At 45.5% G+C, this 142,561-nt stretch overlaps 13 protein-coding genes and 1 long non-coding RNA gene across 15 annotated transcripts; 13 read left to right on the top strand and 1 right to left on the bottom strand.

Moving 5' to 3' along the window:
- The first annotated feature begins 4,924 nt into the window (after positions 1-4,924).
- On the top strand, positions 4,925-5,574 carry LOC125556356 (auxin-responsive protein SAUR71-like). The gene has a single exon (XM_048719109.2). The coding sequence runs from the start codon at positions 5,010-5,012 to the stop codon at positions 5,397-5,399; it is 390 nt and encodes a 129-aa protein (XP_048575066.1). The 5' UTR covers positions 4,925-5,009; the 3' UTR covers positions 5,400-5,574.
- Positions 5,575-21,458: 15,884 nt separating this feature from the next.
- Positions 21,459-23,496, top strand: LOC125556355 (auxin-responsive protein SAUR23-like). Its single transcript, XM_048719108.1, has 2 exons — positions 21,459-21,494; positions 23,140-23,496. The coding sequence occupies exons 1-2, from the start codon at positions 21,459-21,461 to the stop codon at positions 23,494-23,496; spliced, it is 393 nt and encodes a 130-aa protein (XP_048575065.1).
- Positions 23,497-39,920: 16,424 nt separating this feature from the next.
- LOC125556354 (auxin-responsive protein SAUR19) lies at positions 39,921-40,705 on the top strand. The gene is given in 2 exon segments (XM_048719104.2): positions 39,921-40,359; positions 40,361-40,705. Coding segments are annotated over 2 exon segments (372 nt in total). The 5' UTR covers positions 39,921-40,023; the 3' UTR covers positions 40,397-40,705.
- A 2,920-nt stretch (positions 40,706-43,625) lies between these two features.
- Positions 43,626-44,457, top strand: LOC125556353 (indole-3-acetic acid-induced protein ARG7-like). Its single transcript, XM_048719103.2, has one exon. The coding sequence runs from the start codon at positions 43,705-43,707 to the stop codon at positions 44,095-44,097; it is 393 nt and encodes a 130-aa protein (XP_048575060.1). The 5' UTR covers positions 43,626-43,704; the 3' UTR covers positions 44,098-44,457.
- Positions 44,458-45,721: 1,264 nt separating this feature from the next.
- LOC125556352 (auxin-responsive protein SAUR50-like) lies at positions 45,722-46,570 on the top strand. The gene has a single exon (XM_048719102.2). It carries the CDS (start codon positions 45,809-45,811, stop codon positions 46,301-46,303), a length of 495 nt encoding a protein of 164 aa, XP_048575059.1. The 5' UTR covers positions 45,722-45,808; the 3' UTR covers positions 46,304-46,570.
- Positions 46,571-48,380: 1,810 nt separating this feature from the next.
- Positions 48,381-49,078, top strand: LOC125556351 (auxin-induced protein X10A-like). Its single transcript, XM_048719101.2, has one exon. It carries the CDS (start codon positions 48,464-48,466, stop codon positions 48,854-48,856), a length of 393 nt encoding a protein of 130 aa, XP_048575058.1. The 5' UTR covers positions 48,381-48,463; the 3' UTR covers positions 48,857-49,078.
- Positions 49,079-50,606: 1,528 nt separating this feature from the next.
- On the top strand, positions 50,607-51,422 carry LOC125556350 (auxin-responsive protein SAUR50). Its single transcript, XM_048719100.2, has one exon. The coding sequence runs from the start codon at positions 50,734-50,736 to the stop codon at positions 51,121-51,123; it is 390 nt and encodes a 129-aa protein (XP_048575057.1). The 5' UTR covers positions 50,607-50,733; the 3' UTR covers positions 51,124-51,422.
- A 4,106-nt stretch (positions 51,423-55,528) lies between these two features.
- Positions 55,529-57,753, top strand: LOC125509949 (large ribosomal subunit protein eL8y). The gene is made up of 7 exons (XM_048675021.2): positions 55,529-55,680; positions 55,829-55,879; positions 55,979-56,180; positions 56,763-56,932; positions 57,042-57,170; positions 57,262-57,354; positions 57,442-57,753. Exons 1-7 carry the CDS (start codon positions 55,678-55,680, stop codon positions 57,571-57,573), a joined length of 780 nt encoding a protein of 259 aa, XP_048530978.1. The 5' UTR covers positions 55,529-55,677; the 3' UTR covers positions 57,574-57,753.
- Positions 57,754-70,424: 12,671 nt separating this feature from the next.
- Positions 70,425-72,655, top strand: LOC147972142 (uncharacterized). The gene is made up of 5 exons (XM_087522955.1): positions 70,425-70,620; positions 70,901-71,010; positions 71,405-72,283; positions 72,365-72,513; positions 72,601-72,655. Exons 1-5 carry the CDS (start codon positions 70,425-70,427, stop codon positions 72,653-72,655), a joined length of 1,389 nt encoding a protein of 462 aa, XP_087379081.1.
- An 8,289-nt stretch (positions 72,656-80,944) lies between these two features.
- Positions 80,945-83,391, top strand: LOC125509948 (transmembrane emp24 domain-containing protein p24beta2). Of its 2 annotated transcripts, none has more exons than XM_048675020.2 (5): positions 80,945-81,132; positions 81,727-81,943; positions 82,135-82,321; positions 82,420-82,527; positions 83,060-83,391. In XM_048675020.2, the coding sequence occupies exons 1-5, from the start codon at positions 80,945-80,947 to the stop codon at positions 83,191-83,193; spliced, it is 834 nt and encodes a 277-aa protein (XP_048530977.2). In that variant the 3' UTR covers positions 83,194-83,391. The 2 variants fall into 2 exon arrangements, with proteins under 2 accessions (XP_048530977.2, XP_048530976.1); XM_048675019.2 differs by having other exon boundaries at positions 81,003-81,132; positions 81,717-81,943.
- Positions 83,392-84,387: 996 nt separating this feature from the next.
- LOC125509947 (peroxidase 55) lies at positions 84,388-86,403 on the top strand. The gene is made up of 3 exons (XM_048675018.2): positions 84,388-84,772; positions 85,412-85,603; positions 85,711-86,403. Exons 1-3 carry the CDS (start codon positions 84,548-84,550, stop codon positions 86,272-86,274), a joined length of 981 nt encoding a protein of 326 aa, XP_048530975.1. The 5' UTR covers positions 84,388-84,547; the 3' UTR covers positions 86,275-86,403.
- Positions 86,404-106,820: 20,417 nt separating this feature from the next.
- Positions 106,821-110,657, bottom strand: LOC147972141 (uncharacterized). The gene is made up of 2 exons (XR_015602418.1): positions 110,168-110,657; positions 106,821-107,118 (listed from the first exon to the last, which is right to left on the bottom strand). It is a non-coding gene; the product is annotated as an uncharacterized LOC147972141 (long non-coding RNA).
- A 145-nt stretch (positions 110,658-110,802) lies between these two features.
- On the top strand, positions 110,803-111,969 carry LOC147972140 (uncharacterized). The gene is made up of 4 exons (XM_087522954.1): positions 110,803-111,011; positions 111,121-111,187; positions 111,310-111,535; positions 111,632-111,969. Exons 1-4 carry the CDS (start codon positions 110,809-110,811, stop codon positions 111,967-111,969), a joined length of 834 nt encoding a protein of 277 aa, XP_087379080.1. The 5' UTR covers positions 110,803-110,808.
- A 19,019-nt stretch (positions 111,970-130,988) lies between these two features.
- On the top strand, positions 130,989-132,611 carry LOC147972139 (4-hydroxyphenylacetaldehyde oxime monooxygenase-like). The gene has a single exon (XM_087522953.1). It carries the CDS (start codon positions 131,034-131,036, stop codon positions 132,555-132,557), a length of 1,524 nt encoding a protein of 507 aa, XP_087379079.1. The 5' UTR covers positions 130,989-131,033; the 3' UTR covers positions 132,558-132,611.
- Positions 132,612-142,561: the final 9,950 nt, after the last annotated feature.

Raw genomic sequence — 142,561 nt, 5'->3', positions numbered from 1 at the left:
TTAACCTTTTAGAAGAAAGAAAATGAATAATAACTAAAATAAAATAAAAATATGAGACTTTCTATGGAAAATGAATTAGTGGCTGATACGTCTCCAACATATCTATAATTTTTAATTGTTCCATGTTATATTATCATTCTTGGATGTTTTACAATCATTTTATAGCAACTTCATATAAGTTTTTGGGACTAACTTATTGACATAGTGCCTAGTGCCGGTTGTTGTTTTTTGTTTGTTTTTTACTTCACAGAAAATCAATAACAAACGGAGTCCAAACACAGCGAAACTTTTTTGAAGATTTTATCTGGACCAGGAGACACAAGATGAGCCAAAGAAGTACCAGAGGGGTGCCCCGAGGGGACACAACCCACCTGGGCGCGCATGGGGGCCCAGGCCCCAGGCGCGCCCTGGTGGGTTGTGCCCACCTCGGTGGCCTCCCGCACCGCCTCTTTGCTCTATAAATACTCCAAAAATCCAAAAACCCTAGGAGAGTCGACGAAACACAATTCCAGCCACCACAAGTTGTAGAAACCACAGATCTAATCTAGACACCGTCACAGAGGGGTCCATCATCCTCATTGGTGCCTCTCCGATGAAGCGTGAGTAGTTCATTGTAGACCTATGGGTCCGTATGCAGTAGCTAGACGCCTTCCTCTCTCTCTCTCTCTCTTGATTCTGAATACAATGGTCTCTTGGAGATCTATTTGATGTAACTATTTTTGCGGTGTGTTTGTTGGGATCCGATGAACTTTGAGTTTATGATCAGATCTATTTTATCCATGAATATTTGAGTTTTGATCTCTTATATGCATGATTGCTTATAGTCTCGTATTTCTTCTTTGAATCTTTGGTTTAGTTAGGCCGACTAGATCGATTTTTCTTGCCATGAGAAGAGGTGCTTTGTGATGTGTTCGATCTTACGGTGCTCAATCCCAGTGATAGAAGGGGACATGACATGTATGTATCGTTACTATTAAGGATAACAATATGGGGTCTATTCCTACATGAATAGATCATGTCTACATCATGTCATCATTCTTATTGCATTACTCCATTTTTCCATGAACTTAATACAATAGATGCTTGCTGGATAGCGGTCGATGTGTGGAGTAATAGCAATAGATGCAGGCAGGAGTCGGTCTACTAATCTTGGACATGATGCCTATATAATGATCATTGCCTAGATATCATCATAATTATTTGAAGTTCTATCAATTGCCCAATAGTAATTTGTTTACCCGTTGTATGCTATTTTTCTTGAAAAAAGCCACTAGTGAAATCTACGCCCCCGAGTCTCTCCTTTATCATATTTGCCTTTGAGATCTATTTTTATTTACTTTTATTTTCAGATCTATTAATCCAAAAACCCAAAAATACCTTGTTGCAATTTTTTATTTTTTATTATATTTCGCGTTTTCGCGAGATCTATTTATCTAATCTACTATAAATTTATCTATCTTTTTACCCGGGAGGAATTGACAACCCCTCTTACACGTCGGATTGCAAGTATTTGTTCTTTGTGTGCAGGTACTGTTTACATAGTGTTGCGTGGTTCTTCTACTTGTTCGGTAACCTTGGTCTCATCACTGAGGGAAATGTTGTGCTGCATCATCCCTTCCTCTTTGGGGAAATATTGGCGTAGTTCAAGCCACATCAGTGGCATTAGTATTACCTTTAAAGAAGAAAGAAAATGAACTAATACTAAAACTAAATCCAAAATAATAAAGTGTTTCTAAGAAATAATGAACTACTGGCTTTGGTATTACGCTTGAAGAAGAAAGAAACTAAAATAAAAACTAAAACAAAAATAGAATAATAAAGTTTTCTAAGAAAGAAATAATTAGTGATGTTTGGTACTACCCTTTGAAAATAAATAAAATGACAACAAATAATGACAAAATTTGCACACAATTTTAGTAAAAAAAATTGTGCTTTTTATAATATGAAAGAATAAGAATATAATAGTGAAATTTCAGAAAAAGAGATTTCCTAGGAAAAATGAATTAGTGGTATTGGTATTGAAGAAGAAATAAAATGAAATATAAACTTAACAAAATCAAAACAATGAAGTTCTCTAAGAAAGAAAGAATGAATTAGTGGCTTTGGTATTACCCTTTAAGAAGAAGAAAAATTAAAATTAAAGCTAAATTAAAACAAAAATAATGAGATTTTCTAACGAAGAATGAATTAATGACACTGGTATTACCCTTTAAGAAGAAATAAAAAAACTAAAGCAAATAGTGGCACAATTCACGCCGTGTATACAAAAAAATTGTGCTTTTTCCAAATATGTAAGACTAAACATATAATAGTGAAATTTACGCAAAACAAATTTCCTAAGAAGGAATGAATTAGAGGCATTAGTGTTACCCTTAAAAAGGAAATAAAATAATACTAAAACAAAATCAAAATAATGAAGTTTTATAAGAAACAATGAATCAGTGGCATTATTGTCACCCTTTAAGAAAAAACAAAATAATAAAATAAATTATAAAAAAGCTTGCACACAACTTTACACCGAAATTGCACATTTTCACAATATGCATGGAATACTCACATAATAGTGCAACTTTTGCATATATTTTATATTATATTATATGTGTATATACATTTACAATCACCCAACATCTCAAAAAACCCACAAAAAATGACTAATAATGAAAAACAAAAAGCAAAAGCAAAAAAAAATAAAAACAGTAAAACACAAAGAACAAAGGTAGAGAGGGGAGGGCTAGATCGCATAGGTAATGGCTTCAACCCATTAAGGAATTGACTAAGCCAAATATATGGTGAGTTGAAAAACCCCAGCCCAAAACAACTCACGGAACATAGCAGAAAAGAACACGAAACTCTAAGCAAAAATCAAGGGCCAAAAAAATTGATTGGCTGAAAATCAATTTTTAGGCGACTTACATACAACTAAAGTGATGCCAAAAATACCTATGTTGTGAACCCTTGTGGTGGAACCATCCCACCAAGGTTCAAATCCTAGACTTGGCACCGGTGCTCGCATTTTTCTTAATTTATTTCAAACATACCGGCGATCAAGTGTGCCTGTGTGCCTTCTTACAGTGAGTGTATGTGCGTGTATACGGGCATCTGCGATTGTACTATGTTAAAAAAAAACTTATACCAAAAATATCCATGAAAAGAAAACCGACTAAAATATAAATAAAAGAAAAGGCAAAAACACTAGAAACAAAAAAAATGCAATATGCAGCCTAAGAAAAAAACGAAGTAAAAAATCCAGCCTAAGGAAAAATCGACTTGCCTAAACAGGGGAAGTCAAAAATCAACCTAAGAAGTCATACAACAGCACAAGAAAAATAAAGGACTTACCCAAATTTAAAAATCAGGCGACTTATGTATAGCTAGCTAGCTGTAGCCAAATACGGTTCTGTTGAAAAACTTGTGAGGTTTGTGGCCTCATTTTTGATCCGGCCAAAGTTGGGATTATCTTGTGTGGCTCTTCTCGGTGACGGCTTCTCTGGGATGGTGATCTATCCAATTTGCAGTTGTCGATGTCTTCCTAACTATTGCATCTATAAGCTTCTGTGTTTCAAGAAGATTGCTCCCGTAAGACATAGGGGCCGGTTTTACTTATTACTCTCTCTGTCTTGAAAATGTCTTACATTTTGCTTCACCTACCTTCCACCGCTCTGCAAAAGGAAAAAAAAAGTAGGGAGAGCCAGCTGGGCATATAATGCTGCTCGTACATGAACAACGGAAGGTCTGAAGGACGAGTTGCCCAATTTGCATATGGCACCAAGGAATAGGCACCCACATGTCTGTAACCGATTGCTGGAGATAGAGCTGATCAGAATCGCCGCCTTGTCGCTTCTGTCGGATCCTAGCAACACAACAGCCAGTAGAATTCTGTCAAGCACGCTGCAAGCCCAATGTTTTTCTTCTGCAAACAAAGGCCAGCTTCGCGTGTACGTATGTTGTTAGCATGATCCAAACTAGATATTTTTCAGATGGAGACTGAATCTGTGGACACTCCTACAAAGGAAGACAGCACGAAGAGACGACATGGGGTCAGCCAGTTTCATGTCGACATTCGCTCCCTGAATATCCCTTCGTTGGCACTTGGCAAAGACTATTCAAAGTCCAGCAGGGCTCAAGCAAATCAGCTCGGGACACCACGCACACGTCTTGCACCCTTAATCAAATCTACACAAACCCTATCCACTAATACACAAACACTATCTACTAACACAAGTGTATATATACTTGGTGCATTATTAGACCCAGGTGTCAAATCGCCAAACCGCCGACGACAGACACAGGCGGCCGCCCAATTGCAAGCACGGGCGGAGACCCCATCAAACAAAGCCTCGGTTTGGAGCGTTGCATGCATGCGCCGTTGCTAATGCTGACCTAAACAACGCCGCTTGTGGTTGGGGAGTTTGACACCTCAAAAACTAGCCCCAATCATGCGGCTAAATCTAATGCATTATTTGCCATGACGCCACGCCACTGGCCCCCTCCCTCCTCCAGCTCCTACGTACCTCCAAGTCGGCCATGAGGAATGATGTCACACACGCTTCCACAATCCACAGTCGCAGCTAGAGCTAGCTCCTCCCCTGGATCAACCTTCCGAGGCAGCCAAATCCTACTCTGAATCTCTGACTGTAAGCGTATTATAATGCAAGATGCTGCTAAAGCAACAAGGTGCATCCTTCCAAAGATTCAACGAGAAAGGCGCAAGGATTGGTTCTATATGCACAATAATTGTCCAACTAATCTCCATCTGTTTCCATTGCTCTTCTTTCTTTAATGGAATGGTGATCAAAGTCTTTTGCGTATTCACGAAACAAAGGGTTCGGGTCGTTCTCAGCGGCTTCGGATTTCAAATACGGCCTTTCAGTCGACAGACCAAGTCTTGGTCGACCCCTCCCCCCTATATAAACCATTCCACCCCTTTCCTCCCAACCTCCCAATTCCAAGCTTGCTACACCTTCTTTGCAAATTTGCAACTAGCTATAGCCTGCGAGGTTTTGTGCACCATGGGCATGGCTGAGAAGGGGTCGGCGGCGAGGAAGGCCGGGCTGATCACCAAGACGCTGGACCGGTGCCGGAGCACCACAGCGAGGAACAAACCAGCAGAGGGCTGCTTCTCGGTGTATGTCGGCGCGGACAGACAACGGTACGTGGTGCGGACGGAGTGCCTGAACCATCCGTTGTTCCATGCACTGCTGGAGGAGGCCGAGGAGGCATTTGGGTACGCAGACGCAGGGCCCCTCGAGCTACCCTGCAACACCGAGGCATTCGCCAAGGTGCTGGAGAAGATCCAGATGGAGAAGCAGATGGCGGCGCCGAGGAGGCACGTCCTCCCTAGGGGGAACTCCTATCGGTCGCTTGGCACTGGCTGGCCTATGATTGTCGGCCGGTCATAACATTTGTGTTTGGATTGGGTGATGTCGAGTTGATGAGCTCTGAGTTTCTGTTGAGCTTGCATCCTCATACTATCGTGTACACAGTTGGAAGCAGCCTTAATTAGCTCCCAAGTATGGTACTGTAAACAGCATCACCATATACTTGGCAATGTTAATATTTTTCGTTCTTATTCTATTTTCTGTTTTTGTGCGAAGGCACTGTTAGATGTTAATGTGTGTTCTCCTCCTAAGTTGTAGTAACTGTCTGCGGAAGTATTATACAGATACACAATAGAATTTGTAAGTGTTCTGCCGACAATATATGGCGTAATACCGTAATTCCAAAGTAGAATAGGGCACTTCTATTCATCTCACACTGATTGCAAGTTGGAGCGTCTATGTCTCTACTGTGTTTTTCTCAGAGAAAAGTGATTTAAATGAAACTATGCTAACGTTGATCACAGCCATATCCTACTTTTCATCTCACACTTTTCATTTAAACTCTACTGTGTTTTTCACATTTTATGGCACATCTAGATGTGCAATAACTAGAGCATATCTAGATGTGACATTATGTCAATAACTAGACATGACATTGGTGGTCGCCGAAAGCATGAAATAAATCGAGGAATAAGGCGACCACCAATGTCAAATCTAGGACTTGAACTCTAGTGGGCTCGGAATACCACTATCCTACTAATCATCCAACCACAGGTTGGTTTGCGCTTCTTTTCTTTGTTGATTGTGTGCGGTCTAGTCATGCAGAGGCCGGACATGTACTCGTTGTCCTTGTATTCTCTTGATGTGATATTATGTGTCAATAAAAAGCTCCTTTATTGAAAAATACAACTATAAGTGAGTTTTGCTTTGGTGTGACATGTGTCTACTCGACAAACATGTTTCTATTCATCCTTCAAGATCTGAAAATTAGCCATGTGAGTTGAGGCTATGTAATCCTGTGTGTAAATGGATTTGATTGGATATCAAATCAGTAGATACCTGTGTAGCAGATGAACTTCAGAAAAACAAACGGGAATGTCTAGGGCACATCTAGATGTGCCTTACTTATTGCACATCTAAGTGAGTGAATCAAGTATGAAGAGGAAAAGAAAAAAGAAAAAGAAAATATCCACACGAATCTCAACGTAAGATCAATGATGTAGGACTTAGATGTACAATACTTATGGCACATCTAGATGTGCTTTAGTAAAACTGTAAAGAAAAACAAAGAAAAGAAGAGAGAAGGAAAGGATCAACGCAAGACGAACGACCCACTACAGCAACCGATCAACAATTACCACCGCCGTTGACAATCTGTACTGCGAGATGGTTCCCCAATAGCATCACCTTCATAAAGGAAATAATGCATGGAACACCATTGTTGCTGGTTCCAACCACACAGGCTGAATCATGGGTTTTCACCCCTGGGAGAGGAAGTCCATAACTAGTGAGGGTTGGACCTAGGGTTTTCACCTAGAACTCGAGGAGCACCACGCCAAAGATGAAGTCTCTTGTGTTGCCGCCATGAACTTGCCAGAGAAGAAATCTTGCTCCAATACCTCGATCAACATGAAATCATGTTTCAAGATGAATTGCACACATTGGGCATTTGTTGAGATGCTAGCTTTGCCATCGAAGACATCGAGCGTGCTAACACCTGCACTGGACCTAGCGTTTTCACCCAGAACTTGAGGAGCACCACCAAAGATGAAGACTCTTGTGTTGCCGCCATGGACGCAGATTTTTCCTAACTAGTTGTGCGCATAACCTGAATCTTGACCGCACATCAAGCATGATGTCCAATCGACATGGCCCATCTAGCTGTCAGGTCTGCATGCCCATCCATGTATAAGAGCCATGTGAGCCAATTTCAACAGATGGTATAGTGAACAGTAGATTCAACCAGACTAGGCTGTAGGTGGGACCCACTCTATAGATTCTTTTCCCCCTAGATCGTGCATGCCTCCTTTTCCCTCCCGTCACCTTTCCTCTGAGCATTGTAGTACAAGCAGTTCTTATTCTAGCGATTACAACTGTGTTTCTTTTGGTAAAGCGATTACAACTGTTGACTCGACTAGAATTTGTAATTGCACCAGATTTCTCTTTAACGCGTGTTTAATTTCTTATCATCAATGTATAAAACTCTAGTGGAAAAAAAGTTTTTTGAAGATGGCAAAGAGAGGTCTGACTAACTAAAATAAAATAAAGCGTTTGCACATGCCCCATCGCCCGCTGACGGGGTAGGCCTTTGTTGGCACATAGCTAAAGTTCGACGCTAGCATGCAGAATTTTTGGTGTTACTGCTCACAACAGTGGGGCTCACTCGTCCACCCTCCACCACAAGCCCCTTCCATGATATTCGTTATGACTATAACGAAATCGCACCAAATAAATTGAGAAGTTTTGTTTTGAACCGCGGGAAAGTTCTTTATATTGATCTTTTATTTTTTGCGAGGGATTCTCCATATTGATCTAGGGAAGCCCCATCCGTTAGCTCTTTTTTGAACACCATCCTTTAGCCGGAATAGTCAACGGGCCTCTCATCATTAATGAAAACTTTAAAAATATTTAAAGAGTCAAAACTTCTGAAACTTTTTTTGTATCAAATATGACTTAGTGTAATACTCGTGTGGAAAGTTTCGCAAAGGAATGACTACCACGATATTCTGGACAGGAAAAAAACAAAATTATATTCTATAAAGGTTACTATTCACATTTTTTGAACTTGCAATTTTGTCCTTTCTTTGCCAAGGATACCTCGGGAATCATTCTTCTGCGTAACTTTTTACACGCATAATAAGTTAGGCCGTGTTTGTTGCAAAAAGATCAGAAAGTTTTGAGTCTTTTGTGTTTTTCTAAAAGTGTTTTTCCAATTCGGGCGCCCGTGTTGTACCACGTCGCAGGCTCACAACACCATTGTGCAAAGCAAGCTAGATTCTCCAGCCACTTGTATCTCCCACTCGCCAGTACTCGTCCAAACATAATAAACTAGGTCCCTACTATTTCCAATGTCAATTAACATTAGGTTCAAATAGTCCAAAAGATTCTTTGTATCCTGCTCAGAAAGGCGAGACAGCGGCGGCTCCCTGTAGATGGAATAAAGGTCTCCCCGTCTAATCTCCATTCTATTGATTCGTCTAGCATCATCGGTGGGCGTGTGGAGATGTGTCTCTGGCGGATCTGTCTTTGGTGTATTTGCTCGGATATGTTCGCTCTTCATCCATGTTCTTGTGTCTTTAGGTTGGATTCTTCTTATCTACACTCTTTATCGGTCGCAGTTGTTGTTCTGGTTCACCTTTCTTTGGGACCTTAGCACGGCAACTTCTCGATTGTCTACTACAACAAGATTTGCCCGGCTTCAGCAAGGGAGGTGCGATGACAGCGGCGCGTCTTCGTCTCGCTTCAGTTTTTGTAGTCGTCGTTAGGTGGTCTACAGATCTGGATGTAATTTTTATTATTTTTCTAGCGTTCATTATACTAACATTATTGAAGATGAATAGATCGGATGTTTTTCCCGCAAAAGACCTTCTACCCAGGCTGTAAAAGATCGGCCATCGTATGTGAATGTCCATATTTAAAGATACGAAATCAGGTGTGTGCCACTAAAGTTCTTCTACCTATGCCACAAAAGACCGGTCATAGTATGTGAAAGTCCATATTAGGATTGCGGTTGCCAACTCACCAATATTTTGTTTCTAGTCGAGAATGGACTCCACATGGGACGAGGAGAGTCCCGATCTCGGGAGTGTATTGATAAAGTACTTCTATCTAGGCCATAAAAGACAGGTCATGTTATGTGAATGTCAATATGTAAAGATCCGAAATCGGGTGTGTGCCACTAAAGTTCCTCTACCTATGCGAGAAAAGACCGATCATAGTATGTGAAAGTCCGTATTAGTGTTGCGGTTGCCAACTCAACAATATTTTGTTTGTAGTCGAGAGCGGACTCGACATGGGGCAAGGAGAACCTGATCTCAGAAGTGTATTACTCAAGTTCTTCTACCTAGGTCGTAGAAGACCGTTCATTGTATGTGAATGTCCATATTTAAAGATTCGCCATCAGGTGTGTGCCTCTAAAGTTCTTCTACCTATGCCACAAAAGACCGGCCACAGTATGTGAAAGTCCACATTAGGGTTGCGTTGCCAACTCATCAATATCCTGTTTCTAGTCGAGAGCGGACTCCACATGGAACGAGGAGAGTCCCGATCTCAGGAGTGTATTGCTAAAGTACTTCTATACACTAGTAGAAAAAGGGCCTTTAGTCCCGGTTCATAAGGGCCTTTAGTCCCGGTTCTGGAACCGGGACTAAAGGGTCGGTACTAAAGCCTCCCCCTTCAGTCCCGGTTCTAACTGGAACCGGGACTAAAGGCCCTCCACGTGGCTGTTGTCTGGAGGTCCACCTTTAGTCCCGGTTGGTAACACCAACCGGTACTAAAGGATATTTTATGATTTTTTTTTAAAAAAATTGAATTTTTTTTAATTTCAAATTTTTGAATTATTTTAACCTCTAATCTCTAATCACCCCTCATCACTGCTCAATTTAACCTTTAATCTCTAATCACCCCTCATCATTCCAAATCATCTAACTTCCCGAACGGTCACCCATCCTCTCACTACTCCAGCCTGAGCACGTTTAACTTTCGGGTTCTATTCTCCCTCGTTTCTAAGTCTGCATTTGTTGTTTTCCTGACAATAGTAAGATGGCAATCCTATTAACCCTCAGGAATTTAGCTTGAGCATGAAGTCACACATTTCACTGTTTGAGTTTGAAACTATTGTTCTAAAAATCAATAATTATTTAGTAACACTAATATTTCTTGAATAAGTAGTTTGACCACAGTTTGACCATAGTTGACCAAAATTTAAAAAAACTGAAATAATTATTTAGTAATACTAATATTTTTGAATAATTATTTAGTAATACTAATACTTCTTGAATAAGTAGTTTGACCATAGTTTGACCAGATTTAACAAAAATTCAAAAAAAACTAAAATTTGAGCATAACTTTTTTTCCTTTTAGAATTTGAGGATTCTAAAAATTTGCAAACAGGCCATAGGCCGTCTCCATCGGATGCGGATTTTCGTTCCGAACATTTTGATATATTATACGTTTTTTCCGACATCGTATGCAAAAGTTATAGCCGTTTTACATTTTCCCTACATTTTTTGCAAAACATGTCCAACTTTAAGTTTTTAAATTTTCCTAACTAGTAGATGTAGTAACATAAATACCTCTCAAAGGATTTTAAATTTTGAAGTTTCTATCATTTTCTTTTGCTTTTTACAAAACGGAAAAGGCGATGCACCAGGGGGATAGGATTTGAAAATTGCACCATTAGTACCGGTTCGTGGCATGAACCGGTACTAAAGGTTAAACCTTTAGTACCGGTTCGTGCCACGAACCGGGACTAAAGGTCCCATTTGAACCGGGAGTAATGCATGTATGGTGCCCTCACCGCTTGAACCGGGACTAATGCTCACATTAGTCCCGGTTCGTAATGCAACCAGGATTAATACTCTTTTCTGGCTGGACCAAAGCCCCTTTTTCTACTAGTGATATAGGCCGTAAAAGACCGGTCATGGTATGTGAATGTCAATATGTAAAGTCCGAAATTGGGCGTGTGCCACTAAAGTCCGAAATTGGGCGTGTGCCACTAACATTCATTAATCCAAAAACTAGCTACTGAACATGTCAAGTCCCGTACTAATTTCGGACTGACCACTTTTGACAAATCAAAGTCAAGCCAACTACTTAACTGAAAAAACGTGCCTCGTTCACATCATGTGGCGCAAAACCATGGTGGGGAGAGCGGTTGGGCTAGTACCTTTGAGGCCACAGAGCTGGAGTGTGTTGCGATTCAGATGGGGGCTCTCTGTGAATGTCATTGTTGTCAATATCTGGGACATTGACAAAATCTGGCGTGGCGTCATGAACTTGAGATCCTGTATTAGTAGCACCATATTTCTCTCCATCTTGGCTGGAGTATGGAGAATCGCTCTGGGAATTAGGATGAATGCACTGGTCGTCGTTCTCCTCCTTTAGCAATCCCAGATTTGGGACGCCCTCGGTTGCGACCGGCTGGGGCTTGGGAACAGAAGCTGCCCATGGACATGGCAAGATAAAGATTTGAGGATTTGCTGGAGAAAACGAAGAAAGAAAAAGAGGATCTTGTGAGAGGATAAACCTGAACAAGAGATCCGATAATTATTCCGCACCGAGATTCATAGGTGAATCATGAAGAAATCATCAGATCCAGGCGCAGGAACAGGGGGGGCGCGGTTGTTCATGGCGATGAGGCTGTGGCTGCGTGAGGGGATTCAAATTTTGAATTGTGTCCAGCTTGGGTGGATGGGGCAGCTGGGTCAAGGGGTAGTGGACGAGGGCGTAGGCGAGTACACGCTAGGTGCGTGCGTAGGTAGGCGCCAGATACGATGTGATTGTATTTGTTCCGTATAACGCACAGAAAACTGGAATAGACATATTCGGGTGGGGCCATGTGAGGCATGCACGCGCTGATCCACATGATGCAACGATGGTGTGGATTCAAGTTGCGCACGCAACTAGTTAGTAATAGACATATTCGAATTGGGAAGATCAGATAGTGTATCATCATGAGTACATACCCCCGCAAACCCGTGTGTGGCCGGCAAAGGGTTATGAATATTATAAGCATAAACAACAATAAAAACAATTTTCTCGAAAGAAAGACACTTTTAGCAGCAAGCGAAATCCCTCTTACTGTACATGCCAATGCCTATCACACTGACTTGGGTTCAGAATTAGTTGCTTTGCACTGTTTAAAAGCACAATGAGGGTTTCAGAAAGACCGGGTTGTGTAGCAGCAAGTGTATCAAGTATTGTATGCATGGACAGAATTAATATCCACTTACCAAGAAAAAATTAACCTTTTAGCATTTAGGTATCTTGCCAAGTCTGACCCTATGTATATTGGAGATGTTAACCGCAATTTGAAATGAAAACGAATCTGTAAAATATAGTCAGAATGTGCACATCACTCAGACTTTGGTTCAGAGGTAGTTCCTTTGCACTGTATAAAAACACAATGAGGAATTCAGAACGATCAGGTTGTGTATCATCATGTGTGCATAGACATAATTAACATCCAATTGCTCCAACATAATTAACTTTGCATCAGTAGCTACGTCGCTCTTATTTTTTTTAATATTATACATGCCAATGCCTACGCCAATTTTGACAGTATAAATGCCTGCCAAAAAGCAGCAAAATCTGTCTATATAATTTATTGTAGCCAAGAGCCGAGTTACATGATTCCGTGACACAATTCAAAGTTTGAATAGTGTACTGTTTTCAATTGACATGTTTATGATCACTGATAATAATGGGATGTCTTGTAACAACAATCTGCTCCAAATTAACAAAATTTTGACAGCAAACAACTGCTCAAAAATGTCCTCCTGTACATGTCAATGCCCATGATAAAGACTGAACTGGCGATGTTTGCCTAATTTTGATCCAGACTATTAATTTACATATACAACACTGGCCTACATGTTAACATTCATTAATCCAAAAACTAGCTACTGAACATGTCAAGTCCCGTGCTAATTTCGGGCTGACCACTTTTGACAAATCGAAGTCAAGCCAACTACTTAACTGAAAAAGCGTGCCTAGTTCACATCATGTGGCGCAAACCATGGCGGGGAGAGCGATTGGGCTAGTACCTTTGAGGCCACTAAGCTGGAGTGTGTTGCGATTCAGATGGGGGCTCTCTGTGAATGTCGTTGTTGTCAATATCTGGGACATTGAAAAAAATCTGGCGTGGCCTCATGAACTTGAGATCCTGTATTAGTAGCACCATATTTCTCTCCATCTTGGCTGGAGTATGGAGAATCGCTCTGGGAATTAGGATGAATGCACTGGTCGTCGTCCTCCTCCTTTAGCAATCCCAGATTTGGGACGCCCTCGGTTGCGACCGGCTGGGGCTTGGGAACAGAAGCTGCCCATGGACATGGCAAGATAAAGATTTGAGGATTTGCTGGAGAAAACGAAGAAAGAAAAGGAGGATCTTGTGAGAGGATAAACCTGAACAAGAGATCCGATAATTATTCCGCACCGAGATTCATAGGTGAATCATGAAGAAATCATCAGATCCAGGCGCAGGAACAGGGGGCGCGGTTGTTCATGGCGATGAGGCTGCGGCTGCGTGAGGGGATTCAAATTTTGAATTGTGTCCCGCTTGGGTGGATGGGGCAGCTGGGTCACGGGGTAGTGGACGAGGGCGTAGGCGAGTACACGCTAGGTGCGGGCGTAGGTAGGCGCCAGATACAATGTGATTGTATTTGTTCCGTATGACGCGCAGAAAACTGGAATAGACATATTCGGGTGGGGCTATGTGAGGCATGCACGCGCTGATCCACATGATGCAGCGATGGTGTGGATTCAAGTTGCGCGCGCAACTAGTTAGTAATAGGCATATTCGCATGAACTTGCAAGAGAAGAAATCTTGCTCCAATACCTCGGTCAACATGAAATCATGATCAAGATGAACTGCACCCGCACCGATGTGGGGTACATTCCGACCATCACTAGAGCACAATGGATACCTGTTGCAGAGTATCTTTCGCCAAAATCAATTGTTAGCATTTTTCTTCATTGCTTAACTGTTTGTCATGCATGCTAGGTGTTGCCGCGATTGGTCTGGTGTTCATTGACCTGATGAATGTATTCACGTGGTACGATCGAATTCGTAGTCATGATCATTGTTAGCCTTCTAGATTTCTTTTCTCTTCTCAGGGATTATCTATTTCTTTTAACATAATAGCACTAGAACGTATGTCAGGATCAGTTCAGTTGCCCAATTTGCACATGGCACAAAGCGATAGGTGCACCCATTTCTGTAACCAATTGCTAGAAATAGATGAGCTGATCAAAATCGCTGCCTTGTCGCTTCCCTCGGATCCTAGCAACACAGCAGCTAGTAGGATTTTGTCAAGCACGCTTCAGGCTCAACGTTTTTCTTCTGCAAGCAAGGGCCAGCTTTTCCTTGCATACAGTGTTTTATTATTCAGCATATGATCTAACTACTCCCTGAAGAACATGGAGTAGATTTTTTCAGATGGACAGTTAATCCGTGGACACTAGGAAGAGAGCACAGAGATACAACATGGGGTCAGTCATTTTCATGTTGACATTCGCTCGCTGAATATCTCTTCATTGGCAAAAGAGAATTCAGAATCCAACAGGCCTCAAGCAAATCAGCCCGAGACACCACACACACGTCTTGCACCCTTGATTAAATCCACACAAAACACTATCCACTAATACACAAAACACTATCCACCAACAAGTATATACTTGGTGCATTATTAGACCTAGGTGTCAAATCGCCAAACTGCTAACGACAGACGACACAGGCGAGGTGCCCAATTGCAAGCACGGAGACTCCATCAAACGAAGCCTCCAGGGGCGCCGTCGGTTTGGACATTTGCATGGGCCGTTGCTAATGCTGACCTAAACAATGCCGCTTGTGGTTGGGGAGTTTGACACCTCAAAAACAAACCCCAATCATGCAGCAAGCGGGGGTCAGGCAGAGAGGGGTTAACTAATCCTCGGCTAAATCTAATGCATTATTAGCCATGACGCCATGCCATTAATTGGCCCCTCCTCCAGCTACTACCCCTCCAAGTCGACTATAATTGAATGATGTCACACACGCTTCCACAATCCACAGTCGCAGGTAGAGCTAGCTCCTCCCATAGATCAACTTTCCGAGGCAGCCAAATCCTACTCTCAATCTCTGACTGTTAGCGTATTATAATGCAGATGCTGCTAAAGCAACAAGGTGCATCCTTCCAAAGATTCAACGAGTAAGGCACAAGGATTGACCACTTGACATGAGTGGTGAGCTTGATAGACCTCGTGGATCGGGTAGGTCAGATCGATCCGGTAGTCCTACTTTTACCTGGTGTAGAAGAGCTCGTTCCAGCGCCGGCCATGGCGAAGTAGGGGCCAGAAATGGCGGCGGTGGTGTGCTTCCTGTGAGCACTACGCTAACCCTAGATCGGTAGGGATTGTAGGTGGGGATTGTGGCAGCGATTAACCTCATAAGTCGTGCCCCAGCCCCCACCTCTGTTTATATATAGCGCGGGTCACAGGGACCCACCAACCATGGTTTGGTTGGGCGCCCCCGATCAAGGCGCGAGTCAGGGGCCCGTTTGACCCGTTGGGTTCGAACGGGAGAGAGATCAACCTAACATTCTCCCCCTTGATCTCAACTTTACTTTTAACTCTATACTTTCTAGTTTATTTGTTTCATCACATATTGGTACATAGAGCATGTTTCATCGTCACAGCTTAATTGCCGATAGAATCATACAGCTACAACATACATTATGTTCAGAAACAAATTTTGTTCCTTTTGGGCCTATCCAGGAATCATAAGGCTTTTCCTTAAACCCATGCCGGCTAAGTGTTCCTTGAACACATTGGGTGGTAAGCCTTTCATTAGCGGATCCACAAGCATATCTTTTGTCCTTATATGCTCGATACTTATAGTTTGATCCTGGATTTTATCTTTCACAACATAATACCTTATCTCTATTGTCTTGGCAGCATTACTCGACTTGTTGTTGTGAGCATAGAATAATGTGGGTTGGTTGTCACAGTACATCTTTAGTAGTTTGTGAATACAATCTACCACTTTCAAGTCGGGTATAAATTTCTTTAGCCATATCGCCTGCCCCGTGGCTTCGAAGCATGCTATGAATTCTGCATACATCATGGATGATGCAACTATCGACTGTTTGGAGCTTTTCCACGAAATAGCTCCCCCAACGAGAGTGAAGACGTATCCTGACGTGGATTTTCTATCATCTCTGTCCCCCGCAAAATCTGCGTCTGAATACCCTTTTATCTTCAGGGAATCACTTCTCCTGTATATTAGCATGTAGTCCTTCGTGCCTTGCGCATAACGCAATGCTTTCTTTACCATCTTCCAGTGCTCCATGCCTGGATTCTCTTGATATCTACCGAGTACCCCGGTGATAAAAGCTAAGTCAGGGCGAGTGCACACTTGTGCATACTGTAAGCTGCCAACTGCCGAAGCATATGGTACTGCTTTCATTTGATCGATCTCGTACTGGTTCTTGGGACATTGAAATTTCTCAAAACTATAGCCCTTAACTATAGGAGCAGGTGTGGCTTTACTCGCATGCATATTATACTTTTTAAGAACCTTTTCTAAATATGCTTTCTGCGATAGTCCTAAGACTCCATTATTCCTATCTCGGTGAATTTCTATGCCCAAAACATATGATGCTTCACCAAGATCTGTTATGTCAAATTTGAGGATAAGTATTTCTTTGTTTCTTATAGTAGACTAACATCACTGCTAGCAAGTAGGATATCATCCACATATAAGATTAGGAAAATATATTTCCCATTTTTAAACTTTGCATAAATGCAATTATCCTCAATATTTTCTTTAAATCCAAAACTTTTAATCGTTTGATTAAACTTTAGATACCACTGCCGAGAGGCTTGTCTTAATCCATAAATGGATTTCTTCAGGCGGCATCCCATATTTTCCTTGCCTTCCATGATAAAACCCTTAGGCTGTTTCATGTAGACATTTTCTTTTAAATCCCCATTGAGAAATGTCGTCTTTACGTCCATTTGATGTAACTCTAAATCAAAATGTGCAACTAATGCCATTATGATTTTGAAGGAATCCTTACATGAGACCGGAGAAAATGTCTCATTGTAATCTATCCTTCTCTTTGTGTAAATCCTTTTGCCACGAGTCGTGCTTTATACTTTTCTATATTCCCTTTAGAATCATACTTAATTTTGTAGACCCATTTACAACCTACTGTTTTGGCTCCTTTAGGAATTTCCTCTAAGTCCCAAACATCTTTGGAACTCATCGATTTCATCTCGTCTTCCATTGCCTTCATCCACTTCGATAAATGAGGGCTTCTCGTGGCTTCTTCATATGAGGTAGGATCTTTTTCCATATGAACCATTTTTGTGTTATAAACTTTAAAGTCAGTAGAAATAGCTGACTTTCTTGGTCTGGTAGACCTTCTAAGGGCCTCAGTTTCTGGCACATTCTGTGCCTCAACTTTTGGCACTTCTTCTAAAATTTGCTGTTGCACCTCCCTTTCATACTCAACAACGGGTTCAGTCGGCTCCTGACGGACAGGTTCCGGGTCTACCCCCATAGTTGTCATGGGTGGAGTTGCAACTGGTAGTGAGAAAAATGGCTCCTAAATCATCGGATTAGGTGCATGCACCCTCTTCTCCTCAAGATCAATTTTCTGAACTACCAAGCTCCCCCTCATCATTTCCTCCTCTAAGAAGACTGCATGTCTCGTTTCTACAAACTTTGTATATCTGTCTGGGCAGTAGAAACGGAAACCTTTGATCTGTCTGGATAGCCAATGAAGTGGCAACTTACTGTTTTGGGATCTAACTTTGCAATGTTTGGATTAAACATTTTAGCCTCAGCAGGGCACCCCCACACCCTGAAGTGTTGTTGGGAGGGCACCCTTCCTGTCCATAGCTCGTACGGTGTTTTGGGCACCGACTTGCTTGGTACTCTATTGAGAATGTGAATGGCAGTTTTAAGCGCCTCCATCCATAATCCTAATGACAAAGTTGGAATAACTCATCATGATGCGCACCATATCCATAAGTGTACGGTTGCGCCTTTCAGCTACTCAATTCTTTTCTCCCAGAGTGGGATACATTAAAAGTACATGAGTTACCATATCTTTCTCTTGTCAGAATTTCTCCCGCCATACGGGGTTTTTGACATAATATTATGTCAGCTTTATCCCGTTACGCAGGTATTTTCTCAAAACTTTTCCCGCCATGCAGGTTTTATCATAATCATCTTTTCCTACCATGCGGGTAATTCCCTGTAAGGGAACATTAATTCCATAATTGGCTCTTTTGACTGCATATTCAATCATCAAATTTAGGAATAAATCCGAATGCTCTTTGACACACATGCTTGATCTGACCTTGGTCAAATTAAGCACACATGTTGTTTGTTTCATCTCAAATCATGTTGACTGAAAAACCTTCTTCATAGAGATTACATGAAAGACCTTCATCAATCAAGACTCTCAATGATCTATCTTTTTTATGCCATTCTTTAGAGAGAACATACTCCCTCACGCTATGACCTTTCTTAGTCATCTTTCGGGTCACAAGTACCCAGCCATTCACTTTCATGAATGAAAGCATGGAAAACTTTTAGTCTGAGAAAACATAGCCAATAATCAACAATAATGGGCATAAAAATAACCCTATGTTGGTCTAGTTAAAAAAATGCACATTAAACTTTTGAAACTTTCTTTTATATTCTAAATCACCGTTGTGGCAGAATTAGAATAAACATCATCCTTCTACATTAATTCCATATCACCGTTGGGCGGAAATGGGAATAATGCATATAACTCATAAACAATGTGATGATATTATTTCTATTAAACAACTTTGCTAAGAATTAATAATCATCATCAACTTTATTGCAGCGGGAACGAGAAATATGCATTTCTCTAGTTCAAGATCATTTCTTGATCTTTATCCGTTCTCTAAAAATTGATCACTTTGATACAAAATTTATCAGAGATTTAAACTTTGAACATAAGACTCATAGAATTATAGCACTGTTATCATCAACGCTGGTTAGAAAATAACAATACCATATTTTAACTTTAAAATAAATATCTTTCTTTTGTCATGGCGGAAACTATGTGCATCTTATTTCACCCACAGGGGAAAAACATTGCTAAGAACATTTCTTCCAATTAAATTTTCCCGTTGGTTCCAATTTAATTGGAGATAAAACTTTTACTTTGCAGTGGAAACTTTACAATATTCTATTCAAAAACAATTATGTACTCTTTTACTTTCTAAGCAATTTTAACCGGTTGGTTAAAAAATGCATTAGAAAAGCAATAATTTAATATTTTACTTTAGTTCTATTCACTTTTAAAAGAGCACCTTTAAATTTCAATAATAAAACATGATCATGTTATTAACAACGTTGGTCATAAAAAATAACATAATCATATTCAGTTTAATAATCACTTTAACATGCTCTTAAAATACTTAATTCTATCTAAACTTTTTATTTTCTTTGTAAAAGAGCACTATTAATTATTTACGCAGCGGAAAAAACATGAATAAAAATTCATGAACTTTTTATTCTTTACAGAAACTTTACTTTGACCGAATAAAAAATCATGAACTTTTTAATTTTCTTTATAAAATTCATGAAATTTTCTTTTTCCGAAAATTTTGTATTTTCATTTTCAGAACCTTTTCTGTTTACTTTTTTCTTTTCTATTTTCTAAACATAATTTTCATTGGAAAATTTTGTATAGAAAAGCTATTGTAAATCTGCCCAAAAAACTGGACATAAAACTATTTAAAAAACAAAAAGGAAAAACTACAGCACAGCCGGCCTCAGCTCAGCTCGCGCGGCTGCGCCCGCTGCTGCTGGCCTCGGCCTAGCTCGCGTGGCTTTGCCCGCGGCGGCTGGCCTTGGCCCAGCGCCTGGTCGCCTCAGTCGCAACTTTGGGCCCAACGGCCCGGCGGGGACTAGGGTTTGCTTCTTGGCCGTCGATCTTCATCGTACGGTCCAGAGCGATTTTCGCTTGAACAAAAACAGGGGACTGAGTCCCTGACCCGCAAACCCTATCCCATCCTGTTTCATCTGCCTCTCTCCCTTCGCCACACGCGACCGCGCCAGAGTGGCGGCGGGTTGGGTCCCCGCCGGCGACGGAGTTGCTACGGCGGCGCGCGAGTACCTTGTACTCCTCTTTTCCCCTTCCCCTTCCTTTCCTTTGGCAGAGAGAGAGAGAGCGACGACTGCGCCTCCTCTGCTCCCCCTCGCCTCTCCCTCTCGCTCGCGACGGCGGCCTCTGTACAGGTCGCCGGCGACGGCCACCGCGTCGTACCAGGTCGCCGCGCCTTCCCTTCCTTTCCTCCGTCCATTTCTCCCTCCAACTCCAGCAACAAAGAGAGAAAGAGCCGAGCGGTCAAGCCCTCTGCCCCCTTCGCGCCCAAGGGCGACGGAGCGGACGTCGGCATCATCGTGGCCTTCCCTCTCGCTGGTTGTGCGTCCACCTTGCGGTGAGCGCGCCGCCATCAAGCGGTTTAGTAGCGGTGTTCTTTGCCCCTTCCGGGGTAGGTTCTTCGTCCCGGTCGCCTCGGCTTGCTGATGCGCGACGGGATCGAGAGGAACAGGCACGGCCTTGCGGCGGCGCACTTTGCCGGCGAGGCCCGATGCCCTTCTCCGGTGAAAACTTTGCCCTGTCTTTTTAGGGTTCTTTGGGGAGGGATTTACTTTTGCCGTGATTTCTTTCTACCGAAAAGACTAAACCCAATCTGGCTGATACCATTGATAGACTTCGTGGATCGGGTAGGTCAGATCGATCCGGTAGTCCTACCTTCACTTGGTGTAGAAGAGCTCGTTCTAGCGCCGGCCATGGTGAAGTAGGGGCCAGAGATGGCGGCGGTGGTGTGCTTCCCGTGAGCACCGCGCTAACCCTAGATCGGTAGGGATTGTAGGTGGGGATTGTGGTAGCGATTAACCTCATAAGTCGTGCCCCGGCCCCCACCTCTGTTTATATATAGCGCGGGTCACAGGGGCCCACCAACCATGGTTTGGTTGGGCGCCCCCGACCAGGGCGCGAGTTAGGGGCCCGTTCGACCTGTTGAGTTCAAACGGGAGAGAGATCAACCTAACAGAGCTATCTCGAAAACAATGAAAAAAAGGCACAAGGATTGGTTCTATATGCACAATAATTGTGCAACTAATCTCCATTTGTTTCCATTGCCCTTCTTTTTTTAATGGAATGGTGATCAAAGTCTTTTGCGTATTCACGAAACAAAGGGTTCGGGTCGTTCTCACCGGTTTCGGATTTCAAACACGGCCTTTCAGTCGACAGACCACGTCTTGGTCGACCCCTCCCCCCTATATAAACCATTCCACCCCTTTCCTCCCAACCTCCCAATTCCAAGCTTGCTACACATTCATTGCAAATTTGCAAAGCTATTGCTTGTGAGGTTTTGTGCACCATGGGCTTGGCTGAGAAGAGTTCGGTGGTGAGGAAGGTGATGTCTACTACACAACCTTCTTCTTATAGACGTTGTTGGGCCTCCAAGTGCAGAGGTTTGTAGGACAGTAGCAAATTTCCCTCAAGTGGATGACCTAAGGTTTATCAATCCGTAGGAGGCGTAGGATGAAGATGGTCTCTCTCAAGCAACCTTGCTACCAAATAACAAAGAGTCTCTTGTGTCCCCAACACACCCAATACAATGGTAAATTGTATAGGTGCACTAGTTCGGCGAAGAGATGGTGATACAAGTGGTATATGGATAGTAGATAAAGGTTTTTGTAATATAAAAATATAAGAACATCAAGGTAACTAATGATAAAAGTGAGCGTAAACGGTATTGCAATGCTAGGAAACAAGGCCTAGGGTTCATACTTTCACTAGTGCAAGTCCTCTCAACAATAATAACATAATTGGATCACATAACTATCCCTCAACATGCAACAAAGAGTCACTCCAAAGTCACTAATAGCGGAGAACGAACGAAGAGATTATGGTAGGGTACGAAACCACCTCAAAGTTATTCTTTCCAATCAATCCGTTGGGCTATTCATATAAGTGTCACAAACAGCCCTAGAGTTCATACTAGAATAACACCTTAAGAAACAAATCAACCAAAACCCTAATGTCACCTAGATACTCCAATGTCACCTCAAGTATCCGTGGGTATGATTATAGGATATGCATCACACAATCTCAGATTCATCTATTCAACCAACACATAGAACCTCAAAGAGTGCCCCAAAGTTTCTACCGGAGAATCACGACGAAAACGTGTGCCAACCCCTATGCATAGGTTCATGGGCGGAACCCGCGAGTTGATCACCAAAACATACATCAAGTGAATCATGTGATATCCCATTGTCACCATAGATACGCACGGCAAGACATACATCAAGTGTTCTCAAATCTTTAAAGATTCAATCCGATAAGATAACTTCAAAGGGGAAACTCAATCCATTACAAGAGAGTAGAGGAGGGAAGAAACATCATAGGATCCAAATATAATAGCAAAGCTCGCGATACATCAAGATCGTATCACCTCAAGAACACGAGAGAGAGAGAGAGAGAGAGATCAAACACATAGCTACTGGTACATACCCTCAGCCCCGAGGGAGAACTACTCCCTCCTCGTCATGGAGAGCACCGGGATAATGAAGATGGCCACCGGAGAGGGATTCCCCCTCCGGCAGGGTGCCAGAACGGGTCTAGATTGGTTTTCGGTGGCTACAGAGGTTTCTGGCGGCGGAACTCCCGATCTATTGTGCTCCCCGATGTTTTTAGGGTATATGGAGATATATAGACGGAAGAAGTACGTCAGGGGGGCCACAAGGGTGGAAGGCGCCCCCCTACCTCGTGGCCTCCTCGAAGCTTACTTGACGTAGACTCCAAGTCTCCCGGGCGTCTTCTGATCCAAAAATAAGTTCCGTGAAGTTTCAGGTCAATTGGACTCCGTTTGGTTTTCCTTTTCAGCGATATTCTAAAACAAGGTAAAAACAGAAACTGGCACTGGGCTCTGGGTTAATAGGTTAGTCCCAAAAATGATATAAAAGTGTATAATAAAGCCCATAAACATTCAAAACAGTAGATAATATAGCATGGAGCAATCAAAAATTATAGATACGTTGGAGACGTATCAGAAGGCCGGGCTAATCATCAAGACGTTGGACCGGTGCTGGAGCACGACGGCGAGGAACAAGCCAGCGGAGGGATGCTTCTCGGTATATGTCGACATGGACAGACAATGGTACGTGGTGCAGATAGAGTGCATGAACCACCTGTTATTGTTCCAGGCACTCCTGGAGGAGGCTGAGGAGGCGTTTGGGTACGCAGACGCAGGGCCCCTTGAGTTGCCCTGCAACACCGAGTCGTTCGCCAAGGTGCTAGAGAAGATCAAGGAGGAGAAGCAGATGGTGGCAGGGAGGAGGCACGGCCTCCCCAGGGGAAACTCCTATCGGTCTCTTGGAACTGGCTGGCCTATGATTGTCGGCCGGTCGTAACATTTGTGTTTGGATTGGATGATGCCGAGTTGATGAGCTCTGAGTTTCTGTTGAGCTCCCATTCTCATATAATCATGTACACAGTTGAAAGCAATCTTAGCTCCCAAGTATGGTGGTAAAAAACATTACCATACACCGGGCAATGTTAGATATTTTTCTTCTTTACCCTTTTTGCTATTTCTGTGAGAAGGCAATGTTAGATGTTAATGTGTGTTCCCCTCCTAGGTTGTACTAGTAATTGTATGTGAAAGTAGTATACAGATATACGGTAGAATTTGTAAGTTTTGTGATGACTATATACTGCGTAATATCACAATTCCAAAGTAGAATCGCGCACTTCAATTCATCTCACACAGATTGCAAGTTGGAGTTTATGTGTTTCTACAGTGTTTTAGGAAAAAGTGATGTAGGTGAAACCATGCTAACATTAATCAACCATAGTGTTTTTTCTGTACTTGATCCGTTACGCGAGTATGTACAGATTTTCTATCCAAGTTTGTTTCAAATCTATTTACTCATAGGACTACAGAGGCTCAACTCATATGGTCAATTTTTATCGAGAAAGAGCAAAAAAATTGTGTCTCGGCGCATTGATAAAAAGAAGAGTTTGTACAAGCCGAAAGACAGGTGACACCCAACATTACAACATGACCCCACTAAACGGTAGGCACTGCCCCTTTTGTAGCTGTTGGCTATTGCCTAGCTTCCGGCTTGATAGTGTCAAGGAGACGGTCTAAGCAAAGTAGAGAGTGTTGTCCATGATGACCGCATTTGCTTCCAGATGCACCATGCCATCAACATGATGATCGAGGGCATGCCCATCATAGTAGGGTTCTAGACGGAGTGACTCACTTGTTGCCACTAGTCCATGAAATCATCCCCTTGCAGAGGGTAAGGTGTGGTGTTGATCGGATCCAAGAGAGCACCTCGTGCCACACTATGCGCGAGAAGGAGCAACTAGTGAGAAGGTGTGTGCTTGTCTCCCCAGACTCGTCGAAGCACATACATAGGTGCATGTTGTAGGTGACGTCTCACTAGTCATTGACCGTTCGGTGTCCAATGTCACCGGATGATGTTTGGTGAGGTGGAAAGCAACACTCTACGCACCATCTGCCAGACTTGGATGTACTGCCAAAGGGCCAGAGGGCTCAGGGCCCCCTGATGTCTGAGATCCAACAACGGACAGTCAAGGCCTCCGTTTCAATGCGCGGTGAGACCATAAGAAGGAGCTCAGGCGAAAGTTTAGAAATGTCATGACTGTCCAACCAACAATCTTCCTAGAATAAGGCATATGCTTTGCTAACCACCATCTTGATGGATGTAGCGAATACCTCGTGCTCACCATAGAAGAATTGAAGGTCTAGACCCCTCCATCGACCGAGGGGTCCGTGCACATCCTCCACAACCAACAGACATTGAGGCTAGTCATCGGCCTGCTGAGGTCTGGGATGCCGAAGCCGCCAAGCCTCCCAAACAGAGTGGCCTCCACACCTTAAACCAATTGCCATGGTAGCGGTTGCCTTGCATGGCCGCTCTGCCAATCAGAGAATACCCCTCAGGATTTTTAGATCTCAAAGCAACACCCCACAACCTCCAAATATGGAGGCTTCGTGTTTGATTTGGAGCAACCTCTATAAATTTTGGCTATCTAGGGTGGGATGATAACTTTGCTAGAGCAGTATTTTCACCCAAAGTCAACGGCGGTTATTATGGCGACCTGGCACATATGAAGACTCTGCTTAAGTTGCTCTAAAGCCAGTTGACATGGCAGCGGCTGCCTTACGTGGCGTCTTTGCTAACCAGAGGAAACCCCTCAAGATTTTAAAATCTCAAAGCAGGAATAGAAACATGTTTGCTGACTAAACACATGACAGTATAGCACACCAATGAAGCTTTGGCATCAATTAATTACTTAAGTGATCTAATATCAACAAAAGTAACAGCAGATGATGAACCAAAAAGGGAAACTCGGTTATAATCGTATGGCTTAAGGAAATGCAAAGAACAAATGAACAGTTGTTTAGTAGATGTTGTAACCGAGAAGATATACAGCAGCCATGGATTGATTGAATAAAAGGAAGACTGATATACATCAAGCAACCAAAGGAACTAAAATCAAGCTTCATACCTAATTTATGCACACTCTTACAAGGGAAGAGAACACAAAGATAGGACATGGGGTCTGATGAGGCTATGTACCTAGGGTAGGGGCACGGACCCATCCAAAGAGCCCTACCCAAGGACATCCCTTGAGGAAATCACCTATCAATCGACTTGAAGGTACCCCACTTGACAGGTTCAAGACACTCGACCAAGAAGCTACCACTCGACCATGAAGTTAATCACTCGACTGCCAGGAGACCTACAGTCACCCCGTAGGCAAACGGTCAGCTGTTAAGTAGTCTTCATGGTCATTATAGCACTTTATTAGAGGCGTTACCAGTAACGCCCAATCTTAAATGTACCTTAAACCCTGCATTACTGAGGGCAGGAGGAGGCCGGCGAACTCTATATAAGCCACCCCCCTCCTCAGTAGGAAGGGTTCGCACCCCTGTAATCCATACACGCATAATCCAGTCGACCGCCTCCGGGCTCCGAGACGTAGGGCTATTACTTCCTCCGAGAAGGGCCTGAACTCGTAAACCTCGCGTGTAACAACTTCCCAATAGCTAGGATCTAGCCTCTCCATACTCACCCCCCTACATCACTGTCAGAGTTAGAACCACGACAGTTGGCGCCCACCGTGGGGCCGGAATCTTAGCGCTTAATTGGAGAAGTTGCGATCTTTTCCGATCCCTTTGATCATGGTTTCTTGCGGAGTTTTGGTGGAGGGCCGCGAGATCCGTCTCGGCGCGCTCACCTTCATCGTCGATGACTCCGCCTGGCTTCAGGAGGCACCACTCGACATCGACGCGCTCCCCGTCCGCGGCGCGACGCACTTCTGCGCATGCATTCATGGCGTCCTCCTGCGGCAGCCGTCGACCCAGTATCGGTTGACCCCTGCGTCGTCTCCCCGCCCTGTCTCCCACCAGCGCAAGCGCTCCGGTCGGTCGAGACTTCAGCGGTGGGTGAGGCACGCCGTGGCCCGCCAGTCGGCCGCCCCACAAGTTGCAGCAATCGAGCCCGTCGAGTCCCTCTATGGCCTGTTCGACCTGTCGACTGGCTCCGTGGGGACCGCATCCGAGTGCGACAGCAGCGACCCAGCGGCTGAGGTTCTGGCGGTCGATGGGACACACAGTCCCCCCGGTTTCCCTCGCGCCGACGGAGCTACGGGCGGAGGCGACCCATCGCGTTCCCACGATGAGTATCTGCCCGAACCTCTCACGTCGTTACAGCGGGAGGAGCTTTGCCGCCGGAACATGGACGCACTCCACACTCCTATTGTCGGAGAAACCCCCGAGGCCCGGGCCTTGGAGGACGTGCACCTTGCTAACCTGGCCGAGCGCACTCGACTGGAGAATCTCCAGCGAATACTCGACGAGCAAGCGCGTCGGCGGGCTCCCGAGTCCAGTCGACGTCCGCTAGCTCCCGTGTCCAGTCGGCGCCGGCCCTTCTCACCGCCTCAGGTATATCGAACCCCAGTTCAGAATTTGGCCGCCGCAGCCCGTATAGCAGAATCAATTCAGCCATCCCAGTCAGAGGCAGGCAGGGGCTTGTTGCAGATCAGAGCATTGCTCCGGGCGGCAGGAAACCAGAATTCCGCCGTTTCTCAGTCGCGGGATAGGATCCACAGTCGATTCGTTGCAGCAGACACAGTCCAGTCGGCCCACAGCCCGAGATCGCCCCCGAGGCGTAAGGGACGTGATGACCGGCATGATCAGTACAGAAGGAATGAGCAGTATGATCATCGATTCGGTCAAGATGATCGACGTCGAGTGCCAACCCCTCCCTCGAGGAGTGGGTCATATGCGCCTCGACGGCAAGATGACAGACGCCCTCACAGTGTTGGGCAGAGGATTCCAGTCGACCCCAGAGACCCAGGCTTTGATGCGAGGTCTATCCTCGTTCAAGGTTTGGTCGACAGGAACAGGGCTCATCGGGAGGGCCACAACAGAGATGCGCCTGCCAGCAGCAGCAGAGTACGTGTTTCAGGGCCAGAGTGCTTCAGTCGAGCCATCAGGGCCGCGGTGATTCCTCCCAATTTCAGGCTGGCAACTGGAGTCAGCAAGTTCACCGGCGAGTCCAAGCCTGACACTTGGCTCGAAGATTACCGAGTGGCTGTACAGATTGGCGGTGGCAATGACGAAGTGGCCATGAAGCATTTGCCTCTTATGTTGGAGGGCTCAGCCAGAGCGTGGTTGAATCAGTTAGCACCTAGCAGCATTTACACCTGGGAGGACCTCTCCCGAGTGTTTGTCACGACCTTTGAAGGAACATGCAAACGACCTGCAGGCCTCACAGAGTTACGGTCTTGCGTGCAGAAGCCGAATGAAACACTGAGGGATTACATCCAGAGGTGGATCACGCTGCACCACACAGTTGAGAACGTGCCAGACCATCAAACAGTTTGTGCTTTCAAAGAGGGTGTTAAATACAGAGAGTTGAATCTGAAGTTCGGTCGAACTGGAGAGATGTCTCTGAATCAGATGATGGAGATCGCCACCAAGTACGCTAATGGTGAAGACGAAGACCGACTCCGAAGCGGCAAGCTCAAAGCAGTCGCCCAAGAAACTGGAGGAAACTCCACTCGGAAACAGAAGCGGAAGGCCGAGCCAGCTGCTCCCGGGGAGGCCCTGGCCGTTGCCCAGGGAAACTTCAAGGGGAAACCCAAGGGCACCTGGAAGCCCAAGAAGGTCAAAGACCAAGACGGGGATGATGTTTTGGACTTGCCGTGTCACATCCACACCAAGAAAGACGAAGAGGGTAATTTTATTTACCCAAAGCATACCACTCGACAGTGCCGGCTCCTGATCCAGCAGTTCCAGGGCAAGCAGCCCAAAGATAAGGAAAAAGAGCCAGACAGGATTGAAGACAAAGAAGACAGTGACGATGGATACCCCCAGATCAATTCCACCCTGATGATTTTTGCTGATGTTGAGAGCAAGAGTCGACTGAAAGTCATTAACCGTGAGGTGAACATGGTTGCCCCGGCAACACCGAATTACCTAAAGTGGTCGCAGACTGCCATCACATTCGACCAGTCGGATCACCCGACGCACATTGCCACCCCTGGGAGGCAAGCTTTGGTGGTCGACCCAGTTGTCGAAGGCACTCGACTGACCAAAGTATTGATGGACGGCGGCAGTGGCCTGAACATACTGTACTCTGAGACTTTGAAAGGGATGGGCATTCTGATGTCCAGACTTAGTACCAGCAACATGAGCTTCCATGGAGTCATTCCTGGGAAGAAAGCCGAGTCACGCGGCCAGATTGCTCTTGATGTAGTTTTCGGTGATTCAAAGAATTACCGCAAGGAAAGGTTGACATTCGAAGTTGTGGACTTCCAGAGTGCCTATCATGCCATTTTGGGTAGGCCAGCTTACGCACGCTTCATGGCTCGACCATGTTACGTGTATCTCAAACTGAAGATGCCTGGTCCCAAAGGTGTGATCACTGTTACTGGCAGCCGAAAGAAAGCAGAAGAATGCTTTCAGAAAGGCTCAAAGATCGCTGACGCTCAAATGGCAGTAGTCGAGCTGAAAGAGTACCAAAAGACTGCCGATCCGAGTGATTTGCTGCGAGCCAAGAAGCCCGCCTCAGAATCAGCATTTCAGTCGGCTGGCGAAACAAAGACAGTCCACCTTCACCCGACCGACCCCGATGCTGCTCCGACTCACATCTCGACGACGCTCGACTCCAAATAGGAAGAAGCACTCATCCAGCTCCTCCGTGAGAACTGGGATATCTTCGCATGGAAACCCTCTGACATGCCTGGAGTTCCCAGAGGGCTGGCTGAGCACCGTCTATGAGTCGACCCAAAATTCAAGCCTGTGAAGGAACATCTTCGACGGTCCGCCATCCAGAAGAAGCAAGCCATTGGCGAGGAAGTGGCTCGGCTCTTAGCAGCAGAGTTCATCCGAGAGATTTACCACTCCGAGTGGCTCGCCAATGTCATCATGGTCCCCAAAAAGGACAAGTCACTCCGCATGTGCATTGACTTCAAGCATATCAATCGGGCCTGCCCGAAAGATCATTTTCCCCTCCCTCGCATCGACCAAATAGTCGACTCGACTGCAGGGTGCGAGAGGCTGTCTTTCCTAGACGCCTATTCCGGGTACCATCAGATCCGTCTGTATGGGCCCGACGAGATCAAAACAGCTTTCATCACTCCATTCGGGTGCTTCTATTACGTCACCATGTCGTTCGGCCTCAAGAACGCCGGAGCCATGTTCATGAGAATGATTCAGAAGTGTTTACTCACTCAAATCAGTCGGAACGTGGAGGCATACATGGACGATATCGTGGTCAAGTCCCGAAAAGGTTCTGACCTGCGGGCTGACCTTGCTGAAACCTTTGCCAATCTCAGGAGGTACGATATCAGGCTCAATCCATCAAAGTGCACATTCGGAGTTCCAGGTGGAAAATTACTCGGTTTTCTCGTTTCCGAACGAGGGATCGACGCCAATCCTGAGAAAATTGGCACCATACTCCGGATGAAGCGTCCTGTACGCGTGCACAATGTCCAAAAGCTTACAGGCTGCTTGGCCGCTTTAAGTCGATTCATTTCTCGTCTCGGTGAAAAGGCGTTGCCTCTTTACTGACTAATGAAGAAGTCTGACAAATTCGAGTGGACTCCAGAAGCTGATGCAGCGTTTGCAGATCTCAATGCTCTGCTCTCCACCCAGCCGGTGCTTGCTGCCCCAATCAGCAAAGAACCTTTGCTGCTTTACATTGCAGCCACAGGACAAGTTATCAGCACAGTACTTACGGTCGAGCGGGAAGAGGAAGGAAAGGCCTTCAGAGTTCAGCGCCCAGTTTATTACGTGTCTGAAGTTTTGACCCCTTCAAAACAAAGATACCCCCATTACCAGAAGCTTGTATATGGGATTTACATGACCACAAAGAAGGTTGCATATTACTTCTCTGACCACTCCATTACAGTCGTCAGCGACGCCCCACTGTCGGAGATTCTGCACAACAGAGATGCAACTGGTCGAGTGGCCAAGTGGGCGATTGAACTCCTTCCCTTAGATATCAAGTTCGAGGCAAAGAAGGCTATCAAGTCCCAAGCAATCGCAGATTTCATCGCCGAGTGGATTGAACAGCAACTTCCGACTCAAGTTCACTCGGAACACTGGACCATGTTCTTCGATGGATCTAAGATGCTTAGTGGTTCCGGCGCGGGAGTAGTCTTAGTCTCCCCCCGAGGAGATAAGCTCAGATATGTTCTCCAGATTCACTTTGATTCCTCCAATAATGAAGCAGAGTATGAAGCACTTTTGTATGGGTTGCGCATGGCCATTTCACTCGGCGCCCGTCGCCTCATGGTCTATGGCGATTCAGATTTAGTGGTTAATCAAGTGATGAAGGAGTGGGACGTCAGAAGTCCGGCTATGACCGGTTACTGCAACGCAGTAAGAAAGCTAGAAAAGAAATTTGAGGGGTTGGAGCTTCATCACATTCCCCGACTGAAAAATCAGGCAGTCGATGATCTGGCAAAGATAGGCTCCAAGAGGGAAGCCATTCCCAGCAACGTGTTCCTGGAACACATCCACTCGCCGTCAGTCCAAGAAGATCCCTTCACAGAAGAAACCCCGCAGCCGAAAAGTGCCACAGATCTGACTGGAGTCGAAGTTCCTGCCGTGGTCGACCTAATCATGGAAGTCTTGGCGATCACTCCCGACTGGACGATACCATACATCGCGTATATCCTAAGAAAAGAACTCCCGGAGGACGAAGAAGAGGCTTGACAGATCGTCCGTCGATCCAAGGCCTTCACAGTCATAAAAGGACAGTTGTATAGAGAAAGCGCGACTGGAGTCGGTCAGAAGTGCATAACACCGGAAGAAGGTCAGATGATCCTTGATGAGATCCACTCGGGGACCTGTGGTCACCATGCGTCCTCTCGGACCATTGTGGCCAAAGCATACCGAGCGGGATTTTACTGGCCAAGAGCAAATGAGATGGCAAAGGAGATAGTCGACAAGTGTGAGGGGTGTCAGTTCTACTCCAACATATCACGCAAGCCCGCATCAGCCTTGAAGACCATTCCACTCGTCTGGCCCTTTGCTGTCTGGGGACTGGACATGGTCGGTCCTCGGAGAACAGGCAGGAGCGGTTTCACCCATGTGCTTGTGGCAGTCGACAAGTTTACCAAATGGATTGAAGCTAAACCCATCAAGAACCTCGATGCTCGCACTGCTATCAGTTTCGTCAGAGGTCTAACATTCAGATATGGAGTCCCTCACAGCATCATCACTGACAATGGGTCAAACTTCGATTCAGACCAGTTCAGAGCCTTTTGCGCCTCTCAAGGCACTCGAGTCGACTATGCATCAGTCGCCCATCCCCAGTCGAACGGACAAGCTGAAAGAGCAAATGGTCTGATCCTCAAAGGACTAAAACCTCGACTAATGCGTGACCTCAAGCACGCGGCAGGTGCCTGGGTCGACGAGCTTCCATCAGTTCTGTGGGGATTAAGGACCACCCCTAACCGATCGACTGGAAGAACCCCATTCTTTCTTGTTTATGGAGCCGAAGCCGTTCTGCCAAGTGATCTCCTTCACAATGCTCCCCGAGTCGAGCTTTACACCGAAGATGAAGCAGAACAGGCTCGGCAAGATGCAGTAGACCTCCTGGAAGAAGAAAGAGAGATGGCCATGATCAGATCGACCATTTATCAGCAAGACCTGCGTCGATTCCATGCCCGGCATGTGAAGAGTCGAGCCTTCCAAGAAGGAGATTTGGTCCTCCGAGTGGATCAACAGAAACCACACAAGCTTGCCCCTACTTGGGAAGGCCCCTTCATCATCACCAGAGTCCTCCACAACGGAGCGTATCACCTCTACAATGTTGATCGCCAGATCGACGAGCCGCGAGCTTGGAACGCGGAGTTGCTCTGCCACTTTTATACTTAAGTTCCTTCCTATAAAGATGTAATAAGAGAAACTTCCGCAGTTCATTTTTATCAAAGTCAAGAGTGTTCCAATGATTGCTGTCACTTTTGTTTACATACGAAAACCCCCAGTGGGTGACTTAGCCGCGAATCCGTTTCGCCTAAGTTCAAAAAATCCTACCAAGTGGACAGCAAACCTCCCACTCGGGGGCTTAGCTGCAGTCCAGCACTCGCCTAAGTTCTCCTACGAAGAGACTTAGCTGTAGTCAGCACTCGCCTAAGTTTGAAAATTCCTACCGAGTGGAGAGCAAACCTCCCACTCGGGGGCTTAGCTGCAGTCCAGCACTCGCCTAAGTTCTCTCACGAAGAGACTTAGCTGCAATCAGCACTCGCCTAAGTTTGAAAAATCCTACCGAGTGGAGAGCAAACCTCCCACTCGGGGGCTTAGCTGCAGTCCAGCACTCGCCTAAGTTCTCTCACGAAGAGACTTAGCTGCAGTCAGCACTCGCCTAAGTTTGAAAATTCCTACCGAGTGGAGAGCAAACCTCCCACTCGGAGGCTTAGCTGCAGTCCAGCACTCGCCTAAGTTCTCTCACGAAGAGACTTAGCTGCAGTCAGCACTCGCCTAAGTTTAAAAAATCCTACCGAGTGGAGAGCAAACCTCCCACTCGGGGGCTTAGCTGCAGTCCAGCACTCGCCTAAGTTCTCCTACGAAGAGACTTAGCTGCAGTCAGCACTCGCCTAAGTTTGAAAATTCCTACCGAGTGGAGAGCAAACCTCCCACTCGGGGACTTAGCTGCAGTCCGGCACTCGCCTAAGTTCTCCTACGAAGAGACTTAGCTGCAGTCAGCACTCGCCTAAGTTTGAAAAATCCTACCGAGTGGGGAGCAAACCTCCCACTCGGGGGCTTAGCTGCAGTCCAGCACTCGCCTAAGTTCTCCTACGAAGAGACTTAGCTGCAGTCAGCACTCGCCTAAGTTTGAAAAATCCTACCGAGTGGAGAGCAAACCTCCCACTCGGGGGCTTAGCTGCAGTCCAGCACTCGCCTAAGTTCTCCTACGAAGAGACTTAGCTGCAGTCAGCACTCGCCTAAGTTTGAAAAATCCTACCGAGTGGAGAGCAAACCTCCCACTCGGGGGCTTAGCTGCAGTCCAGCACTCGCCTAAGTTCTCCTACGAAGAGACTTAGCTGCAGTCAGCACTCGCCTAAGTTTGAAATCCTACCGAGCGAGAGCAAACCTCCCGCTCGGAGGCTTAGCTGCAGCCCAGCGCTCGCCTAAGTATGAAACAAGTCTCATCTCCCAAGGACGACGAGGGGTGTGGGTCGACCGCCACCTCCTCCTGGAGAGCTTCGCCACAAATACAGTGTGCGCTCCGTCCCACTCTGCAGTAACAGGGTGTAGGTCGACTACTACCTTCTCCTTCGGAGCTGCACCACAGACACAAAAGTTATTTCGAGTGAAGATCAAATTCCACTCGACGGGTCATCCACAAAGAGATTCAACGACAAATCAAGTTCAAATAAAGCCTAAAAGGTCCCAGAGACCTCAGATCAAAGTACTCGAGCCCCCAGCTCGGTAGAGTTTAACTGTTACACTTCCACTCGGCATTCCGAGGCAAATTTAAGGCAGAGTTTAACGGATTACAAAATACACTCGGCATTCTGAGGCAAGTTTTTTCACTTCTCAGGAGGAGGAGGACTGGCAGGGGCGACAAACTCATCCAAGTCGATCCCATCTGCGATACGGGTAGCAGCAACAATAAATGTCTCCATGAAGTCCTGGAAGTTGTGCTTCCTCGTGTTGGCGACTTGGATGGCGGCCAGCTTCTCCTCCCGCATCTCCTTGCAATGGACGCGGACCAGAGACAGAGCCACATCAGCGCCACACCGAGCTGAAGACTTCTTCCACTCCTGCACTCGGTCAGGGATTCCGTTGAGTCGAGTCATCAGAGACTCGAGATCATTCTGGAGCGTAGACTCTGGCCAAAGCGTCGGGTCGATCCGCGTCATGGCAACCTTCAGTCGAGCCAAGTAATCCACGACGCCGTCAACACGAGATTCCAGTCGGAGCAGGTTCATGGCAGCTTCATCTTTCACCGGAGAGTTGATTGGATCCAAACCTGTTTCGATCCGCCCAGTCTCCTCTTCAAAGTTCTGGCAAAGTTCTGCATACACGACCCAAGGATAAGTCAAATTTCGTAAACCCGAGTCGACACAGAAAAAAACCAGTCGGAACTGAGTGTGCACCTTCGAGCTTGATGTACAGCTTCTTGGCAAGGCTCCTCAAGTAGCTCTCCAGGTCGTCCCTCCTGCGAGCGATGCCTTCCATCTTCTCGTTCAGGGTGAGGTTCTCCTTCTTCCAACGCGAACACTCCCTGTTGGCTTCCTTCAGAGCGGTCTTCAACTTGGTATTCTCTCCTTCTAATTGGTCGACCGAAGCCAGCTTCTGCGCGGCCAGAGCGGTCTTGTCCTCAGCCTCCTTACGGGCAGCAGCCAAGTCCTGATCCTTCTTCGCCAGAGCTTCTTTCAGTTTTTCTGCAAAAAATGACGATTGAGTCGGAGAAAGCGAAAAGATACTCAAGCCTAAAAACTAACCAGTCGACAAAGGCGTCTTACCTGCGGCGCCGTCTCTGACCTTCTGCAGCTCTGTCCTGGCCAGCTCCAGATCGAGATTCATTTGAATTTGCTGCTTCTCCAAGTCAGCCAAGCGGGTTCCAAGATCACAAGATTTCTGAAGTCAAAGGGGAGGAGTTGCAATCTCAGTAAAAAAAGCAACAAAGGCAATAAATACTAAGACTACGGTCGACTGCCAGCAGTCCACCATAGTCTCGGGGACTACACCCAGTGGGTGCACTTAGCGTGCCCCCACCGGTTCCTATCCCACCCGACCGACCCCTGAAGTCGAGTCAAAGACAAGTTGCTTCCGAGCAGCTAAGAGACAATAATGGAGTTTCTAAGACTACAGCCGAAGCGAAACATTCGACAGTAGCCTCGGGGACTACACCCAGTGGGTGCACTCAGCGTGCCCCCACAGTAAAAAAAAAGAAGAGAAAGACGTCGACTGCCCGCAGTCGACAGGATACCGTTCCATTCGACATGACCCGATCAGACAGAGCGAAGAAACTCAACTACAACGACTCAATTTAAAGACTACAGTCGACTGCCAGCAGTCGACCGTAGCCTCGGGGACTACACCCAGTGGGTGCACTTAGCGTGCCCCCACTCGTCCAAGAATTGGCAAACACACCCAGTGGGTGTACAAACTTAAAGATCTTCGGAAAAGAGATTCTTCAAAGGACATATCAAAACAGACCAAGTGTTGAAGTCAACTGACCTGGACATTGCTCTGAAGAGCCGAGCTTGCGTCATAAGCCGCCTGGCAAGCCTCCCGAGCACTTTTACCTGTTCCATCATGATTCCAGCCTGGCGTACAGCCTCCTTCGCAGCAGCCGCTTGGTCCTCAGGGACGGGGTACACAGCAAAAAGCGAAGACGGATCCGCAGTCGATGCTGAAGGCCGCACACTCGTCAGAGGAACAGCGAAAGTCACGGAAGCCCGAGTGAGTTCACCATCACCCCGAACTACGGCCTCAGGCGCCGGAGTGGATTGCGGAGTCTTGCCAGCCAACGCCTTCTTCTTCCTCTTCACCCTCAGTGGTTCGTTGTCGTCGTCGTCCGGGAGGTCAATAACATGAGGAGGAGCTGCAAGGAAAACATTCAATGGACCAGAGTCGCAATAAAGTTTCAGTCGACTCAAAAACAGGACGTCAGTGATCGTACCAGGGTTGGAGGTGACAGCGTCCTCCATCTCTTGGTCGTCGTTCCTGGCGGAGACCTCAGAAGTTGCACCACTGCAAATCTCGAAAGTTAGTCAGTTGGCCCAGTGAATCGACCAAGGATCCGTCCACAGTCGACAAAGGAAAGCAAGTGTTATCGTTACCCGGAAATGGTGGGAACAGCTATCTTCATCTTGGGCAAGGCCTTGGGCGGCTTGGATGGCGTCGTTCGTGGGTGCTTGGGAGCCTTCCCAGTCGGCGGAGGAGAAGAAGTCCGAGGGCGTTTCGACGACTGCCCAACAGGAGCAGTCGCCTTGCCACGTTCCTGCGCTGGATCGTGGGCGAGCTTGGACCGCCCCTCCGAGCGAGAGGGTTTGGCCTCCTCCTCCTCTTCGCTGGAGAAGATGTCGTCGCCTTCCTCTCCCTCACCGTCGGACTCCCACTAGACCTGGTCGTCCCTGCTCTCGCCTCCGCTCCCCTCGCCTTCCTCAGTCGACCCTTGCGCCCCGCTGGGCGTCGAGTACATCTCAGTGGTCGCCTGGAAGACAACAGACAGAACGAAAGTCAATCGACTTACCCAAAGAAGACCAATACAGAAGGTCAGATATCCGACACAAAGACATACCTGATCCACTTCATATGAGTTGTCGAGTGGAATTACCCTTCTGGCTCCTCGGGGGTTGTCTTTGTTCCCCATGATGCTTGACAGCCACCCCTCCAGCATCTCGTCGGTGACTTCCTCCGGGTGGATCCGAGTGGTGTCGTCAAGGCCAGAATACAGCCACATCGGGTGGTCTCGCGCCTGGAGCGGTTGGATGCGCCTCTGGAGAAAGACCTCTAACAGGTCCATCCCGGTCACCCCCTCACGGACAAGCTCAACCACTCGACCCGCCAATACCTTGACTTGGGCCCTTTCCTCCGGCGTGACTTTCAGAGAGACAGGCTTCTCAGCTCGGTCGAGGGAAAAAGGAGGAAGACCAGTCGACTGTCCGGGGGTCGCTTGGTCCTGGCAGTAGAACCAGGTCGACTACCAGCCGCGGACCGACTCCGGGAAGGTGATAGAGGGGAAACAGCTCTTCCCCCTCGTCTGGATCGCCAGGCCCCCGCACAGCTGGATCACTTGCGTCTTCTCATCACTCGACTTGGCCTTTTTAACCGACTAAGAGCGGCAAGTAAAAATATGCTTGAAAAGCCCCCAATGCGGACGGCAACCCAGGAAGGCCTCGCACATGGAAATGAACGCGGCAAGATAGACTATGGAGTTGGGGGTAAAGTGATGGAGCTGCGCTCCGAAGAAATTCAAGAAGCTCCGGAAGAATGGATGGGGAGGCAGAGAAAACCCTCGGTCGATGTGGGTGGCGAGGAGCACGCACTCACCGTCGCGGGGTTGAGGTTCGATCTCCCCCTCCGGGAGACGCGCAGCCTCATGGGGAATGGCTCCTCCCTCGACCATGTCGTCGAGATCTTCCTGCCGGAGCACCGATGGCATCCAGTCGCTCTGAATCCAACCCTTGGGCAGGGCGGTCCGGTAGGAAGATCCGCCTCATGTAGACCTCTTTCCTTTCCCCGCCGCCGCCGCCTTCTTCGCGTGATCCAAAGCAGTGGTCTTGCCCTTCACCATCGTCGCCGGCGAGGTCTCACACGGGCTAACGGCGCTAGGGTACGGCCGAAGGTCACGGGAGGGCTGGCGAAAGGAGAGAGGAAGAAGGAAGAAGAAGAGAAGCGCACGGCTTGGAAGCCCCGAGCCGGCAACTTATAAGGGGCCGCTCCCGAGTGGCTGACTGGTAGGCCCAGGCAGTCCAGTCAAATCCCGCAACAGACGCGCGCGCAGTACGTGGCGAAAAAGGCGACGCGAGGATCGAGGAGTTTCCGCTTTATCACTTCCGATTACTGCGGCTGCTCCCGTCCCGCGCGCTTCCCGAAATCCGAATCCCGTGAGATCCGCGGGCCGCAGAACCACTTGCCAAAAACAGAGTATCCCGCTCGCACCAACACTCGGCATGTCGCAAGCAAAGATATTCACTCGACGAAGGGCCTGGAATGGATCAAGGCGACTAAAAGAGATTGATGACGTCATCCGTGACAACTGACCCTAAACGAGGCACTCGTACGGCCCCAAAGAGCCAGTCGGAAAGGATCCCCAACTCTTTCCCCACTCTATCCTCGATCCATTCGGAGGCTAATGATGAGGCTATGTACCTAGGGTAGGGGCACGGACCCGTCCAAAGAGCCCTACCCAAGGACATCCCTTGAGGAAATCACCTATCAATCGACTTGAAGGTACCCCACTCAACAGGTTCAAGACACTCGACCAAGAAGCTACCACTCGACCATGAAGTTAATCACTCGACTGCCAGGAGACCTACAGTCACTCCGTAGGCAAACGGTCAGCTGTTAAGTAGTCTTCATGGTCATTATAGCACTTTATTAGAGGCGTTACCAGTAACGCCCAATCTTAAATGTACCTTAAACCCTGCATTACTGAGGGCAGGAGGAGGCCGGCGAACTCTATATAAGCCACCCCCCTCCTCAGTAGGAAGGGTTCGCACCCCTGTAATCCATACACGCATAATCCAGTCGACTGCCTCCGGCTCCGAGACGTAGGGTTATTACTTCCTCCGAAAAGGGCCTGAACTCGTAAACCTCGCGTGTAACAACTTCCCAATAGCTAGGATCTAGCCTCTCCATACTCACCCCCCTACATCACTGTCAGAGTTAGAACCACGACAGGGTCAGTTTTCATGTAACCTGATGTGTCCACAAGACATTCGCTCCCTGAATGTCTCTGTGCAACGACAACTCAAAGATCAGCAGGCTCAAGCAATAAGCTCAAGACACACCACATGCACGGATCTATTGTACTCCTAATTAAATCTAGACAAACACTGTCCACTAATACACAAATACTGTCCAAAAAAGGGTAGTTTGTGCGTCAAGATCTAGGTGTCAAATTTCAGAGTGCCGATGACGTAAAGTCTCAAGTCTGAACCCATCAAACAAAGCCTCCCTTGGCACTGTCGGTTTGGAGCGTTGCATGCGCCGTTACTGCTGCTAACCTAAACAACTCCGCTTGTGGCTGGGAAGTTTGACACCTCAAAACTAAACCAAATCATGCCGCAAGCGCTGGTCAGAGAGGATTAGAGGATTAACTAATGCGTGGCTAAATATGATGCATTATTTGCCATGACGCCACTCCATTGGCCCCTCCTCCAGCTCCAAGTCGACCAAGTCGACCATGATGGAATGAGGTAACACATGCTTCCACAATCCATAGTCGCAGCTAGCTAGCTCCTCCACTAGGCTAACCTTCCGAGGCTGCCAAATCGTACTCTAGATCTCTGATTAACATAATGTGAAGCATGGTTACTACTGTACGCGTGTGTCATGGAACGTATTAGAGTACAGATCCTAGTTGCTACTAAAGCAACAAGGTGCATCCTTCCAAAGATTCAACGAGTAAGGCACAAGGATTTATTCTATATGCACAATAATTGTCCAACTAATCTCCATCTGTTTTGTTTCTTTTTTTAACGGAATGGTCAGCAAAGTCTTTTGCGTATCCGTGAAAAACAAAACATTCGGGTCGCTCTCACTGGCTTCAGATTTCAAATACGGCCTTTCGATCGACAAACCACGTTTTGGCCAATCCCCCTATATAAATCGTTCCACCCCTTTCCTCTCCACCTCCCAATTCCAAGCTTGCTACAAATTCTTTGCAAATTTGCAACTAGCTATAGCCTGTGAGGTTTTGTGCACCATGGGCATGGCTGAGAAGAGTTCGGTGGCAAGGAAGGCCGGGTTGATCACCAAGACGCTAGACCGGTGCCGGAGCACGGTGGCGAGGAACAAGCCAACGGAGGGCTGCTTCTCGGTGTATGTCGGTGTAGACAGACAACGGTACATGGTGCGGACGGAGTGCTTGAGCCACCCGTTGTTCCAGGCGCTGCTGGAGGAGGCCGAGGAGGCGTTTGGGTACGCGGACGCGGGTCCCCTTGAGCTGCCCTGCAACACCGAGGCGTTCGCCAAGGTGCTGGAGAAGATCGAGGAGGAGAAGCAGATGGTGGCGCGGAGGAGGCACAACCTTCTCAGGGGAAACTCCTATCGGTCACTTGGCACAGGCTGGCCTATGATCGTCAGCCGGTCGTAACACATGTCTTTGGATTGGATGATGCCGAGTTGATGAGCTTTGAGTTTCTGTTGAGCTCGCATTCTCATATTATCATGTACACAGTTGAAAACAACCTTAGCTCCCGAGTATGGTAAACAACATTACCATAGACCGGGCAATGTTAGATATTTTTCCTCTTTATTCTTTTTTCAATTTCTGTGAGAAGGCAATGTTAGATGTTAATGTGTGTTCTCCTCCTAAGTTGTAGCAATTGTATGTGAAAGTGGTATACAGATACACGATAGAATTTGTAAGTTTTGTGATGATTATATATGGCGTAATATCGTAATTTTAAAATATGTACATGCAGTCCTCCTGCATGGTTCAATTTTTTTTAAAGTAGGATCGCACACTTCAATTCATCTCACAGTCTGTGTTTCTACCGTATTTTGGAAAAAGGTGATTTAGGTGAAACTATGCTAACATTAATCAACCATAGTGTTTTCTGTACTTGATCCATTCACAAGTATGTACTAATTTTCTATCCAAATTTGTTTCAAATCCATTTACTCACAGGATTACCGAGGCTGGTCAATTTTTATCCAAATAGTGCAAAAAGACTTGTGTCTCGACGCATTGATAAAAAAGAGTTTGTACAAGCCCAAAAATATGGGTGACACCCAGAGAATTACAACATGATCCCACTAAACGGTAGGCATCGTCCCCTTTTTAGCCGTTGGCCATTGCCTAGAGCTTCCGGCTTGATAGTGTCGAGGAGACTCTCTAAGCAGAGTAGAGTGTTGTCCAAATTGACCGTGTTTGCTTCCAGATGCATCATGACACCAACATGATGATTGAGGGCATGCCCTTCGTAGCAGCGTTCTGGATGGAGTGACTTGCTTGTTGCCACTAGTCCACATGTCGACCGGATCCAAGAGAGCACCTTGTTCCACAATATGCACGAGAAAGAACAACTGGTGAGAAGGTGTGAGGTTGTCTCCCTCGACTAGTCGAAGCACATAGCTATGTGCATTTTGTAGGTCGCGTCTCGCCAGTCTCTCGGTTGTCCAATGTCGTTCTTGACAGGCAAGCCACATGAAGAAGTTGACCTTGGGGGAAGAATGGCAAGACTTCCAATTCAACTTCCAGGAGTTCGAGCTGACCACTCCCTGAAAGAGGGCATCGTAGCAGCTCTTTGTGGTGTATTGACCGTTCGGTCTCCAACGCCACTTGAATTACCATCTGCATGACTTGGATGTATGCCATAGGGCCACAGGGCTCAGGGGCCCCTGATGTTCGAGGTCCAACGATGGCCAATCAAGGCCTCTCTGACGGTCTGCTGTTTCAGTGCATAGTGAGACCATAAGAAGGAGCTTAGGTAAAAATTTAGAAATGTCATGACTGTCCAACCAGCGATCCTCCTAGAATAAGGCATATGCTCTGTCACCAATCACCATCTTGGTGGATGAGGCGAATACCTCATGCTCACCATGGAAGAATTGGAGGTCTAGACCCCTCCATGGACCGAGGGGTCCGTGCGCATCCTCCACAACCAACATACCCTGAGGCTAGTCGTCGCTATGCTAAGGTCCAGGATACCCAAGCCGCCAAGTCCCCAAAGCAGAGTGGCTTCCACACCTTAAACCAATTGACATGGGAGCGGCTGCCTTGCATGGCCGCTCTGCGAACCAGAGAAAACCCCTCGGGATTTTTAGATCTCAAAGCAACGCCGCACAGCCTCCAAATATGGAGGCTTGCGGGCTTGATTTGGAGCAACCTCCATAAATTATGACTATCCAGAGTGGGATGATGACTATGCAGCAGCATTTTCATCCAAAATCGTCAAACAGGCTGGTTATTATAGCGACCAGACACATATGAAGACTCTGCTAGAATTGCTCTTAAGCCAGCTGACATGGCAGTGACTGCCTTTCGTGGCTGCTCTGCTAACCAAAGGAAACCCCTTAGACGTTTTAAATCTCAAAGCAGGAATAGAAACATGTTTGCTGCCTAAACACATGGCAGTATGGCACACCAATGAAGGTTTGGCATATTAAGTGATTTAATATTAACAAAAAATAACAGCAGACGATGACCAAAAAAAGGGAAACTCGGTTATATTCATATGGCTAAAAGAAATGCAAAGCACAAATGAACAGTTGTTTAGTAGATGTTGTAACCGAGAAGATATACAGCAACCGGCCATGGTTGTTCCATGGATTGATTGAATAAAAGGAATAGTTACTGATACATCACAAGCAACCAAAGGGGCTCACATCAAGCTTCAAATCTAATTTATGCTCACTGTTACGAGGGAAGAGAACACAAAGATACGACATTGGGTCAGTTTTCATGTAACCTGATGTGTCCACAAGACATTCGCTCCCTGAATGTCTCTGGGCAATGGCAACTAAAAGATCAGCAGGCTCAAGCAATAAGCTCAAGACACAGCACACACTCACCTATAGTACTCCTAATTAAATCTAGACAAACGCTATCCAAACAGGTCTAGTTTGTGCATTAAGATCTAGGTGTCAAATTTCGGAGTGCTGATGACGTGAAGTCTCAGGTCTGAACCCATCAAACAAAGCCTCCCTGGGCACGGTCGGTTTGGAGCGTTGCATGCGCCGTTGCTACTGCTAACCTAAACAACTCCGCTTGTGGTTGGGGAGTTTGACACCTCAAAACTAACCCCAAGCATGTAGCAAGCGCTGGGCAGAGAGTATTAACTAATCCGCGGCTAAATCAAATGCATTATTTGCCATGACGTCACGCCATTGGCCCCCTCCCTCCTCCAGCTCCTACCTCCAAGTCGATCATGATGAAATGATGTCACATACGCTTCCATAATCCACAGTCGCGGCTAGCTCCTCCCCTAGGTTAACCTTCCAAGGCAGCCAAATCACACTCTGAATCTCTGATTAACATATCATTAAGCATGATTACCACTGTACGCGTGTATCATGAAAGCGTATTATAATGCAAATGCTGCTAAAGCAACAGGCTGTATCCTTCCAAAGATTCAACGACTAAGGTGCAAAGGATTGATTCTATAATGTGCAATAATTGTCCAACTAATTCCATTTCTTTTTCGAACAGAATGGTGAGCAAAGTCTTGCATATTCGTGAAAAAGAAAGCCTTTGGGTCGCTCTCACAGGCTTCAGATTTCAAATACGGCCTTTCGATCGAGAGACCACATCCTGCTTGACCCGCCTATATATATATATATATATATATATATACCTTTCATCCCCACCTCCCAATTCCAAACTTGCTACACCTTCTTTGCAAATTTGCAACTAGCTATAGCCTGCGAGGTTTTGTGCACCATGGGCATGGCTGAGAAGGGGTCGGCAGCAAGGAAGGCCGGGCTGATCACCAAGACGCTGGACCGGTGCCGGAGCACGACGGCGAGGAACAACAAGCCGGCAGAGGGCTGCTTCTCAGTGTACGTCGGTGCGGGCAGGCAGCGGTTCGTGGTGCGGATGGAGTGCTTAAACCACCCGCTGTTCCGGGCACTGCTTGAGGAGGCCGAGGAGGCGTTTGGGTATGCCGACTCGGGGCCCCTTGAGCTGCCCTGCAACACCGAGGCATTTACCAAGGTGCTGGAGAAGATCGAGGAGGAGAAGCAGATGTCGGCTGGGAGGAGGCATGGCCTCGCCAGGGGGAACTCCTACCGGCTGCTCAGCACCGGCCGGCCTGTCATCATTGGCCGGTCGTAGCATGTCCATTTGTATTGGATAGGATGATGGCGAGTTGATGAGCTCTGAGTTTCTGTTGAGCTCATGTTCTCAGACTATCATGTACATATTTGGAAGCAACTTCAGCAATTCCAAGTATGGTAAACAACATCACGGTATACTAGGCAATATTAGATATTTTTCTTTCTTACACTTTTTTCTACTTTTGTGAGAAAGCACTGTTAGATGTTAGTGTGTGTTCTCATCCTAAGTTGTAGTAATTGCCGGTGAAAGTGTTATACAGATAGTCAGATACACAATGGAATTTGTAAGTTTTGTTATGACTATGTATGGCATACTGCCATAATTCCACAATAGAATCACACACTTTAATTCATCTCACACTGATTGCAAGCTGGAGCGTCTCCATACTATGTTTCTCAGAAAAAAGTGATTTAGACGGAACTATACTAACATTAATAAACCATACTATCTTTCAGAAGTTCATCTGTTATGCAAGTATCACAGGGCCTCCACTTGACAACTCGTATGTCCAATTCTTAAATCTCAAAGCATGAATAGAAACTTGTTTTCCGACTAGACACATGGCACATCAGTGAGTTCGGCATCAGTTAATTAACTGATCTAATATCAACAAGAACTAATAGCAGACTAGGACCAAAAAGGGGAAACTCGGTTATAGTCGTGTGGCTTAAAGAAATGCAAAGAACAAATGAACACTTGTTCGGTAAGATATATAGCAACCTGCCATAGTTGTTTCATCAACTGACTGATCGAATAAAATGATGATTTTCGTAATAATAACAGATACTATATCACAAGCAATCAAAGGGACTGACATTAGGTTCAGAACCCTAATTTATGGATACTCTTACATGGGAAGTTAACACAAAGATACGACATGGGGCTCGTTTGCATGTCAACTGATGTGTCCACAAGACATTGGTCCCCTGAATGTCTCTAGGCAACGGCGGTTCGGAGTTCAGCAGGGCTCAAGCAATAAGCTCAAGACACACCCCACACACGCATCAAATACTATTAAACACTATCCAAACAAGTGTAGTTCGTGCATTATTAAGATCCAAATGTCAAATTCAGTGTGTTGATGACATAAAGTTTCAAGTCTGAACCCATCGAACAAGCCTCTACGAGCGCCTAATGCTAAGCTAAACGACCCTTGTGGTTGGGGAGTTAGACACCTCAAAACTAATCCCAATCATGCAGCAAGCGGAGGTCAGAGAGGACTAATCAGATTAAACCCGCGACTAAATCTAATGCATTATTGCCATGACACCACGCCAGTGGCATGTAGCTAGCTCCAAGTCGACCATGATGGCATGATGTCACACAGACCAGCTTCCTTCACAGTCACAGCTAGCTCCTCCTCATTAGGTTAACCTTCCGAGGCTGCCAAATCGCACCCTAATTAGCATACTAATAAGTATTAGTACTGTACTCCCTCTGTAAACAAATATAAGAGTGTTTAGATCACTAAAGTATTATAGTACAAATGCTACTAAAACAACAAGGTGCAGTTCCAGTGAATAAGGTGCAACTCTTGATTCTATATGTGCAATAATTGTCTCATTAATTTCCATCTATTTCCCTTTGTTCTTTAGTGAGTGATGAGCAAAGTCCTTTTGCGTATTCGCGAAAAAGAGAGCCCTTTTGGGCCACTCTCACGGTCTCACCAGCTTCACATTTCAAAACACGGCCTTTCAACCAAGAGACCATGTCTTGGTTGATCTGTCTATATATGTCATCCCACCTCTCTCCTCCAATCCCCCAATTCCAAGCTTGTTCTACATTAATTGCAAACTTTTGCGACTACATGGCCTGTGAGGTTTTGCGCACCAAGGGGATGGCTGAGGAGAGGTCGGCGACGGGGAAGGCCGGGCTGATCACCAAGGCACTGGACCAGTGCTGGAGTACGACGGCAAGGAACAGCAAGCCAGCGGAGGGCTGCTTCTCAGTGTACGTCGGCATGGGCAGGCAGCGGTTCATTGTGAGGACGGAGTGTGTGAACCACCCGTTGTTCCGGGTGCTTCTGGCGGAGGCCGAGGAGATGTTTGGTTACGCAGCCACAGGGCCCCTTGAGCTGCCCTGCAACTCTGAGGCGTTCGCCGGGGTGCTGGAGCAGATCGAGGAGGAGATGCAGATGGCGGCGGGGAGGAGGAGGTACGGCCTCCCCAGGGGGAACTCCTACCGGCTGCTCAGCACCGGTTAGACTGTCATCATCAGCCGATCGTAGCAGTACACTGGATTGGCATTGAATGATGCCGAGTTGATGAGCTCCGAGTTTCTGCTGAGCTCGCATTTTCAGACTATCATGTACACATTTTGAAGCAGCCTTAGCATTCCCAAGTATGATAAACAACATCATCATATACTGGACAATGTTAGATATATTTATTTCTTCTTCCTTTTTCCATTTTTGTGAGAAAGCCAATGTTAGCTGTTCATGTGTGTTCACCTTATAAGTTGTAGTAACTGTCGGTGAAAGTGTTATACGGATACATGATATGATTTTTCAATTTGCGATATCTATATATGCCATAATGGAATAATTCCAAAGTAGAACCGCACACTTCAATTCATCTCAGCACAGATTGCAAGTTGGAGCGGCTATGTTTGTAATACATAATTAGATGGAACTACGCTAACATGAATCAACCATAGTGTTTTTGGTAGTTCATCGGTTATGCAAGTATCTACTGATTTGCTATCAAAATTTACAGAGCCTTAACTCATATAAACCAATTTTTAAATCTCAAAGCATGAATAGAAACATGTTTGCTGACTAGACACATGGCACACCAATGGAGATTTGGCACCAATTAATTAAGTGGTCTAATATCAACAAAAAACTAACAGCAAATGAGCACCAAAAAGGGGAAACTCGGTTATAGTCGTATGGCTTAAAGAAGCACAAAGAACAGATGAACGGATGTTTAGTAAGATATATAGCAGCCGGCCACGGTTGTTCCATCGATTTTGATCGAATAAAATGATGATTTTCATCTACATACTACAACATCACAAGCAATCAAAGGGACTAACATTAGGTTTCGAACCCTAGTTTATGGACACTCAGATGAGGGAAGAGAACACAAAGATATGACATGGGGTTAGTTTTCATATCAACTGATTTGTTCACAAGATATTCGACCACTAGATGTCTCTGGGCAATGGTGATTGAGAGTCCAACAGGCCTTTTTTTTAAGAAACACTCTCAACACGCACACGCACACACTCACCCATATGAACACACACACCTCTAAGAGAGTGAACCAATAGATCTTAAGATTGACAAAGTCGCCACAGACACATTGTTCCACTGAAAAAATAGTGCCAGAAAATATGAAATAAATTCAGGAGATGTGCGAGCACCCTTGGCGAGCACTATTGCCAAATTTAGAACTTGAACCTAGGTGAGCTGGTTCCACCACAAGGAACCTAACCATCTAAGCTATGCTTATGCTTAGTTCGCTAAAGCAATACACACCACACACACGCATCAAATACTATTAAACACTATCCACTAATACACAAACACTATCCAAACAAGTGTAGTTCATGCATGATTAAGATCCAAGTGTCAAATTTCAGAGTGATGACATAAAGTCTCAATTCTTTCTGAACCCATCAAACAAAGCCTTCACGGGCGCCGTCGGTTTGGAGCGTTCCATGCACTGTTGCTAATGCTAAGCTAAACAACCCTTGTGGCTGAGGAGTTTGACACCTCAAAACTAATACCAATCATGCAGCAAGGCCAGGTCAGAGAGGATTAACTAACCTGTAGCTAAATCTAATGCATTATTGCCATGACGCCACGACATTGGCCCCTCCTCCAGCTCCAAGTCGGACATGATGGCATGATGTCACACACACGCCAGCTTCCCTCCACAGTCGCAGCTAACTCTTCCTTAGGGTAACCTTCCGAGGCTGCCAAATCGCACCCTAATTAACATATCATTAAGCATTAGGCCTGTACGCACATATCATCAAAACGTACTATTATAGTACTCAAATGCTACTATTATTAAAACAACAAAGTGCATCCTACCTAACATCCAACCAGTAAGGCGCAGAGATTGGGAGATTCTATATGCACAATAATTGTCTGACTAATTTCCATTCATTTCCCTCTCTTTTTTAATGGAACGATGTGCAGAGTCTCTTGCGTATTCGTGAAAAAAGAAAGGCTTCAGGTCACTCTCGCCGGCTTCGTATTTCAAATACGACTTTTCGATTGATAGAACCCGTCTTTGTCGATCGGCCTATATATACCGTTCCACCCCTTTCCTTCCCACCTCCCAAATTCCAAGCTTGCTACACATTCTTTGCAAATTTGCAACTAGATATAGCCTACGAGGTTTTGTGCGCAATGGGCATGGCTGACAAGAGGTCGGCTGCAAGGAAGGCCGGGCTAATCACCAAGGCGCTGGACCGGTGCTGGACCACACCGGCGAGAAACAGCAAGCCGGTGGAGGGCTGCTTCTCGGTGTATGTTGGCGCCGGGAAGCAGCGGTTCGTGGTGCGGACAGAGTGCGTGAACCACCCGCTGTTCCGAGCGCTGTTGGAGGAGGCCGAGGAGGTGTTTGGGTACGCGGATGCAGGGCCCCTCGAGCTTCCCTGCAACGCCGAGGCGTTTGCCAGGGTGCTGCAGCAGATCAAGGAGGAGAAGCAGATGGTGGCAGGAAGGAGGTTCGTCCTTGCCAAGGGGAACTCCTACCGGCTGCTCGGCACCAGCCGGTCTGTCATCATCGGACAGTCGTAGCATACGAATTGGATGATGGCGAGTTGATGAGCTCTAAAGTTTCTGTTGAGCATTCCCATTATGATAAACAACACCATCATATACTGGGCAATGTTAGATATTTTTCTTCTTCTTCTTTTTTCTATTTTTGTAAGGTAATGCTGGATGTTGATGTGTGTTCCCACCCTAAGTTGTAGTAACTGTCGGTGAAAGTGTTATACAGATGCACATTCGAACCTGTAACTCTTGTGACGTCCATATATGGCCCAATGTCGCAACTCCAAAGTGGAATCGCGCAATTCAATTCATCCCACACTGATTGCAAGTGGTTTAATGGAACTACGCTAATATTAATGAACTATGGTGTTTCTCCGCAGATCATCTGCATGCAAGTATCCACTGATTTGCTACCGAATTTGTTTTAAGTCCATTTACACACAGGATTACAGAGCCTCAACACAAATGCCAAAAATATTTAATCTCAAAGCACCAATAGAAACATGTTTGCCGGCTAGACACTTGGCACTCCAATGGAGTTTTGGCAGCAATTAATCTAATATCTACAAAAACTAACCACAGACAAGGACCATAAACAGGAAAACTCAGTTATATAGGTATGGCTAAAAGGGAGGCAAAAAATCAATGAGGAGTAGTTTAGTAGATGATGTAATCGGGAAGATATATAGCAACTGACCCAGTTGGATGTGCAGCAACCAGGGCAAGCTTAACGGTTCCAGGTATTCTTTGACCCTTTCAGAGGACTGAAGAACACCAAAGCATGGGATCAAGTATCAGTAAGGGGGAAAACAGACACTGCAAATTACCAAGTATTAAAATAAAAATTAACTGCTTGATCCAGCCTTTTCTTATTTTTTGAGTTTGCAACCAATCAGTTGAACACAAGTATCGTACAGCAACAATACTACCATAACTAAACATAGGGATATTCTCTGAATATCTAAAGACAAGGCGATAAATCATCCATGACGTGTCTCGATAAACAGCCTTTACAGCCGTGACCATGGCCTTTCTTGAATTTCTGTCTCTTTATTCTATAGCATGGAGAAGCTAGAGCCATTAGTTTTGGCTCCAACTAATACTGGTACTCCAGGGGTTCCCGAGACGTAAACTCTAACCTCGCTTTTATAAACTAACATTTTGTGGCCCCACAGACAAATGGAACCATTAGGCAGATGCAGAGATCTTCACATAATATTGCCTTAACCATTGACTAATTAATCCAGTGCTAACTTTTGGAGGACTTGAAGCACCAACAAGAGTGCATGAGCTCTAGAAAATGGGTTAAATGTCCATCTTAACTTGATCCCTCTAGAGTCAAAAGTTGGATCCATATTGTTTTCACTACCTCAAGCTTATCTGAAAAGCTGGAGTCAAGAGCTTGGTGAAACCCCTGGTAAATAAAGCTTAGAAGCAAAATCAACATATCTTAAACATAATGGTATGTAAAAGTGGATCGAACTTCCGTCAGGCAGTTTTGGAGAGGAAAAGTCTACACTTCTATAAGATGAAACTTATTATTGTACAAATGCTGCTAAAACAACAAGTCACGTCCTTCTAATTAAAGATCAATGAATAAGGTGCAAAGCTTGATTCTATATGTGCAATAATTGTCTGACTATTTTCCATCACTTTCCCACTCTTCTTTAATGAAATGATAAGCAAGTCTTTTGCGTATTCACCTTTTAAAATAGCTTTTGGGTCACTCTCATCATCTTCATATCTCAAATACGGCCTTTCCATCGAGAGACCATGTCTTGGTGGATCCGTCTATATATACCATTCCACCCCTTTCCTCGCCACCTCCCAATTCCAAGCTTGCTACACTTTTTCTTCTTTTTGCAAATTGCAACTAGTTAGCCTGCTAACTTGTGTGCACCATGGGCATGGCTGAGAAGAGCTCGGCGACGAGGAAGGCCGGGCTGATTACCAAGACGCTGGACAGGTGCTGGAGCACACCAATGAGGAACAAGCCCGCAGAGGGCTGTTTCTCTGTCTACGTCGGTGCTGGGAGGCAGCGGTTTGTGGTGCGGACAGTGTGTGTGAACCACCCGCTGTTCCGGGCGCTGCTCGAGGAGGCCGAGGAGGTGTTTGGGTACGCGGCCGCAGGGCCCCTCGAGCTACCCTGCAACGCCGAGATGTTTGCCGGGGTGTTGGAGCAGATCGAGGAGGAGAAGCAGATGGCGGGACGAAGGAGGTGCGGCCTTGCCAGGGGGAACTCCTACCGGCTGCTTGGCACCGGTCGGGCTGTCATCATCGATCGGTCGTAGGATATGCATTAGATTTGATGATGCCGAGCTGATGAGCTCTGAGTTTTGTTGAGCTCGCATTCTGGGACTATCATGTAGTACATATTTGGAAGCAACCTTAGCGTTCCCAAGTATGGTAAACAACATCATCATATACTGGGCAAATGAGATACATTTCTTTCTTCTTCTTTTTCTATTTTGCATTTTTGTGAGAAGGCAATGTTAGATCTCGATGTGTTTTCCCCTCCTAAGTTGTATTATCTGTCGGTGGAAGTGTTATACCGAAATATAAAGAATCTATAAGTTTTTTTATGTCCATATATGGCATAATGTTGCAATTCTAAAGTAGAATCGCACAGTTCATTCATCTCGCACTGATTGCAAGTGGTTTGGATCAAATTACGCTAAGATACACCTATAGTGTTTTTCCACAGATATTCTCTTACGCAAGCATCCACTAATTTGCTATCCAAATCTGTTTGAATTCCATTTACACACTGGAATCTGGATTACAGAGCCTCAACTCATATGACAATTTTTTAAATCTCAAAGCACCGAAACATGTTTGCCTGCCTAGACATAGGGCACACCGAATGGAGGTATGGCATCAATTAATCAAGTGATCTAAATGAACAAAAACTAACCACAAAAAATGGCCATGAACGGGAAAAGTCGTTATGTTGATATGGTTAAAAGGTAGACAAAAAACAAATGAGCAGCAGTGCAGTAGATGATGTAGTCAGGAAGATATATCCATTGATTGATCGGACAAATGATGATTTGGCATCTATAAGGATCGATAGAACTAATGCCTCGGAAATGGAAAAGGGCTAAAGTAATGTTAGTTTAATACATTTGGTTGGATTCGTCTCCAGGTACATAAATTTATTCAAGACAAAGCTATAGAATTAGTGCATTAATGTACAATACTGATAGCATGTGGGTTACCATTTTCACTGTCAACTGATGTTTTTTCTCCAGCCAATACCGCTTGATGCTTTGCTAGGGACATTTTTGCAGAACCGTAACTTCAGAACCAGTCGATGAGCAACCTCCTTTGATCCTGCAATCAAGGCAAGGTTAACCAGCTCCAGATGGTGAGACTGGGTGACGATGCTGCTATCTACCTCGCACTCGTCCTGCCTGCTCAACGGCCTACCGGGGCAGTCGGTCTGGCACAAAAAGGGACTAAGGCAGGGCGATCCCATTTCTCCATTGCTGTTTATCATAGCCATTGATCCCTTGCACCGGCTGTTGCAAGCTGCTGGCGAGCTGGGGCTGCTCCAACCTCTGCCGGGTAGAGAAATAAAGCTGAGGGTCAGTCTCTATGCAGATGATGCGATCATATTCGCCAACCCGATTAAAGAAGAGATTGAAACGCTCATGCAAATTGTGCACTGCTTTGGAGAAGCCTCTGGTCTGAAGATCAACCTTCAGAAGTCCATGGCCACGCCGATCAGATGCTCGGGCATCGACATGGAGCAAGTTCTGCAGAGCTTTGGAGGGCGGCTCGCCCACTTCCCGCTCACATACCTGGGGTTGCCAATCAACATCAAACGTCTTAGGCTGGTTCACCTGCAGTTCATTCTGGACAGAATCAGGGCCCGCCTAGCCGGATGGAAAGGAAAGCTGCTGTCTATAGCTGCAAGAAGAGTGCTGGTCAGGGCTGTCCTTAGCTCGCTGCCAACTTTTGCAATCACAGCGCTGCGGGTGCCAAAAAAATTTCTGCAAGAGATGGACAAATCCCGTCGCAAATTTCTTTGGGCGCAAGATGAAGACTTGACTGGCGGCAAATGCAAAGTAAATTGGTCCAAAGTTTGCTCGCCTACAGAGTACGGTGGCCTCGGCATCCTTGACCTCTCAAAATTCAGCAGGGCCCTGAGATTGAGATGGCTATGGCATTCTTGGGTGAGCCCAGAACAGCCTTGGGTGGGGATGGAAGTGCCTTGCGATGGGAGCGACAAGGCGGCATTCAGGGTAATGACAATAGTCACCATCGGTGATGGTTGCAAGGCTACCTTTTGGGAGTGTGCCTGGGCTAGTGCCGAGCCTCTCAAGACGGCCTTCCCGCGTCTCTACAAACACTCGAGAAGAAAGAACAGGACTGTGCAGGCAGCTCTGCGTGACAACACTTGGATCAAGGACTTAGCACATGGCAACGTTAACCCTCTCCTCCAAGAATTCCTAACCTTGGAAAGACTGATCAGAATGGCCAGAACGCGTATGAGGCAGGGGCAGCCTGATGAAATCAAGTGGAAATTCACGGCCAGCGGGATCTATAGCACGTCGTCAGCATACCAGGCACAGTTTCTTGGATCGGTTCAGGCTCCGTTCAGAAAAACCGTGTGGACGGCTTGGGCCCCTGGCCGGATCAAAATCTTCTCCTGGCTGTTGCATCTGGATCGGCTATGGTGCAACGATAGGCTGCAAAGAAGAGGATGGGAAAATCAATACTTCTGCCAACTTTGCCTTCGACACCTTGAAAGTTCAGTGCATCTATTCTGGCGCTACGAGCTGTCTCTGAAGATCTGGGAGAAGGTGGCCTCGTGGCAGGGCTGCTAGGCTGTGCAGCCAGGTCTCTGGTCCTCCCTTCAACGCTCAACACAGATCATGGACACGATTATCAGCAACGCCGCGACGGGAAGTAGGAAGGGCATCAAAACCATCATCTTGCTGGTGCTTTGGGAAATATGGCTGGAGCGGCACCACTGCACCTTCAGAGGCAAGGTGGCGCAGCAGACAGACATCCTGGCTGCGATCAGGCGCAATATCGAGCTATGGCGGCAAGCTGGAGCCCAGTGTCTTGCACTGCCATTTGCAGAGCCACCAGCGGGGATCGGCTAAGACGCAGCATCACTTCACCTGGCCGGCTGCGCCTCTTTCCTCTTTCTTTTCATTTCTTCCTTTGATCTCTGGATCACCCCCCATGTATTTGTTTTCCAGCTTCTACCTGCTTAATATATGAATGCCAGCAATTTGCTGGATCTTTCAAAAAAAAAGGCAAGGTTAACGATTCCAGGTACTCTTTGACTCATTCAGAGGACTGAAGACCACCAAAGCATGGGATCAAGTATCAGTAAGGGGAAAGCAGACACTGCAAATTATTGGGTACTATATTGTTGCTATTGTTTGAATTTGCAACCAATCAGCTGAACCCAGGGACCGTACAGTACCCATTCTACCATGACTTAGAGATATTCTCTGAATATCCAAAGACAGAAATCGTGTATGCCGCGTCTCAATAAACAGCCTTGACCCATGCCCGGTTTTGTTGAATCTCTGGCTCTATATTCTACAGCATGGAGAAGCTAGAGCCATTAGTTTGGCTCCAAGTAACACCGGCACTCCAAGGGTTCTAGAGACGTAAACTCTAACCTCGCTTTTATATAATTGCCACTAGCATTTCCTGACCCCATGGACAAATGGATCCATTATCCAGATGCAGAGATCTTCATATAATATTGCCTTAATCATTGACTAATTTATCCAGTGCTAACTTTTGGAGGACTTGACGCACCAACAAGAGTGCGACAGCATTAGAAAATGTGTTAATTATCGATCTTAATTTGATCCCTCTAGAGTCAGAAGTTGATTATTTTCACTACCTCCAACTTGTCTGAGAAGCTGGAGCCAAGAGCATGGTGAAAGTGAAACCTCGAGTAAATGAAGCCTAGAAGCAAAGCCAACATGTCTTAACATATAATGGTATGCAGAAGTGGATCAGACCTTCATCAAGCAGTTTTGGAAGGGAAAAAAATTCTTATGGCAGCAAGAGCAGATGCACTTTAAAATTGGCCAGCAGACCAAATATGAATGTTCCTGCCACAACCTAAAACCAAATATCTGTCACCTCTAAGTAAAATCTACCTGCAAATCACAGTGTTCCCCCCAAATTCCCGTAGGATAAACTCCCCGGCATCAAGCACCAACCGAAATAACACTTTCACCGATGCCTATGCTTAGGTCCTAAGACGATCCAGAATGGGTCGCGAGACCTAGCCGTGGGGATTAAAAGAAACACAGAAAAAAACGAAGGAAAAATCCCAGGGAATCCATGCCGAGCACTTAGAACCGGAAGATAATTTTTGTTCCTGCGGACGGGGCTTCACGGCGGAAGGCGGCGACCCGCCGCTCCGCTCCGCCTCTTCGCCATGGCGCAAGGTTGGGGACAATGGAGCGGCCGCTACGGTAATATTCCGACGCGCGAGGGGCTTACGCGCAAAAGCTACCAAACCAAATAACCAATGGGCTATAGCCTTTTTCCGGACAGTCACCGGAGCGAGCGGCCCAGTCCAGTCCATTCCAGTGCAGTCCATTCCGGCCCACCTTACCTCCCCCTGTCCCTGCGGCCCAAGAGCGACCCCCTAAACCCTAATCCAGGCACTGGACGGCGGAGGCCTCACGACCCCGCCACACACCCCGCATCGGACGCTCAGAAATCATCCACGTCCCCCCGACGCCTCCTTTATAAAACTTCCCCTCCGCACCGAAGCGCCAGTCGGCCGCCTCCCCCCTCCACCTCCTCCCCAGCGTCGCCTCCCGTTCGGAACCCCAAGCTCCCCCGCCGCCGGCGAAATGGTGCGTCACCGCCACCGGCCCGCGCCTAGCCCCACGCCGTTCCACCGCGCTTCGTCCTCCTGGACGGATCCCCCGCGCTTCTTCTTTTCTGCGGTTTTGATTTGGTGTTCGAATCTCGTTCTAAGTGTGTGGATCGCGAATCTTGCAGGCCCCGAAGCGAGGCGGCAAGGCCCCGGTGCCGGCGAAGAAGAAGGCGGCGGTACTGCACCCACTCCTCTGCTGCGCCTTTGAATCTCTGCGGTGTCCACCGGTCGAGGCGCGTGTGATCTGACTGGGTTGGGTTGGTGTGTGGTTGCAGGACAAGGTGGTGAACCCGCTGTTCGAGAAGAGGCCGAAGCAGTTCGGCATCGGCGGGGCGCTGCCGCCCAAGAAGGACCTCCACCGGTTCGTCAAGTGGCCCAAGGTCGTCCGCATTCAGCGCCAGCGCCGCATCCTCAAGCAGCGCCTCAAGGTGCCCCCGGCGCTCCACCAGTTCACCCGCACCCTCGACAAGAACCTCGGTATATACAGAGCTCATCTATTCATTCATTCGTCATTTGACATTGGAGTCCATAATGCCTGAGGACGTTGGTAGATGTACTGTATTATTTTGACTTGTGGGTATGCAATAGCTAAGTGAGCGAGTCTTAATTTTGTCAAGATAATGAAAAGAGTTGATGGATGTGTTAAGGTTCCTGCTGTTAGGATACATTGGGAGGGGGCTCTCTTCTTGCATGATTAGGGCAATGCATGCTGTTCTCCTACATGCCTACTATATTTTTTACTGGATATATTGGCATGCCATGACAGTATGAAGTAGTAGAATGGCTAGCACAAGCTTTCACTTCTAACTTCTAAGGATGCCAGCAGTAGGAAGAAGCATTGTTGCTATGTTTGTACCTGAAGTCATGTCTTCTATATTAGCATTTCCTTTATGTTGCAACGTGTTTACTTGCTAGCTCATGAATTATGCTGTAATGTATAGCAACAAAAGCAGCCAGCGAGTATTTGACTAGTTTAAGTTCAATTCCGCTGCATATTGCGTCACTTTAGTTTCTGCAAAAACTTTGTTACAAATCTCTGATATTAATTGCTTGTTGCAGCCACCAACCTGTTTAAGATGCTTCTCAAGTACCGCCCCGAGGACAAGGTGGCTAAGAAGGAGAGGCTTCTGAAGAGGGCCCAGGCTGAGGCTGAGGGGAAAACCGTTGAGGCCAAGAAGCCAATTGTTGTGAAGTATGGTCTTAACCATGTCACTTACCTCATCGAGCAGGTACTGATATGAGTTACCTCTTTGTTTGACCTAATTAATCCTTATTCCTAGCTTCTTTTGTGGCTACAATAATCATTCTTATGATCAATCCTTGTGTTCTGTGCTGCAGAGCAAGGCTCAGCTGGTCGTCATCGCTCATGATGTTGACCCAATTGAGCTGGTTGTGTGGCTCCCAGCCCTGTGCAGGAAGATGGAGGTCCCATACTGCATTGTTAAGGGAAAGTCACGCCTTGGATCGGTATATTTTCTCCTGCCACCCCCTCTTGAACACTTATTAAATCTTTAACAGTAACCAGAAACAAATGCTCACTTTGTCTTGTCCCCTATAGATCGTTCACAAGAAGACTGCCTCAGTTCTGTGCCTTACCACTGTGAAGAACGAGGACAAGCTTGAGTTCAGCAAGATCTTGGAGGCTATCAAGGTATGTGGCTCATATAACCTTTGCTATCATTGATATGCAGTCCACCTGTGAACACTTCTAATGACTCCGGTGTCCATTATTCTGCAGGCTAACTTCAATGACAAGTTCGACGAGGTCAGGAAGAAGTGGGGCGGTGGTGTCATGGGCTCCAAGTCGCAGGCCAAGACCAAGGCCAGGGAAAGGCTCATCGCCAAGGAGGCTGCGCAGAGGATGAACTAAGCCTAGCCTTATATGTCAGACCATATGCCATGTAGTTTCCCTTTCAGTGTGTCCTGATTTTGACGAGGAACTCGAACCCTTTTAGCAGCACTGTGGAATCGTATTGTGGTTTTCTGATTCTCTGTTCCGTTCGCCAGACTTATGCAAAGATCAGATGAGGTTTACCATGTTTGGATTCTATATAGTTTTATGTCCTTTATCGAGTCAAAGTTGGTTGTGTGTTTGTTCTGAGACCTAGGGAATTAAAAATATTGCGAGCTCCTGTCCAGCATGAAAGTATTCAATGACCTTTTTAGTGTTGCGTCACGTATCATGCTAGCGGGCGCTGCACAGAAACGATGCTCGTGCCATCCTCCGCGCTTATCAACATCCGCAGTACTCTCTCCGGTCCTTTTTACTCTTGTGTATTAGGTTTGTGTCTAAGTTGACCAAATTAGTATTAAAAAATATCAACATCCGCAGTACCAAATATATATATATATATATATATATATATATATATATATATATATATATATATATATATATCATGAAGCTACATTTCATAATAAATCTAAAATTTGTATTAGAAAATATCAACATCCACATTACCAAATATTTTGACGGGAACAAGGCAAAAGGACTTGCCATTTTCATCGATTAAGAAGAAGAGAATTGTCTGGTTAATTGATGGAAAACCGGGCTAAAACTGATACAACACTGCCCACATGATATGGGCACCACCGGCCAACCTGGCTACCGGCACATGCCAACAGATGATCATACTGGACTCGCTTCAACGCAGCTCTGACTTCACAATACCAAATATATATCATTTTGTAATAAATCAAACAATGTTGATTTGATAATGTGAATCTTGATATTTTATAAATTTGGTCAAAGTAGAGATACTTTGACTTCAGACAGAACTTATATACAGACTAAAAAAAATCGGATGGAGTACAACAGACAGTACTATTTTCCCTCTTTCCATGTCAGCTTCTATGTGTTGTTTGATGCATAACATTGAGTCCGATGTAATTATTCAAGAATCTATGGGATGCTATTGGCGGTGACGGGCTTATGGTGCGCCACTTCATCCGCGCCCCCAACAGGGCCCCCCAGGTCACTTTTTCGGCGCCGGCGCCGAAAAAACGGCCCAGTCGCGCCCCCAGGACACCGAAAATCGCCGGTTCGGACCTTTTTTCCGCCCGGCGGTCACAGGCCGAACCCGGCGCGCTGGGGAGCAGTTGGGGGCTCCGGCGCTAGGGAAAAGCACGCCTGGCCCACACCGACAGGGGAAAAGTCAAGGTTTTCTTCCCCCGGCTTGCCTCGCACCCCCCGCGCCCTCGGCCACCACTAGCTATATCCCGGCGACGGCCGTCGCCCTACTCCGCTAGATAGCCATTCCCCGCCGGAAAATAGCAGCGCTTCGCCGCGGCAGCCCCTCCCACAGCAGTTGGACGTTTCCGGCCGCCGTTTTTCGGCTGCGGAGGCGCGGTTTAACGGCCGGTACACCGAGCGCAAAGTGTTCGGTGTTTTGCCTGCCTCGGCGATGGACTCGGATGAGGAGGAAGAGCTCGCCGCGCTGCTGGAGGAGGAAGCCGCGGCCGACGTCCAGGAAGAAGAGCATCTCATGGTGCTCGCCGCCCTCGCCCAGCTGCTGGCGAGCAATGAAAAGCCGCGGCGAGGTGGCTCGGCGCCGGGGCGGATGAAAGCAAAGAACCGGCATCGTCTCCAAGGCTACTGCATGCTCTACTCCGACTACTTCGCCGATGCTCCACTTCATGGCGAGAGAACATTTCGGCGCCGTTATCGGATGAGCCGAAAGCTCTTCCTCAGGATTGTGAATTCCATCCGGGAGTTCGACAACTACTTCAAGTGCAAGATGGATTGCACTGGCGCTCTTGGATTCACCTCCATCCAGAAGTGCACGACAGCGATGAGGATGCTTGCATATGGAGCTCCCAGTGATTCACTCGACGACTATGGGCGCATGGCCGAGTCCACCTGTAACGCCCCGAGACCGATGTGCCAGGTGTCGTCCAGTTATTCGTGGTTGTTGCCATGTCATCTGCTTGCGTGTTGCATCTTATCATGTCATCATGTACATTGCATCATCATATTTTCGAAACTTGCATCCGTCCGGGTTCCCCAGTTTCGTCCGTCGTCCGTTCTGAGCCCAGACACACTTGCACATGCCCGCGGCATGTCCGAAATAGTATTTTATAAGTGGCCGGAAAATGTTCTCGGAATGGGTTGGAAGTTGGCATGTGGTGTTGTTATGTTGCAGGTAGGCCGCCTACCAAGTTTCATCACATTCGGAGTTCGTTTGATAGCCCAACGGATAACTATAGCGACATTATAGTCGGTCTAACGTCGGACGTTTTCGGTCTCCGGAAACAGATGCCGGGCCCTCCCTCTCTCTTCTCCCCCTCGCAGTCTCGCCACAGCCCACCTAGTCCATCCTCCTTCCCCTCTTCGCTTCCGGAGTTGTCCGATGCGACCGCACGGTCCGAAACCCTCTCTGCACAGTGCATCGAACCCCTCACGTGCGCGTCCGAAATTGTCCCGGACCCGACCCGGGCAGTCGTCACCGTTGGATCCGGATCATCCCCAAACGTCTACAAAACATCTCTGTTTTCTTATTTGGGCTCCCTAGCCTATTTTTCCCGGCCGTTCGATTTTAATCGGAGGCTCCAGATAGCCCCTAACCTATTTCACCTGAGGTATATATTTGGTCCAACCCTAAAAATTAGGAGGTCTGTCCCATCCACCCTCCTGCCCGCCGCCACCTACCTACCCTCTCCCTCTCGGGATCCATCCTCTCCCTGTTTTCCACGCCCAACCAACCAGCGCCTCCCCTCGATCCCCAGCCACCTCTCTGCTGCTCGAGTCCCCAACCACCAGCGACCAATGGAGCCCGAGGCCTCCCCTGCCTCGCCTCGCGTCTCCCCGTTGCTGCCCGACCTCGCCGGCCGTTTGATCGAAAGCCGCTGCCCCGGCCACCTTGCGCCACCTCCTGCCTCGTCCTCGTCTGCGCGGGAGACGAGCGACCGAAGCGCAGCGCCGAGTTCCCCTACATCAAGCCGTTTCTTCGCCGCGTCCTCGTCGGAGATGGACTCCGGCCGTTCCTTTTTCCTTCTTCCGTCTCCGCATTCCATCTCTTTTACCTTATCTCTGAATCTGTCCTTTGCTTCTCTGAATATCAGCGCCATGGTTGCCGCCCCAAGCTTCGTCGCGGGTCGCCTCCGTCCCGCCTCCGGTCAGGTCCGGCGCCCGTGTGGCAGGATCCGCCTGTCCACATCTATTTCAGCGCCGCCGTTTCCCGCTCCTCCGCCTCACCTTTCGCCCTAGCTGCGAGCCACCGCCGCCCGGATCCTCCCCGAGCTCCAAGTCCTGCGCCTGCTGGCCCTGTCGCGAGTCCCCAGCGCCGCCTCCTTCTGTTCGAGCGAGGGAGACGAGCGAGGACTTTTCCTGCATCGAGCCTGCGTCCCTCCCTCACGTTGACTACGGCCTCGATCCGAGCCAACGTGTACGAGCGCCAGAACCCAGCTTCCCTTGCCTCGCCCACGGGCCTCCTCGTTCGGCCCAGCCAGATCTGGCCGTTGGGTGAGCAGCCTCCCGGCCTTTTCCACTGTTGGGCCAGCCTCTGTTTCGGCCCAACACATGTTTTTTTCTGAACGTTTTAGCTTTTATTCTAGAGTTTCCAGTTTTGCAGAAAACCCCTTCGGGATCATGCATTTAATAACTTCTAAACCGTGCATCGGATTAAAATGAATTATTTATGAAACTTGCTTAGAATTTCATCTAGTTTAATAATATGCAACTTTCATCTATGTTTAAAATGTTTAAAATGATGTTTGTTTTAATTTGCTTAAATAACTTGCTAAAACGGTTTTAATCATAACTAATTAACCGTAGCTCCGAATTTAATAAACTTTATATGTAAATGGGGTAGAAAAATGCCTAGTTTAACATGGTGGCCTTACTTTGCATGTTTAACAACTCTAAAATAATGTTTAGGGCAGAACAGTACCAAATCTATAATATGCTCATGAGGAGTTTCCGGAATTGTTGTTCGTTGCTTCCAGCCTCATTTAAACTTGACTAGATAGGTAGTTTACTTTGCTTCACCTCTTGCCATACTAACAACATTTAATCTTGTTGAGTAAATAAACGAGAGGGAACTAAAATAAGGCATGTGGTGTTCCGTCAATATGCAACTCGTTGCATATTGAGCTCCACTTAACTTGTAGTGTTGTTTGTGCATTTTGCCATGCCATGTTTCATTAAACCGGACATGCATCATACTTGGTTGTGCATCATGCCATGTTCATGTGTTGGTTGTTTACTATGTTGTGTGCTTCTTTCCGGTGTTTGCTTCTTCGGGTTGGATTCGACAATGTCGCGTTTGTGAGAATCCGTTCGACTACGTCCGTTTGTCTTCTTCATGGACTCGTTCTTCTTCCTTGCGGGATTTCAGGCAAGATGATCATACCCTCGAAATCACTACTATCTTTGCTTTGCTAGATTGCTCGCTCTTTTGCTATGCCAATGCTACGATGCCTACCACTTGCTTTCAAGCCTCCCAAATTGCCATGTCAAACCTCTAACCCACCATGTCCTAGCAAACCGTTGATTGGCTATGTTACCGCTTTGCTCAGCCCCTCTTATAGCGTTGCTAGTTGCAGGTGAAGATTGGAGACCGTTCCTTGTGGGAACATTATTTACTTGTTGGGATATCATTATATTGCCATGTTATCTTAATGCATCTATATACTTGGTAAAGGGTGGAGGGCTCGGTCTCTCGCCTAGTGTTTTGTTCCACTCTTGCCGCCCTAGTTTCCGTCATATCGGTGTTATGTTCCCGGATTTTGCGTTCCTTACGCGGTTGGGTTATAATGGGAACCCCTTGATAGTTCGCCTTGATTAAAGCTTTTCCAGCAATGCCCAACTTTGGTTTTACCATTTGCCACCTAGCATTTTCTTTCCCTTGGGTTCTGCAGACTCAAGGGTCATCATTATTTTAACACCCCCCCCGGGCCAGTGCTCCTTTGAGTGTTGGTCCACCTGTCAGCTGCCGGTGGCCACCAGGGGCAACTCTGGGCTGGCCTACCCGTACCTAAGACAATCTGAGTGTGCCCTGAGAAAGAGATATGTGCAGCTCCTATCGGGATTTGTCGGCACATTCGGGTGGTGTTGCTGGATTTGTTTTAACTTGTCGAAGTGTCTTGTAGAACCGAGATACCGAGTCTGATCGGAACGTCTCGGGAGGAGGTCTATTCCTTCGTTGACCGTGAGAGCTTGTCATGGGCTAAGTTGGGACTCCCCTGCAGGGATTTGAACTTTCGAAAGCCGTGCCCGCGGTTATGGGCAGATGGAAATTTGTTAATGTCCGGTTGTAGAAAACCTGAAGTTGACCGTAATTAAAATACATCAACCGCGTGTGTTACCGTGATGGTCTCTTTCCGGCGGAGTCCGGGAAGTGAACACGGTGTTGGAGTAATGTTTGACGTAGGTTGTTCTAGGATCACTTCTTGATCATAGTTTCACGATCGTACTTTGCCTTCTCTTCTCGCTCTCATTTGCGTATGTTTAGCCACCATATATGCTAGTCGCTTGCTGCAGCTCCACCTCATACCTTTTACCCTACCTATAAGCTTAAATAGTCTTGATTGCGAGGGTGCGAGATTGCTGAGTCCCCGTGACTCACAGATACTTCCAAAACCAGCTTGCAGGTGCCGATGAGTCCTTGCAGATGACGCGACCCAGCTCAGGAGGAGCTCGTTGAAGATCTTGTCCTTGGTGTTGTTTCGTTCTAGTTGATCAGTAGTGGAGCCCAGTTGGGGTCGATCGGGGACCTTTGTCGCATTTGGGGTTCTTCTTTTATTTTGGTTCCGTAGTCGGACCATGAGTGTATTTGGATGTTGTAATTCTTATTCATGTATTGTGTGAAGTGGCGATTGTAAGCCAACTATGTAACTCTTTCCCTTATGTATTACATGGGTTGTGTGAAGATTACCTCACTTGCGACATTACTTTCAATGCGGTTATGCCTCTAAGTCGTGCTTCGACACGTGGGAGATATAGCCGCATCGAGGGCGTTACACCACCAGCATAGAGGGTTTCTACAAGTTCTGTCGGGCAGTGGTGGCAGTGTTTGAGCCACAATACTTGAGAACACCCAATGCGGAAGACACTGCTCGGATCCTAGCCCAGAATACAGCAAGAGGATTTCCTGGGATGCTTGGAAGCATCGACTGCATGCATTGGAGATGGAAGAATTGCCCATTTGGTTGGCAGGGGATGTACAAAGGCGCCAAAGGCGGTTGAAGTGTGGTGCTTGAGGCGGTAGCCACACAGGACCTCCGGATTTGGCACTCCTTCTTTGGTATGCCAGGAACTCACAATGACATCAACGTGCTGCAGTGCTCTCCTATTTTTGCCAAGCTCGTTGAGGGCCATTCTCCTCCGGTGAACTTCGAGATCAATGGGCACCAATACAACAAGGGGTACTATCTAGCTGACGGCATCTATCCGAGATGGTCGACATTTGTGAAGACGATCTCAAACCCTGTGGCAGGAGGCAAGAACGACTGGTTTGCGAAGCTTCAGGAGGCTTGCAGGAAGGATGTCGAGCGGGCATTTGGTGTGCTCCAATCTCGATTTGCTGTTGTTCGGTACCCCGCTCAGACCTGGTCCAAAGATCAAATGTGGGAGATTATGACTTGCTGTGTCATCTTGCACAACATGATCATCGAGAGCGAGCAAGAAGACCCAGTGTTTGACACTGAACCATACTACAGGCAGGGTCCTCTAGCCGAAGTTGATCACCAGCTACCAGCAACTTGGACTGCCTATCTCAGTATGCGTCAGGAGATCCGAGACCCACAGGTGCATCATCAACTGCAGAAAGATCTGATTGAGCACCTATGGAGGCTCAAGGGGGACGCCGTGTGATGAAATACGAGTTTTTATTTGGTGAACTATATAATTTGTATTGAACTATTCGTTGTTATACTATTTTGTTGAAGTATTTGATTTTTCTGTGATGAAATATGTGATAAAAAATAATTGTGTTGATAATTGAACGCCGAGACACGGTGAAACCACGCCGAATATGGGCCTATTCTCGCCCATATGGGCCCTTTATTCGCCGAAATTGGGCTGCAAAGTGGGCCAATTTCGGCGCCTGGGGACGAGCTGGGGGTGACGACTGGGCGCAAAACCGCCCCCAGCACCGATTGTATCGCCGGCTCGCCCCCAGGGACGATTTTTATGCATCCTTGGGGGGGGGCAACGGCTGGAGATGCCCTTATATGCCAGAGCATATGCCATGTAGTTTCCCTTTCAGTGTGTCCTGATTTTGACGAGGAACTCGAACCCTTTTAGCAGCACTGTGGAATCGTATTGTGGTTTTCTGATTCTCTGTTCCGTTCGCCAGACTTATGCAAAGATCAGATGAGGTTTACCCATGTTTGGATTCTATATAGTTTTATGTCCTTTGTCGAGTCAAAGTTGGCTGTGTGTTTGTTCTGAGACCTAGGGAATTAAAAATATTGCGAGCTCCTGTCCAGCATGAAAGTATTCAATGACCTTTTTAGTGTTGCGTCACGTATCATGCTAGCGGGCGCTGCACAGAAACGATGCTCGTGCCATCCTCCGCTCTAAAGACCCAGCACCCTGATGCACTCTTAGGTATATCCTGTATTCTCTTCGGTCCTTTTTACTCTTTCCGGTCCTTTTTACTCTTGTGTATTAGGTTTGTGTCTAAGTTGACCAAATTAGTATTAAAAAATATCAACATCCGCAGTACCAAATATATATATATATATATATATATATATATATATTATGAAGCTACATTTCTTACTAAATCTAAAATTTGTATTAGAAAATATCAACATCCACAGTACCAAATATTTTGACGGGAACAAGGCAAAAGGACATGCCATTTTCATCGATTAAGAAGAAGAGAATTGTCCGGTTAATTGACGGAAAACCGGGCTAAAACTGATACAACACTGCCCACATGATATGGGCACCACCGGCCAACCTGGCTACAGGCACATGCCAACAGATGGCCATACTGGACTCGCTTCAACGCAGCTCCGACTTCACAATACCAAATATACATACTATACCAAATATATATACTATGAAAATACATTTTGTAATAAATCTAACAATGTTGATTTGATAATGTGAATCTTGATATTTTATAAATTTGGTCAAAGTAGAGATACTTTGACTTCAGACAAAACTTATATACAGACTAAAAAAAATCGGATGGAGTACAACAGATAGTACTATTTTCCCTCTTTCCATGTCAGCTTCTACGTGTTGTTTGATGCATAACATTGAGTCCGATGTAATTATTCAAGAATCTATGGGATGCTATTGGCGGTGACGGGCTTATGGTGCGCCACTTCATCCGCGCCCCCAACAGGGCCCCCCAGGCCACTTTTTCGGCGCCGGCGCCGAAAAAACGGCCCAGTCGCGCCCCCAGGACGCCGAAAATCGCCGGTTCGGACCTTTTTTCCGCCCGGCGGTCACAGGCCGAACCCGGCGTGCTGGGGAGCAGTTGGGGGCTCCGGCGCTAGGGAAAAGCACGCCTGGCCCACACCGACAGGGGAAAAGTCAAGGTTTTCTTCCCCCGGCTCGCCTCGAACCCCCCGCGCCCTCGGCCACCACTAGCTATATCCCGGCGACGGCCGCCGCCCTACTCCGCTAGATAGCCATTCCCCGCCGGAAAATAGCAGCGCTTCACCGCGGCAGCCCCTCCCACAGCAGCTGGGCGTTTCCAGCCGCCGTTTCCGGCCGCGGAGGCGCGGTTTAACGGCGGTACACGCCCACCGAGCGCAAGGTGTTCGGTGTTTTGCCTGCCTCGGCGATGGACTCGGATGAGGAGGAAGAGCTCGCCGCGCTGCTGGAGGAGGAAGCCGCGGCCGACGTCCAGGAAGAAGAGCATCTCATGGTGCTCGCCGCCCTCGCCCAGCTGCTGGCGAGCAATGAAAAGCCACGGCGAGGTGGCTCGGCGCCGGGGCGGATGAAAGCAAAGAACCGGCATCGTCTCCAAGGCTACTGCATGCTCTACTCCGACTACTTCGCCGATGCTCCACTTCATGGCGAAGAACATTTCGGCGCCGTTATCGGATGAGCCGAAAGCTCTTCCTCAGGATTGTGAATTCCATCCGGGAGTTCGACAACTACTTCAAGTGCAAGATGGATTGCACTGGCGCTCTTGGATTCACCTCCATCCAGAAGTGCACGACAGCGATGAGGATGCTTGCATATGGAGCTCCCAGTGATTCACTCGACGACTATGGGCGCATGGCCGAGTCCACCAGCATAGAGTGTTTCTACAAGTTCTATCGGGCAGTGGTGGCAGTGTTTGGGCCACAATACTTGAGAACACCCAATGCGGAAGACACTGCTCGGATCCTAGCCCAGAATGCAGCAAGAGGATTTCCTGAGATGCTTGGAAGCATCGACTGCATGCATTGGAAATGGAAGAATTGCCCATTTGGTTGGCAGGGGATGTACAAAGGTGCCAAAGGCCGTTGCAGTGTGGTGCTTGAGGCGGTAGCCACACAGGACCTCCGGATTTGGCACTCCTTCTTTGGTATGCCAGGAACTCACAATGACATCAACGTGCTGCAGTGCTCTCCTGTTTTTGCCAAGCTCGTTGAGGGCCATTCTCCTCCGGTGAACTTCGAGATCAATGGGCACCAATACAACAAGGGGTACTATCTAGCTGACGGCATCTATCCGAGATGGTCGACATTTGTGAAGACGATCTCAAACCCTGTGGCAGGAGGCAAGAACGACTGGTTTGCGAAGCTTCAGGAGGCTTGCAGGAAGGATGTCGAGCGGGCATTTGGTGTGCTCCAATCTCGATTTGCTGTTGTTCGGTACCCCGCTCAGACCTGGTCCAAAGATCAAATGTGGGAGATTATGACTTGCTGTGTCATCTTGCACAACATGATCATCAAGAGCGAGCAAGAAGACCCAGTGTTTGACACTGGACCATACTACAGGCAGGGTCCTCTAGCCGAAGTTGATCACCAGCTACCAGCAACTTGGACTGCCTATCTCAGTATGCGTCAGGAGATCCGAGACCCACAGGTGCATCATCAACTGCAGAAAGATCTGATTGAGCACCTATGGAGGCTCAAGGGGGACGCCGTGTGATGAAATACGAGTTTTTATTTGGTGAACTATATAATTTGTATTGAACTATTCGTTGTTATACTATTTTGTTGAAGTATTTGATTTTTCTGTGATGAAATATGTGATAAGAAATAATTGTGTTGATAATTGAACGCCGAGACACGGCGAAACCACGCCGAATATGGGCCTATTCTCGCCCATATGGGCCCTTTATTCGCCGAAATTGGGCTGCAAAGTGGGCCAATTTCGGCGCCTGGGGACGAGCTAGGGGCGACGACTGGGCGCAAAACCGCCCCAGCGCCGATTGTATCGCCGGCTCGCCCCCAGGGGCGATTTTTATGCATCCTTGGGGGGGGGGGGGCAACGGCTGGAGATGCCCTTATATGTCAGAGCATATGCCATGTAGTTTCCCTTTCAGTGTGTCCTGATTTTGACGAGGAACTCGAACCCTTTTAGCAGCACTGTGGAATCGTATTGTGGTTTTCTGATTCTCTGTTCCGTTCGCCAGACTTATGCAAAGATCAGATGAGGTTTACCCATGTTTGGATTCTATATAGTTTTATGTCCTTTGTCGAGTCAAAGTTGGTTGTGTGTTTGTTCTGAGACCTAGGGAATTAAAAATATTGCGAGCTCCTGTCCAGCATGAAAGTATTCAATGACCTTTTTAGTGTTGCGTCACGTATCATGCTAGCGGGCGCTGCACAGAAATGATGCTCGTGCCATCCTCCGCTCTAAAGACCCAGCACCCTGATGCACTCTTAGGTATATCCTGTACCCTCTCCGGTCCTTTTTACTCTTTCCGATCCTTTTTACTCTTGTGTATTAGGTTTGTGTCTAAGTTGACCAAATTAGTATTAAAAAATATCAACATCCACAGTACCAAATATATATATATATATATTATGAAGCTACATTTCATAATAAATATAAAATTTGTATTGGAAAATATCAACATCCACTGCACCAAATATTTTGACGGGAACAAGGCAAAAGGACTTGCCATTTTCATCGATTAAGAAGAAGAGAATTGTCCGGTTAATTGACGGAAAACTGGGCTAAAACTGATACAACACTGCCCACATGACATGGGCACCACCGGCCAACCTGGCTACCGGCACATGCCAACAGATGGCCATACTCGACTCGCTTCAACGCAACTCCGACTTCACAATACCCAATATATATACTATACCAAATATATATACTACGAAAATACATTTTGTAATAAATCTAACAATGTTGATTTGACAATGTGAATCTTGATATTTTATAAATTTGGTCAAAGTAAAGATACTTTGACTTCAGACAAAACTTATATGCAGACTAAAAAGAATCGGATGGAGTACAACAGACAGTACTATTTTCCCTCTTTCCATGTCAGCTTCTACGTGTTGTTTGATGCATAACATTGAGTCCGATGTAATTATTCAAGAATCTATGGGATGCTATTGGCGGTGACGGGCTTATGGTGCGCCACTTTATTATGCACGCTCCTATAGATATACTTCTTACCGACTGATTATGGCTTCTCTGATTAGAGAAGGAAATGTCGGGAGGAAATAGAGATGATAGGACCACCTGAATGCTAGAGATGAGTGCTCGTCGTATTCCCTCGAGGAAAACGGAGGCCCTCGCGGAAAGATCAAAGAAAATGAAAAGCTCAACCGCCTCTACCTAGAGTAAAGAAGCTTTGTGCAAGGCGGTTTTGCAGGCAATTTCAAAAAGTATTTTTTTTTCGTTGAGCTCATAACCCGGTTTGGGCCGATTGACTCTGAGAGCGATCGAGGGGTCGCGGGCTGTCCTTCACAACATCACGAGGATACAAGGGAGCTCATCTTCAGTGCAGTGTTGTAGTAGGTGTAAGAGAACTGAGGTCTAGCCAGTAGATAGTAGAGAGGAGGGCTAAATCCAGGTTAATGTCGTGCATTCCGGTCCAGAATTCTTGACCTCCTCCGGTCTTGCATTTTCCAATGATTGCTTATCGCCCTCCAGAGACCCTGCACCATAGGACATCTACAAAATACATGGAAGGTGTCCTCGCGATTCCACCCACAAATTAAACATGTGATGCGCCCTCTTTGCTTGCCATTGTGTCTAGTGAGATGGTGACAAGATGCCACTCAAAGATGCGTACCTTTGGACGGGCAGGTACCCCTAGAATGCTCCCCAGACAGTACATGTGACGTCCGGTGCCTTGCTCATGGAGCATGTAGACGTGCTGGTACGCTCGTCAAGGGCGAGACAGTAAGCACCGCGGACATTGAAATTCCCTTTCGGGTCCGGAGCCCAAACAAGGACGTCGTCGAGGCGCCACGACGATGGCTTGATCAATAGGATGGCCGCTACATCCATGGGGATGAAGTAGCGACGAAGAAGCTCGGGCTTCCACCTGCCGCTTTCATCCAGTAAATAAAGATGAAAAATCAAGTAAAGAAACATACCAGAAAATAAACATAACCATAAACTGAACTTATTTTTTTTAGCTAATAGACTAAACTTAAAAGAAGAAGCAAAACAGGAGGAAAAAAAGTGGCACATGGGCCGGCTCATGCAGTGCACTCGAACACGATTTGCCGCGAGGGAGCCCAGCTTTCACCTCGGCCGAATCTAGTCTAAAAAAGACACAGCGAATCGCTCTGCTCGACCTCGGCTGCAAAACCCTCGCCCGACACTCCCGGGTTCCGACGGCATGGGCGATGGCGATCCAGAAAGTGGAGCGCATTCTTCCGGCAACGGCGGCGAGCTTCCACCAGAGGCAGATGGCGGCCACAAAGCGTCGGCGAGTCGGTGGCTCCGGTGCGATGACTTCGCTGGGCCTGGGTGGCCGCTCCAGCGAGGTGGCAACACCAGCAGGCGTCAGTTCGAGCTCGGCGCTAGCAGGCAGAAGGATAGGTTGAGTACCGCCTGCCGATTGCTTTTTTTTCTTCTCAGTTTCAGTTTTAGTGTTTAGTGATTACTCAATTTTGTGCCATCAGTCGTTCAAATTTAGTTGAACTGTATTTGTTCATATCATCATATGTTTTTAGCTTATACTTATATATTCGTTGACGGTTTCTGAATCACATTTGCCACTGGTTCTTGTGTGCACAAATGATCCAACGCTGCGCGCACTTGTTCGTTCCTGCGTGTCTGCGACTCTGCGCTAATCATGACACTGATGTGTTCATTGCAGATGGACAGATTGCTTCATCATTAGATAAAAGAAACAGCTCACCCTACCGACAAGATGATTATTCTCACTGTGACAACAAAGAAGGATATTCGGGACCCGACCTCCCAGAGGTATGTTCAGATAATAGGAGATTTCTATTGCAAGTGAAAACTATGATCAGAATGGCTAAATCAAAATTTATGAACATATCTCTCAGTGCTGCAAACTTTGCTTTGTTCTGCTGCACTTAACTCTCCATCAGAAAACTGTTCCACGAGCTCTAGATCCACCGTTGTCTTGATACACGTACTAGTAGTCTTCCTAGAGCTATTTTCAGCTCTGCCATTTGTTTTATTTGCCGTGGTTGCTCGTTTTTCTTAGTCTCGGCTAATTAGAGATCATGCCATCCTTCCCCAGCTTAAATCCAACCTTTACAAAGCTAGTCCTTGTACATCATTGTTCTGTTTATGAATACTTCCTTGGTACTGAAATTCTAATGATGATATTTTCTACTTCTGCATGTAGGACATCTGGCGTCATATATATTTCCTACTGCCAATGCAAGATGCTGCCCGTGCTGCCTGTGTGTCTCACTCCTTTCTCTGCTCCTGGAGATGCTATCCCAATCTTACCTTCACTAATGAAACAATGTGCTCGAAACAAAATTTATACGAGAGAACAGTGGGACCGAATGTTATAAGAGACTGCAACAACAATATTGACCGTGTTGTAACATACCACTCAGGCGCTGGGGTGAGGAAACTCAGGCTTCAATACTGTGTTATTCCTGATGATGCAGAACCGTATCATCATCTCACCAGTTGGCTCCAGATTGTGGTTACACCAGGGATTGAAGAACTTGATCTTGTAGTATGGACGAGAGAGGCAACGTTTATTTCACAAAAAAGAAGGGAAAAGACAATGTTTAACTTTCCATGCACGCTTCTATCTGACATGTGTCAAGGCTCGATTCGGCATCTTTACCTTGGCAATTTGGGCTTGCATCCCACATTTCAACTTGGTTTGAGAACCCTGAAAACGCTGCATCTGAGTGAGGTGCATATTACGACGGATGAGTTAGGGTGCCTTCTATCCAATTCCTTTGCTTTGGCACACTTGAGACTTCAATATTGTTATGAGATCATTCGCCTAGAGATACCTCGTCTGCTGCAGCGACTCAGGTTCCTGGAGGTGATTGAATGTAGTCTTCAAGTGTTAGAGATCAATGCTCCAAATATCTCCAGATTCCGCTTAATGGGTCATAATGTGCAACTCTCGCTTGGAAAGTCGTGGAAAATGAAGAACCTGATGTTGAACAATAGGTGTGCCATCAGTTATGCTCTTGACAACCTTCTTTCCTGTGCGCCGAAAGTTGAGACTCTTACCATACGTTCTCGTTATGAGGTATTATTTTACTGTTAAGTTGGTAAGTGATATAGCAGTAGCCATGTCTTTGAATAATTAACCTGAGACATCTTTATGCAGATAATCAATGCTCCAGTGATATCTAGCAAATTTCTCCACCTCAAGATCTTGAATATTCTTCTTTTCTCATGGCATAATCACCGGCACTATGATTATTTATCCTTGGTTTCTTTTTTTGAAGCTTCTCCTTCCTTGGAGAAATTTGTCTTGTATGTAAGTCACTGTTCACCTTGCAAAGATTATCTAATAACCATGCTTGTATCATGAATTTCAATGTCTTGGCCTTTGACCTTCAGGTACGAGCTGGGCAGTCCAAGTATGACCCGTTTGAGGGAGACCCCTCGTCTCTGAGGTGAATTCCAGAGCACTACCATGGCAAGCTCAAGAGTGTGGAGATCACTGGTTTCTACCCCCAAAAGAGCATGCTTGAGCTAACATGCCATATTCTTGAGAAGACAACATCACTTCGGCGCCTTACATTGGACACTTGTCCCGTGAATTATCGGTGTTCTAGCATATTTCACAGTAAATGCGCTCCACTGGAAACTGTGGATATAAGGGAGGCTCATAAATCTGTGTTGGCTGTGAAAAGATACATTGAGGAGAAAGTTCCCCCTGCAGTGAAGTTCAACGTTCTGGAGCCTTGCAGCCGGTGCTATGTTTTGTGACGTTCAGATGTCAAATCATCGTGGTTGTTCAATGTTAAATTATGTAAATTTAGCTGTGTTGTGCTTTGCCTTTTAAGCTCCTATGGTTCTCCAATGTTTGGGGGTCCGTGGTAGTACTTTAATAATAACTTATTGGCAAACTGTCCAATTTATGTAATTTTACTGGATTCACCAGAATTGATCATTGTTGTCGGTCGAGTTTATAATTTTTGTGACTTGCAGTACTTCCAAACAGTTGTATAAGATAATTTAAACTAAATTATGATGAAGAAACTCTGGCCAATTATCCCTTTCAATCTTCTAGCCATGGAGAAAATAGTGGCATAGTTTTCCAGGGCCTGCGCTGCCCGCGCGTGCATATATCACTGAAAAAAATAGCGCGCTATAGCGCTGCTAATAGCACGCTATAGAGAATTGTCTCGCTAAATCTATCAGTGTACAATGTCTCGCTAATAACATGTTATATCGCGCTATAGCACACTAATAGCATATTTTTAGGGGTGGCGCTATTTTCTGTAGCGCGCTATTTTTTTCATTGGCATGTATAGCTTGCTCCATTGCCTCTCCTCCCTTGATGAGGAGAGGAGGCCAAGCCGACCATCTGCCGCCGCCAGAGACAACAAGAGCGGTCATCCTTCTCCACCCCCATGGCTCTGGTAGAGTAGGAAAAGAAAAGAAAAGAAAAAATGCCAACACCCTCATGGCATTGGTAGACTAGGAAAAGAAAACGAGAGTGGTTTTTCAGCTCCCGGGTGCCCCTACACCCTCTATGAATAGTAAATTAAAAAATAGAAAACAAATTAAAAAAATCTGAAACTTTGCAATGTCAAATATGATCAAACTTTGTAAGTGCTTGCAAGTTTTCATGCCGAAAAACATTCGAGGAGATCTACACAAGAAAAAGATTTCGGTGCTTGAAGTTTTGAGCACTTTTAGCACTGAAATCTGAAACTCATGCGTACACCTTTCTCTACATGATATTTTGTTATGAAAACTTGCAGGAACCTACAAAGTTTGACCATATTTGATGTCACAAAGTTTCAGAATTTTCTAATTTTTTGAATTTACTGTTCATATAGGGTGTAGGGGCACCTGGGAGCTATCACACCTTTCTGAAAGAAAAATGACAATGCTCTGAGGAGCGGTTCCACGTGAAAGAACTATAGGAAATCCCTATTTGACACATTTTGCGTCAAACCATCGAGGCGCCGCACACCCTTCTCCTGTATGGGGCCGGCCTCTGTTCATGTTTCCTGTTTCAACCGACTCCACTGGTGCATGCTTGTTTCCTTGTTCCCCTTTCTTCCTCATGTGGCTACATCGTCATTCCTTCCTCCTTCATGCGCCTCAGAGCGGTAGGTGCTCTGGCTGCTCTTCTTCTTCTTCTTCTTCTTCTTCTTCTTCTTCTTCTTCTTCTTCTTCTTCTCTCCCCTTCCTGCAAGTCTCTCGGATGGAAGTTAGGGTTAGCTAATTTGTTCTTTTTTCTTGGCATCCGGTGTTTTGGCGACCATATTCTGAGGAATAGCACTTCAATTTACTGATAATTGACCGAGGTTCGTCAGATCCGGTGTTCCCCGTTTGGGTTTAATTCCAATTTCCTAGGTTCCTCAACTACATTCGGCTTTGCTTTTTCTGTTTGTGTTTGCAGGTTCGGCTAAGATCTAACAGATCGTGGTTGTTGTTCTACATGGTTGTAGTTAAATCATTACAGCAAGTACTGGGTCAACTGTTTTTTTTTCTGGTGCTTGACACATCTGTTCATATCCCTTTGCGTGGATTTGTTTTAAGATGTGTTGGACATGGCTAGAGAAGTGAACAAACATATGTCCCTTCACTAGTAGAAAAAGGGTCTAATGTGAAACTCATTAGTCCCGGTTTGTAATTGAATCGGCACTAATGTGACCATTAGTACCGGTTCCAACGGCTAGGCGGGCGACGCTCATTAGTACCGGTTCGTGGCGAACCTTTAGTACCGGTTCGTGTCACGAACCGGTACTAAAGAGGTGGTGGCCTTTAATACGGGTTGGTGGCTCCAACCGGTATTAAAAGGGGGGGGGGTCTTTAGTACCGGTTGGAGCCACCAACCGGTACTAAAGGTGATGCGCTGCCACCCGCAGTGCACAATGTTTAGTCGCACCTCGCTAGTTGAGAGGAGCTCGCACCGGTTTATAAGCCCCGCCGCGGCTACCGTGTTGAGCTCCTCTCTAAGCAGGCCTTTGTGGGCCTATTGCAAGTCTTCTGCCCTGTGGGGCCTACTGGGTCGTACGGGCCTGCATCCTGGCCCAACTAGAGATTGGGTTTCTAGTCGTATGCAAGCCGTGTCGGCCCAGTAAGCGGGCTATTTTTTCTTTATTTCAAAAATAAAAATAAAAATAAATCCTTACCAACCGGGACTAAAGGTCCCCCGGACCACGGCGCGCCTCGTGCCACGTGGTGGGCCTTTGGTCCCGGTTCGTATTGAACCAGGACTAAAGGGGGGGACCGTGGGAGTCCTGGATTAGGGGGTCTCCGGACAGCCGGACTATCTCCATTGACCGGACTGTTAGACTATGAAGATATAAGATTGAAGACTTCGTCTCGTGCCCGGATGGGACTCTACTTGGCGTGGAAGGCAAGCTAGGCAATACGGATATGGATATCTCCTCCTTTGTAACCGACCTTGTGTAACCCTAACCCTCTCCGGTGTCTATATAAACCGGAGGGTTTTAGTCCATAGGACACAACAACTACAACATACAATCATACCATAGGCTAGCTTCTAGGGTTTAGCCTCTCTGATCTCGTGGTAGATCTACTCTTGTACTACCCATATCATCAATATTAATAAAGCAGGACGTAGGGTTTTACCTCCATCAAGAGGGCCCGAACCTGGGTAAAACATTGTGTCCCCTGCCTCCTGTTACCATCCGGCTTAGACGCACAGTTCAGGACCCCCTACCCGAGATCCGCCTGTTTTGACACCGACAATGACCTTTAGTCCCCACTCTTTAGTGCCAGTTCCAGAACCGGTACTAAAGGTCCTTACGAACCGGTACTAAAAGTCATTTTTCTACTAGTGCTTCAATTGCGTAGATGCTTCAGAATTTCCATGTATACACTTATGCATTGCGATAGTTCTGGTGATAGTGTTGTAGCTCTGTTCTAGTTTAGAACTGGAACTTGTACTAGAACTGTTATAAGGTGGGTCTTGTGTGGTACTGCTCTACTATTTAGTTCTTGTTCTCACTAGTTTTTGCTTTCTAGTCATAGGCCAGAGGTCGAACTTGAACTGATATTAGATGTGGTGGTTGTGGTTTTGATATAGGACATAACCCAAGCATAGGAGATGAACTGTTATAGTGTTTTGTGTGGATACATGTAAGATGTGGTGCTTATTAGTTTTGCTCTATTTTAAGATGTGATGGAACTTAAACTTGAATTGTTATAACTAGCGTTAGGAGTTATTCCGTTTTGCTAGTGTGGTGTTATCGAAGTGTGAAGCTTGATTTGTTAAGCTGTGGTTATTGTAGACCTTTTTTGGTCATAATCTAGGGATTGGTAGTTATTTTCTTAAGCTGAATGGTTGTACTTTTTTTTGGTGATTAATCCACGAGTGGAATTCTCTCTTTCTTTTAGGTGTGGTCATGGCTAGAAACATTTTTCATTTTTTGTACTATTTTAGTTTTTTTGGCTTATACTTGATAATACAAATTTTACTGTTTTTATTAATGTATTAATGGATTCGGTCTCACGGTATTTAGCACCTTACTTTCAAAACAATATAATTATCAATGACACTAATATGTGCACGTGTTCTCCAAAGAATGGCTCATCACCACCTTACTTTATTTTTACTTTCATAAAGTACTTGCTCAACAATCAAGATGCCTACAATTCATAGATTTCCACTTGGTACTATTAAGCACATATTCTCTACTCTTCGGTGTTGGAATAAGGAAATTATTGATTTAACTGACAAATATACTCTTAGATATGATTTCCATGAACTTTATTTCAATTCATGAACACTTTTTGTTTGAATGCCAAGAGCGATATTTGAATTGAGTAACAATTTTTAAACTTCCAAGAACAGTATATGAATTAAAGAACAGTTTTTGGATTTTTTCCAAGAACTTTATTTGAGTTTACGAACATTTTTTGAAATCCCAAGAAAATTACTTGAATTGAGCAACACTTTTTCCAGGAATATTATTTGAATTAAAGAATAATTTTTTGAATTGCAAGAACATTATTAGAAATGAGGAACACTATTTTGAAATTCTGTTTTGAATCGACAAACTTTTTGGAATTCCAAGAACTTTATTTCAATTGACAAACATTTTTTAAAATCCCAAGAACTTTATTTGAATTGAACAACAATTGCTGGATTTTGAAAAACTTAATTAGAATTGATGAACCTTTTTCTGAATGCCAAAACCATTATTTGAATCGAGGAACATTTTTTTTACTTCCGAGAACAATATTCGAAACAAAGTACACTTTCGGATTTCTAAGAGCTCTATTTGAGTTGACGAACATTTTCTGAAATCCTAAGAACTTGTTTGAATTGAGGAACATCATTTTGACTTCCAGGGATACTATTTCAATTACATAATAATTTTTAGGTTTGCAAATACTTTATTTCAACTCATGAACATTTCTTTAATGCCAAGAACAATATTTTGAATCAAGGAACAAAATTTTGACTTCCAAGAACATTATTTGATATTTAAGAACATTCTTTAGACGAACATTTTAAGAAATCCCAAGAACATTATTCGAATTGAGCAACATTTATTTGATTTCAAAGAACATTATTTGAATTAAAGACATGTTTTGGAATTCCAAGAACATTATTCGAACCGAGGAACATTGTTTTGAAATTCCTTTTTGAATTGAAGAACATTTTTTGGAGTTCCAAGAACATTTTTTCAATTGAGAAACACTTTTTATAATCCTAAGAACATTATTTGAATTGAGCACAATTTTTGGATTTCGAAGAACTTTATTTGAATTGATGAATTACTTTCGGAATGCCAAGACCATTAGTTGAATTGAGGAAAATTTTGTTGACTTCCAAGAACAATATTTGAATTAAATAACATTTTTTGGATTTCCAAGAACTTTAGTTGAGTTCGGCTTTGTGGAGAAACACCCAAAGGTGGATCACGACGATAGGGAGAACTATTGTGCGAAGCCTTCAGGCACAGAGGTTGGAGCTCCCTCCTTGACTGACGACTAGTAAGAACTTGCTGAAAGCACGAGAGTAGAAGCAAAAGAAGAAGCAAGGGGATTGAGCTTCCAAGCGAAAGAACAAGGGATGAGCGCTTTGTTGTTAAAGCGCATACGTTTTCTTACTCCTTTCTATATGCTACCTTACGACGGTCATCATTTGGCGCGAAGGTTGCTGGTTCGGTACGGTACAAAAGGTCCTCAGATTTCCAGGCGGTTTTTCTATTGGGATGACAAACATTTTCTGAAATCCCAAGAATATTATTTGAATTGAGGAACATTTTTTGACTTTTGAGGACACTCTTTCAATTAAAGAACATTTTTTATTTCCAAGAACTTTATTTCAATTCACGGACATTTTTTTGAATGACAAGAACAATATTTTGAATCGAGGAACAATTGTTTGACTTGCAAGAACATTAGTTTGAATTAAAGAACATTTTTTGGATTTCCATGAACTTTAGATTAGTTGATGAACATTTTTTGAAATTCCAAGAACATTATTCGAATATACCATGATTTTTTTGATTTCCAAGAAAATTATTTGAATTAAAGAACAATTGTTGGAATTCCAAGAACATTATCCAAATCAAGGAACATTTTTTTGAATGCTAAGAACAATATTTGAATTGAGGAAATAATTTTTGACTTCCAGGAATATTATTTGAATTAAAGAACAATTTTGGATTTCCAAGAACATTATTTGAGTTAGTGAACATTTTTTGATATACCAAGACCATTATTTGAATTGAGCAACATTTACTTGATTTTCAATCATTTTAGTTTAAAACATATTTTTAGAATTTCAAGAACCTTATTCAAATCGACAAAGATTTTTTGGAAATTACACGATCATTTTGGGAATTCCAAGAACTTTATTTCAATTGATGAACATTTTTAAAATCCCAAGAACATTATTTGAATTGACAAATATTTTTTGATTTAAAGGAACTTAATTTAAATTGACGATCATTTTTTAAATGCCAGGAATATTATTTGAATTGAGGAAAACCTTTTGACTTCCATGTATTTTATATTTGTTGACAAATATTTTTTGGAAATCCCAAGAACATTATTTGAATCGAGTAACATTTTTTTATTTTGAGGAACACTATTTTGATTAAAGATTATTTTTTGGATTTTCAATAACTTTATTTCAATTCACGAACATTTCTTCGAATGCCAAGAACATTATTTGAATTAAGGAACATTTTTTGACTTCTAAGAATAATATTTGAGTTAAAGAACATTACTTGGATTTCCAAGAACTTTATTTGAGTTGACGAACATTTTTTGAAATCACAAGAACATTATTTGAATTGAGGAAAATTTATCCGATTTCCAAGAACATTATTGAATGATTATAGAAAGTAAGCCAACTGTGAAAATGTTGATGGTGATGAGTCGTCCCACGACGAGTCGAGTGTTTGGTGATAATGATGGCTTCTATTTCCCCCTCCCGTGGGGAAGCATCCTCGATAGAATGGCTCCGTCGAAGAGCAAAAGTGCTCATGCCCAGGTTCCGGCACGAGACGGCGACGCATTGTTTAGAAAGTCTTTGATTTTTCTAGGGCAGATGGCTTCATATAGCGGAAGATGGTCATCGGTAGACCTCCATGGGCCCCAAAAGCTCACATGGCTTGCCCCAGGGGATGGCGCCACCTGAGCTTGTGGGCCTAGGGAGGGTCCTCTCTCGTATCTTTTTCTTCCAGTATTTTTTATATATTAAAAAAAATCTCCGTAAGTTTTCAGGCCATTTGGAGTCTCCGGAGAATAGCTATCTTCGTTGTAGCTCCTTTTAGGTCTAGAATTGCAGCTACCGGCAATCTCCTCTTGTGATATAACTTTCAATTTAAGAGAGAAAATGCATTAGAATTGCAACAAAAAGTGTGAGCTCGTGTGGACGACGGCTAGGGCGATACCGAGCTCATGTGGACGATGGCTATAACATGACTGTGCTCTAGAGGAGGCGGGAAACTAGGATAGGATCACTGCGAGTCTAATAGAGGCGAAGGCTAGGGCGAAGCTCGTCTGTGCGCGGCAAATCGTGCTTCGGCGTCCGGTGGCTGCAATCGAGAAGGCGGCTCGATTGGGATGACTCCACGCTTCTAGGCTCGAATCCTTCAGGGCAGGGGACTGGCATGAGATGTTGGTGGTCTCTAGACACGGTGGTTTAGCAAGGGTCCGCTTGTGGCTACGTCAACGGTAGTCGGCGCTCTGCGGTGCTCGAATCCGAGAAAGAGAGAGGGGGAAGAATGAGATGCAAGAAAGGGATAGGTCCAGGGGGTCTTGCTTATCTCTTGGGTGAGGAGGTGGATGCTGGGGAGGCTACTAGAGCATGCTCTGCCATCGCGTCGTTCTCTTAGCGAGGGGTTGGAGACGACCCTGCTCCTCTTTGGGTTGGGCTTGGCCAAAATTTAGAAAAGGTTAGGCCTAGGTACAATCACTCCTTTTTATTTCTTCACCTGACGAGGGGGATCCACCCGCTGGTCAAATACCACTTTTGACCGTGTCTACATCATCATCCGATCGGGTAAACCCCCCGTCAGGGGTGTTTTTTTGACCGGTATGGGATTGTTTGGAGGGGGGGGGGACAAAAATAATAATATCAAGGGGTTATATGAACCACCAAGTTTATTCAGTATATTTTTTTTTCTGAGAAACATTTATTCAGGATAGTAAACTGGTCATTTTTCCCTAAAAATCTACTATATCCGGTTCCAGTAAAAAAAGTTAATCTCTATACGGGCCGAGCCCGTGCATGACGCCATTACTGGAAAGTGGGCCCGTGGCTTCATCCAAAGGCCCAGAAAATGCCCAGACGAACAAGTCACGTAATAAACCCAACAAAAAGGCGGAGAAAACCTCTCGTGCCTTGCGCTCTTCTCCCCACCGAAACTCCTCCGCCGCACCCCCGCCGGAGATTCGCCGGAACCGCCTTCGCCCAAGGTCAGCTCGATCCATCCAATCTCCCAGCACGCGCGTTTCGATTTCGCCCACCGCCACCCCGGATCGATCCCCTCCCCTTCCTCTGAATCCATCGACCGGCCGCGCGGGACAGCTCGCGTTGGCAATTCGATTTGTTTCTGGGAGGAAATCGCCCTCTCTCCCGCGGCTAGATGCGCGGGGTTTCTCGGGGTAGTCCGAGTTCCGTCCCGTCGTTGTTTGGATGCCGTGGTGCGCGCGCCTTGTGTGCGCTACTGGTTTCTCATTTCTCTGCCTGAAATTCACGGAGAGGGAGGACGCCCTCTGATTTTATTTCCTGGGAGCGCCGTCCAGATCTAGCGGGAATGCTTGTCTCCTTGCGCTTGTGCCCCAGTTTTGGAGATGGGGAGGTTGTTTAACTCTTACCCTAGGTTAGTCGTGTGGATTCGAAGTCATGGATCCGTGTGGATTTCAGAAGGAGATGCTCTATGTTGGTCCTCAGTTCGATGCTCTAGTGCAACTGTTTTGAATGGCATCATGTAGTTGAATTGCAGTCGTTTGATAATGCCCCAATCGTAGTTGCACAAGGTCTAACTTGTTTAATTTAGTCTCTGCCAGTCAGATGATGGACGTGAGGGGCTTGAGATTGGGTTATTTCTTGGTCCTATGCCTCGTGCCTTTCTTGCGCCATGCCGTGGCTATTCGCTTTGTGATGGACAGGGGAGAGTGCTTCTCTCACAATGTTGATTATGAAGGGGATACAGTTCATGTATCATTTGTTGTGATCAAGGCAGACACTCCATGGCACTATAGCGAGGATGGTGTCGATCTCGTGGTATGGTCTTCTTCTCCATATGTGCATTACTCCATTAATTTTAGCATAGTGAAATATGTGCTTGTTGTTGGCAGGGAACGATAATTGGCTAACTGTCATTACTTTTGTAGTTTATCTGTATACTTCTTTCACTAAGATGATTTTCTGCAAGTCACATCCACTGAAACTGATTCAGTCATGATTTATTGCAGGTGAAAGACCCTAATGGCAATCAGGTCCATGATTCTCGTGCCAAGGTTAGTGATAAGTTCGAATTCATAGTTCAGAAGAGAGGTGTCCACCGTTTCTGCTTCACCAACAAGTCCCCGTATCATGAAACTGTGGACTTTGATGTGCATGTTGGTCATTTTTCATATTTTGACCAGCATGCCAAAGATGGTAAACACTCACTCTCTCTCTCTCTCTCTCTCACATCAAATGGTGCAGAGACCAGTGTGTGCACCACTAATTCCTTTGTTCTGAAAAAACTGGTGCAGAGCATTTTGGTCCTTTGTTTGAACAAATAAGAAAGTTGGATGATGATCTGTACAACGTTCTGTTTGAACAGCACTGGCTAACTGCCCAAACAGACCGCCAAGCAATATGTAAGTTTCTCCTCTCACATTCTCTCTTGCAAGCATGTAAGTACTAGTGCATTGTAATATTTTAAGGCTCTCTTGTCTTCCTCTTTCTCTTTTATCCTAATAGCACCTCTGAGCTGTAACCTGTAACCATTGGCCAATGTGCGTTTCTCCTGATGCTTAATGAAAAATAATTTTTAGCACTGTTAGGTGCTCCAGCCTGCTATTTGTTCATCTTGTCTGAAGGTGCCAGCACAATCAACTTCAGCCACAGTTATACCATTTACCAACTTGAAAAGATGGCTAGTTTTGAGTTTCGGGGGTCACTGGGTACTCCACAACTAGGATCGTGAGCATGCGTGGCATGTTATATTTTGTATTGACATCATTTTTCTACCAGAGTCCTTCCATTGCACATTTGCAGAGTCCTCCCTGATGTCTAACTAATTTCTGCTGTCACGCCAGAATTTTATTTACTCTCTGTTGCATGTTTGAAATCACCATAGAAGGCATAGTTGCTAAAGGCCTAACATTTTCCTTATCTATTGTGATGCAGTAAATGAGAACATGAGCACGAGGGCAATTCACAAGGCACTCCTCGAATCAGCTGCCCTTATTGCAGCCAGTGCTGTGCAGGTCTACTTGCTGCGACGCCTCTTCGAGCGTAAGCTCGGTACATCTAGGGTCTAATTTCTACCTCTAGCTCTCCTCATACTTACCAACCCGACTGGACTTCATTACTACAGTGTGTGGTTTCAGGATGTTCTACACCCTGTTCAGATATTCATGAGTTTTTTTCTTTGAGAATTTTGTAATTTGGATGACACAGTATGGCGCAGCATTAGAGTGCCTTCTGTGTTCCTAGTTGCGCTCCTGAGTTTCAGTTCAGCTATGATATCCATCAACACTTGCATACTACTCTCTCCGTTCCTAAATATAAGTCTTTAGAGATTCCAATAAGGGACTACATATGGAGCAAAATGAGTGAATCTACACTTTAAAATATGTCTATATACATCCGTATGTAGTTTGTATTGAAATTTCGAAAAGGACTATTTAAAAACAGAGGGAGTAGTATGTGCTAACCGCTTCGTGGCACAATTATGAAAATGTTTGAAACATGAAGGTCAAACAACAAGGGCTCCTAATTTTATGTTTTGGGAAAGTTGAAGTGAGTTTTTTTTTGTAAATATAAAATAAATAGGGGGATCCTTTTGTTGTCAAGCCCTCTGAACAACAAAAAATGGCTGGATTGAACTGAAAGGAGTGGACTGCCAGCCCAGACCTGCTAGTCTGCTTCAGTACCCTTTATATGGCAATCACAGGCCATGTTTCCAATGATAGATAGATAATTTAGTTTGCATTATCCAATCATCTTGTGATTCAGCTATGATTCCTTGATCTGATTGCCTGTTACAAGATATCTCGATCGTCAGACGATGCCAAATCCAAGGAGATGAAACAGCCCCAACCCATGTGCAGCCCAGCCTCAGTCAACCCACAGTTCCTCTTCTCTCTAGATTTGATTGGTTCCACAGAGTCTCACACTTACGAGCATTTGAAAAGTCCCAACATGATTGGCAACTTGGCATGGCCGTCTCTCACTAGCATCGTGCCAGGAATATATCCCTTTTCAGTGCCATGATCATAATCTAGGCGCTTTTAAAAATGGTTCACATAACTAACGAACAAAGCCTCGTTGGAATAATATCTTTCAGCGAATCGTATTACAGATAATACAGCTTCCAATTTGGCAATTTGCATTATCCTCATCTCAATCATCACCTTCATCCCTATAATAATTCTCAGTACAGAAAAAGAAGAAGAGAGGAAAGCTGTATACATAGGGAGGCCCATCTTTGCTGTCCTCTGGCCCGCCTCTCACTGTCACTCACTTGTAGCCAGTGGCAAGTGAGGCAGCAGCAGCTTGTAGCTATAGCTGCCTTCTCCCCACGGGAAACCAAAATTCGATTCCAATACGCACGCGCACGCGGAAGCAACGCACCCCGAGCGGCTGAGCCGGCTGACCTCCAGGGCCAGAGCCATGGAGCAGCGGAGAAGGGGCGGCTGCTTCTGCTTGCTCGCCGTGGCGGCGGCGGTGGTGGCGGTGGCGGCCGGTGGCGAGGCGAAGCTGTCGCCGGACCACTACCGCAGGACGTGCCCGCGCGTGGAGTCGATCGTGCGGTCAGCCGTGGCCAGGAAGGTGAGGGCGACCTTCGTCACCGTCCCGGCCACCCTCAGGCTCTTCTTCCACGACTGCTTCGTCCAGGTGAGCCGCCGCCCGCCGCTGAGATCGATCTGCCCATGCATCATTGGAACCTCTCAGCTCTCTTGGAATCAGATTCTTTTCTTCCCTGTAAACTTCCATGATTCCGTCGCTGCTAGAGAGGATTTCTTCCGGTTGCAGCTAGTTGCATTTGCAGATTGCAAACAGTGGCAACTTGCAGCCAGCTGCTTTTGCAATTTCCAGCTCAGCGGCACGAGCAGCTTGTCGTGCACTAGTGATGTGACCCCATTAGCCAGCCACTGATTGGCCCCATCCTGAGTACAGTAGATCACAGTGCAATTGGCTGATTAATCTGCTTGTCCCAGCAAAGCAGAGAGCATTTCGCACTTGATGAGTAGTACTTTTCTCAGCGAGGTTAGGTGGAGATCAGGTCAGATCAGACAGAGTGGCAGATAATTGCTGGCTGCGCGTGGGCAAAGCTCGCTCGATCGGCTCCGCCATCACGCGCGCGCCCGTGGCTCCTGCCATGTGAGTTGTGACCGCACGACCTTCCTGTCAACCCGGCTGCTTTGCCGCGTCCGACGTGGCCGACCACGTGGTCCACGTCACTTGAGGATGATCATCTACGTATCTTTTTACTGCTCATGGTCACGCGGTGCGGTGGCATGTTTTGTTGGGCAGGGCTGTGACGCGTCGGTGATGATCGCGTCCGGCAGCAACGACGCCGAGAAGGACGCGCCGGACAACCAGTCCCTCGCCGGCGACGGCTTCGACACCGTCGTTCGCGCCAAGGCCGCCGTCGAGAAGGCCTGCCCCGGCGTCGTCTCCTGCGCCGACGTCCTCGCCCTCGCCGCCCGCGACGTCGTCTCCATGGTAAACATGCCATCTTTTGCATCTCATTGCACCTCCCGTCGTGTCCTCTATCCCTAACAATCTAGTCCGTCTGATCTGATCCCTGTGCCGGTGCGCGCCAATGGCAGTCGTCGGGCCCGAGCTGGACGGTGGAGCTCGGCCGGCTGGACGGGCTCGTCTCCAAGGCCGGCGACGTCACGGGCAGGCTGCCGGGCCCGGACATGCGGCCGGACGCCATCACCGCGCTGTTCGACGGCAACGGCCTCGCCGTGCGCGACATGGTCGCGCTCTCGGGCGCGCACACCGTCGGCTTCTCCCACTGCGCGCGCTTCGCGGGGCGGCTGTACCGGCGCGGCGCGGCGGACCCGTCGTTAAGCCCGTCGTACGCGCGGCAGCTGATGGCGGCGTGCCCGCCGGACGTGGACCCGACCATCGCCGTCGACATGGACCCCGTCACGCCCACCGTGTTCGACAACAAGTACTACGCCAACCTGGCCGCGGGCCTGGGGCTGTTCGCCTCCGACCAGGCGCTGCACGACGGCGCGGCCTCGCGGCCGGCCGTGGAGGGGTTCGCCGGGAACCAGACGCTCTTCTTCGAGGCGTTCAAGGAGGCCATGGTGAAGCTGGGGAGGGTCGGGGTGAAGAGCGGCGGCGACGGGGAGATCAGACGAGACTGCACCGCCTTCAACTAGTAGGAGAGGAGGAGGCCGGCCGACGGGCGCGGTGCACTAGCTTGTACTACTAATTGAGAAATGTTATACGGTCTTGATGGATGCATTGATAAAAAGAAAAAAAGATATAAATGCACGCAAGTAGTAGCACGCACAGTCTGATCTGCAATTGTCTACGATGTTCTTCATTGTCATGTGCACTATTGGTCCAGCCAATGGATCTTGTTGCTCTTATGGCTGCTCGCACGCTTCAGCAGGGGCCTCACGGAGCTGGGCTACACGCGAAGGTACCGTTGCTGTCCCGTGGTGGGGATCTGCACTTGCTCCGGGTGAGAACACTGCATCGGTTTTGTCGATGCTGACGGCAACAGGTGTCCGTAGTTTTCCTCGTGGAGGTGCTGCCGTGGAGCTTGTGCCCTCCTCGCTGCCTGGTTTCGTGGTATCCGGGTGAAAACCTATGATCGGCCTTGCCGGTTCAGATGGTGCCATGGCGGTGATGTGTCCTCAACACCGCTTCCCCTTGGAGGCATCATCGTGAATACCCAAATGACGATTTCCGTTATTGCGTGTGGTTGAAGGTCGTGTGTTAGGTGGCGGTGGGGCAGCCAGCTTAGGGATGGACCGTGGCGTTCTGGCTCTGCCAGCGTCATCTTGGCTCGGTCATTCCTTGGAGTGGGTTTGATTCTTTCATCCGAAGCCGAGTTAGCGGGGTGTGATCCTCTTTGGACCACCTCGTTCCTGTATGACACCTCTCCCCTCTACGGGGTGTTGTTGGTGGCGACCAGACGGCCAACGTTCAAGACTCACCTTGCTTGGTCAGATAAAGATGAAAGTTGAGACCTTGGGGGAAACCCCTAGCCCAGGTCCTCCCGGAGCGGATGATGGCGGCGCATCCGACGTCGCGACCCTTCTTGAAGGCATCATCTAGGGGTCTGCTTGGTTGACGTGTGGGTGTTGCGGCGGGGATGTTCGTGGTGGTGGTGCAGCTGGACGGGTTGGCGGTGGTATGTGTTCCTCTGTGGTGGTGTTCTTCGATGTCGTCTCTGTTGTTGTGCATGCTCAAGACCTCCATGGTTGCTGTTGTGGTGTGGCGAGCTTCGTGCTCTTGGCATTGTCTCGGTTCATCTTTGCTCAATGATGCCGCAAGATGCGTCTCTAACTTGCTAATCGTTCCTGATTTTCCATGGCAGAGTGCCCTGTCAAGGTTCGTGCTAGTCACTCGTTGATGTGGATGCTCTTCTGTTGCGCCGTGGTGCCTAATACGCACGCCAGTGTGGTGCGTTAGGCTGCTTGTCAAGTCTTGGTATTGTGATCCCTTGACGACTCCCCTCATCTACTTATGCCTCGTGGCGATGTCCTTTGGTTTGCTAGCTAGGCGTGCCCTGTCTTGGGTGTCCATTGTTTTTTGTTTCTCTTCTTCTTTTACCCTTGTTGTAAGATTTTTCGGCCTGGTTTCTCTCATAAACAGGGTCAACTTGTTTATGCTTTTGCACCGGTTTTCCTTATAAATGGGATCAATCTCATGACAACATGGCCACTTTGAAATATATTCAGGTGGGGAGCCTTCCCCCTCGGTGACCATTTAAAAAAGTGTCGTAGTTGTAGCTGTTAGAATTCGGTTTCGTCAGTGTTCCTCAGTTAAACCGTTAATAGCAGAAATAAGCTACGACTTGGTCCTAGGTTGTTAGGATATATCATTGATCGCCCTGATCCGATCATGGGATGGCACGACACTAACGGTCATGGCAACAATGTAAGGTGGCGTGTGAGGAGTGTTGGGATGGGTGGCAGCACTCACGACTCGGACGTGGCCTGTTTTTTTTTTCCGGTTAGCATTGTATAATCACCGAATAAATAGAGAAAGTAGAAGAAAAGTTGTCGGTTGAACACGACACGAAATCATCGTTTCTTTCTCCCCCTCTCTAGTTTTATCTCGCGTGACCTCGAGCCAAGACTAACAAGTGACATCAAAGCCTTGACTTTTGGTCCCTGTGATGACCGGTCATGGTGACAATGTAAGGTGGCGAGCTCAATGATCCGATCAGCGACAAGATGATCATGCAGAAGTGGCCCCGTATTGTCCCCAAGCGCTACTCGTAGCTCGCTGTGTCCATCGATAACCTCATTGATCTTGACACGGGATCGATCAAGGAGATCGTCGGCCATTTCAAGGCAGCAGAGGAGCACTACAAGCTTCTAATTCTTATATAAAGAAAACTTTTTCGTTTCACTTTGTCTCGATTTTTCTAGAATCTCCAGAAAAAAGAATAGCTCTATCCTTTATTTAATACTCGTGGCAGCAGAGGAGTATTTAATAATAAAATAATAAGAGACTATTAAATAAAATGAGAATACTACTAAATTAGAACCTAATTAAGATAGTAGGACTAATCTATGCACGAGATATAGGCAGGCAAAAGAGGGATTTTTGTCGTTTGTGGATCACTTGGATAAACACAACAACACGGGTATATAAAGTATTCGATAGTTATAGTAAATTAATACACAGCCTGTACAAGAATAAATTGATTCTTAATCGTAAAATGCTTGCACAAGACTTAATGATTATTCGTTCGCCGGAACCAGAAGTAAAAATTGTTGTGGATAGGGATCCTATAAAAACATCTTTTGAGGAATGGGCCAGACCTGGCCATTTCTCAAGAACACTAGCTAAGGGCCCTGATAGGATGAATTATCGGAAGAGGATCATTTAACTGTAGCAAGAGCAAGAAAAATTGAGCGTTTCTTATTACAACTGTTCTTTGCGGCAGAAGTTTTTACTGGTTCTCCAGGAAAGTATGTTGCTCTTGTGGAAACTATTAGGGGATTTCAACTAATCCTAGACACTGAGGAGGAGGGAGGCACCAAGTTGCTGCTCACCGAGGAGGAGTGGTGAGCACGTGCCGGATGACACGAGCACAACAGCTCCTCAAGTGGCGGCTCGAATATTGGTAAGAAGCAACGCAAGAAGGGCCAGTGCGAGCGTGGCAAGGACGCAACGTGCGAGCGTGGCAAGGACGCGAAAAGGAGCGGGACGAGGCTGCCGACATGGCTGCCGACATGGCACTGGTTGCCGAGGTTAAGGACGAAGAGCCTGCACTTCTCATGGCTTAGTCGCGACTCCGCCCATGCAGCCACCACGTCAGAGTGCGGCGTCGAGTCATCCACCTCAACGAGGAGCGCACCAAGGTCTGCCTCGGCGTCGAGGGAAAGGGGAAGGAGCCCAAGTGGCACATGGACACAGGTGCATCCAACCACATGACCGGCAATGCCATTGCCTTCTCCAAGCTAGATCGACACGTCTCCAACAGACAACTCTTGTTCTAGTCAATTTGAAAGCACAACTGTATATGTTACCTTTTACTAGCCTGCTTTTTCTTACTTTGTTGTCCTATAGAGATACATGATAGCTACATGTATGGTTGTTGAGTCCCTTTGGTGATCCGATAATGAATAGCAAAAAGGGTCCCTCTTCTGTAAAATGTGACCCTGATTTATCGAACCCACAAGAGGATGTGCACTTATGACAAGGGTTTCTACAAAGTTTTTGTGAGAGATTCAAATTCTAGTTTTTAGACTGGATCGTCATCACCTTTGCTACTAAAATACTCATAATAAAAACAATATGAGGACTTGATTCTTACAACCATATGTTTGTGATTGGGATCATCATGATCTTAATTTTTGCTCTAGAAGACACCCGTTAAGATGTGCTTGCAATGACTCGAAGTAGGGATTGTGGTCCAGATTACGTCTTCACCAGAACACGGCCTGCATCAAGAACCAGTTTTCCAGCTGTGGGCCCTATCCGTCACACAGGATTACCCTGGTTATTAAGATAAATCAGGCAAAAGCATTGGGCATTCAATGACTAAACCTCATGTATCCCCAAGGGTTGGCTTCATGCTACCGTACTAAACCTTTAGGCCACTCATGTTCATAATAGTGCCCCAGTTCCTCCATGCTCCTAACCTCTCGTTGATTGAACTCCGGGATCCTACGTACCTGCAGGGCCGAAGAACGTGAGAGAGTCAAGAGATAACTACAATACAATTTTATTTTACACATACATGACGTTCATTCGAAGTCATTTCATCGAACCCTCATACAAACACATCGGGTTGCAAGGTTATGCCTCTACCCATTGACTTACCGAATTAATCACACACAGCGACTAGGTCGCATGATAAAATCACCGAAGAAGACATCGAGATGAAAATTTTATTGATAATATGTCTTATAGTGGTTGCCGGATGCAACACACATTTACAAGTATGGCTAACTTTAAGGTGGATTGCCGGGGTGGTGGCTATGGAGATGAGACAGGAAATGTTGGCGGCTAGGATTTGTAAATGGCTTCTGTTGTAGATACTGAGGTTTCCGGCGATGATCCTTTGCGATTCTGGTACGAGGCCCTTCATAAAAGTTGGTGGGTTGGACGCCACGGTGCCGGCTGGCACCTGGTATGAGCGCTGCTATGAGCTCGTACCAGATGCTGTCTTGCGCTTTGTTTGTTCTTGTGCGTCTCCCATTTAATGTCTTCTTTCTCCATTTTGCTTCTTTTCTTGTATGACTTTTTTTCCTATGGAAACAAAACAAAGAGAGGATTTCATAATCTCTTGCATTCTTTAATCATTACTGGAAATATCGGAGGGAATATCTCAGATTTAATAAGATAAACTGGTTTAAACAACGGTGTGATGAGCATAAAAAGTACACTCATCAAACTCCGCAAGCTTAAACCTTGATCACTCTCGAGCAACATAGATAGAAACCAAAACCGTAAGGAACATAGTTGTTTAAACCGGAATAATGAGAAGGTTTGGTTCATTTACGATCGATATGCCTAGATAGCCCTTTGCTCTGTAGCGGTGGCATGGTTATTATGCAAGTGTTAGTGAAGCAAATATAATCAACACAAAATTCTTGCTCAACTATAGAAAATATTAAAGTAGCTCTTATTCTATTTACTCTAGTTAACACTTTTTTGCCTGGAACGAACGGAAGGGAATATTCTTTCTTGAGCAATTAAAACATAAATTACGAGAGTGAAAGGTATGTAAAGACAACATGACACTAGAGTAACTCGCTAACACTCACAAGTGTCTCCTCATCAATGCTCTCAACCACTTCTTTCAATCATTGCTTGTTGAAACTTTCATTGTCCAGTGATGGGATTATGCCAAAGAAATGATACATGCATAGGGTATCGTTGTGGCTTAAGTTTGAGTACTATGGGCTAATTGTTGGGGAACGTATTAATTTTAAAAAAATTCCTACGCACACGCAAGATCATGGTGATGCATAGCAACGAGAGGAGAGAGTGTTGTCTATGTACCCTCGTAGACCGTAAGCGGAAGCGTTATATCAACGCGGTTGATGTAGTCGTACGTCTTCATGATCCGACCGATCCAAGTACCGAACACACGGCACCTCCGAGTTCTGCACACGTTCGGCTCGGTGACGTCCTCGCCTTCTCGATCCAGCAAGAGGGGCGAAGTAGTAGATGAGTTCCGACAGCACGACGGCGTGGTGACGGTGTTGGTGAAGAACAATCTCCGCAAGGCTTCGCCTAAGCACTACGAAAACTATGACGGAGGATAAACTAGAGGGGACGGGGTAGCCGACACACGGCTTGGTGTTTCTTGATGTGTCTTGGGTGCTAGCCCTACCCCTCTATTTATATGTTGAGCCTTAGGGTCGAAACTTGGAGTAAAAGCCTCCACAAAGTCGGTTTCACCCGAAAGGCAAGAGTCCTTCTCGGACTCCAGGGCCAGACGCCAGGGTTCCCGGCGTCTGGACCCAGACGCAAGGGACCCTGGCGTCTGGCCCCTGGACTCCCCAAAACTTCCTTTTGTGCTTTCCAAAAACCTTGTGGGCTTTCCCCCTTTGCCCCAAATAAAGTGTTCTCGTACCCAAACATTTCGGGAAACATCCGGAACCCCTTCTGGTGAATTCCGGAACCCTTCCGGAGTCCAAACACTATTATCCCATATATCAATCTTTATCTTCGGACCATTCCGGAGTTCCTCGTCATGTCCGTGATCTTATCCGGAACTCCGAACAACATTCGGTCACCAACATACATAACTCATAGTACTATATCGTCAACGAACGTTAAGCGTGCAGACCCTACGGGTTCGAGAACTATGTAAACATGACCGAGACACCTCTCTGGTCAATAACCAATAGCGGGACCTGGATGCCCATATTGGCTCCTACATATTCTACGAAGATCTTTATCGGTCAGACCGCATAACAACATACGTTGTTCCCTTTGTCATCGGTATGTTACTTGACCGAGATTCGGTCGTCGGTATTTCAATACCTAGTTCAATCTCGTTACCGACAAGTCTCTTTACTCGTTGCGTAATACATAGTTGCAATGCTTGCAAGGATTATAGTGATCTGCATTACCGAGTGGGCCCAGAGATACCTCTCCGACAATCAGAGTGACAAATCCTAATCTCGAAATACGCCAACCCAACAAGTACCTTCGGAGACACCTGTAGAGCACCTTTATAATCACCCAGTTACGTTGTGACGTTTGGTAGCACACAAAGTGTTCCTTCGGTAAACGGGAGTTGCATAATCTCATAGTCATAGGAACATGTATAAGTCATGAAGAAAGCAATAGCAACAAACTAAACGATCAAGTGCTAAGCTAACGGAATGTGTCAAGTCAATGACATCATTCTCCTAATGATGCGATCCCGTTAATCAAAGACAACTCATGTCTATGGTTAGGAAACTTAACCATCTTTGATTAACGAGCTAGTCAAGTAGAGGCATACTAGTGACACTATGTTTGTCTATGTATTCACACATGTATTATGTTTCCGATTAATGCAATTCTAGCATGAATAAGAAACATTTATCATGATATAAGGAAATATTAATAACAACTTTATTATTGCCTCTAGGGCATATTTCCTTCAGTCTCCCACTTGCACTAGAGTCAATAATCTAGCTCACATCGTCATGTGATTTAACACCAATAGTTCACATCTTTATGTGATTAGTTCACATCTTCATGTGACTAACACCCAAAGGGTTTACTAGAGTCAATAATCTAGTTCACATCGCTATGTGATTAACACCCAAAGAGTACTAAGGTGTGATCATGTTTTGCTTGTGAGAGAAGTTTAGTCTACGGGTCTGCCACATTCAGATCCATATGTATTTTGCAAATTTCTATGTCAACAATGCTCTGCACAGAGCTACTTTAGCTAATTGCTCCCACTATCAATATGTATCCAGATTGAGACTCTGGATCAGTGTCAAAACTTTCATCGACGTAACCCTTTACGACGAACCTTTTGTCACCTCCATAATTGAGAAACATATCCTTATTCCACTAAGGACCTTTTGTCACCTCCATAATTGAGAAACATATCCTTATTCCACTAAGGATAATTTTGATCGCTGTCCAGTGATCTACTCCTAGATCACTATTATACTCCCTTGCCAAACTCAGTGGTAGGGTATACAATAGATCTGGTACACAACATGGCATACGTTATAGAACCTATGGCTGAGGCATAGGGAATGACTTTCATTCTCTTTCTATCTTCTGCCGTGGTCGGGCTTTGAGTCTTACTCAATTTCACACCTTCTAACACAGGCAAGAACTCTTTCTTTGACTGTTCCATTTTGAACTATTTTAAAATCTTGTCAAGGTATGTACTCATTGAAAAAACTGATCAAGCGTCTTGATCTATCTCTATAGATCTTGATGCTCAATATGCAAGCAACTTCACCGAGGTCTTTCTTTGAAAAAAACCTTTCAAATACTCATTTATGCTTTCCAAAAAATTCTACATTATTTCTGATCAACAATATGTCATTCACATATACTTATCAGAAATGCTGTAGTGCTCCCACTCACTTTCTTATAAATACAGGCTTCACCGCAAGTCTGTATAAAACTATATGCTTTGATAAACTCATCAAAGCGTATATTCCAACTCCGAGAAGCTTGCACCAGTCCATAGATGGATCGCGGGAGCTTGCACACTTTGTTAGCATCCTTTGGATCGATAAAACCTTCAGGTTGCATCATATACAACTCTTCTTCCAGAAATCCATTTAGGAATGCAGTCTTTATATCCATTTGCCAAATTTCATAATAATAAAATGCGGAAATTGCTAACATGATTCGGACGGACTTAAGCATCGCTGCGGGTGAGAAAGTCTCATCGTACTCAACTCCTTGAACTTTGTCAAAAATCTTTTTCGACAAGTCTAGCTTTGTAGATAGTAACACTACTATCAGCGTCCGTCTTCCTCTTGAAGATCCATTTATTTTCTATAGCTTGCCGATCATCGGGCAAGTCAACCAAAGTCCACACTTTGTTCTCATACATGGATCCCATCTCAGATTTCATGGCCTCAAGCCATTTTGCGGAATCTGGGCTCATCATCGCTTCCTCATAGTTCGTAGGTTTGTCATGGTCAAGTAACATGACCTCCAGAACAGGATTACCGTACCACTCTGGTGCGGATCTCACTCTGGTTTACCTACGAGGTTTGGTAGTAACTTGATCTGAAGTTACATGATCATCATCATTAGCTTCCTCACTAATTGGTGTAGTAGTCACAAGAACAAATTTCTGTGATGAACTACTTTCCAATAAGGGAGCAGGTATAGTTACCTCATCAAGTTCTACTTTCCTCCCACTCACTTCTTTTGAGAGAAACTCCTTCTCTAGAAAGGATCCATCCTTAGCAACGAATATCTTGCCTTCGGATCTATGATAGAAGGTGTACCCAACTGCCTCCTTTGGGTATCCTATGAAGACACATTTCTCCGATTTGGTTTTGAGCTTATCAGGATGAAACTTTTTCTTATAAGCATCGCAACCCCAAACTTTAAGAAACGACAACTTTGGTTTCTTGCCAAACCACAGTTCATACGGTGTCGCCTCAACGGATTTAGATGGTGCCCTTTTTAACGTGAATGCAGCTGTCTCTAATGCATAACCCCAAAACTATAGTGGTAAATCGGTAAGAAACATCATATATTGCACTATATCCAATAAAGTACGGTTATGACGTTCGGACACACCATTATGCTCTGGTGTTCCAGGTGGCATGAATTTGTGAAACTATTCCACATTGTTTTAATTGAAGACCAAACTCGTAACTCAAATATTTGTCTCCACGATCAGATTGTAGAAACCTTATTTTCTTGTCACGATGATTTTCCACTTCACTCTGAATTTTTTTGAACTTTTCAAATGTTTCGGACTTATGTTTCATCAAATAGATATACCCATATCTGCTCAAATCATCTATGAAGGTCAGAAAATAACGATACCCACCGCGAGCCTCAACACTCATCAGACCACATACATCAGTATGTATGATTTCCAACAAATTTGTTGCTTGCTCCATTGTTCCGGAGAACGGCGTTTTAGTCATCTTGCCCAAGAGGCATGGTTCGCAAGCATCAAGTGATTCATAATCAAGTGATTCCAAAAGCCCATCAGCATGGAGTTTCTTCATGCGTTTTACACCAATATAACCTAAACGGCAGTGCCACAAATAAGTTGCACTATCATTATTAACTTTGCATCTTTTTGGCTTCAATATTATGAATATGTGTATCACTACGATCGAGATCCAACAAACCATTTTTGTTTGTGTGTATGACCATAGAAGGTTCTATTCATGTAAACAGAACAACAATTGTTCTCTAACTTAAATGAATAACCGTATTGCAATAAACATGATCAAATCATATTTATGCTCAACGCAAACACCAAATAACACTTATTTAGGTTCAACACTAATCACGAAAGTATAGGGAGTGTGTGATGATAATCATATCAATCTTGGAACCACTTCCAACACACATCGTCACTTCACCCTTAACTAGTCTCTGTTCATTCTGTAACTCCTGTTTTGAGTTACTAATTTTTAGCAACCGAACAAGCATCAAATACCCAAGGGCTACTATAAACACTAGTAAGGTACACATCAATAACATGTATATCAAATATAGCTTGTTCACTTTGCCATCCTTCTTATCCGCCAAATACTTGGGGTGGTTCCGCTTCTAGTGACCAGTCCCTTTGTAGTAGAAGCACTTAGTCTCAGGCTTAGGTCCAGACTTGGGCTTCTTCACTTGAGCAGCAACTTTCTTGCCATTCTTCTTGAAGTTCCCCTTCTTTCCTTTGTCCTTTCTCTTGAAACTAGTGGTTTTCTCAACCATCAACACTTGGATGTTTTTCTTGATTTCTACCTTCGCCGATTTTAGCATCGCAAAGAGCTTGGGAATTGTTATCGTCATCCCTTGCATATTATAGTTTATCACGAAGTTCTACTAACTTGGTGATGGTGACTAGAGAATTCTGTCAATCACTATTTTATCTGGAAGATTAACTCCCACTTGATTCAAGCGATTGTAGTACCCAGACAATCTGAGCACATGCTCACTGCTTGAGCTATTCTCCTCCATCTTTTAGCTATAGAACTTGTTGGAGACTTCATATCTCTCAACTCGGGTATTTGCTTGAAATATTAACTTCAACTCCTGGAACATCTCATATGGTCCATGACGTTCAAAACGTCTCTGAAGTCCCGATTCTAAGCCGTTAAGCATGGTGCACTAAACTATCAAGTAGTCATCATATTGATCTAGCCAAACGTTCATAACGTCTGCATCTGCTCCTGCAATAGGTCTGTCACCTAGCGGTGCATCAAGGACATAATTCTTCTATGCAGCAATGAGTATAATCCTCAGATCATAGATCCAATCCACATCATTGCTACTAACATCTTTCAACTTAGTTTTCTCTAGGAACATATCAAAATATAAACAGGGAGCAACAACGCGAGCTATTGATCTACAACATAGTTATGCAAATACTATCAGGACTAAGTTCATGATAAATTAAAGTTCAATTAATCATATTACTTAAGAACTCCCACTTAGATAGACATCCCTCTAATCATCTAAGTGATCACGTGATCCATATCAACTAAACCATGTCCGATCATCACATGAGATGGAGTAGTTTCAATGGTGAACATCGCTATGTTTATCATATCTACTATATGGTTCACGCTCGAGCTTTCAGTCTGAGTGTTCCAAGGCCATATCTGTTATATGCTAGGCTCGTCAAGTTTAACTTGAGTATTCCGCGTGTGCAACTGTTTTGCACCCGTTGTATTTGAACGTAGAGCCTATCACACCCGATCATCACGTGGTGTCTCAGCACGAAGAACTTTCGCAACGGTGCATACTCAGGGAGAACACTTATACCTTGATAATTTAGTGAGAGATCATCTTATAATGCTACTGTCAATCAAAGCAAGATAAGATGCATAAAAGATAAACATCACATGCAATCAATATAAGTGATATGATATGGCCATCATCATCTTGTGCTTGTGATCTCCATCTCCGAAGCACCGTTATGATCACCATCGTCACTGCCGCGACACCTTGATCTCCATCTTAGCATCGTCGTCGTCTCGCCAACTTATGCTTCTACGACTATCGCTACCGCTTAGTGATAAAGTAAAGCATCACAGGGCGTTTGCATTGCATACAATAAAGCGACAACCATATGGCTCCTGCCAGTTGCCGATAACTCGGTTACAAAACATGATCATCTCATACAATAAAATATAGCATCATGCCTTGACCATATCACATCACAACATGCCATGCAAAAACAAGTTAGGTATCCTCTACTTTGTTGTTGCAAGTTTTACGTGGCTGCTACGGGTTGAGCAAGAACCGTTCTTACCTACGCATCAAAACCACAACGATAGTTCGTCAAGTTAGTGTTGTTTTAACCTTCTCAAGGACTGGGCGTAGCCACACTCGGTTCAACTAAAGTTGGAGAAACTGACACCCGCCAGCCACCTGTGTGCAAAGCACATCGGTAGAACCAGTCTCGCGTAAGCGTACGCGTAATGTTGGTCCGGGCTGCTTCATCCAACAATACCGCCGAACCAAAGTATGACATGCTGGTAAGCAGTATGACTTGTATCGCCCACAACTCACTTGTGTTCTACTCGTGCATATAACATCAACGCATAAAACCAGGCTTTGATACCACTGTTGGGGAACGTAGTAATTTCAAAAAATTTCCAACGCACACGCAAGATCATGGTGATGCATAGCAACGAGAGGGGAGAGTGTTGTCTACGTACCCTCGTAGACTGTAAGAGGAAGCGTTATATCAACGCGGTTGATGTAGTCGTACGTCTTCATGATCCGACCGATCCAAGTACCGAACACACGGCACCTCCGAGTTCTGCACACGTTCGGCTCGGTGACGTCCTCGCCTTCTCGATCCAGCAAGAGGGGCGAAGTAGTAGATGAGTTCCGACAGCACGACGGCGTGGTGACGGTGTTGGTGAAGAACAATCTCCGCAAGGCTTCGCCTAAGCACTACGAAAACTATGACGGAGGATAAACTAGAGGGGACGGGGTAGCCGACACACGGCTTGGTGTTTCTTGATGTGTCTTGGGTGCTAGCCCTACCCCTCTATTTATATGTTGAGCCTTAGGGTCGAAACTTGGAGTAAAAGCCTCCACAAAGTCGGTTTCACCCGAAAGGCAAGAGTCCTTCTCGGACTCCAGGGCCAGACGCCAGGGTTCCCGGCGTCTGGACCCAGACGCAAGGGACCCTGGCGTCTGGCCCCTGGACTTCGCAAAACTTCCTTTTGCGCTTTCCAAAAACCTTGTGGGCTTTCCCCTTTGGCCTAAATAAAGTGTTCTCATATCCAAACATTTCGGGAAACATTCGGAACCCCTTCCGGTGAATTCCGGAACCCTTCTGGAGTCCAAACACTATTATCCCATATATCAATCTTTATCTCCGGACCATTCCGGAGTTCCTCGTCATGTCCGTGATCTTATCCGGAACTCCGAACAACATTCGGTCACCAACATACATAACTCATAGTACTATATCGTCAATGAACGTTAAGCGTGCGGACCCTACGGGTTCGAGAACTATGTAGAGATGACCGAGACACCTCTCTGGTCAATAACCAATAGCGGACCTAGATGCCCATATTGGCTCCTACATATTCTACGAAGATCTTTATCGGTCAGACCGCATAACAACATACGTTGTTCCCTTTGTCATCGGTATGTTACTTGCCCGAGATTCGATCGTCGGTATCTCAATACCTAGTTCAATCTCGTTACCGGCAAGTCTCTTTACTCGTTCCGAAATACATCAGCCCGCAACTAACTCATTAGTTGCAATGCTTGCAAGGCTTATAGTGATGTGCATTACCGAGTGGGCCCAGAGATACCTCTCCGACAATCGGAGTGACAAATCCTAATCTCGAAATACGCCAAGCCCACAAGTACCTTTGGAGACACCTGTAGAGCACCTTTATAATCACCCAGTTACGTTGTGACGTTTGGTAGCACATAAAGTGTTCCTCCGATAAACGGGAGTTGCATAATCTCATAGTCATAGGAACATGTATAAGTCATGAAGAAAGCAATAGCAACAAACTAAACGATCAAGTGCTAAGCTAACGGAATGGGTCAAGTCAATCACATCATTCTCCTAATGATGTGATACTGTTAATCAAATGACAAATTAGTGTTAATTAACTTAGTTAACCCACTGACTCACGGACATGTGGGCCCAGCCCTGCTGACATTTTACTTAGTGTTAGCTTAGCGCTAATTAACTCAGTTAATTAACTGAGTCACTGACCAGCGGGCCCCATTGGTCAGGTTTGACCTGGGCCGCCTCTGTTGACTTGCTGACGTCACACCGATGTCATGCTTACGCAGAAATGTTTCTGGGATTTCAAATAAATCAGAAATGATTTATTTATTTCAGAAAATATTCAAAACTACTAAAATTCATAGAAATTCATCCGTAGCTCCAAATGAAATAATTTATATATGAAAAATGATCAGAAAAATCCAATCTATCCATCTGTACTAGTTTCATGCATGTTTAGACAACCTAACCTCACTGTTTAGTTCAAAACATGATAATGCACTATTTGAATTCATAGCTTGAATTTGAATTTGAACCTTGAGTTCAAATAAACTCAAACCCTTCTGTTCTTAGCTGCATTAGCTCAAATCACAACATATTGACATGTCATGATCATGCATCATATTGTGCATTGCATTGATTGTATTCTTTCTGTGTTTGTCGGTGATTGTTCCCCCTCGGTAGACGTATGTTTCGACGATGTGATCAATGACACCGATGAAGAGCTATATCATCTTCAGAAGTGCCAGGCAAGCAAAACCCCCTTGTTCATTCCGATACAATCCCACTCTCTCGCTCCTGCTCTCTTTTACTGCATTAGGACAACAACGATTCAACTGTTACATGCTGTGGTAGTTGAACCCCTTTCCTCTCCATGACCTGTCATTGCCATAGTAAATAGATGAAACCCACTAGCATGAGTAGGAGTTGTTTGAGCCCTGATGTGCCTACTCATTCATGCTTGTTTGTCATGCCTGCTATTGCTTAGAGTTGTGTCAGGTCTGATTCACCGGGGATGAATTGGAAAGCTGTGAACATGTCCTACTGTGTGTGAGCTAAGTGTGTTGAACATGATTTGGTAAAGGTATCGATGAGAGGCCATGTAGGAGTACATGGTGGGTTGTTTCATTGAGGCCGTCCTTAAGAACTGAGATCTATATGTGTGATTCAAGAATCAGTTACTACCATACATTGGGCCCGAAACCAATGGACCCTCTCAGCTTCTTAACTACCCTAGCTCTCTGTCCAGGAGTTGCAACTAGTTTCTGGTGTTTATAGGTTATATGTTGGCGTCCATGCTAGCGCTGACCCTAGGGGTGGGCTATGATGTGGTAGATACATCGTGGCATGGTGTACCGAGTCGCCCGTTTGGTCTCTCGAGAACCCTGTACACATCGTTCGGGGCCGTATGTGGAAACCTCGGCCGAACTCCCTGAAGATGGAACCTGGATAGGCGATAAACCTGGACTAGAGACTTGAGTGTTTAGGTAGGCCGTGGCCGACACCCTCGTTGGGCTTCCGCTTGAAGGTTGCCGAGTACATGTCGTGTAAACGACGATAAGTGGTGAGAGCGTGTATGAAGAAGTACACCCCTGTACGGTTAACATCATCATTAGAATAGCCGCGTCCGCGATAAAGGACTACTTGGTTTCCTATACAGTTCATAGACAAGTGAAAGTGGATACTATAAAATGCGCAAGATAAGCGTGAGTGCTATGGATGGTGTTCTCGTAGGGAGACGGGAGCGGATCCATAGTGGTGTATTGATATGGTGAATATGTGGACTCATGTGCGCCACCTCAAAAGAGTTGCTTGCAGTCGTAGTTCAGGTTAGCCACTGAGTCAAAGCTGGCTTGCTGCAGTTAAAATCCACTACCCCTTTGTTGATACCGATGCATATGTAGTTAGTTCTGATGCAAGTCTTGCTGGGTACATTCGTACTCACTTTTGCTTAATTTATGTTTTGCAGAGAGACTTCAGTCTCGCTAGTTGTTCCACGTGGACTTAGACGTTTAGCTTGTTACCTTAGCTACGATCTTGTGCCCTCGGCAGGATCTGGTAGATAGTCAGGCTTCCCAGCCTTTTTCATTTGTAGATGTCTGTACTTAGACATGTTAAGCTTCCGCATGTGCTTTGTCTGGTATGCTCTGAATGTTGGGTCATGAGACCCATGTTTGTAATATCTGGCTCTTCGGAGCCTAATGAATAAATACTTTGAGTCGTAGAGTTTTGTTGTGATGCCATGTTGTATTTGCACATATCGAGCATATTGTGTGTATGTTATTGAAATGCTTGGTATGTGTGGGATCCGACAATCTAGTTGTTTATCCTTGGTAGCCTCTCTTATGGGGAAATGTAGTCTGGTGTTTCCATTGAGCCTTGGTAGTCTGCAACAGCCCGGTTACCGGAGTCCTGCTAGCCCAGTACTACTGCTCCAGAACACTTAGACTGGATGGCATGTGATTCACTTCGTTCCTGTGTCTGTCCCTTCGGGGTAATGTCACATGGTGACTTCCGGAGTCCTGCTAGCCTGCTACAGCCCGGGTTCCCGGAGTCCTGTTAGCCCAGTTGCTACAGCCCGGATTCACACGCTGATGACCAACATGTTCGATGTTGTTTCATGTATGCATGTCCCCGTAAGTTAGTGCCACTTTGGGTTCACGACTAGTCATGTCGGCCTGGGTTCTCTGTCATATGGATGCTAGTGATACTATCATATACGTGAGCCAAAAGGTGCAAACGGTCCTGGGCCAGGTAAGGTGGCACCCATGGGAATACCGTGCGTGAGGCCGCAAAGTGATATGAAGTGTTACATGCTAGATCGGTGTGACTTAGGATCGGGGTCCTGACAATCCAGCAGAGGGTCGAGGGAGAGTTTCGTCAACACGACGGTGTGGTGACTGTGATGGCGATGTGATCCGCGCAGGGCTTCGCCTAAGCACTACGTGAATATGACCGGAGGAGTAAACCATGGAGAGAGATGCCGCACACGGCTTGGAACAATTGGTGTGTTTCCAAGGGGTGCCCTGCCCACGTATATAAAGGAGGGAGAGGAGGAGGCCGACCACTAGGGGCGCGCCAGGGGGGATTCCTACTAGGACTCCACTCCTAGTAGGATTCGGCCCCCCTTTTTTCCTTCTCATGGAGGGGAAAAGAGGGATGGGAGAGGGAAGAGGAGAAGGAAAGGGGGGCACGGCCCCTCCCTAGTCCAATTCGGACTCCCTATGGGAGGGGGGTGCGGCCACCCCTTTGTGGGCTGCCTCCCCTCTCCTCTATGGCCCATGTAGGCCCAATACTTCCCCCAGGGGGTTCCGGTAACCCCTCGGTTCTCCGAAATATACCCGAACCCAAAACCATTTCGGTGTCCGAATATCATCGTCCAATATATCAATCTTTACATCTCGACCATTTCGAGACTCCTCGTCATGTACTTGATCTCATCCGGGACTCCGAACAATCTTCAGTCACCAAAACACATAACTCATACTACAAACCGTCATCGAACATTAAGCGTGCGGATCCTACGGGTTCGAGAACTATGTAGACATGACCGAGATACATCTCCGATCAATAACCAACAGCGGAACCTGGATGCTCATATTGGTTCCTACATATTCTATGAAGATCTTTATCGGTCAAACTCAAACCACAATAACAACATACGTTATTCCCTTTGTCATCGGTATGTTACTTGCCCGAGATTCGATCGTCGGTATCTTCATACCTAGTTCAATCTCGTTACCGGCAAGTCTCTTTACTCATTCCATAATGCATCATCCCGCAACTAACTCATTAGTCACATTGCTTGCAAGGCTTATAGTGATGTGCATTACCAAGAGGGCCCAGAGATACCTCTCCGATACTCGGAGTGACAAATCCTAATCAGATCTATGCCAACCCAACAAACACCTTCGGAGACACATGTAGAGCATCTTGATAATCACCCAGTTATGTTGTGACGTTTGATAGCACACAAGGTGTTCCTCCGATATTCGTGAGTTGTATAATCTCATAGTGAAAGGAATATGTATAAGTCATGAAGAAAGAAATAGCAATAAAACTTAACGATCATTATGCTAAGCTAACGGATGGGTCTTGTGCATCACATCATTCTCCTAATGATGTGATCCCGCTCATCAAATGACAACACATGTCTATGGTCAGAAAATTTAACCATCTTTGATTAACGAGCTAGTCAAGTAGAGGCATACTAGGGACACTATGTTTTCTCTATGTATTCACACATGTATCAAGTTTCCGGTTAATACAATTCTAGCATGAATAATAAACATTTATCATGATATAAGGAAATATAAATAACTGCTTTATTATTGCCTCTAGGGCATATTTTCTTCAGTACTCGCTTCCACATACACACATCCTTCAAGAGAAAGACGAATAATATTCGCTTTAGTGTTACCACTACAAACTTTAACAAACTCATAATTGATATCCGAGTTGAAACTCACATGGATCGTTCATTGGCCAACGGAGTTCTGAACATAACATCAAGAGAGGTGATGCACATTTACACAGGTAACCACATATATAGTGACAAGACCATGACACATGCGAGAAGTTGAAGCACCATCTAAAAATGAAAAAACATATTTTGACATAATCTCGATCTCCTTTCAACTTGGTTTCTCTGGACAACTTTATCCACAAGTCCTATTGAGTCTATTAAATTTAACACTATGGGGTTGAGTATCGCTAATATCATCTTCTCTACAAATTTTCTCAACAACCAAGTCTTTCTAGAGACTTTTCCATATGCATGGTTATTCTTTGTTAATATCCCTTTCTTTTAAAAACTAGTCTCACAACAAATTTGATTATCTAGATTAAATAGAACAAAGATTACTAACTTATTTTATCTACAAGAACAAAACTTTTGTTTTAACTATCAAGACTTACTCCCACTTGAATACTTCACACATAATACAACTATGACTATTCTAAGTTATTCAAGTGCAAAAGATGGAAGTCATAGGACATATCTTCATGATCATGAATTTCCATGCTTCTCTTCCTGAAGGATAAGTTCCTCGTTGCCTGGCGTAGATCAACTTTGTTGTGTAAGTATAAACAAGAATGCAAAAAAGTGGGGCAAAAGGGAAAGAGCAAAGCAAAAGAAAGATTATTCTATTTTATTGGTTTTTGGGTGTTTCAAATCTAGCTTGCAAAATAATTTGCAACTGGCAAAAAGAAAAACAAACCAAAAATTAAAGTTTCGAAACAAACCAACACGAGTGTTTGAAGTCAAGCGAGCTGAAGTACAACCCCGTTACAAGTTAATAATAAATGTCGCCCTATCTTGATGTTGACGTGGAAGTAACCTCCCCAAGTTTAAACTTTTGCAACGGCCAAACTTAGCGAGATATTGTGGCGGCGGATAGTATGGAGCCCATCCTTGGCTCCATTCGGAGAAGTTGTTGGCCATAGTCATGGACGTGTCTTGAAGGGACGCGACGAGCTTGCTCATGTTGTTGATGGAGCCCTCGAGATTGTTGATATCGGCGTAAGTTGTGCAGGACACTTCTATTGTGCATCTTCTTGGAGTTACTCATCCTCATCATCGATGGCTAGTTAATCTTCATCAACTTGTTCTGGTTTTGGCGCATCTTGTTGAAAAGCTACATCGTCTTCCTATGGCACGTAATGCAAAATACCAATGTGTGCCTCTTGTTCTTCCCCGTGTGGCCGCATCCACAGGAAACCCTTAATTACCTTAGTAAGAATGGAGTGCGAAAACTACGGTAATGGCGTGCGTGGTATGAATTGTACTTCAAGTATAACACATATTGTACTCAGATCAGCTGAATTACAAACATCAAGAGTGGCTCAAGTACCCAAGTTAGAACTAGGAAATCACATATGTTACGTTAGACACACACCAATGGAAATTCCAAACTCCCCGAGAACGCATCAATCCTCTTGTTGTTTTTATCGCTTTATTCACCTCGTTGTGTTCTTTTACTTCTTTATGCTATTTATTTTTGTTTGCACTCTCAAAATTATTACAACCTTCCACCTCATTTTACATTTTGTCTACAAGTAACTTGCAGGCACATTTCCATAAATGTCTACAACTAACTTGCAGGCACATTTCCATAAATCTCTATAAGGGACAAAGTTCAATTCTTGTGCTTCCTGTGAGATCAATACTCTTACTTTGAAAAACCTACAAGTAAACCCTGTGCACTTGCATTCCATCAAACTTTCTCTCGTGCCGCTGCCGGAGTTAAGCCCTTTTGGGCTTTTTAAAGTTTTGATATATTTTGTGCTCTAATAGTTATTTTGTAGGCTCTTGGCAACCATGGCCAAATATGAACAATTTTACCAGCTTACTATGATTAATGTCTCGAGACCTTGTTTTGGGGATACCTTTATATCTTTGGGGCCGAGACCTGCTGGTGAAACATTTGTGATTAACCCAAGTTACTTAGTATGTTGCAGGGTAGGCCATTCAGGGGAGATTCGATGTCGCGATGTCAATTTTATAGGTTACGAAGGATTCTAGGTTGGATGATATATTTTCTAGTACCGATTGTCTTTTGTATTTATTTTGATAAGATTAACCATCCCTTCTTTCTTATCATATGGCGTGCCATTTGTTTTGTTTTGAATTCTTTACTGCAAGACTTATCAATCACATTATTGCTAGTATATTCTTGGTTGAAATTGTATGATGTTGTGTCGATTCTAAAATTGTGCACCTGAGTTATTTTTATCTAGCTTTGCCCATGATGTTGCACAGTTTCAAACCGTTCATGGGGTATGTCATTATTTCAACATCACGGCCTATATAAAATCTTTATTCAGGATACCCCATAGTACAAAATATATATGAACATCGTGCAATTTTTAAATGAACCATGCAATAAGCCCCACGTATCACGGTCATTGCTATGTTACATTCAATATGCACTTACTTTGTGGCATACCAACCCATATCAACTTGAACATGGACCGCAACCATCTTACTCTACTTATGCATAAATTTGGGTGCGAATTCATTGTCCATGAGCTATCTTATTGGTGGACCAACAAACTACGATGACCTGGTCTTCATATGCTGATTTGAAGAGCAATGTAGATATATATACTCTTAAGAGAAATACAATACATCGTATCGAATAATCATTTCTTCTTGATTAAATTGTCTTTCTCAAACTAAAAATGTATATTTCTATTCAACATCCATTTTGGCTGCATAGGCATTGACCGGCGAAGCTACTACAACGTCCTCGAGGGAGCCCTTCCTTGATGCATTCAAGTTTGCAGTCAATGCTAATGAAGCATGGACCCCTGTACCTCTTGCTCGGCTTTGAGCACACCTTTCTCTTGTATCCTTGGGCTACAACCACCTCTAACAAGGAAGAATTACAATACAATCATGCATCAGATTATTTTTCTAGATATGTTTATCTAGAAAAGTGCAACAATTGTTAAACAAGTATAGTTTATCTATTTATTTATTTATATATTTATTTATAATTAGACGTAAATTGTGTGTGTGTGTGTGTGTCCTTGAAATGAAGCATTAATTCCAGGTTTGCACGATCTTGGAATGTTGTATACGAGAATTAGGTAGCTAAATGCGCACAAAGAAAGAAGTATACTTGATAAGGCCACACATGGAAGAAACAGAATTGATGATATCAATAAATTTTAAAGGATAAAAATGTTATGTAGATGAAATCATACGCCAGATTCATATTTTTTTACAAGTGGATTAATATCGACGATGGATTTGAAACTAGACCGCACTTGGATATGTTTCAACAAAAAAAAAATCTTTGACCCTTTTGTTACCATGCATCACACATCAGTTACTTATCAATTTTGTAACAAGTTATCATGCACCCCTTTACTACCATGGTGACAAGTTTTACTAGACAATTTGGTAATTATGTCGCTTTCATGGTGTTCCACACGGTCTCATACATTGTCGTTATAGTGGTATCTAATACTAACCATCAACATGACTATATCATCTAATAAATTTGACCAAACAATATGCAATACATCAACAACATAATAATACCATCTCAACTATATTATTAAATATTTTCTAAACAATATACCAAGCAGACGATTTTTATGCGTAACAAGTTATCACCTATCCCAGGAAGTACATTATCACCATGCATTGTGGTAACTTTATTACCGTGGACTAGAAGTACATCATCACACCAATATGACATAACAACACTAAGCATTGTTATAACTACACCACCTGGTAAATTTTGTGGCAAAGACAGTAGCATGTTGGTGGTAAACTCTTTATCCAAATTAAGTGTCACTACCTAGCTAGCAGTGTCATCGTTGTAGCACATCTCCATAACTTAGTGCTTACACATGTAAGTGTTGAAAGGTACATGGTGACACATGTAGGGGCAAAACTTACCCGCTAATCTCTTAAAACAAGACAAATATATTAAATGGTGATATTGTCAGGTCAACTGTACAAATCATTCGGTGGTAAATGATACATGTGTTTTGCATCACAATTTTATAAGATAAATTTCTCCATTATCATGGCTATTCAATCACCGTTACTTTATTGTATCTCTATTTTCCATGCATTTTCAGAATTGCACTGGAGGGGACTGAAAGCCTTGCTAGACAAGAAAATTGGAGAAGAACACAAATGAAAAGACATTTCCAGGACCGAAGAAAAATTCAACAAAAACATGTAGGAAAAGAAGCAGAACCAAGTGGGCTCAGCACAGGAAGGCCTAGGAGACCCATGAGGTGGGCTCATGTGGCCCATGAAGGAGGATGTGTGACATGGCATGCATGGCCCACCTAGATCCCCCTTCGTCTCTCCTTTTGAGGGGTACCCCCTTCGCACTCAAGAGACATGCCAAAATTTCACATAAATTTTTGAGGTGGCAGTGGACGCTAGGGAACCCTAGTTTCTCTTTTAGAGGTCTGATTATGTTGATTACTCCAACTAAGGCCGGGGAAATTCGTCACCATCGAACACCAATACCAAGAAAACACTGGGATTACCCCCTTCGTACTCAAGAGACACGATAAATTTTTGCGTAGTCTTTTGAGGCGGCGACAGCCGCTAGGGAACTCTAGTTTCTCTCCCAAAGGGCTGATTCTATTGATTAGGCCACCTCCGACAGGGAAATTCATCGCCATCGTTGTTACCAATACCAAGGAAACATGGGGGATCACCATCATTTGTACCATCCGCATCTACAACAACATCCCCATCTCCACTATCATCCATATGCAATTGGTGTAGTTCGGTTCCTTGTAATCATTTTCCGGTGTTAATTGATATCTTTTAGTTGAAGCCTTTTGTTTTATTGATGAAATATTATACATTTGGATTGTTACCCATATTAATATGCCCCTAAAAATAAACATGTCCATGACCCGTTAGTAATCCACTACCTTCCTAAGGACACGGGAAAACCCCGATTTTAAGGCCCATATGAATCACAATAAAGGTTGATGTCTGATTATATGGTGTGGTGTAATTCTCTAATGGTGATGTGCAAATGCTGACTGCACCTCACCTTCTATGGGCCTAAAGGAGAGCATTGAGTCATAATGAATCTATGAGGGTTGGCCGGAGTGACATAATACCGTTCCTGAAGTTGATGAGTTATAACATAAGGGAGTACAAAGGATACAACAACTTAAAGTTGAGCTTATATTTTGCCTTAATTATTCGAATGGATAACCGTGATGTCCGTCGGGAGTAGAATCATAAGTATAAGTGAGTCAATGGTTATGCAACATATAATCTTAGTTTCTTTCCACATTATAAAGAAAAGGTGTTATCCATGCCTTCGTCGAAAAGGACCCAGTCTATATACGAAACACAACAGGTTTGTTAGCATAATTAAGACTAGCCACTTGATATAGTCTTAAGTTGAGATACTTATTTGGGACGGAGGAAGTACTACTTCTAATCACTCTCTTAATACTTGCAACCATCCAATCAATCAAACACGCTACTCTCACTTGATTCAACTTTGGCATTGATTCTTGACTATTTCTTATGCACCAATTCCTTCCGCTCCTTGTTGAGTTTTGCTCTTTTATTGAAAGATCTACAATATCTCACCTATAATCATGTGTATCATTAACTTTTCAAACCAATGAAATTTCATTTTAACACACCAACATAGGTTCTAGTTTTGAAGCCCTCATCGAGGCAAGGCCAACAATTATCACAGATCATAAATTGAGTACACTTTTCTTTCTGAAGTTTTTAGTTTGAAAGAAAATAAATGACATCTGTTGTTTTGTTATTTTTGCATGCATGCAAATAACACACAAATAAACGTTAGTGCATTTTCAACCAAAAAAGACATTAGTGGAAGGAAGCATGTCCCCTGTATATGCTGTATCACAATCATGGATCAAGCTAGCCTTGCCTAGCTACTTACCGGTGGACACAAGGAGTAGCAGAAGGACAAGGACGGCAGCGGCGACGGCGGAGGACCGGCGCGACGACCCCATTGATCGGCTGATGGATGTGCCGCAGATCAACGTTGGTCCTTGAGCCTGCAATGCAATCTTCTCTCTTCTCAGGACCAAGGCTAATGATTGAATGGCGAATTAGAGAACTTGAGCTGATTTAGCTCGTGGTGCTAGCTCCATGCATGGGCGTGACCAGCCAATAAGCATCAGGTCACACGAACATCTCGGACGTGTACTATAAATAAACCCGGCCGGCAAGCCACCACCGCCGCTCACTCGCAACGGCTTCCTCGACCGCCAGCGCCAAGGTTGACGGGATTTGGTTGTTCGGGTGTCCGACTTGCCATAGGATTTGGTTGGGTACGTGTGGTTGTTCGGGTGTCCGACTTGCCATAGGATTCGGTTGCTCGGGTCCGTGATCCAGGCCGAGCCGGGTTGCACATGTTCCCTGCTTCTGATCCCTAATATATACGCACGTACCCACGGTACGCTGGACCATAGCGAAGCAGAGAGACTTCTTGGAGATCCGTCGAGAGCTGCGACGACTTAGGCTAGTACAGTAGCTCCCAGCTCTCGAGAGGCTCCACGTACGGGAGAAAAGAAGAGGATGCTCGCTCGCTCGATCTTTCCATCGTCATCAATGGCGTCCGCACTGTCGTCGATGGTGCGGATGATGATGCGGAGGCAGGGCGGCCCGCCGCCCGCTTTCGTGCACGACCTGCACCGCGAGGACCAAACGCTCCAGGAGCGCTCCATGTGCGACTGCGGCAAGCAACCGACGTCGACGCCTTGCCGACAGCGCACCGAAGAGTACGTTTCTCCGATCTCCGACTCCGATCCGGCCGTCTTCTTGCTTACCTGATTAGCTCTTCGAGTCCACTGACCTATTGCTAATGGTGATGTCTGGACCGATTTGTAGGGAGCGCGACGCCTCCATCATCGGCCACGTCCACCACGCCCTCCGCCGCTACAACGCGGACAACCCGGTAAGTAGGCCATCATCGATCATCGATCGAACAAAATCGTACTACATGTCCGTGCTTTGTTGATTTTGTTTTGTGGATTATATTTATACTGACAGAACATGTGGACGCGTGTAATGTTTCAGGGCTCGGAGTTCGTCCCCGTCAAGCCATTGATGGCCGCGTACGTGGGCTTGGAAGGCCACATCTGGGTCCACGTCAGCTTCGTGGCTCGCGGGAGGAAGATCGTCAGCGGCAAACGGAGGCGGAACACTTTCAGCGACACCGTCACCGACGAGCACTTCTTCGCCGAGCTGCGCTACAGCCACCGCCGCTCCGACGCGCCAACCGTCGAAACATGCACCATCGTCGGTAAGCAGCGACCACCACCTTTAACCGCCATGAGAAAACTATCGCCTCTTCGGATTCTCACCATATGTTTCTCTTCCGTTTGTTCTCTATCGACAGATAAGAAGCCGCGCCACGGCCACTTGAAGACTGCGTGTACATTTTGCCCAGAAAGCTTTGAGATCTTGCACCCTCTTGACGGGAGCTTCCTGTGCGGGAAGAAGAGCCAAGAAAATGAAGGGCGGGGCTTCACACACTTCATGAATCTGCTTGAGAAGCCGTTCACATGCCCCGCGGCCAGTGGAGAAGGAGAAGGCAGGGAGGATGTGGAAGCAGCTCCGGAGGACCAGGAGGAGGAACATAGTAGCACCCTGAGCCGGACGCTCGTCCCCTTTGACTTTCTCCGTAATCTCATAACTAGGGTTTTGCTGGCCTTTGATGATAAGCTTGTGTCCTAGAGTAGTAGCGGATCTACACGACAAGTCACTGTAATGAGTTCATGTTAGACTCAATGAAAAGTATATGCCACTTTTTCTTTTGAGGATCAAATATATGCCACTTTAGTGAAGGATTTTGTAAATGTCTTGTTCGTGTCAATCACTTTGCCACTTCAGGAAGGCCTATTCTCCAGAAGCTCTTCAACTTTGGGTCAAACATCACCTCTAAGTTAGAATTTTTCTAGAATACATCTCTAAGTTAGACTTTTTTCTAGAATACATCTCTAAGATAGACTAGCTTTCCTTCATAATCCCTAGAGCTGGCATGCATTTCTTGTTTTTTCTGTTCTTTTGTTTTCGGAAAAACTTGTTAAGACATAACTAGATTAAATCTCCACTTATCCTGACCGTCATATAAATAGACGCAACTTTTGTAAGCGTCGTGTCCCTCCGGATGCGTCTCTTCGGAGACTATAAATATGTAACTTGTCATCATCAATAGACAGTTTTCAATACTATCAATTGTCTCTCGTTTTCTTTCAACACGTTATCAGCACGCTCTTAGCCCAGAGCGATTTGGCCGAGAGGGAAGCGACGACGGAGCGCCCGGAGGTCCTCGACCTCGGCTCATCGATGCAACCGGCGAGCCCCCCTCACACGCGCGGCGCCCGCGCTATCGAGCCATGCGTCCTACCCGCTGGCTCCCGGCAGCCAACAACCATGGCCATGCACGGCGGGGCGCGTTGCCCGGCACAGGTGGTCGACCAGCGGCAACGCCCTCTGGCAAGCCCGTGCGTGGAGCGGTTCCCTTGCCCGCCCATGGAGGCAGCAGCCTCGATGCGGCCTACCTCTGGAGCACACGACTCTCACCCTGCGCGCGTAGGCGCTCGGGCCAGCACGCCCTCCTTGGCATCGCCTGGCGCAGCCCTGACCGGCCTCCAAAGGCGGCGCGCGACAGCGGCGGCGCCCTCCCGAGCGGAGGCGGCGCCAGCGACGTCGGCTGCCTGACGCGGCCCCTCTGCGACGGCACCGATGTACGGTGAGCCGCAGGCCTGGGAGGCTTGGCGCCCATGCGACTGTCCACGCCGCGCTGGGGTGCTTCGCGCCAGTGTGACAGCCGACTGTGGCGGAGGTTGGTGGTGGTGGTGCCGACCGCCGCCGCTTTAGTCGGATTGGGAAAGATTAGTCGATGGGAACGAGAGATCAGAGATGTCCCGTTCCACTCGTTCGGATGGGCTGTTGAAAAGCCACCAAGCGAGGCCTAGTTGGGCACTAGCCCATGCTTGTACGAGCAGCAGAAAAAAAAATAAAGAATCAAAAACAAAAAAGAAAAAGGTGGCTTAGCCACGGTTGTAGGCTGACCTGTTTTGGCCTATCGCCATTTTTCTCTTCGTTTTTTTTTCTGATTTTTTTCCTATCTGTACAACAATCACAGTGTTTTGCGGTTGAGAATATTATTATCATTTTCTCGCAAAACAATCTCATTGCAATTGAGATCTGTTTTCTCTCGCGAATTACTAATTCACCTTGTTGAATTATCTTGCAATTTGATACAATATCTCATTTAATTTGAGATCTATACAATTCAAGTTTTTCACTTGAGGATCAAGTTTGCAACATCATTATTATTCATTACATTAGTAATGTATATCTGTAGAGTACCTTGTATTCCAGAATAAACTATGATGTAACATATTTCCATGTTATTCTACATGTTGAGATTCATTACATCTATTATTTGCAATTGAGATTTTTTTATCTCTTGCAAAAAGATAAATTCAGTACCTCTGCAGTACTGTTTCTCCGTTGAGTACGAAGTATTCCGGAATATTTTCTATGATGTATATGTTTCCATGTTAACCACATGTCGAAATTAATACGTCTATTTGCAATTGAGATTTCCAATTTCTTGCAAATACGGATGCAAAATTCAAGGTGATTTCTTCAAATTGATGCTTGGGATCAGAAGGTAGTCATATGGATCTACTGCCTACGCAGATTATCGATGACTACTGATAAAGCCTCTATTCTGTCGTTTCGACATTATGGTTGCTTTACAAAGTGCTCTCACATATTTTACTAAGTCATGACATAAGGCATTATGAGTGAGTATCTACTGATTTCATTAGATTATACTCTCTAGTGCTGCGAGATCTACTCCATTTTGGAGATTATCTTCAAGGTGTCATATTTAGCAATTTGAGATTCACACTAATGGTTTCAAGATAACTTCTTGAAATACCCATTGATTTTGCTAAGTTCATTACAATATCAACCATGATGATTTTTAATTTACTGGTTATAAATTAATTATCACTGGTTTACCCATAGAGGTAACATATGGCTATAGAGTTTGAGGCATTCGCCCTCAATGGCCACCACTGCCCTATCTGGGCCATGGACATCATGATCGCTCTTGTGTCTCGTGGGATAATGTGTGCAATCATGGATTTACCTCTATTTCGGATCACACCACTAACAGAAAAATGGTGTCTTATATATCATAAGGCATTAGATTCAGATCTCAGCATCTGGTTATTCTGTATCAGCAATTCCTGGGATACAATGAACCTCAAGGGCAAAGGTTTGAATCTTACTTCAACCTTCAATCCGACGTCACCAACTGTGACGGGACCCTATGGGCACGGAGAATGTGATGGTTGAATATGTCTCAACCGACATGTTTGGAGACTATGAATAGTCTTTCAATCTCCTGAGTGGTCAATATAATTAATATCCATTTACGATGTTGTAAAAACAACATAAGTATTGTTGTCATCATATACTGTGTATCACAATATATTGTATCAGCACTTTGGTACAAATACATTTGTATGTATTATATATATATCTGACAGTGATTTTCTTGAGAATCTTCATATCTATATATAGATTTCTACGGGGGTCGATCTGATGAAAGATGATATGTGCATTGTGGACATATGCACCACGAACTCTATACGCAGGGAAGTGAAATGTTTCCACTCTCGCTGAGATAAAAAGGAGATATTTTAAAACCGCTAGACGCGATGAGGTATTTGTTGGCTCAACTCGAGTCATATTTACTATCCCTGTGGGTACTCGAGTAACATGGGGATGCTTTATTGCTTCCCAGGTTTAACTCGTACCCTACTAAACTATGGAGGTATCCATCAAAATAGTTTCCATAGCGAAACTTATGATGACAACAAAGAGAAATAACTTCTCCTTACCATATGCAACGGATATGGCAAGCACATTCTTTGTGTATCATCTGAATTGTACTACTCATACGAAACAACCCGTAGCACATGTTGCATACGAGATAGTTTTCCAGAGTGTCTTGTACACGACAAACTTGGCATACTCGCCTTTTTCATCGAGACATTGGGTTGAAATCGAAACTATCAGCAATTCCAATGGTTTATGATTATTATGATGCTAAATTCTAACAATATTTGGATTTTGTGTGCACTACAAGTGACACAGGGAAGCTAATTTTAAGGCTCGCACACCTTAAAGTCTACGCTGAACCACTCGGACTCCTTGAATGCATCAAGTCGAGGTAAGTGGCTCTTCCCAGCCATTGAGTAGACTATCCAGATATTCCATGGTTTTAAAAGACATATCTACATGATGGTCTTAAGTGTGTTCTTTATTCACACGAAACCATTGGCTCATTATCCTGACATCGATTTCAAGCAAATCGAATGGATAACATTGCAGAATTCTCCTTGAGGGCCTTCTCTATGGCTTTTGGATTGAAGTTTAGCAATTTATCCTAATGTCTAGACTCAAAATGGTTTGGTAGAATCCTATCCAAAGAGTTAAGCTAATTGCATTATCTTTACTTTGGAATTGCAACTTGCCAACTTTACGTTGGAGTCATGCAGTTTTACACGCTCATGACAGAACTGCACAATATTATTCCCCTCTATCTTTGATATGTGGATATCTACCAAGTATTTCCTATCTACGGTAATTTGGTTGCATACCGATATCACCACCCGGCATACATCATTGGCCCCTCAACATATAGTTGGGATCTATGTGAGGAATAACTGTATTTCCGTCAATACCTCAAGCCCCTCGCATGGGGAGTTATTCAAGGCCAGTATGCTAATTCAATGAGGAACATTTCCAGGCATTAGGGGGAGATTTCAAGTACCATAAATAATGCCAGGAAATTAGTGGAATGTTCAACACATTTCTGCCTCAAATCCACATACTCAAAGATCTGAACCATGCGTTCAGAAGATTTGCAACACATTGCAAATAACCTGCTAGATTCATTTACTGACTATAAAAGTGTCACACAATCCTACAATCCTGAAAAATATGTTCGAAAGAGTGGAGGTACCAACTAAAACCACTCAACTCCCCGTTCAAAGCAACAGGGGGAGAAGTACGGTAATAGTACATCAGGATTCAGCTTCTCGCAAGTAAGGATATCAAGGCCCGTGAATCAGTAAATGCAAGTCAACTTCATGTTAACAGACACCTAATGGGTAGTATACACCCAGTGGACGGGAAACCTCCACCAACCTAGGTCATAATGCACAAAATGACCGGGACACCGGAATACCCGACTCAATCGCATTGGGAAATCGCGAGCAGTCACTATGGGTAACGATATTTCCATCAACTATATATTGATATATAGATTCTGGAGAATCATATAACCGGAAGTCTACAATTGTCGACATGCATTTCTCAACTAGGTTGCAAAAACCTTTCAAATGATTCAGATCCAAAGACCATGGCCATGGCAAAGTGTGAACAACACTCGGACTGAACTCAAGCAAAGGGTATAATCTAGGTAGAAATGATCTTGCTCAATAATGGGAAGGTATTCATAAGCAATACCTACACCAGTTTTCTTCTGGAAACAGAATTGAGAACAACGAGGTGGTGAAACAAAGAGCAAGTATTCTAGCACAAGGGTTCACGCAGATACCCAACTATTCTTCAGAGGTGGAATCTCTTTCTGATAACTTTATCATTGGCAGTACAAAATCATCTATCTCTGCAGTTGATAGATGTAGTGATCGCATATCCATGTGGATCACTAGATTCAGACATATATGATTGATTTCCGATGGAATCACAATTCTGAATCGAAATACAAAATGCAACATACATTGTGTAAAATCAGTAAGTCACCACAAGACTTATTGTTGTCGGTACATATGGTACAAGCGACGTAGTGATATCCTTATACACAAGGATTACTCCTAAAATGATGATTATCCATGTTTGTGTGTTTACATTGAAAACACATGTAATCATCTAGATGGCGGAGTTTAAAATGAAGGATTTGGGTGAACCAAAATACCGCTTGTTACTACAACTTAACCACCTTCATTCATACATTATGGTATACTATGTTGTCTATATCCAAAATATATTGGAGAACATTGTGGACAAATCTTATCCATCCATAACTCTCATGGTAGTTCATTCTCTAGACATAGAGAAAGACCTATTTAGACCAAGAGATGATGGAAATGAGATATTGGGACTCAATGTTCCATAATGCCATTGGATCCACCAAACACAATTGGTTGGTACTCAAGAATATCTTTCGATATCTCCAAGGCATCAAACATCTTGTCCTAGTTTTTCAGTTTCACAGAAACGTGAACACCAATATCATTGGATACATCGATCAGATCCCCACTATGTCAGATCTTAGACAAGCTTAGTGTTCCTACTAGGTGTGGTAGCCCCCTCATGAAGAGTCTTCGAAACAGACCTCATGGCTACATCCACCAACCATTATCTCAACGATAATGTTTCTTGTGTCTCTTCGGAGACTATAAATATGTAACTTGTTATCATCAATAGACAGTTTTCAATACTATCGATTGTCTCTCGTTTTCTTTCAACAAAACTAACGCCCACACGTGGGCGTTTGCACATCGCCCACACGCCTCCATCACCACTCATTTTGCCACGTATGAATATATGACATCAGCGGAAATCTTTTTGGTTTTCGGCTTAAAAATGTTTTATCTCTTAATTAAAAAAGCAAATTAAAAATCCGTTTTCATCATTAAATCCTTCATGATGAGATCTTCAAAACTAGACCCCATGTTGATATGTTTCGACGAAATTTTTTTTTTGCCCAGAAGTTGCCATGATGTTTACACTGTAGTTGCCATAGTGTTTAAACTAAAGTTGCCATGTGGCAATTTTAGTTTGTAGATCATGGCAATTTTAGTTTTTTGATGATGGCAATTCCAGTACTTTGATCATGAAAATATTTTTTTGTATGAACCATGACAATTTTAAGTGCATATATCATGGCAATTTTAATTTATGGTGCATGGCAAGTCTAGTTTCTTAATTCTTCATTTATAATATGTCAAAAATTACTTTTAAATGTAAAAGAAAATAACTGAAACATATCATGGCAACTTCAGTGTAAACACCATGGCAATTCATGTGCAATAGACATGGCAACTTTTAACCCCAACAAAATTTCGTCGAAATATATTGATATGAGATCTAGTTTCGAAGATCTCGCCGCGAGGGATTTAATGGTGAAAATGGATCTTCAATCGGATTTTTCGTTTAAGAGATAAAACATTTTAAAAACTAAAAATTCAAAAAGATTCTCGCATGCATGCATGCGATGACGTGACAATCTATTTGCATTAGGGACCTGTGGTGCGTCTCCCTTCCTGCCACACGTGTGGCAGTTATTGACATCATTTGTTCTTGTACTATTTAACTTTATTCTTTAGTTTGATAAAAAATTACCGTAGAATGATTGTTTTACCCAAGTGATAATCGTCATACGTGTGGCATGAAGTAATCCGATCCTGGCGTTTTATTTACTACTAAAAGTTGCCATCCGGAAAAAAACGGAAACTTGCCATCTGAAAAGAAAGTTGCCGTCCTCAAGTCACTAAACTTGCCATAAAAAATGTTCGGAGTTGCCATGTGTTTGTGCCACACGTGTGACACTTATCAGACTCGTTCTACGGTTTCGGGTAAAAAAAAAGAATATTCGGAGTTGCCATGTGTTTGTCCCACACGTGTGGCACTTATCAGACTCGTTCTACGGTTTCGGGTAAAAAAAGAATATTCTCTGATGTGTGGCAACACCAGTTTCTTTCCATAAGTTCTTTTGTTTCTGTCTTTTGATACGCTTCAAATAGTACATGCTCTAATGTATAGCATGGACATAAGAGCATCTCCAGCAGCGTTCTCAACAGGCCCCAAGCCATTTTTTAGCGCCGACGTCCAAAAAACGGCCCAGTCACGTCCTCAGGAGCCCGTTTTTCGCCGGTTTGGGCCGAAACCGGCACCTGCGGACCCATGCCAAACCCGGCGCGCTAGGGGGCGCCTGGGAAACTGATTTTGGCACGAAAGGGAATGGGCCCGCCGAGTCAGCGACACGCCGCTTCGTCGTCCTCATCGCCTCGGTTCCCGCGGGAATCAACGCCAAGGCTGCCGCGCCGATCAGTCTTCCATTGATGCCTCACGGGTGGCACAGTGAAGGCACCGCGCCGCGCGTCCCGCCCGCTCCCGCCACGCGGCACCCGGCGAGCAAGTTCTCACCACCCTGCTTCGGCTATAAAAGCCGACCTCCCTGCCGGTGAACGCCACAATCGCCACACCTCACCTCCTCTCTCGCCTCTTCTCGCCAGAGAAGCCACTCCCCCCTCTTCTCCCCGCCGATGAGTAATGGCCGAGCGCTACGCAGGCGACGCCGCGGCGGCGAACGGCTTCGGCCGATGCCATCTTCGCGAGGACGAGGCGCACCTCCTCTACGAGGCCGACTACCCGACACCCCCAGACATGCGGGTATCGTGCTTATGGAGGCTGAGAGCCGGTGACGTACCGGTGCCTCGGGTGCCCACCGGGGCTGAACGGCGCGCCGAGATCGCCTGCATCCATTCGTCGTTGTCGAAGGCACACAGCGGAACGAGCCGAGGTATGCCGTCGACAGCCACACGCCGTGGATGATGTACTTTGACCGCCGCCATGAAGACCAGGTCGCCTCCGCCACCGGCACCATCCCCGCGGCCACCTCAACGCCGACGGGTGGCACGAATGGTGGGGCGTGCCCGGCCGCACCCCCGAGGCCGTCCTCGACCACATCGAGACCGGCAACACACAATGCCTCGAGTACCCGGTGCCCCCGTCCTTCTCTCGCCGCCGCGGTAGTTCCTGGACACTGCGACAAATGGAGGCGGGGACCTCCTCGTCGTCGGGTTCCGGTTCGCTCTCCTCCGAGCCGCCGGTGCTCCGCTCCATCAAGTCGGAGCCGGAGGAGTGATACGTCTCCGTCGTATCTACTTTTCCAAACACTTTTGCCCTTATTTTGGACGCTAACTTGCATGATTTGAAAGGAACTAACCCGGACTGACGCTGTTTTCAGCAGAATTGCCATGGTGTTATTTATGTGCAGAAACAAAAGTTCTCGGAATGACCTGAAACTTCACGGAACGTCTATTTGGAAATAATAAAAAATCCTTGCAAAAGATGAAGACCAGGGGCCCCACACCCTAGCCACGAGGGTGGGGGGCGCGCCCCCTACCTCATGGGCCCCATGGAGCTCCTCCGACCTCAACTCCAACTCTATAAATTTGCTTTCGGGGAGAAAAAAATCAGGGAGAAGGATTCATCGCATTTTACGATACAGAGCCGCCACCAAGCCCTAAAACCTCTCGGGAGGGCTGATCTGGAGTCCTTTCGGGGATCCGGAGAGGGGAATCCAGCGCCATCGTCATCATCAACCATCCCCCATAACCAATTTCATGATGCTCACCTCCGTGCGTGAGTAATTCCATCGTAGGCTTGCTGGACGGTGATGGGTTGGATGAGATTTATCATGTAATCGAGTTAGTTTTGTTAGGGTTTGATCCCTAGTATCCACTATGTTGTAAGATTGATGTTGCTATGACTTTGCTATGCTTAATGCTTGTCACTAGGGCCCGAGTGCCATGATTTCAGATCTGAACCTATTATGTTTTCATCAATATATGAGAGTTCTTGATCCTATCTTGCAAGTCTATAGTCACCTATTATGTGTTATGATCCGTTAACCCCGAAGTGACAATAATTGGGATACTTACCGGTGATGACCGTAGTTTGAGGAGTTCATGTATTCACTATGTGTTAATGCTTTGGTCCGGTACTCTATTAAAAGGAGGCCTTAATATCCCTTAGTTTCCGATAGGACCCCACTGCCACGGGAGGGTAGGACAAAAGATGTCATGCAAGTTCTTTTCCATAAGCACGTATGACTATATTCGGAATACATGCCTACATTATATTGATGAATTGGAGCTAGTTCTGTGTCACCCTAGGTTATGACTGTTACATGATGAACCGCATCCGGCATAATTCTCTATCACCGATCCATTGCCTACGATCTTTCCATATATTGTTCTTCGCTTATTTACTTTTCCGTTGCTATTGCTATCATCACTACAAAATACCAAAAAATATTACTTTTGCTATCATTACCTTTTGCTACCGTTACCACTATTATCATATTACTTTGCTACTAAATAGCTGCAGATATTAAGTTTCCAGGTGTGGTTGAATTGACAACTCAACTGCTAATACTTGAGAATATTCTTTGGCTCCCCTTGTGTCGAATCAATAAATTTGGGTTGAATACTCTACCCTCGAAAACTGTTGCGATCCCCTATACTTGTGGGTTATCAAGACTATTTTCTGGCGCCGTTGCCGGGGAGCATAGCTCTATTCTTTGAGTCACTTGGGATTTATATCTTCTTCTCATTATGAAGAACTTGAGAGATCCAAAAACCAAGATTTATCCCTCAACTACGAGGGGAGGTAAGGAACTGCCATCTAGCTCTGCACTTGATTCACCTTCTGTTTTGAGTAAGCTTGCGACACCTAAACCTGCTTCTGCTATTCGTTCTGATATGTCAGATGTTATTGATGATGCCACTTCTGCTATGCATGATACTTATGATGAAACTACTTCTATGCTTGATACAACTGTGCCACTTGGTGAATTTTTTGATGAACAACTTGCTAGGGTTAGAGAGAATGAAAATATTGAATCTGATAATATTGATGAAAGTGATGATGAAGACTCTCCCTCTAATGAATATGAATCACCTGTTATTCCTGAGGGTTATGTTTTTGAAAAAGAAGCTGCTCTAGCTATTTTAGCTTGCAAAGATAGATACGAGCTCAAGAGGTTATTAGCTAAATGGAAGCAGCAATCTCTTAATACTAGAATGAAACCTGACCCTGCTTTTACTACTTCACCTATCTGTGTTACTGATAAGGATTATGAATTCTCTGTTGATCCTGATATAATTACTTTGGTTGAATCTGATCCTTTTCATGGCTATGAATCTGAAACTGTTGTGGCACATCTTACTAAATTAAATGATATAGCCACCCTGTTCACTAATGATGAGAGAACTCGCTACTTTTATATCCTTAAAACATTTTGGTTCTCATTGAAGGGTGATGCTAAGATATGGTTTAATTCTCTTGATCCTGGTTGTGTGTGTAGTCCCCAGGATATGATTTATTACTTCTCTGCTAAATATTTCCCTGCTCATAAGAAACAAGATGCTTTGAGGGATATATATAATTTTGTGCAAATTGAAGAAGAGAGTCTCCCACAAGCTTGGGGGAGGCTTCTCCAATTACTTAATGCTTTGCCTGATCATCCTCTTAAGAAAAATGAAATACTTGATATCTTTTATAATGGACTAACCGATGCTTCCAGAGATTACCTGGATAGTTGTGTTGGTTCTGTTTTCAGGGAAAGAACACCGGATGAAGCTGAAATTCTATTGAATAATATGTTGACAAATGAAAATAATTGGACACTTCCTGAGCCTATTCCTAAACCAACTCCGAAGAAGAGAGGTGTTCTATTTCTCGGTCCTGAAGATATGCAAGAGGCAAAGAAATCTATGAAAGAAAAAGGTATTAAAGATGAGATGTTAAGAATTTACCTCCTATTGAAGAAATACACGGTCTTAATTTACTGCCTGTTGAAGAAACATATGATCGTAATCCTTCACCTATTGAAGAAACTCATGGTCTTGATAACCCGACACAGGTAGTAAAGGTAAATTCTCTCTATAGATATGATAAAGCTGAAATCCCATTTACTAAGTTTGCTAGCCCATGCTTAGATGAGTTTGATAAATTTATGGTTAAGCAAGAAGACTTTAATTCTTATTTTGGTAGACAATTGAAATACAATTAAAATATGCTTGAACACTTGGGTGATTATATGGCTAATGTCAAAGGTGAACTTAAACTTATTAGTAAACATGCTTCTATGGTTACCACTCAAGTAGAACAAGTACTTAAGGCTCAAAATGATTTGCTCAATGAATTGAATAGTAAGAATAATGATTATGCTGTTAGAGTGGCTACTAGAGCTGGTAGAATGACTCAGGAACCTCTGTATCCAGAAGGCCACCCTAACAGAATTGAGCAAGATTCTCAGAGAAATAATATAGATGCACCTAGTCCTTCTAAAATGAAGAAAAACAAAAATGATAGGACTTTGTATGCTTCTAGTGAACCTATTGCTCAACCACCCGAGAATCCAAATGATATTTCTATTTCTGATGTTGAAACACAATCTGGTAATGAACCTGAAACTAGTGATAATGTTAATGATAATGTTCATGATGATGCGCAACCTAGTAATGATAATGATATAGAAATTGAACCTGCTGTTGATCTTGATAACCCACAATCAAAGAATCAACGTTATGATAAGAAAGACTTTGTTGCTAGGAAACATGGTAAAGAAAGAGAACCATGGGTTCATAAACCCATGCCTTTTCCTCCCAAACCATCCAAGAAAAAGGATGATGAAGATTTTGAGCGCTTTGCTGAAATGATTAGACATATCTTTTTGCATATGCGATTAACTGATATGCTTGAAATGAATCCTTATGCTAAGTATATGAAAGAAATTGTTACAAATAAGAGAAAGATACCGGAAGCTAAAATTTCCACCATGCTTGGTAATTATACTTTTAAGGGTGGAATACCAAAGAAACTTGGAGATCCAGGAGTACCCACTATACCATGCTCGATTAAAAGAAACTATGTTAAAACTGCTTTATGTGATCTTGGAGCCGGTGTTAGTGTTATGCCTCTCTCTTTATATCGTAGACTTGATTTGAATAAGTTGACACCTACTGAAATATCTTTGCAAATGGTTGATAAATCAACTGCTATACCTGTCGGTATTTGTGAGGATGTACCTGTTGTAGTTGCAAACATTACTATTTTAACGGACTTTGTTATTCTTGATATTCTCGAGGACGATAGTATGTCTATTATTTTTGGAAGACCCTTTTTGAATACTGCAGGAGTTTTTATTGATTGCACTAAAGGCAATGTCATTTTTCATGTTAATGGTAATGAGCATACGACACACTTTCCGAGGAAACAACCTCAAGTTCATAGTATCAACTCTATTGGAAAAATTACATCGATTATATTTGGAGGTTCTGAATTTCCTCTACCTACTGTCAAAAAGAAATATGATATTCTTATTATTGGGGATGTGCATATCCCCGTTGAGGTGACATAGTGTTATTAGAAATTTCTCCGGTTCCGTGTTATTCTCATTTTGCTGCCATTTTCGATCTCCTTGCTCAAAGCAGCTCTCACAAAACTGCTTGGGGGGGATTGTACCTTGGTATGTGACTCCTCCATTGGTCCAATTAGTGTTTATTCTAGTGCTTTATTCATTGCAAATTTGTGCTGCTTAGGTGACCCTGTTCTTGAGCTTGCATGTCAAATTTATATGGTCAAAAGTAGTTTTTGACGCATGATATAGGCTCTAGGCACTTGTAGGAGTAGTTGCTATCAATTTTATTGAGTTTGGTTCAGTTTTATTTTGAAGTTACTAAAAATTTCAGAATTTTTCAGAAAATAATGAAGAGATTTTTGAGGGGCTCATCGAGCCGAAGCTCGAAGGAAAAGCAAAATGAAGAAGCAAATAAGCCCAAATATAATCTGCCTCGCACCGTGGAGGTTTGGCCGTGTGAATGGCCTTCTGATGATTTCTTGAGAGCAGTCGGGATTTATGATGATTTTATGAATTGGCTGAGAATGCAGGCCTCACCGCCTTCCTCCACGACCAACGCGAACAATATCTCTTACTTACAAATATCTTTGTGCAAAACTTTCATTTCCATGCTAAGAGCTCACCACCTACGGTGGAGTTTTATTTATATGATGAGCATAAGGAGATGTCACTTTATGATTTTTGTCGGGTTTGTTTGATCCCTTTCGAGGGCACGATAGAGGAACCACATTGCGGTGATGTGGATGGGTTTATTGGTACCATCACTGTGGAGGAAACGAGGAAGGTTTCTGATGCACGAATCACTAGCATACATTTTCCTGTTTTACGCTACCTTGCAATATTTGCTAGTTGCTGCTTAATTGGTCGCAGAAACTGTGGAAAGCTTAGTGTTCCTGATATTATTATTTTGTTCCACGGTTTATTCTCTGATAACTCTGTCAGTATGGGCGGTATTATTGCTAAACGGTTAAGTCTGAATCGTACAAAGGGCCCCATCTTTGGAGGCATCTATGCTTCACGTCTAGCTGCACATTTTAACATACATATTAGGCATTATGAGAAGGAAGAAAAATTGCTACCCACTGTTTATCTAGATTATGAAAGTATGGTGGCACACGACTTTATTGTTAAGAATAGGGAAGGGGAGCTTAAATACAAATTGTTCTTTCATAAACATCATCCTGAGACTATTACCCTGCCCGCTCCCTCCTTGTTTGATTTATCTGCAGGCCAGTACCTTGTTTCGTTAGAGGCTATTCACGCCTACCGGAACCCTACATCAGCCACAGAGCCAGAGTCGGAACCACAAGTTGATCCTCCAGGACAGTCTAATTACCATTGGGATCCGGAGATGATTGCCAACCAGTGGCAATCAGAGTCTTCTTCTTCGCAGTACGACCCCAACTATTACTATGGATATTCGCCAGGCCAACCGTGGCCATAGACCAACTTAGGCCAAAAGCCTAAGCTTGGGGGAGTACGCATTTCCCACCGACATTACATTCATGATCACACACTCATTGCTAGATGTCGGTGCTCATACTTTTTCATTGTATCATCCATGCTAGTTTATTTTCCTTTTTATGCTTTCTTCTTGTGTGTTTAATAAACCTTAAGAAAAACCAAAAAAATTTAGTTGTAGTTTTTAATTAGTTTACTTTTCATGCTTGTAGTAGTAATTAAAAAGAAAACCCAAAAAGATTTTCTGTTCTTCTTTTGCTTGTTGGGAGCTCTCCCGTGTAAATAGTTTTATTTCTTTTCTTTTCTTTTCTTTGGGGGTCGATAGGAGAAGACCATGATTAAGTTGTTGAAGTGGCTCTTATATGCATTATTGTTGATCTGACAAAAGAGCACATATTGCCTTGTCTTCTCCTATTTATTGAATGCTTGCAGATTCCAGCTTAGTCCAATGCACGTGCACTATTATTATTATTCACACTATTCAGTCGTGCAAGTGAAAGGCAATTATGACGATATATGATGGACTGACTGAGATGAGAAAAGCTGGTTTGAACTTGACCTCTCTTATTTTTGTAAATATGATTAGTTCATCATTCTTGATTCAGCTATTACGAATAAACATGTTTGCAATGACAACTAGAGATCATAGTTTCTTGTGCCATGCTTGATTAGCTAGGAGCTTATAATGGTTTACCTTGCGTGCCAAGGAGACGCCACTTGGGCACCACACCCGCAGCGGCGCCCTCATCATCAACGAGGGCGGCAGCCCCTCCCCTCGTCCCCTCCACCTTGTTCGGCCGAAGACCGAGCCGGGGTTGCTCCCCGTCAAGAAGGAGCACGCGGAGATGTACGCCGCTGACGAGATCGCCCTCAAGTGGGCGAAGGCAGACTATGTCCACGAGTAGGTGGAGCGCCAGCGCCGGACCTGCAAGGAGATCAAGGCCCGACGCCGCGAACGCGATGAGGGCTGCGTCGTCGTCCTCGATAGCGACGAGAGGACGCGCCCGGGTCATCTAACCCCGCGCGCGTCGGCAACCCTGGTCAGGGGTGCAGCAGGGACGACGGTGGCTCCAGCAGGACGCAGTGCGGCGGTGACGACGACGACGGCGGCGGCGACTACACCTGGTTCTACAGACTCCTCGGCATGTAGAAGGCGGGCGGCAACAACGGTGTAGTGTTGGGGAACGTAGCAATAATTCAAAAAATTTCCTACGTGTCACCAAGATCAATCTAGGAGATACTAGCAACGACAGAGATAGTGCATCTTCATACCCTTGAAGATCGCTAAACGGAAGCGTTACAAGAACGCGATTGGTGGAGTCGTACACGCAGCGATTCAGATCGCGGTCGATTCCGATCTAAGCACCGAACAACGGCGCCTCCGCGTTCAACACACGTACAGCCTGGGGACGCCTCCTCCTTCTTGATACATCAAGGGGAGAGGAGAAGTTGAGGGAAAGCTCCGGCAGCACAACGGCGTAGTGGTGGAGCTTGCGGTTCTCCGGTAGGGCTTCACCAAGCACTACAGAGGAGGAGGTGTTGGGGAGGGAGAGGGCTGCACCAGAGGAAGGGTGCGGCTGCCCTCTCTCTCCCTCACTATATATAGGGGGAAGGGGGGAGGAGGAGGCACCCTAGGGTTCCCTAGGGGAGGGGCGGCGGCCACAGGGGAAACCCTAGATGGGTTTGGGCGCCCCCACCCCTAGGAAACTTGCCCCTAAGCTGGGAGGGGTGGCTACCCTAGGGGAGGCGCCCCCACCTCTCCAGGTTACGTGAGATGGGGTGGGAGGGGCGCTCAGCCCCTTAGTGGGCTGATGTGCCCCCTCCCCTTGGCCCACAAGGCCCCCAACGCTTGTCGGGGCCTCTGAAACCCCTTTCAGACACGCTGGTCGTCATCCGGTACCCCCGGAACAATTTCAGACCCCAATACCCTTCGTCCAATATATTGATCTTCACCTCCGGACCATTCCGGAACTCCTCATCACGTCCGGGATCTCATCCGGGACTCCGAACAAGCTTCGGTAACGACATACTATTTCCCATAACAACTCTAGCGTCACCGAACCTTAAGTGTGTAGACCCTACGGGTTCGGGAACCAATGCAGACATGACCGAGACATCTCTCCGTCCAATAACCAATAGCGGGATCTGGATACCCATATTGGTTCCCACATGTTCCACGATGATCTCATTGGATGAACTAAGATGTCGGGGATTCAATCAATCCCGTATACAATTCCCTTTGTCTACCGGTATGTTACTTGCCCGAGATTCGATCGTCGGTATCCCAATACCTCATTCAATCTCGTTACCGGCAAGACACTTTACTCGTTACGTAACGCATGATCGCGTGGCTAACTCCTTAGTCACATTGAGCTCATTATGATGATGCATTACCGAGTGGGCCCAGAGATACCTCTCCATCATACGGACTGACAAATCCCAGTCTCGATTCGTGCCAACCCAACAGACACTTTCGGAGATACCTATAATGCACCTTTATAGCCACCCAGTTACATTGTGACGTTTGGTACACCCAAAGCATTCCTACGGTATCCAGGAGTTGCACAATCTCATGGTCTAAGGAAATAATACTTGACATTAGAAATGCTTTAGCAAACGAACTACACGATCTTGTGCTACGCTTAAGATTGGGTCTTGTCCATCACATCATTCTCCTAATGATGTGATCCCGTTGTCAATGACATCCAATGTCCATGGTCAGGAAACCATGACCATCTATTGATCAACGAGCTAGTCAACTAGAGGCTTACTAGGGACATATTATGATCTATGTATTCACACATGTATTACGGTTTTCGGTTAATACAATTATAGCATGAACAATAGACAATTATAATGAACAGGGAAATATAACAATAACCATTTTATTATTGCCTCTAGGGCATATTTCCAACATGTAGTAGGGCTAGGCGTAGTAGGCGTAGTTTGTTTTCTATTTTTTGTACAAATTTGAATGAAATCGTCAAGTTTGGGCCGTGTGTGTACAAATTTGAATCAAATCGCCGAGTTTGCGCCAATTTGGGAGCGACCTGGGGGTGGCAACTGGGAACGATATCGCCCCAACACCGAAATAACACCGGTTCAACTCCAGACGTTGCTTTTTCGGCGTCCGGGGGGGGGGGGGGGGGGGGGCGAACGGCCGGAGATGCTCTAAGATTATATGTTGAACGTATAGCTATGACAGGGTTGGCCTCCTAGAAAGTGACAACTTGAAGCTAGCGGAGAGAGAGATGACGCCTCGAAGGATGCTCGCCATCAATTGTGGTTGCATCCCACTACACCGGGTAGGATGCCTGGTACAGTACGCAAGCGCACGACATGTGGTGGCTAGGTGCGTCTACATGGGACGAGGACGGTTGAGGGCTTGGTCCCCATATCCACACACACAAGACGCTACAACACCATTAACTAATAATGTCGAATGACTTTAAAGAATTGATAGAGCGATTACCATGTCACATCAAACTACACATGTATCATCCGAACTCCGAAATAAACAGTTCTTATTGCGCTAGAAAATCTAAGTCCATACTCGCTCTAATCCTTGCTCTCCCGCTAATCACCAAAATGATGCATACATACGTCAATAGCTTGGTTCAACCGATTCCACATGACACATATGTGGTGAGCAACCTACAAGTTTTTTGGCAGTATAGTGATATGGCATATGTGACAAGCAAGTTCAAAATAACCAACCGATCCAACTCTAAAAACGTAGAAGGCGCATGCCACGTGCCACCGGCGGATCAGGTGGTGAGAAGATGGAGTCCACAAGTCATTGACCTGGAATTTTTTTCATCATCCCAAAGGGATCTAAAATAACAGCAAGACAACATGTAGGTGTCATAAAATTAAGAGTGATAGCATGCATATCATGGGAATATTACGGGAGCGACTAGCGCTCAGTCGACGGAGAATTAACTAACTAAAGTTGTTCACAAATAACTAAAAACATATTCAGCATTATAAGAAATTGTCCATCTAGTGCAAAAACAAATTGTAGTGTTTATTTTTAGAGTTCAGAAATAAAGTCTTATAGGAATTTCAATGTTGGATCAAATGGTACTTGGTGTCAAATGAATTAGTAAACCTCCACCATGCCATTGTGAAAATTCTAAACCAACGGACTATTATGGGGTGTGTTCGTTCTGATTGGTTTGTTACCAATATTTGGCAAAATAAAAAGTTGCTAACATTTGGCAACCTTTTGTGTGATTGGCAACGAAAATTGGTATGCAATCTATCTCTTGCCAACATTTAACAGCTGTCAAAATTTGACATGCCAATTTTTGGCATTAAATCAATTAGCCTCCTAATCCCCCCATCCCCCGAATTTTAAGCATCAAACCAATTAGACTCCTAATCTCCAACCCCCCTGCCCCCCATCCTTTTGTGTGATAGGCAACGAAAATTGATATGCAACCAATCTCTAAACATTTAACAGTTGCCAAAATTTGGCATGCCAATTTTTGACATCAAAGCAATTACCCTCCTAATCTTCACCTCTAACTTTTTGTGTGATTGGCAACGAAAATTGCTATGCAACCATTCTCTTGACAACATTTAAGAGTTGCCAAAATTTGGCATGCCAATTTTTGGCATCAACCCAATTAGCCTCCTAATCTCTGCCCCCAACCTGTTGTGTGATTGGCAACGAAAATGGGTATGCAACCAATCTCTAGCCAACATTTAACAGTTGCCAAAATTTGGCATTCCAATTTTTGGCATCAAACCAATTAGCATCCTAATCTCTACCCCAAATTGTTTGCGTGGTTGACAACGAAAATTAATATGAAACGAATCTCTAACCAACATTTAATAGTTGGCAAAATTTGACACTGTCAATTTTTGAAATCAAACCAATTAGCTTCCTAATCTCCACCCTCCTCCCAATTTTCAAGGGGGGATGCGGGCCCCTTGTCATTCTTTCTTCCAATCAATGGCTTCCAATCATAAGGTCCTTGCCAGTCACTTTATAAACCCCCGACGACCATCCACGAGCAGCCGCACCTCGTCGGTGAGCGAGCTAGCTAAACCTCCGGCCGAGACGATGGACATCTCACTACCCCTCCTCCTCCTAGCCGGCATCCTCATCCCCGTCGTCTCGTACCTGCTGGTGACGAAGCGTAGCACCGAGGAAGGGCGGCTGAAGCTGCCGCCGGGCCCGAAGCAGGTGCCGGTGCTTGGCAACCTGCACCAACTGGGACCTCTACCGCATCGCAACCTGCGCGACCTGGCCGGGCGGCACGGCCCCGTCATGCTACTCCGGCTCGGCGCGATGACGACAGTGGTGGTCTCGTCCGCGGCTGCGGCGCGCGATGTCATGAAGGCCCACGACGCCGACTGTTGCAGTCAGCCCGCGTCGCCGGGACCCGCGCGGCTCTCCTACGGGCGCAAGAGCGTCTCCTTCTCGCCATACGGCGCCTACTGGCGCGACATGCGCGGACTCTTCGCCGCGGAGCTCCTCGGCGCGCGCGGCGTCGGAGCTGCCTGGGCCGCACGGAGGGAGCAGGTGGACAGGCTCATGGCCGCCCTGGGCGACGCTGCGGGGCCGGTGTCGTTGGACGAGCACGTGTTCCGTGTCGCCGACGGCGTGATCGCCACAGTGGCGTACGGGAGCGTGTACGGCGCGGAGGCGTTCGGGGGCAAGTACGAGCGGTTCCAGCACGTGCTACAGGAGGCCGTGGACATGTCGGCCAGCTTCTCCGCCGAGGACTTCTTCCCCAACACCGCCGGCCGCCTCCTCGACCGGCTCGCCGGCATTGTCGCGCGCCGGGAGAGGATCTTCAGAGACCTCGACGGCTTCTTGGAGGAAGTGCTGGAGCAGCATCGAGACCCCGCACGCCCCAGGCCGGAGAGCGGCGGCGGTGACCTGGTGGATGCCCTCGTCAGGATCTGCGAGGAGCATGGCTTCACGAGGGACCACGTCAAGGCTGTCCTCCTGGACGCGTTCATCGGCGGCGTCGACACAAGCTCTGTGACGATCCTGTGGGCGATGTCGGAGCTGATCCGGAAGCCGCAGGTGCTGAAGAAAGCGCAGGAGGAGATCAGGGCCGTGGTCGCCGGCAACGAGCAGCGGGTGCAGCCGGACGACCTACCGAAGCTGACCTACCTGAAGATGGTCGTCAAAGAGACCCTGCGGCTGCACCCGCCGATTACGCTGCTTCTGTCGCGGGAGACGCTGCGGAGGGTGGAGATCGGCGGCTACGACGTGCCGGCGGGGTCGCGGGTGCTCGTGAACGCGTGGGCCATCGGGAGGGACCCCATGAGCTGGGGGCAGGACGCGGAGGAGTTCAAGCCGAAGAGGTTCGAGGCCGGCGGGAGGCATGGCAAGGTGGACTTCCGTGGCGCTCACTTGGAACTGATGCCGTTCGGCGCCGGCCGGCGAATCTGCCCCGCACTGGTCATGGGGGTGGCGAACGTGGAGTTCACGTTGGCCAACATGCTGTACGGCTTTGAGTGGGAGCTGCCGGAGGGGACGTTGGCCGAGAAGGTGAGCATGGAGGAGGCCGGTAGGCTGACCTTCCACCGCAAGACGCCGCTGGTGCTCGTGCCTACCCCATACGTTGTGTGACAAGCTCTGCTGCTCTGGTAGTGGTATATCGAGTTATACATCTGGCAAATATATCTTGAGTGAAGTTAGTTGAACAAATGAAGAAAATTGGTACATGCGCGCGTCTTGGGCTGGTAACATGAATCACTCTTTTTTATGTTTTGAGTTCCAGCACAAATTTGCTCCGAGTTTATACATCGGGTCTTGTGACATTATGGCCAGAACTTGAACTTACACCGTCATTTGGGAGAAAAATTGAAGTGATAATTACACTGTCATTACAGTGTACTAACAATGATATCTTGAGAGTTACAGTCTAGATACATACAATTCAGAGTTAAAATTAGCACTGAAACTTCTAAAATTACAGTGTATTTTACATACGTACTATTTGTAAATTACACTTATAGATAATCTGTGATTACAGTGTATTTACGCAGAACTTACACTGATACTGTGTAAATATTAGAGTGGCATTACCGGACTTCCAAAAAATACAGTGAAAATATTACAATGGCCAAACCGATTGCACTCATGACCCACTTCCAAAACAACAAAACAGTGGTACATGAAAACAAAGTAGATCAACTGTAGAACAAAAATGGCACTGTGATTACATGAGTACGCTTTCAAATTATGAAAAAACTGCTGCATATTAGCACGGTAAGAACTGCAGATTGCCACTGTAAAAGAACTGTAGAGTACCACTGTAAATTAGTGTAATTTTGTCAAGCCTTATTTGTAATTTATAGTAGTACATTTACAGTTTTACGGTGGAATTACAGTGTAAATGTGCAGTTGAATTATGCTGTAAATCTGTAGGTTTGCAGTTTTCACACTAAGAGAGTGCTATCACCTAACTTTGACAAACCCCAAAACTATATAGAAAAATGATGTTACCCAACAAAGACAAACCAACCTAACAAAAAACAAAATTGCCCTGAAAAATACGTTGTAACTGCTGCGACTTACAGTGAGTTGCACAAGAATCACAGTGTAATTTCCTTGTGATTTACACAATAATCCCCCCGTGAATTACACTCAATGTTGCACATGAATTACAGTAGTAATTTCCCTAAATTTATACAGTAAAATCGCTCAAACCACAGTGCAAATACACTGAAATTACACTTAATTTCCGTTGGCATTGACTTGAATTTACAGTGTTGATTGACCCTAAAACTATACATACAATGAAATTGCAAGTTAAGCAATAACTACGAAAAAGGTTCTAGAAATGATGCTATATACATCAAACCTAGCAGCAATCAACTTGACAAACCTAAGAGGGACCTCAGTTCTGACAAAATTAAGAACACAATCCATCCCATATCTCTGAATAACATTCTTATACCAGGAGACAAACCATCAACAAAAGCAGGCAAGAACTTCCCAGAATATCCAGTAAAGGTTGGACAAAAAAATCACTATTTCTTTTGACTCTACATGAAACAGAACACTATTTCCGGCAACAGTCCTCATTGGAATTAGTGGACTTGATGGAACCCGCGAGCTGCTCCTGCGACCCCGACGGCGCCGCGCCGCCCGCACCCTTGTCGCCGGCAGCCCTGGCTCCGGCGTGCCCCGCCTCGGCCGCACCCTCCACTGACGCCTTGCCCGGCAGCCCCCTCCCGCCCTCCGCGGCCTCCCCGGTGGCTCCGGCGTTGTGTTGGGCCGACGTTGCGGAGGATGACGATGTCAATTCTGGCCGGCCAGTCGTCCGCCGGGAGCCCCCGGCTCGATAGGCTGTGACCTACGAGGAGAAAGGGCTATCGCCCCGGCATGGCAGCCCGGCCCTCCCGCAGTCGCGCCGGCGGGCCGCGACACCCCTCCCGCCGACGCCGCGCCAAAAGGCCGCCTTGGGATCGAGGACCGCTCACCGCCGCCGCGCTCCGGCGTGGGGCGTCGCGGGGCGGTCCGACCAAGGTTGTGCCCGCCGTTCATGGCGCTCCGCCGTCCCCACCGCTGGTGTCATCACGCCCTGCGCACCGTCGCGGCCGCCGGCAGTGGCGCCGGCATGCCCTCCGGTCTCTCTCTGTCGCTCCCCCTTCCGTCCATTCATCGTCATGGTCGGTTCCTCCGCCCTGCGGTTCTCACCCAATGCCCCCTCACGCCGCTCCTGGCTCGCTGTGGCATCCGCGCCGGCACCGACACCGACCGCGGCGGTGGTCGCGGCGTCAGGGAAAACCCTAACCGCTGATTCGCCGCCCCGCTGGCTGGGCCGTGTGCCTGTGGGCCGCGCGCTGTTTGGGCCTGGGCCACTCCCACAGGTCGTGCCATCTGCAAGCCAGCCCAGTCTGGGGAGGCCACTTGCTGGGCCAGCCCGTCCACCCGGTCGACTGATTTGGCCTCCTGCAGGCTTCCCTCAGCCTCCTCCATCGAGTCCTCTCCTCCCCAACCCGACCCTAACCCTTGTTCGCTCCTCCTTCACCGCCGCCAGCTCCCCCCGTTCCCTCCCTGCGTCGCCGCCCCTGGCCGGCATGCCGTGCAAATGTGACGATGCGGGGGAGCGCCCCAAACGCCGCGCCGACGACCGACGTGACCCTGCCAGCAGCTCTCATCCTGCGACGGCCGCCGGTCCCCTCCTCGCGATGACTGTTGCTCTCCGCCGCACCGGTCTCCTGGTCGCGCGGACCACAGGGGGGAGTTCTCGCTCCCGCTCCCGGCGACGGACTGGCGCAACCAGCGCCGCCGCTCCCCTTCCACGGTTCACCGTCGGGAGAGCTGCCGTTCCCCTTCTCTTGGTGGCCGATCCGGTTCCCTCCTCGACCCCAGCAACAGCCCGCCCCCCTGCACCTTCCCGCCAGTATCAGCCCCAGCATGGTGAACCGAGCTTCCCCTCCTCCGGCATGGTGCGGGTCAGGGCCGGTAGGGGGGGCATGTGGAAGAAGAGAGGGCCGGGCCGCGGCAATGGCTCAGCCCTGCCTGCTGGTCCTCCTCGCGATCCGGCGGCCTCCGCTTTGACCGCAATGCTCCATGAAGACCACTCCTCTGACCTCACGAAATACTTCAACCGCGGCATCGCCGGGCACTCTCAGGTGGCATGTACGCGTCCTGAGTGCTGCTACATGTGCTCAGACCCCGGTCATCCGGCGTTCCTATGCCCAGACGGCCCGGTGTCGGAAGAGTTGATGATGTACCGGCATGGGATCGAGGGCCTCAGCTACTTCCACATCGAGGTGCCTGACATCCCTCCGCCCTCCCCCTCGCTCCTGCACCCTCCCCCTCGCTCCTGGCGATTGTCACCATGCGTGATGGGGTGGCTTCTCCGGAGATGATCGAGGCGGAGTGATAACCCGCAAGTATAGGGGATCACAACAGTTTTCGGGGGTAAAGTATTCAACCCAAATTTATTGAATCGACACAAGGGGAGCCAAAGAATACTCTCAAGTATTAGCAGCTGAGTTGTCAATTCAACCACACCTGGAAACTTAGTATCTGGAGCAAAGTATTTAGTAGCAAAGTAATATGATAGTAGTGGTAACGGTAGCAAAAGGTAACAGTAGTAAAAGTAATGTTTTTGTTATTTTGTAGTGATGATAGCAATGGCAACGGAAAAGTAAATAAGCGGAGAACAATATATGGAAAGCTCGTAGGCAATGGATCGGTGATGGAGAATTATGCCGGATGCGGTTCATCATGTAACAGTCATAACCTAGGGTGACACAGAACTAGCTCCAGTTCGTCAATATAATGTAGGCATGTATTCCGAATATAGTCATACGTGCTTATGAAAAAGAACTTGCATGGCATCTTTTGTCCTACCCTCCCGTGGCAGCGGGGTCCTTACGGAAACTAACGGACATTAAGGCCTCCTTTTAATAGAGAACCGGAACAAAGCATTAACACATAGTGAATACATGAACTCCTCAAACTACGGTCATCACCGGTAAGTATCCCGATTATTGTCACTTCGGGGTTAACGGATCATAACACATAATAGGTGACTATAGACTTGCAAGATAGGATCAAGAACACTCATATATTGATGAAAACATAATAGGTTCAGATCTGAAATCATGGCACTCGGGCCCTAGTGACAAGCATTAGGCATAGCAAAGTCATAGCAACATCAATCTCAGAACATGGTGGACACTAGGGATCAAACCCTAACAAAACTAACTTGATTACATGATAGATCCCATCCAACCCATCACCGTCCAGCAAGCCTACGATGGAATTACTCACGCACGGCGGTGAGCATCATGAAATTGGTGATGGAGGATGATTGATGATGACGACGGCGACAGATTCCCCTCTCTGGAGCCCCGAACGGACTCCAGATCAGCCCTCCCGAGAGGTTTTAGGGCTTGGCGGCGGCTCCGTATCGTAAAACGCGATGACTTCTTCTCTCTGATTTTTTTCTCCCTGAAACACTGGAGTTGGAGTTGGAGTCGGAGAGGCAACAAGGGGCCCACGAGGTAGGGGGGCGCGCCCCCCACCCTCGTGGAGAGGTGGTGTGCCCCCTAGCCTTCATCTTTTGCAGGTATTTTCATATTTTCTGAAAAGTTGCTCCGTGAAGTTTCAGGTCATTCCGAGAACGTTTGCTCCTGCACATAAATAACACCATGGTAATTCTGTTGAAAACAGCGTCAGTCCGGGTTAGTTCCATTCAAATCATGCAAGTTAGAGTCCAAAACAAGGGCAAAAGTGTTTGGAGAAGTAGATACGTTGGAGATGTATCAACTCCCCCAAGCTTAAACCTTTGATTGTCCTCAAGCAATTCAGTTGACAAACTGAAAGTGATAAAGAAAAACTTTTACAAACTCTGTATGCTCTTGTTATTGTAAATATGTAAAGCCAGCATTCAAGTTTTCAACAAAGATTATAACTAACCACATTTGCAATAACGCATAGGTCTCAAGTTTACTCATATCAATAGCATAATCAACTAGCGAGCCATAATAATAAATCTCGGATGACAACACTTTCTCAAAACAATCCTAATATGATATAACAAGATGGTATCTCGCTAGCCCTTTCTGAGACCGCAAAACATAAATGCAGAGCACCTTTAAAGACCAAGGACTGACTAGACATTGTAATTAATGGTAAAAGAGATCCAGTCAAGTCATACTCAATGTAAACTAACAGTAATGAATGCAAATGACAACAGTGCTCTCCAACTGGTGCTTTTTAATAAGAGGATGATGACTCAGCATAAAATTAAACAGATAGGCCCTTCGCAGAGGGAAGCAGGGATTTGTAGAGGTGCCATAGCTCGGTTTTGAAACAGAGGTGAATAATATTTTGAGCGGTATACTTTCATTGTCAACATAACAACCAAGAGATGGCGATATCTTCCATGCTACACACATTATAGGCGGTTCCCAAATAGAATGGTAAAGTTTATACTGCCCCTTCCACCAACAAGCATCAATCCATGGCTTGATCGAAACAACGAGTGCCTCCAACTAACAAGAGTCCCAGGGGGAGTTGTTTGCAATTATTTTGATTTAGTTTGCATAAAGCATGGGACTGGGCATCCCAGTGACCAGCCATTTATCTCGTGAGTGAGGAGCGGAGTCCACTCCTCTTGAGAATAACCCGCCTAACATGGAAGATACGGACAACCCTAGTTGATACATGAGCTATTCGAGCATACAAAACAGGATATTTATTTGAAGGTTTAGAGTTTGGCACATACAAATTTACTTGGAACTGCAGGTAGATACCGTACATAGGTAGGTATAGTGGACTCATGTGGAATAACTTTGGGGTTTAAGGGATTGGATGCACAAGCAGTATTCCCGCTTAGTACAGGTGAAGGCTAGCAAAAGACTGGGAAGCGACCAGCTAGAGAGCGACAACAGTCATGAACATGCATTAAAATTAATCAACACCGAATGCAAGCATGAGTAGGATATAATCCACCATGAACATAAATATCGTGAAGGCTATGTTGATTTTGTTTCAACTACATGCGTGAACATGTGCCAAGTCAAGCCACTTAAATCATTCAGAGGAGGATACCACCCTATCATACCACATCACAACCATTTTAATAGCATGTTGGCATGCAAGGTAAACCATTATAGCTCATAGCTAATCAAGCATGGCACAAGAAACTATGATCTCTAGTTGTCATTGCAAACATGTTTATTCATAATAGGCTGAATCAGGAATGATGAACTAATCATATTTACAAAAACAAAAGAGGTTGAGTTCATACTAGCTTTTCTCATCTCAGCCAGTCCATCATATATCGTCATAATTGCCTTTCACTTGCACGACAGAACGATGTGAATAATAATAATAGTGCACATGCATTGGACTAAGCCGGAATCTGCATGCATGCAATAAACAGGAGAAGACAAGGCAATATGGGCTCTTTTGTCAGATAAACAATAATGCATATAAGAGCCACTTCAACAATTTTAATCATGGTCTTCTCCTATCGACCCCCAAAGAAAAGAAAAGAAATAAAACTATTTACACGGGAAAGCTCCCAACAAGCAAAAGAAGAATAGGAAAATGTATGCTAGTGATTCATGCATCGGAAACCTTCCTTGTTTCCCCTATAGTGATAGTATCAATAAACCCCTCCACATTATCGTGATGTGGTTCTTCTGTCTTTCCCTCAAAAGGGACTAAACAAACCCGACAAAAATCATAAAGTGACATCTCCTTATGCTCATCATATAAATGGAACTCCACCGTAGGTGGTGAGCTCCTAGAATGGAAATGAAAGTTTTGCACAAAGGTATTTGTGAGTAAGAGATACTGATCGCATTGGTCGTGGATGAAAGCGGTGAGGCCTGCATTCTTAGCCAATTCATGAAAATCTTCATAAATACCGGCTGATCTCAAGAAATCATCGGAAGGCCATTCACACGCCCGAACCTCCACGGTGCAAGGAAAATTATACTTAGGCTTTGGTGCCTTTTCCTTCGAGCTTTGGCTCGATGAGCCCCTCAAAAGTCTCCTCATCATTTTCTGAAAAAATCTGAAAATTTTAGTAACTTCAAAATAAAAGTAAACCAGACTTAATAATATTGATAGCAACTACTCCTACAAGTGCCTAAGGCCTATATCATGCATCAAAACTACTTTTGACCATATAAATTTGACATGCAAGCTCAAGAATAGGGTCACCTAAGCAGCAAAAATTTGCAATGAATAAAGCACTAGAACAAAAACTAATTAGCCAATGGAGGAGTCACATACCAAGGAACAATCTCCCAAGCCGTTTTGTGAGAGGTGCTTTGAGCAAGGAGATCGAAAATGGCAGCAAAACGAGCTTGGACTCGGGTTTGAGCTAGTTATTCGTGTTTGTGGGAGGAAGAAGAAGTGTATGGGTGAAAGGATAAGTGGAGGAGGGCCACTGTGGGCCCATGAGGCAGGGGGCGCGCCCAGGCGGGTAGGGCACGCTCTCCACCCTCGTGGGCAGGTGGTTGCCCCCCTGCTGTGTTCTTTGTGCCAAATATTCTCAAATATTCTAGAAAAAATCATATTTAAATTTCAAGGCATTTGGAGAACTTTTATTTTCAAGGTATTTTTATATTGCACGGATAATCAAATAACAGACAGAAAAATATTTATTTTTATTTTATTTAATTTAAATAACAGAAAGTAAAAGTGGGGTATAGAAGTTTGTGCCTTCTAGTTTCATCCATCTCATGATCATCAAAAGGAATCCACTAACAAGGTTGACCAAGTCTTGTTAACGAACTCATTCCGAATAACATGAAACCGGAGAAATTTCGAATGACACTATGTTACCTCAACGGGGATATGCACATCCCCAATAATAAGAATATCATATTTCTTCTTGACAGTAGGAAGAGGAAATTCAAAACCTCCAAATATAATCGATGGACTTTTTCCAATAGAATTGATACTATGAACTTGAGGTTCTTTCCTCGGAAAGTGTACCGTATGCTCATTACCATTAACATGAAAAGTGGCATTGCCTTTAGTGCAATCAATAACAGCCCCTACAGTATTCAAAAAGGGTCCTCCAAGAATAATAGACATACTATCGTCCTCGGGAATATCAAGAATAACAAAGTCCGTTAAAATAGTAACGTTTGCAACTACAATAGGCACATCCTCACAAATACCGACAGGTATAGCAGTTGATTTATCAGCCATTTGCAAAGATATTTCAGTAGGTGTCAACTTATTCAAATCAAGTCTACGATATAAAGAGAGAGCATAACACTAACACCGGCTCCAAGATCACATAAAGCAGTTTTAACATAGTTTCTTTTAATGGAGCATGGTATAGTTGGTACATCGGGATCTCCAAGTTTCTTTGGTATTCCACCCTTAAAAGTATAATTAGCAAGCATGGTGGAAATTTCAGCTTCCGGTATCTTTCTTTTATTTGTAATAATATCTTTCATGTACTTAGCATAAGGATTGGTTTTGAGCATATCAGTTAATCACATACGCAAAAAGATAGGTCTAATCATTTCAGCAAAGCGCTCAAAATCCTCATCATCCTTTTTCTTGGATGGTTTGGGAGGAAAAGGCATGGGTTTCTGAACCCAAGGCTCTCTTTCTTTACCATGTTTCCTAGCAACAAAGTCTTTCTTATCATAACGTTGATTCTTTGATTGTGGGTTATCAAGATCAATAGCAGGTTCAATTTCTCTGTCATTATCATTACTAGGTTGAGCATCATCATGAACATTATTATTAACATTATCACTAGTTTCAGGTTCATTACCAGATTGAGTTTCAGCATCAGAAATAGAAATATCATTTGGATTCTCAGGTGTTTCAACAATAGGATCACTAGAAGCATGCAAAGTCCTATCATTTTTCTTTTTCTTCTTTTTAGAAGAACTAGGTACATCTATATTATTTCTCTGAGAATCTTGCTCAATTCTCTTAGGGTGGCCTTCAGGATACAGAGGTTCCTGAGTCATTCTACCAGTTCAAGTAGCCACTCTAACAGCATTATCATTATCTTTACTATTCAATTCATTGAGCAAATCATTTTGAGCTTTAAGTACTTGTTCTACTTGAGTGGTAACCATAGAAGCATGTTTACTAATAAGTTTAAGTTCACCTTTAACATTAGCCATATAATCACCCAAGTGTTCAAGCATATTTGAATTGTTTTTCAATTGTCTACCAAAATAAGCATTAAAGTCTTCTTGCTTAGCCATAAATTTATCAAACTCATCTAAGCATGGGCTAGCAAATTTAGTAAATGGGATTTTAGCTTTATCATATCTATCGAGAGAATTTACCTTTACTACCTGTGTCGGGTTATCAAGACCATGAGTTTCTTCAATAGGTAATGGATTAAGATTATATGTTTCTTCAACAGGCGGTAAATTAATACCGTGTATTTCTTCAATAGGAGGTAAATTCTTAACATCTTCAGCTTTAATACCTTTTTCTTTCATAGATTTCTTTGCCTCTTGCATATCTTCAGGACTGAGAAATAGAATACCCCTCTTCTTCGGAGTTGGTTTAGGAATAGGCTCGGGAATTGGCTCCGGAGGTGTCCAATTATTTTCATTTGTCAACATATTATTCAATAGAATTTCAGCTTCATCCGGTGTTCTTTCCCTGAAAACAGAACCAACACAACTATCCAGGTAATCTCTGGAGGCATCGGTTAGTCCATTATAAAAGATATCAAGTATTTCATTTTTCTTAAGAGGATGATCAGGCAAAGCATTAAGTAATTGGAGAAGCCTCCCCCAAGCTTGTGGGAGACTCTCTTCTTCAATTTGCACAAAATTATATATATCCCTTAAAGCAGCTTGTTTCTTATGAGCAGGGAAATATTTAGCAGAGAAGTAATAAATCATATCCTGGGGACTACGCACACAACCAGGAACAAGAGAATTAAACCATATCTTAGCATCACCCTTTAATGAGAACAGAAATATTTTAAGGATGTAACAGTAACGAATTCTCTCGTCTTTAGTGAACAGCGTGGTTATATCATTCAATTTAGTGAGTTGTGCCACAACAATTTCAGATTCATAACCATGAAAAGGATCAGATTCAACCAAAGTAATTATATCAGGATCAACAGAGAATTCATAATCCTCATCAGT

Source organism: Triticum urartu, chromosome 5A, assembly GCF_056163025.1.
Source record: "Triticum urartu cultivar PI428250 chromosome 5A, HENAU_Tu73, whole genome shotgun sequence".
In the NCBI taxonomy this organism is placed as follows: Eukaryota; Viridiplantae; Streptophyta; class Magnoliopsida; order Poales; family Poaceae; genus Triticum; species Triticum urartu.
This window is presented reverse-complemented; position numbering and strand designations above follow the sequence as displayed.

What these genes read in the sequence shown, in the direction of transcription:
- LOC147972140 (XM_087522954.1), top strand. Translation starts at nt 110,809, where the DNA reads ATGCTCGCTCGCTCGATCTTTCCATCGTCATCAATGGCGTCCGCACTG. An exon ending in GCTACAACGCGGACAACCCG is followed by an intron (nt 111,188 to 111,309) that starts GTAAGTAGGCCA and finishes GTAATGTTTCAG; the next exon opens with GGCTCGGAGTTCGTCCCCGT. An exon ending in CGAAACATGCACCATCGTCG is followed by an intron (nt 111,536 to 111,631) that starts GTAAGCAGCGAC and finishes CTCTATCGACAG; the next exon opens with ATAAGAAGCCGCGCCACGGC.
- LOC125556351 (XM_048719101.2), top strand. Translation starts at nt 48,464, where the DNA reads ATGGGCATGGCTGACAAGAGGTCGGCTGCAAGGAAGGCCGGGCTAATC.
- LOC125509947 (XM_048675018.2), top strand. Translation starts at nt 84,548, where the DNA reads ATGGAGCAGCGGAGAAGGGGCGGCTGCTTCTGCTTGCTCGCCGTGGCG. An exon ending in TCCACGACTGCTTCGTCCAG is followed by an intron (nt 84,773 to 85,411) that starts GTGAGCCGCCGC and finishes TTTGTTGGGCAG; the next exon opens with GGCTGTGACGCGTCGGTGAT. An exon ending in CCCGCGACGTCGTCTCCATG is followed by an intron (nt 85,604 to 85,710) that starts GTAAACATGCCA and finishes CGCCAATGGCAG; the next exon opens with TCGTCGGGCCCGAGCTGGAC.
- LOC125509948 (XM_048675020.2), top strand. Translation starts at nt 80,945, where the DNA reads ATGACGCCATTACTGGAAAGTGGGCCCGTGGCTTCATCCAAAGGCCCA. An exon ending in TGACCAGCATGCCAAAGATG is followed by an intron (nt 82,322 to 82,419) that starts GTAAACACTCAC and finishes AAACTGGTGCAG; the next exon opens with AGCATTTTGGTCCTTTGTTT. An exon ending in AACAGACCGCCAAGCAATAT is followed by an intron (nt 82,528 to 83,059) that starts GTAAGTTTCTCC and finishes ATTGTGATGCAG; the next exon opens with TAAATGAGAACATGAGCACG.
- LOC125556355 (XM_048719108.1), top strand. Translation starts at nt 21,459, where the DNA reads ATGGGCTTGGCTGAGAAGAGTTCGGTGGTGAGGAAG. An exon ending in AGAGTTCGGTGGTGAGGAAG is followed by an intron (nt 21,495 to 23,139) that starts GTGATGTCTACT and finishes ACGTATCAGAAG; the next exon opens with GCCGGGCTAATCATCAAGAC.
- LOC125556356 (XM_048719109.2), top strand. Translation starts at nt 5,010, where the DNA reads ATGGGCATGGCTGAGAAGGGGTCGGCGGCGAGGAAGGCCGGGCTGATC.
- LOC125556353 (XM_048719103.2), top strand. Translation starts at nt 43,705, where the DNA reads ATGGGCATGGCTGAGAAGGGGTCGGCAGCAAGGAAGGCCGGGCTGATC.
- LOC147972139 (XM_087522953.1), top strand. Translation starts at nt 131,034, where the DNA reads ATGGACATCTCACTACCCCTCCTCCTCCTAGCCGGCATCCTCATCCCC.
- LOC125556352 (XM_048719102.2), top strand. Translation starts at nt 45,809, where the DNA reads ATGTCTTGGTTGATCTGTCTATATATGTCATCCCACCTCTCTCCTCCA.
- LOC125509949 (XM_048675021.2), top strand. An exon ending in GAAAGTCACGCCTTGGATCG is followed by an intron (nt 57,171 to 57,261) that starts GTATATTTTCTC and finishes TGTCCCCTATAG; the next exon opens with ATCGTTCACAAGAAGACTGC. An exon ending in AGATCTTGGAGGCTATCAAG is followed by an intron (nt 57,355 to 57,441) that starts GTATGTGGCTCA and finishes ATTATTCTGCAG; the next exon opens with GCTAACTTCAATGACAAGTT.
- LOC147972142 (XM_087522955.1), top strand. Translation starts at nt 70,425, where the DNA reads ATGGCGATCCAGAAAGTGGAGCGCATTCTTCCGGCAACGGCGGCGAGC. An exon ending in GCTAGCAGGCAGAAGGATAG is followed by an intron (nt 70,621 to 70,900) that starts GTTGAGTACCGC and finishes TGTTCATTGCAG; the next exon opens with ATGGACAGATTGCTTCATCA. An exon ending in CGGGACCCGACCTCCCAGAG is followed by an intron (nt 71,011 to 71,404) that starts GTATGTTCAGAT and finishes TTCTGCATGTAG; the next exon opens with GACATCTGGCGTCATATATA.
- LOC125556350 (XM_048719100.2), top strand. Translation starts at nt 50,734, where the DNA reads ATGGGCATGGCTGAGAAGAGCTCGGCGACGAGGAAGGCCGGGCTGATT.